This window comes from Coregonus lavaretus (genome assembly GCF_964263955.1).
Source record: "Coregonus lavaretus genome assembly, chromosome: 30".
Lineage (NCBI taxonomy): Eukaryota > Metazoa > Chordata > Actinopteri > Salmoniformes > Salmonidae > Coregonus > Coregonus lavaretus.
The window spans coordinates 29,450,173-29,594,351 of NC_140017.1; the positions used below are offsets into that span (position 1 = coordinate 29,450,173).

Below are 144,179 nucleotides of genomic sequence, written 5' to 3' on the forward strand. Positions count from 1 at the left end.
AGCAAATTGAAGTGGGTCTAGGGTGGCAGGTAAGGTAAAGGTGATATGATCCTTGACTAGTCTCTCAAAGCACTTCATGATGACAGAAGTGAGTGCTATGGGGCGACAGTCATTTAGTTCAGTTACCTTTGCTTTCTTGGGTACAGGAACAATGGTGGCCATCTTGAAGCATGTGGGGACAGCAGACTGGGATAGGGAGAGATTGAATATGTCCGTAAACACACCAGCCAGCTGGTCTGCGCATGCTCTGAGGACGCTGCTAGGGATGCCGTCTGGGCCAGCAGCCTTGCGAGGGTTAACACGTTTAAATGTTTTACTCACGTCGGCCACAGAGAAGGAGAGCCCACTGTCCTTGGTAGCGGGACGCGTCGGTGGCACTGTGTTATCCTCAAAGCGGGCGAAGGTGTTTAGCTTGTCCGGAAGCAAGACGTCAGACTCGGCGACATGGCTGGTTTTCCTATTGTAGTCCGTGATTGTCTGGAGTCCCTGCCACATACGTCTCGTGTCTGAGCCGTTGAATTGCGACTCCACTTTGTCTTTATACTGACGTTTTGGCTGTTTGATTGCCTTGCGGAGTGAATAACTACACTGTTTGTATTCTGCCATATTCCTAGTCACCTTGTCATGGCTAAATGCGGTGGTTCGCGCTTTCAGTTTCGTGCGAATGCTGCCATCTATCCGTGGTTTCTGGTTAGGGTAGGTTTTAATAGTCACAGTGGGTACGACATCTCCAATACACTCCTGATATACTCAGTTACCGTATCGGTGTATTCGTCAAAATTATTTTCGCAAGCTACCCGGAACATATCCCAGTCCACGTGATCAAAACAATCCTGAAGCGTGGATTCCGATTGGTCAGACTAGCGTTGAATAGTCCTTAGCACGGGTACTTCCTGTTTGAGTTTTTGCCTATAGGAAGGGAGAAGCAAAATGGAGTCATGGTCAGCATTGCCGAAAGGAGGGCGGGGGAGGGCCTTCTAAGCACTGCAGAAGTTTGAATAACAGTGGTCCAGTGTTTTAGCAGCGAGAGTACTACAGTCGATATGTTGATAGAACTTCGGCAGCCTAGTCCTCAAATTTGCTTTGTTAAAATCCCCAGCTACAATAAATGCAGCCTCGGGATATGTGGTTTCCAGTTTGCATAATGTCCAGTGAAGTTCTTTGAGGGCCGTCGTGGTATCGGCTTGAGGGGGGATATAAACGGCCGTGGCTATAACGGAGGAAAATTCTCTTGGGAGATAATACGGTCGGCATTTGATTGTGAGGTGTTCTAGGTCAGGTGAACAAAAGGACTTGAATTCCTGTATGTTACTATAATTAAACCATGAGTTGTTAATCATGAAAAACACACCTCCGCTCTTCTGCTTCCCAGAGAGATATTTATTCCTATCTGCGCGATGAACTGAGAATCCCTCTGGCTGGACCGATTCCGACAGAGTATCCAGAGAGAGCCATGTTTCCGTGAAACAAAGTATGTTACAGGCCCTGATGTCTCTCTGGAAAGAAATCCTTGCCCTGAGCTCATCAACTTTGTTATCCAAAGACTGAACATTAGCGAGTAATATACTCGGAAGCGGTGGGTGGTGTGCGCGCCTCCTAAGTCAAACCAGCAGGCCGCCTCGAGTGCCTCTCCTCCGCCGGCAATGTTTTGGGTCGGCCTCTGGAATCAGTTCAATTGCTCTGGGGAGTTCGAACAAAGGATCTGCTTCGGGGAAGTCGTATTCCTGGTCGTAATGCTGGTAGTTCTGGTGAGTTACTGTCGCTCTGATATCCAATAGTTCTTCCCGGCTGTATGTAATGACACAGAATATTTCCTGAGCTAATAATGTACAGAATAATACATAAAAAAACAAAATACCGCAAAGTTTCCTAAGAGCTAGTCGCAAGGCCGCCATCTCCGTCGGTGCCATCATGAAACATCAATGATGATCAATGGAAACAGGATGCACCTGAGCTCAATTTCGAGTTTCAAAGCAAAGGGTCTGAATACTTATGTAAATAAGGTATTTCATATTTTATTAAATTTTTATAAATTAGCAAACATTTAAAAAACCTGTTTTCGCTTTGTCATTATGGGGTATTGTGTGTAGATTGATGAGGATTATTTTTCTGAATAACGCTGTAATGTAACAAAATGTGGACAAAGTCAAGCAGTCTGAATACTTTCCGAATGCACTGTATATCACACCATACACAGTTTCACACCCTCTCAGGTCTTATTGATGTACTAAAATAACATATAACATAAAAAATTGCACAATAACTTTTTTATTTGAGGACGTTTTATGGTTCTTTAATAGCTATTGATTGTGAATGTCAGTGTAATAGTCTCCATGTTTTTCACTGTGTTGAGCAAATACCAGCCAGTAACAATGGTCCCATCTACATTATACACTGCTGCCATCTAGTGGAAATAAATGAAATGACCAGTTGTGAAATGAATGGTCATCATGTGGACTAGACTTTCTCGTGAATGTTAATCTTTTCATCTCTTCTTTCAGCAGAAGAGAAAAAGGAGGAGAAGAAGCAGGAGTCTGTTTGGTATCTTTGATAAGTTTTCTTTCTGAAACCGTGTCCTTTGTGCCATTGTTGAAGAAGCAATAAAATACTGTTTGTTAAATAAAGCTCCTGTGTCCTGTCTGCTGGCCAATTTCAGAAAGTGTATTAAAGGGGTAATCTATTATTGGTACATCCACATTTCTCCCGCCCCGTCCCTCAGCTGTTTACCAAAGAAAGTGGCAGGGTGTCCATTTTATTGTTTTTGAATCCCAGATTATCCTTTAATGTTTCAATTCTAATGTTTTGTTCTCAAATTATTTCCTCTGTGATGTTCCTGAACCGGTGGTTGTGTATGACTGTAGTTATGATACTCTGTTATATCACTGAACTGAACAAGCAACACATGCAGAGTTAATGCAGAGTTGATCCCTAAACCACACAATACACAGACTCCAGTCTTTGAGACCCTGTGGGGGTGGGCACCCTGATCAGTGGTGTATGTATTAATCAGACATAGTAGCAAAACATTTAGAAATGGAAACTGTTTGTTTACTCCTAACAAAAGAAAAATAGCAATGGAATGTTTCCATTGGACGGATTAAGGTAGATCCCGCCCAGTTTTGTTTTGTTTGCTTCTGTTTGCTTCTGTTTGGTTTCTAGTGAATACACCCCTGTTATGTATGTGTACGCAGCAGGGCACCCTGGTTCAAGTTGTGATGCAGGGAGGAAATCAGATCAGTCTCAGTGAGGTGCTGAAACAATGGCAGATTGATACTTTAGAACATCACATGGCGCCGTATTCACAAAGCATCTCAGAGTAGGAGTGCTGATCTAGGATCAGTTTTGCCTTTTACATTATAATGAATAAAAGAGGGGAGCTCATCCTAGATCAGCAGTAATTCTCAGAGGTTTGTGAATAGGGCCCTGGGATCTGATTACCATGGCTACGTAGACCAGCTTCCTGTTCGTACAGTACAGAGAGACAGCAGAGTAGACTATTAATTCACGACACAGCAGAGAGACACATACACACACGGGGAGAGAAGAGGCCTCCAACTGATTGTGTTTAATCTAATTTGATTGATTGTCTATGATGTGCAAAATTGAGGACGGCACACCTTCCACCTAGTGAGCCAGGGGCTGCTAATCCCTGTCATCAGACTGAACTAGTGCGGACTGATACACTTCCTATCTACTGGACTGAAACCCCATAGAGGTTGAGAAGAAGACTAGCCAGACATCCTCTCCACTCCTCTCCTCTCCTCTCTTTGGACACCAAAGACAGTGAAAGTCGAGTCCGGTTGTTTGCCATTTCTGCAGCCTTTCGGTAGGCCTTGTAAAGTGGTGTGGCTTTAGGAGGGACTGAAAGAAAGGGAGTTTCAGAGCCTAGGAGCAACCATGGAGAAGATCATGTTGCAGAAGCTCAGGAGCCTCGACCTGGGTGTGACAAGGTGGCCTGCTGTGGTGGAACGAAGTGCGCGTGTGGGTTGGTATGGGAGAAGAAGGTCTGAGAGGTAAGGTGATGAAGGGCTTTGTAGGTCATTAGGAGGATCATTAGGAGGATCTTGTGTTGGGAGACAGGGAGCTAGTGGAGTTCACGGAGGACAGGGGTGATGTGCTGCCAGGACTTAGTGTGGGTGAGGAGTCGGGCTGCAGAGTTTTGAACCATTTGGAGCTTATGGAGAGAGATTGAGTTGCCGTAGAGTAGTGAGTTGCAGTAGTGAAGATGGGAGGAGATGAAAGCTTGTATGAGGGTTTCAGTGGCAGGACGGGAGAGGGAGGACCTGACTTTGGCGGAGGTGGAAGAATGAGGATTTGACAGTCTGTCTTATGTGGTGGTCAAATAAGAGGGTGGAGTCTAGGATTTGATTTGATTTATTAGGATCCCCATTAGCCGACGCCAATGGTGACAGTTAGTCTTACTGGGGTCCGGCACAACAAAAAATACATTACAGACAAAATACTTTAAAAACATTAACATGTATATTGTGTGCGTGTGTGTATGTGTGTGTGTGTGTGTGTGTGTGTGTGTGTGTGTGTGTGTGTGTGTGCATCTATTAGTTACACACAGTGGCGACCTGTCATTCAGGGCAGGTGGGGCAGAGCTATTTTATTTGTAAAAAAAGAAAACAATAATTTTTGGGGGGGTTGCCTGTTTTGCATGTTATTTTGGCATTAATACGTATCACATATCAGTTTGCAAACAATGTAAAAAAAACAACTACAAATCATTGAGTTAATAAAGCCGCATACAAACATGGTCTAATTTTTGCTTTCTTGAGTAAGGCAACTCCAAAATGCAGATGTTTCAGCCTAGCTCAGTGCTTTCTGTGGTGGTGGAGCAGCCAGTGGAAAACACAGAGCGTGGGGTTTGGTAATGTTCTCTAGTTGCACCGTGATTGGCTCAGTGTTCTGTCACTCATGGGGACACTACGTCACTGCCAAATCTAAGGGTAGAGCTCGAAAATTCAAGCCCCTTGGATGCTGCCATAGAGTTACATTAGAAGTGCCCATCCAAGAAGGCTCAAGGTCATTGGCCACAGATAAAATGACTGATCTGATTGGACTGATGATGTCAACATCATACTTTCAAAATCTTAGCTAGCAGTCATCATCATGAATCAAGTCAACAATCTACTGGCAAATCCTATTTAATCCTTGTCATATGAAGATAAATAATGAAGAGAAATTATAGATAAAATGTACCGGTGCTCATTGGCCATTGGACATAAACATTACACAACAAGTTGGAAAACGCAAATTCAACAATAAGTGGTTTGGAAGGAATCAGTGGCTATCTGCAAGCATTACAAAGCAATCACTAGCCTGCTATTCAGTGGAGTGGCTGTGTGGTCCCAATTCTGGGTTTAAGGATCTCTTTTCCAAGCTTAAAATGATTAACATTCAACATTGGCCATGCTGTCAATCCAGCATGATTTCTGTCGTGCTCAAAACAACAGTTAATTCAGAACTGGGAAATCTGATTTAAGTGAGTTCAAGAAAAAAATAAAAACTAGCTCCGACGTTTTGAACGGTTATTCAACTTGGAATTGTAAATCTGGAACTCTGGCCTCTTTCTAGAGCTACGACCTGAAGATCACTGACGTCATCATGATTCAACCTTGTTTTCTTTCGAGTTCCCAGTTGTCTTGAAAGCACCATAAATCCAGAGAATACCAGACTTTGATGACAAAGTTTGATGACAAAACTCTACCTACATGTACATATTACCTCAATTACCTCGACTAAACGATGCCCGCGCACATTGACTCGGTACCGGTACCCCCTGTATATAGCCTCACTATTGTTATTTCTACTGCTGCTCTTTAATTATTTATTACTTTTATTTCGTATTATTTTATATTGTATTTTTTTGTAATTATGTTTTGGTATTCTTTCTTAAAACTGCATTGGTTAAGGGCTTGTAAGTAAGCATTTCACTGAAAGGTCTACACCTGTTGTGTTCGGTGCATTTGATTTGATGTAGGCCCTAACAGTTTGTGGGCACAGTTTGTCACTGTAATTGTGCAATTAAGGTATTGTTTAGGGATGTGTTGTGTTGTGTAGTGGCTTTGCTGGCATGCATCCCCCAATTTCCTTGAAAGTTTTCCCCACCAAGATTTACATGCTAAAATCGCCACTGGTTACACATACATGTCAGTACATACACACAACAAGTAGGTCACATGGGGGAGAGGCGTTGTGCCGTGAGGTGTTGCTTTATTTGTTTTTTTGTAACCAGGTTTGCTGCTCACTTGGCTCTGTATAATATTGTATGTTTCCTTGAATTTGTCCTGGACCTGGGGACTGTGAAAATACCCTGGTGGCATGTCTGGTGGTGTAAGTGTGTGTGTCAGTGCTGTGTGTAAGTTGACTATGCAAACAAAATAAGAAGTGATGCAGTCAGTCTTTCCTAAACTCTTAGCCAAGAGAGACTGGCATTCATAGTATTAATATTAGCCCTCTGATTACAATGAAGAGCAAGACGTGCCATTCTGTTCTGGGCCAGCTGCATCTTAACTAAATCTTTCTTTGCAGCACTTGACCATATGGCTGGACAATATTCAAGATAAGATAAAACTAGAGCCTGCAGGACTTGCTTTGTGGAGTGTGTTGTCACTTTATCATGGACAGACCTCTTCTCATCTTTACAACCATTGAATCTATATGTTTTGACCATGACAGTTTACAATCCAAGGTAACACCAAGTAATGTAGGATCCTTAACAGCCACACAATTCATTACCTGATTCAGCTGAGGTCTAGAACTTAGGGAATGATTTGTACCAAATACAATGCTCTTATTTTTAGAGATGTTCAGGAACAGTTAATTACTGGCCACCCATTCCAAAACTGACTGCAACTCTTTGTTAAGGATTTCAGTAACTTCATTAGCTGTGGTTGCTGATGCGCATGTGGTTGAATCATCAGCATACACGGACACACATGCTTTGTTTCAAATCCAATCAAATTGTATTGGTCACATACACATATTTAGCAGATGTTATTGTGGGTGTAGCGAAATGCTTTTGTTCCTAGCTCCAACAGTGCAGAAGTATCTAACAATTCAAAACAATACACACAAAAAAAAAAAAAAAATGGAATTAAGAAATATATAAATACCAGGACGAGCAATGTCGGAGTGGCATTGACTAGAATACAGTAGAATACAGTATATACATATGAAATGAGTTAAACAGTATGTAAACATTATTAAAGTGACTAGTGATTCCATGTCTATGTACATATGTCAGCAGCCTCTAAGGTGCAGGGTTGAGTAACCGGGTGGTAGCCGGCTAGTGATGACTATTTAACAGTCTGATGGCCTTGAAAAATAAGCTGTTTTTCAGTCTCTCGGGCCCAGCTTTGATGCAGCTGTACTGACCTCGCCTTCTGGATGATAGTGGGATGAACAGGCCGTGGCTCAGGTGGTTGATGTCCTTGATGATCTTTTTTCCCTTCCTGTGACATCGGGTGCTGTAGGTGTCCTGGAGGACAGGCATTGTGCCCCCGGTGATGCGTTGGGAGGACCGCACCACCCTCTGGAGAGCCCTGCGGTTGCGGGCGGTGCAGTCGCCATCCAAGGCGGTGATACAGCCCGACAGGATGCTCTCAATTGTGCATCTGTAAAAGTTTGTGAGGGTGTTAGGGGACAAGCTGAATTTCTCCAGCCTCCTGAGTTGGAAGGGGCGCTGTTGCGCCTTCTTCACCACACTGTCTGTGAGGGTGGAACATTTGAGATTGTCAGTGATGTGTACACCGAGGAACTTGAAGCTTTTCACCTTCTCCACTGAGGTCCCGTCTATGTGGATGGGGGCGTGATCCCTCTGCTGTCTTCTGAAGTCCGCGATCAGCTCCTTTGTTTTGTTGACGTTGAGGGAGAGGTTATTTTCCTGGCACCACTCCACCAGGGCCCTCACCTCTAAGCTGTCTCGTCATTGTTGGTAATCAGTCCTACTACTGTTGTGTCATCTGCAAACTTGATGATTGAGTTGGAGGCGTGCGTGGCCACGTAGTCATGGATGAATAGGGAGTACTGGAGGGGGCTGAGCACGCACCCTTGTGTGGCCCCTGTGTTGAGGATCAGCGTAGTGGAGGTGTTGTTTCCTACCTTCACCACCTGGGGGTGGCCCGTCAGAAAGTCCAGGACCCAGTTGCACAGGGCGGGGCTTAGACCCAGGGCCCCAAGCTTAATGGAGCTTGGAGGGTAATATGGTTTGAATGCTGAGCTTTAGTCAATGAACAGCATTCGTACACAGTTATTCCTCTTGTCCATATTTACATTTTAGTCATTTAGCAGACGCTCTTATCCAGAGCGACTTACAGGAGCAATTAGGGTTAAGTGCCTTGCTCAAGGGCACATCGACAGATTTTTCACCTAGTCGGCTCGGGGATTAGAACCAGCGACCTTTCGGTTACTGGCACAACGCTCTTAACCACTAAGCTACCTGCCGCCCTATGGGCAAGTATGTGCAGTGCGATTGCATTGTCTGTGGATCTATTGGGGCAGTATCCAAATTGAAGTGGGTCTAGGGTGTCAAGTAAGATGGAGGTGATATGATCCTTAACCAGTCTCTCAAATCACTTCATGATGACAGAAGTGAGTGCTACGGGCGACAGTCATTTAGTTCAGTTACCTTTGCTTTCTTGGGTACAGGAACAATGGTGGACATCTTGAAGCAAGTGGGGACAGCAGACTGGGATAGGGAGAGATTGAATATGTCGGTAAACACTCCAGCCAGCTGGTCTGCTCATGCTCTGAGGACGCGGTTAGGGATGCTGTCTGGGCCAGCAGCCTTGCGAGGGTTAACACGCTTAAATGTCTTACTCACGTCGGCCACGGAGAATGAGAGCCCATAGTCCTTGGGAGCGGGCCGTGTCGGTGGCACTGTGTTATCCTCAAAGCGGGCGAAGAAGGTGTTTAGATTGTCCAGGAGCAAGACGTCGGTGTACCCGACTTGGCTAGTTTTCCCTTTGTATTCCGTGATAGTCTGGAGTCCCTGCCACATACATCTCGTGTCTGAGCCATTGAATTGCGACTCCACTTTTTCACTGTACTGACGTTTTGCCTGTTTGATTGCCTTACGGAGGGCATAACTGCACTGTTTGTATTCAACCATATTTCCAGTCACCTTGCCGTGGTTAAATGTGGTGGTTTGTGCTTTTAGTTTTGCGTGACTGTTGCCATCAACAGTTTTTGATTTGGGTAGGTTTTAATAGTCACAGTGGGAACAACATCCTCTATACACTTCCTGATGAACTCAGTCATCGTGTCCGTGTATATGTCAATGTTGTTCTCAGAGGCAACCAGAACATCCCCAGCCGGAAGCCAGCTCCTCTCCTCAGGACCATACCCCTCCCAGTCCACCAGGTAACGGAGTCGTCCCCCACCTGGAGTCCAGCAGGTTCCTCACCACATACGCCGGACTCCCATCAATGTCCAGGGACAGAGGGGCGTACCCCGGGGGACGGCATCCACCAGAGGACCAGGAACCACGGCCTGAGGAGAGACACATGAAATGTAGGTGAGACACGGTAGTGAGGGGGAAGGAGCAGCCGGTTCGATACCTTATTTATCCGACGGAGGACCTTAAACAGCCCCACAAACCAGGGGCTCAGTTTCTTGCAGGGCAGGCAAAGAGGGAGGTTTTTTGTGGACAGCCAGACACGATCACCAGGCTGGAATATGGGGGCCTCACTGCGGTGGCGGTCGGCTTGGTCCTCCTGCCGACGAATTGTCATCTGGAGATGGACATGGGCGGTTTCCCAGACCTGTCCGGCCCTGCGGAACCACTCTTTGACAGCGGGCGCATCGGTCTGGCTGGGTGTCCGAGGGGCCAGGTCCGGCTGGTACCCCAGGACGCACTGGAAGGGAGTGAGCCCCGTGGAGGAGTGAACAAGGGAGTTCTGGGCATATTCTGCCCAGGGTAGAAACCTCGCCCACTCACCCTGCCGGTCCTGACAGCGGCAACAAAGAAACCTCCCCAGCTCCTGGTTCATGTGCTCCACCTGCCTATTCGACTGAGGCCTATACCCGGAAGTGAGGCTGGCCGTCGCCCCGATCTTCTCCAGGAAAGCCTTCCACACTCGGGAGGTGAATTGGGGGCCACGGTCCGAGACGATGTCCTCCGGAAGTCCATAATGCCGGAAGACCTGTTGGAACAGGACCTCAGCGACCTGGAGAGCAGAAGGAAGAGTGCGTCAGCTTTCACATTCTGGAATCCTGGGCGATAGGACAGAATAAACTGAAAGCGAGTAAGAAATTGGGCCCACCTGGCTTGACAATAGTTCATCTGTTTCGCTGCCCGTATGTGCTCCAAATTCCGGTGGTCGGTGAGAATCCGGAATGGATGGACTGCACCCTCCAGCTAGTGTCTCCATTCCTCCAGAGTGAAGACCACCGCCAACAGCTCCCTGTCTCCAACTCCATAGTTCCCCTCTGCGGGGGTAAGCTTTTTTGAGAAAAAGGCACAGGGATACATTTTCTCTGGCTTACCTTACCGCTGGGAGAGGACCCCACCCACGCCCTCCTCAGATGTGTCTACCTCCTGGATGAAAGGACGAGCTGGATCTGGTGTTTTAGGAAGGGCGCTGTGGTGAACCTTTCCGTCAGCCTCTTGAAGGCACTGGTCTCTCAACATGTCGTCAAGACAAATGGACGTGGCGATGAGGGTATCAAGGTCCATCTCGTCGTCCCAACATGCGAGTTCCGTTGTGATGTCCTCTTGTGAGCCTCTCCAGAAGGCCGTGCGCAGAGCACGCTCATTCCAGCCGGAAGACGCCGCCACCGTGCGAATGCTCAGGGCGTACTCGCACACGGCCCCCTCTCCCTGTTGTAGCCGGAGGAGACGCTCACCCCGTCCTTTCCCATTTGTAAAATGTACAATATGTGACGAATTTGCTAAATGAATGATGTGTTACAAATTCTAGCTAGGTAGCTTATGTTAGCTAGATCGCTAATGTTAGCTAGATTAGAAGTTAGGGTTAAGGTTAGGGTTAAGTTTAGGAGTTAGGTTAAAGGGTTAGCTAAAAGGGTTAAGGTTAGGGTTAGGGGAATGGTTAGCTAACATGCTAAGTAGTCGCAAAGTAGCTAAAAAGTATGAAGTAGTTGAAAAATTGCTAAAATGCTAAAGTTTATTTGAACTGGCAATCTTTGGGTTCGTTCGTTTTTTCCTTAAGTAACCATCTGTCTTATGTAACCATACCAAATGTAACCATACTCCAGACCACTGAGTGGCGCAGTGGTCTAAGGCACTGCATCGCAGTGCTAACTGTGCCACTAGAGATCCTGGTTCGAATCCAGGCTCTGTCGCCGCCGGCCGCGACCGGGAGACTCATGGGCGGCGCACAATTGGCCCAGCGTCGTCCAGGGTAGGGGAGGGAATGGCCGGCAGGGATGTAGCTCAGTTGATAGAGCATGGCGTTTGCAACGCCAGGGTTGTGGGTTCGATTCCCACGGGGGGCCAGTATAAAAAAAAAATATGTATTCACTAACTGTAAGTCGCTCTGGATAAGAGCGTCTGCTAAATGACTAAAATGTAAATGTAAATGTAACCAAATGTGTCTCGGATTTACGTACAGAATAATACGAAATGCTCTGAGACCAGGCTGGTGATGATCGTGATGCGCTTTACAAATTTGACAGTCACAAGATGGGACTTCAAATAGGCCTATGCGGTCGCGACCGGTCATTCAGAGCAGGTGGGGCAGAGCTGTTTAGATTTTTTGGGGGGGTTGCTTGTTTTGCATGTTATTTTGGCATTAATGTGTGTAACATATCAGTTTGCAAACAATGTAAAAAATAAATAAAAAAATTGAGATAATAAAGCCACATACAAACATGGTCTCTTTTTTGCTTTCTTGAGTAAGGCAGCTCCAAAATGAAGGTGTTTCAGCCTAGCTCAGTGCTTTCTGTGGTGGTGGGGCAGCCAGCTTAAAATACAGAGTGTAGGGGTTGGTCAATTTCTCTAGTTGCGCCGTAATTCGCTCAGTGTTCTGTCACTCATGGGGACACTACGTCACCGCAAAATCTACGGGGAGAGCTTGAAAATTCAAGCCCCTTGGGTGCTGCCATAGAGTTACATTAGAAGTGTCCATCCAAGAAGGCTCAAGGTCATTGGCAACAGATAAAATGACGTCAAATCACTTTATATCTACAGCAGCTTTGATTAGACTGATGATGTCAGCATCATACCTTCAAAATGTTAGCTAGCAAGCATCATCATGAATCAAGTCGGCAATCTACTGGCAAATCCTTTTCAATCCTTGTCATATGAAGAGAAATTATGAAGAGAAATTATAGATAAATGTGTCGGTGCTCATCGGCCATTGGACGTAAACATTACACAACAAGTTGGAAATCATTCTGCTGTCTTTGACTGTAGCCTATAGCACATTTTCTATATTTGCGGGTTAGGGTCGGGTGGTGGCCTCAGATTTTTCTTTTATCACATATAGTCAGGCGGTTGAGGATGGGTTATTAGCAATTGCGGGCGGGTGCCGGTGAACAAACAGCTGACCCGTGCAAGTGTAGCTTACATCTGTGCCATACAGACTGTGTGTCATGCTGACTGTCTGTGCCTGTCTCTCTGTGCCTGTGTCTGTGTGTGTGCCATGTTGACTGTGTGTCATGCAAACATGGTGCGTGAAGAGATGCTGAGGTTTGCGCTGCAGAAGAGGGGGCCACTGCACCCGGCGGGGAACGTGTTTGTGTGGGTAGAACGTCTGTTGAGCCGCTCCCTACTGGACGACGCACACATCCGGGCCAGCGGACGCCTCGCCGTTGTCATTACGCGCATCCCAGATGGACAGAACACTGTGGTGTCAGAGTTCACGTCCCGAGAGGATGTTGTGCAGGTGTTTGGGCGAGAGTTCCGTGCGTGTGTGCTTTGCTATAGACTATTACTTTGAGAAAGATAATATTTTTTATGTAAATCTCAGTTGAACTAGATAGAAGTATCAACATGTGAAGAACTTGTTCATACTGACTGTATATTAGGCAGTGATGTTTAACTGCATTTCTCTTTTCCCCACATGGAGGCGTTGTTGTGCAGCTGCTTTATCCCTGGGTACCATGGTATACAGCCACCATCTTACAAAGGAGTGGTGAGTGCTCACACTGCTCACTGTCTGTAGGCTAATAATAATCCTAATATACTTTCACTTAATGCACACCCTCAAACACCTTTACACCTGTATGCAAGACATACACACTCCAGTCAGGCTATCAGCAAATGTTTTAAAATGTTGTGGTAGCCCTGAACTAACACACCTGATTCAAGTAGTCAAGGGCTTGATGATTAGTTGACAAGTTGAATCAGGTGTGCTAGCTCTGGACTAGAAAAATAATGCTATAAAAGCTGTTGTCCCACAGCATTATGTGGACGGTGGTTTGTCCAGTATCCAGCCAACCCACTCCTCTCCCTATGGACAAACCCTCACTGTGTCGCCATTTGCTGGCAAGGCGGACTTCTGCCCACCAGACCCTGCCTCCCTGTATGTCATCGTCATGAGTGGCATGCCCCTCCACTGCAGTGTGGCCAATGGTTACCGGATGCTAGAAGCCCTCTACCCCTACAACTGGGAGGTAAGACCCTAAAACAACACCTACCCTCTCCACCCAGCCCTCTACCCCTCCACCCAGCCCTCTACCCCTCCACCCAGCCCTCTACTCCTACCCTCATCCCCTAGACCTTAAAACAACCCCCTCCCCATAGATCTGAAAACATTGACATGAAGTCATATTTTCCTCAATCAAAGTTTGTACCGACAGATGTAGCCTATTGAATAGCCTATCATTACAGGGCTCGCCAACCCTATTCCTGGAGAGCTACCATCCTGTAGGGTTTCACTCCAACCCCATTTGTAACTAACCTGATTCATCTTATAAACCAGCTAATTATTAGAATCAGGTTAGCTATTAGGGTTGGAATGAAAACCTACAGGATGGTAGCGCTCTATGAACAGGGTTGGAGAGCCCTATTATAGAATATGCATAAAATGCATTCTCCAATTGCAACGTCTGCTTATGCCCACCAATAGCAGTGCGTGGGTAAAATCACTGGGGAAGCTAAGCCCCCCAGAAAAACATATTACAACCTATGTCTTGTGATAATTAAGTTGTTTGCTGTTAGTTCATATGCCTTGCAACCTTGATATATAGGCCAAAGGCCGAGACAATAAAAAGACAGTGGCAGAAGAAATTCAACCACACCTTTGTTTAATCACAAAACCGGATAGCAACCTCTGTCCAGTAAAGTCCACAAAGCATATTGCATTTACAGTAACAGACAGTTACATGACCTACAGCATGGTCAAGCAAGTTAATGTTTCCGACATTTTCAGACCACTAAACAACTGTTGATTTAGAACGATGGAGAGTTACCGCAAGTCGCAAAGAAAACAGGAGCTGCCTCCACTATTACAGCACCATTTCAACTTCAACATTTCAACATCATCAAATCACCTATGCTCTGTCTAATACAGTGACAACTAAAAGATACCAAAAACAATTTAGTCCAATCAACGTAAGCTAAATATGATGTGGCTGTGTATGGTTCTGATTTCTCTGTGTGTGTAAGCGAGCATTCGTGCAAGTAGAAAAAAAAATGTTGACTCACCCTACTTGTAGAGAAACGCCAATGTCCTCCTCTCTTTCATGTTGATGAAACTGTCTATGACAGTAGATGATACAGTAGATGATTTCTTTTTTTTGTCCTAGGCTACCTAGCGAAAATGCTTGATCGCTAGCCTAACTTCCTTTCATGGGCAACGATGAGCCAGCTAGCTAACATTAGCCTTTTAAGTCTAGCTACATATTGAACTTCCATCCTCTCAGGCCAGGGGCACAATGTATGAATTTATGATTGGATAAGAATTGCCGTTATAATCATTGGCCAGCATGGAGAACTAAGTAAAACCACAAGTCCAAATCCCTATCTCCATCCATGGCTAATTTAGGAAAAGGGAGAGAATTTGAGCTAGCTAGACACCGGGGGACAACAAGATGCAACAATTCAAGTTATTTCTGTCAATTACGTTTTGCTCTTGATTAGATTTGATTGGAGTGAAGCCAAATCCAAACTGGCTTCCCTTGATACTTTTTTGGGTGAGCCAGGACCATTCACAGTTGAGCTCACTCAGTTTAGCTCAACGCTGATTGGCTATTATTTTCTTTAAAAAATTATCAAGGGAAGTCAAATGCTGGCTGGCTTCCCTTGCATTCAATGCTACGGGCGGCAACAGTGTCATACTCTTTTTGACCAGACAGCATCAGATAGATAGCCTACACATACAGAGACAGAGGGGTGCTGTTTCGCTCGTTCGGATGCTTTCTCCAGTGAGATACATTCAGCCTCTTGCGAATTGAAGGAAAATTATGAACCACAAAGATACTTTTTTAAATTTTCTTAATAGTCAATTTTTTGGGGAAGCCTGGCTTCCCTTGGCATCCATGAATACACGTCACTGATGCCCAAACATATTGTCTCAAGAAAATGTTTTACTTTTAATACCCCCAAACATCAAGTTAGGCATACCTAATTTCAAAATTGGCCATCATCACTGTCAATTTAATTATAATATTATTCACATTTTACCGGTGAAACTGCATCTGCTAGCCAATCATTTGATTGTTCTCAATCAGTTTCATGTAAATAGCCTATGCATTTCGAACTTCTTGAAATACTATTTAGTGAGCCAAGTAGAGCAGATGGTGTTAACAACTATTAGCCTTTCATAGGCTATATCCTGCCTAGTGGCTCTGGTGACTTTTGGTGCATAACAAAACAAATCTGACTCTTCAGCTAACCATCCTAAAATGTCATTAGACATTAGGTGTTTTTGGTTTAACAGTAACATTATAGACCTATTATGCTATGCTATTATATTCAGTTCAGTTCTGTTATGTAAAATACTTATAAATCATTATGTGATCTTGATTCAGCTTTGATCTAACTTTACTACCCTATTACAGAATAAAATAAAACAGAGAGGTGAACTATCAATTCGTAAAATGTATTTGCATAGATTTAATCTTCAAATCAATTGACCAAGTAGTGGACATTAATCATTGATTTGCAGGAAATTCATTTAAAAACAGCCATAAAATCAAGCTTTTGGTGTGGTGTATTCATGCATCTCAATAAACTATAACCTAAATGCATTATTACCTACAACTTTGCCCAATTCACATTTACAATTTCCCACCCTGACATACCAAGCTAGAACGGGCCCCGCATCTCAACCAAGAGCCAATATAAACTAAATATCCCAAGCAGGGCTACAGCAACTTCCAGAGAGGGTCAAGCTCCTTGGGCTTTGCGGTGCTACAGTTCTTCATCATTCTCCGGAGAATAGACTGGGAAGCCCTACCTGTTTAGCATATTATTTTGGCATTAATTCATGTTACATATCAGTTTGCAAACGATGTAAAAAAAAAAAAAAAGATCCTTGAGTTAATAAAGCCACATACAAAGTTGGTCTCTTGAGTAAGGCAGCTCCATAATGCAGGTGTTTCAGCCTAGCTCAGTGCTTTCTGTGGTGGAGGGGCTGCCAGCGAAAGCACAGAGTGTAGGCATTGGACATTTTCTGCTGTTCTGTCATGATTGGCTCAGTGTTCTGTCACTCATGGGCAGTGGCGATTTTGGCATGTACATATTGGGCTGTAGCTACCCATACTTGCTCTGCGCTCCTGCAGCACTGCCCACTACACCCCTGAAAATACGATTTCTGATCCATGTCTGAGTTTTCAGCACATGCTCAATAATTTGAAAATGAAATCCATATTTTTCTTTCATGCACAAATACTTTTTCGATTCCCTCCAGGTATCATACTTGGTATGGGCTGATATTGACTCACTAGATATCCTGAGATAGGCTTATGTGGACATCTTACTGTCTCAATATGAGACAAATACTGACGGTAGGCCTACATAATATATTTTCAGTAACAAAGCATTATGCTCTTGACTGAGGTCCATATCAGGATCTTGATATGCTAAATAATGACCATTTCTAATGCTTATTTTACACCCCCCAAAAAAAATCTATTCTAAAGTGTGTTGGTCCCATCTCTCATGAGCTGAAATAAAATATCCCTGAAAATGTTCCATACTGTCACAATCGTTGAGAGACGGGTCGGACCAAGGTGCAGCGTGAAAAGCGTACATGTTTATTAACTCAATAAACAAACAACAAAACAAGAAACAACGTAACGTGAAGACCTCAGGCTATACACATACAAGCCTAAACGGAACAAGATCCCACAACTAAGGTAGGCAACCAGACTACCTAAGTATGATCCCCAATCAGAGACAACGAGCGACAGCTGCCTCTGATTGGGAATCACACCCGGCCAAACATAGAAACACAACCTAGATCTACCACATAGAAATACACTAACAAGATCTCCAACAGAAAACTCACACCCTGACCCAACCAACGAGAGTTCTCATGATCAGGGCGTGACAGTACCCCCCCCCCCCCAAAGGTGCATACTCCGGCCGCACCAACCTGACTCATTAGGGGAGGGTCCGGGTGGGCCTTCGTCCTCGGAGGCGGATCCGGCTCCGGGCGTGACGACCTCTCCCTCTCTGCCTCCCCGTTGCGCCCCTGGTCTGGTCTGGACCTCGGCGCGATGCTTCCCCTCTCCTTCCTCCCACAATGCACCAAGCCCTGTCTGGACCCTGGTGTGGGAGACCCTGAACCTGGAGAGGGGCTGACGTCTGGGCCTGGATCGGCAATCCTCCCACGATGCACCAAGCCCTGTCTGGACCCTGTTGTGGAAGGACCCGACCCTGGAGAGCGGCTGACGTCTGGGCCTGGAGTAGAGCTGCTGACCGGAGCTGAACTGGACCCCGGTGGAGCGAATTGCTCTGGCTCCGGAGTGGAGCCGCTGACCAGAGCTGAACTGGACCCCGGTGGAGCGGACTGCTCTGGCTCCGGAGTGGAGCCCGCTGACCTGAGCTGGACTGGGCACCGGTGGAGCGGACAGATCCGGCTCCGGAGTGGAGCCGCTGACCGGAGCTGGACTTGGCACCGGTGGAGCGGACTGCTCTGACTCCGGAGTGGAGCTGCTGACCGGAGCTGGACCAGGCACCGGTGGAACGGGCCGGGCCGGACTGGGGACACGCACCACTGGTCTGGTGCGAGGAGCAGGAACGGGCCGGGCCAGACTGGAGACACGCACCACAGGTTTGGTGCGAGGAGCAGGTACGGGGTGTACCGGGCTGGCGACACGCACCACTGGTTTGGTGCGAGGAGCAGGTACGGGCCGTACTGGACTGGATACACGCACCACTGGTTTGGTGCGGGGAGCAGGTACCGGGCTGGCGACACGCACCACTGGTTTGGTGCAGGGAGCAGATACGGGGCGTACCGGGCTGGCGACATGCACCACAGGTTTGGTGCGGGGAGCAGATACGGGCCGTACTGGACTGGATACGCGCACCACTGGTTTGGTGCGGGGAGCAGGTACGGGGCTTACCGGGCTGGCGACATGCACCACTGGTTTGGTGCGGGGAGCAGGTACGGGTCGTACTGGACTGGATACACGCACTGGAGGTCTGGAGCTTAGAGCTGGCACAACCCGTCCTGGCTGGATGCCCACTTCTGCACGGCACGTGCAGGGCGCTGGCACAGGACGCACTGGGCTGTGAACGCGCACTGGCGACACAGTGCGTAGGACTGGCGCAGGATATACTGGACTGTGGAGGCGCAATGGAGACCAGGAGCATAGACCCGGCACAACCCATCCTGGCTGGATGCCCACTTTCGCACGACACGTGCGGGGCGCTGGCACAGGACGCACTGGGCTGAGAATGCTCACTGGCGACACAGTGCGTATCTCCGCATACCTAGGTTCCTCAATGAACACACGCTCCTTTTGTTGCCTAACCAGCTCCTCTCTCCGTGCCTCCACCTACTTCCTTCTCCCTTTGAGCCTCCTGTAGCGCCTCCCTCTGAACGGATAACCCCTGCTCCCTCTGAGCTAACAGCCCCCGTAACATGGTGGCCTCCTCTCTCAGACTGCCCCAGTCCTTCTCTCTCTCTCACCAATTCTCCTCCAGTGAGGACTCCTCCGGGAGCCCCCACGAGTTAGGGAACAGAACCTCATCGTCGTCATCATCCTCCAACTCCTCCGTGGAAAACTGTTCCCATTCCTGTTCCCATGGTCGTAGGGACTCCAACTGGAACCCCACCGGGTGCAGTGGTCGGGGCTCTTCTCTCTCGATTCCCGACCACCCCTTTAGCCCCCCCCAATGTTACTGGGGCTGCCTCTCGGGCGTCCTCCTCGGCCGGCGCCGTCGGTGTCGCCGTTGCTCCTCTCCTACCCGGGCTTCCTCTGTCCGTTCCCAAGGACGGCGATCCATCCCAGCCTGGATCTCCTCCCATGTCCAAGATCCCTTACTATCCAGGATCTCCTCCCATGTCCAGGATGTCTGCTCCTGGCCACGCTGCTTGGTCCACGTTTGGTGGGATCTTCTGTCACGATCGTTGAGAGATGGGTTGGACCAAGGTGCAGCGTGAAAAGCGTACATGTTTATTAACTCAATAAACAAACAAGAAACAACGTAACGTGAAGTCCTCAGGCTATACACATACAAGCCTAAATGGAACAAGATCCCACAACTAAGGTAGGCAACCAGGCTACCTAAGTATGATCCCCAATCAGAGACAACGAGCGACAGCTGTCTCTGATTGGGAATCACACCCGGCCAAACATAGAAACACAAGCTAGATCTACCACAAAGAAATACACTAACATAGATCTCCAACAGAAAACTCACACCCTGACCCAACCAATGAGAGTTCTCTCGATCAGGGCGTGACACATGCGCACAAAAAGCTTATTTCTCTCAGATTTTGTGCACAAATTTGTTTACATCCCTGTTAGTGAGCATTTCTCCTTTGCCAAGATAATCCATCCACCTGACAGGTGTGGCATATCAAAAAGCTGATTAAACTGATCATTACACAGATGCACCTTGTGCTGGGGAAAATAATGGCCACTCTGAAATGTACAGTTTTGTCACACAACACAATGCCACAGATGTGTCAAGTTTTGAGGGAGAGTGCAATTGGCATGCGGACTGCAGGTATGTCCACCAGGGTTGTTCCTTTCATGTTCATTTCTCTACCATAAACTGCCTCCAGTGTTGTTTTAGAGAATTTGGCAGTACGTCCAACCGGCCTCACAGCCGCAGACCACGTGTCTGGCGTCGTGTGGGCGAGCGGTTTGTTGATGTCAACGTTGTGAACAGAGTGCCCAATGGTGGTGGTGGGATTATGGTATAGGCAGGCATTAACTACGGACAACGAACACAATTGCATTTTATCGATGGCAATTTGAATGCACAGAGGTACCATGACGAGATCCTGTGGTCCATCCGCTGCCATCAACTCATGTTTCAGCATGATATAGCATGGCCCCATGTCGCAAGGATCGGTACACAATTCCTGGAAGCTGAAAATGTCCCAGTTCTTCCATGGCCTGCATACTCACCAAACATGACACCCATTGAGCATGTTTTGGATGCTCTGGATCGACGTGTATGACAGCGTGTTCCAATTCCCGCCAATATCCAGAAACTGCGCACAGCAATTGAAGAGGAGTGGGTCAACATTCCACAGGCCACAATCAACAGCCTGAGCAACTCTCTGCAAAGGAGATGTGTCAAGCTACATGAGGCAAATGGTGGACTCACCAGATACTGACTGGTTTTCTGATCCACACCCCTACTTTTTTTTTAAAGGTATCTGTGAACAACATATATATATCTGTATTCCCAGTCATGTGAAATCCATAGATTATGAACTGTAACTCAGTAAAATCTTTGAAATTGTTGCATTTATATTATTGTTCAGTATAGTTTTGAGGTCATGCTCAATAATTTGACAAATATTAAATCCATATCATCCTTTTAGACACTAGCTATACGTTTTGTATTCCCTCTGCATAAAGGCGGGTGCAAACCGCAAGTTAAAAGCGCTAACTGGTAGCCTTGGGGATGGAATACAACAGAAAATAAAATTTGCACACCCTCATGCAATGGGTGCAGATTGGGTTGTCAGCAGCGGTGCCTCGCAGTCCAGACCCAACGTGGTGAAAGTGTTGGTCTGTGATCCACGCCAAACTGCCAATGCATGAATCAAAATTGTGTCGATATTGCAAGAAAATATTGTCATTCGACAAAACCATACCAGAAGGTAGCTACTCTACCGGCTTCATTCATGACGAGAAAGCTTGTTCCAGTTAGTTAAGTTGCTAGTTAGCTACTGTAGCTAGCTAAGCTAGTTAGCTTATTAACCAGAAATACAAAATACACATTAAAAAAGCCTCAAGGTGATAACTAATATATTAAAATGTAAAGGCGTATTTTGTATTTCTGGTTAATAAGCTAACTAACTTAGCTAGCTACAGTAGCTAACTAGCAACGTAGCTACTTAGCTTGTTCCAGTTCGTTTTCTCATCTGTTTTCTACTCCTTATATCTAATAAAATGTCATATATCCGGAAATATATAAAGATATCCCTTGACATTGACCCTTTTTGCCCAATATATGACAATATTTTAGGTTGACTATAATTAAATTACACCATTTCTGTTGCATCACATGCCTTTTATTTTCCTGCATAAGTAGAAGCAGGAAATGCATCACCTATACCTCTACTGCCATTAATTCAAAATAGACTGGTTTTGGATTTCTCCCTGACCAAGATGGCTGCCATTCTCGTCCCATTATGGAACTTTGAGGGTTTATGACATGGCCCCTCTAGAAATGTAATAGGATCTCTATGGGTGCAAACTTTTGGGAAAAACTGTAATTCAGGGGAACCCAATTGAGACCAGTGACTGTTTACATGCACACCAATATTCCGTTATTATTCAGGATACTCAAGTATTCTGTTTTTGAGTTTATGCATATAAACATCATATCCTGTTTACAATAGTCAGAAAAAGCTATGTGATGTTTTCATGTGATTGTCAAACAAATCACTTCAAAAAGTAGGTTACCTGCACAGTTCGATGCACCATAATAATTCCATAATAATTTACTTTGCTGATACTCCGCATTGGATGGTATAGCCTACTGGCTTGGGCTACTTTCACCCCTAATTTAGATACGTTTCTGCTTTTAATTTCCGACATTTGGTAGGCCATATTATAATTTCCGACTTTTGGTAGGCCATTTGTCATGTATAGTTAGATACATGCAGCTTCTCTTCTGTCATAACTTGTTGCCCTAGAAGACTAAATAAAGTAGTGCTCACCAGAATAATGTCTTACATCGATAGAATGAATGCATTAGTAATCTAGTTAACACTGATACAATTGTCTGGTTCGTTTAGGGACCGGGGAGAAAACGCAATAACTCAAACAGTGGAAAGATTGTTCCTTTGCAAAAATGCCTAAATGTCATCAGTTTGACCAGTTTTAAGGAAATAAAAAGCTGATAAAACGATGAAACATGTTTCTGATAAGACTTCATTTCTTCTTAGGTGCATATTTTATGTGGTTGAAATACTGTCTGCTCGCATAAGTGTCAAAGATAACACTTAAACGCACATTCACATTTTCTCAAGAGATGCTGAAAGAAACAAATCATATTTCTCCACTCCTGTTCCGGAGACAAAATAAAATGTGTGGTATCATTTTACTGCAAGGAACACATAATTCTGCAGGAGTTAATATTATATTACGCTACATGTGAGAGGCCTACAGTCAGTGTCCAGATTTCAGTTACTATTCAATTTAACCCATATTCTGTTTATTCGTGGATACTCCTGAGTGGGATATCAAAGGTGCATGTAACCAGCTTATCCCTAATAAGACTTTAATCTATTATCCGGAATACTGTGCGCATGTAAACCTGGTCAGTGTCTCATTTATAATGGTGCCCTGAGGACAAAAAATATATAAATACAACAACAACAAAAATATCAACTACAAGACAGCTATAAATACATTATTTCAGGTTATTACAACAAGTTTTAATAATCAATTGAAACAATGGCACACTTCAGTTAACTCATTTAACAACAGTTTTAAACTGCCCTATCAGCAGCAGGGAATGCAGGTGTAATTTGTTTAGTAAGGTATTCCATATCTGTGGTGCGTTAAAACTTAAGGATGGATTTACCAATATTTGTGGAGATGAGTGGGACCTCAAGAGTTAACCAACCCTGCGAATGGGTTTGGTAGCTCATATTTTTATATTTCAACAGTAAAGTGAGGTATGTTGGATGTGGAGCAATGATAGTCCAGGGTGTTTGTGTCTATGACATCTGACCTCTCCTCAGGCTCTGGACAAGGCCTACCACAGTGGATACAGCGACGGCCTTCACTTTCTACAAACCAATGGTGGGTCATGTCATGTGCTCTCTGTATAGATGAGTCTCTTTATGACATATAGCTAGTGATTCAAAATCCAATTGTGTCGGTCTCTTTCTATCCTCTCTCTCTGTGTCTCTGTCTCTCTCTTTCTCTGCCCACCTCTGTCTCTCTCTGTCTCTCTGCCCACCTCTGTCTCTCTCTTTCTCTGCCCACCTCTGTCTCTCTCTGTCTCTCTGCCCACCTCTGTCTCTCTCTGTCTCTCTGCCCACCTCTGTCTCTCTGTCTCTCTGCCCACCTCTGTCTCTCTCTGTCTCTCTCTGTCTCTCTCTGTCTCTCTTTGTTTGTCTCTCTCTCTCTCTCTCAATTTCAATTGCTTTATTGGCATGACATAACAATGTACATATTGCCAAAGCGTACTTTGGAAATGTAATTATTCATGAACAATATAAATATCATCACAAAAAAAAGATCAAGATTGTCACAGACAGGACAATCAGTAAGAACAACAATCAAGGGTAGGGGATGGGGTTGTATTAGAAATGGAAATCAGTAAGAACAATAATCAAGGGTAGGGGACGGGGTTGTATTAGGAATGGAAATCAGTAAGAACAATAATCAAGGGTAGGGGATGGGGTTGTATTAGGAATGGAAATCAGTAAGAACAAAAATCAAGGGTAGGGGATGGGGTTGTATTAGGAATGGAAATCAGTAAGAAAATAAGTAAATAACACGAAGACGTGCAGGTTGGTTGGTCTGTCAGACACTGTCCCTCATTTTATGTCAGGCAGCAATGTAGTGTGCTGCCAACTCACAGCTCCCTGCATCCTCCCCCAACAGGACAAGTAGCCTTCTCATCAGAGAGGTCTTGGAAACCTTCAATGATTTCAAAGTTGGGGAAATTCAACTCTCTGATTGCTTTATATCTTTGACATTTTGTCATAAAATTCAGCTCTGTCTCAAGTTCTGCAGCATGCAGTGACTGCATAGCCTTTACGCTACATGGAGCCAGGTTTTCCTGTGTCTACCCTTCTCAATGGCAAGGCTGTGCTCACTAAGTCTGCACTTTGTCAAGTTTTTGATCAGTAACCATGGTCAAATATTTTGCCATGGTGTTCTGTCAATTTAGGGCCAGATAGCAATGCATTTTGCTTTTTGTTTCCCAATAGGTGATGTAGTTTTGTGTGTGTCACTCTCTCTCAATTCAATTCAAAGGGCTTTACTGGCATGGGAAACATATGTTTACATTGCCAAAGCAAGTTAAATAGATAATAATAATAATAATAATAATATCTCTCTCCTTGCTCTCTCTCCTGTCTCTACCAGACCTGGTCCTGCCTCTTCTGAACACCCCATCAGAGCCTCACTCCTCTCCTCCTGACGGACGAACAGATCTGGAGACAGACTGGGAGGAGGAGAGGGAGGAGGAAAATGAGTGGCAAGAAAAGCAGGAAGAAGAGGAGGAAAGAATAGAGAGGAGGCAGGAAAAGATGATGAGAGAGGAGCAAACGAAGGAGGAAGAGGAGGAGGAAGAGGAGGTAGAGGAGTGGTCCTCCCTGACAGAGTCCAGAGGCAATCAGAGAAACTACTCTCTTGAAGGAGGAGATCTACCCTGGAATCTGGCAACCCCAGAGCTGGTCATGTACCTAGCCCTGCCCACCTGGATACACACAGGTACGGTACACACGCACACTGAGTGACATCATGCAAATCAAGTGATGATTTGATTTTTATTTTCAGAATACTTGACAGACTGTGGACTGTTATTTTCATCTTAATAAAGAGGTGTCATGTTACAAGGCTGTGATTGGTGTTTCAGCGTTGCTATGCAACATCATGGGGTTGCTGTGGACCCACACCCCACTGCGTGTGATGTCATACCTGCTCCTCCCCTTCACCCTGTCACTCAGCTTCCTCCTTGGAAACGCGCATAGGTAACACGCACACATGAACACACGAAGATCGGAAGCTCCCATAATCTGACATGATTCCTCTGTCTGTCTCTGTCTGTTTGTCTCTCTTTCTGTGTCTGTCTGTCTGTCTCTGTGTGTGTCAGGCTGGGTGTATTAGGGTTCTGGATCTGGCAGGACATACGACAGATCACATTCTTTATCATCAACATCCTGGTCTCCAGCCTCCACAGAAACCTAGAACACAGGTACACAAACACACAGACACTATCACGTTTTAGGGATGACCCAGGAGCAGACAGTGTCGAAGTAACAAAAGTTTATTACAAAAACAGGGGGCAGGCAAACGACAGGTCAAGGGCAGGCAGAGGTCAGCAATCCAGATCAGAGTCCAAAAGGTACAGAATGGCAGGCAGTCTCAGGGTCAGGGCAGGCAGAGGTCAATAATCCAGGGTGGTGTGACAAGGTACAGAACGGCAGGCAGGCTCAGGGTCAGGGCAGGCAGAATGGTCAAAACCGGGAAAACTAGAAAACAGGAACTTCAGAAAGACAGGAGCAAGGGGAAAACCGCTGGTAGGCTTGATGAAACAAAACAAACAGAGAACACAGGTATAAATACACTGGGGATAATTGGGAAGATGGGCAACACCTGAAGGGGGGTGGAGACAATCACAAAGACAGGTGAAACAAATCAGAGTGTGACACACACCAGATATTAATGTTTGTGTGTATCAGAGCCCTGTGTACTTTTGAGTGTACAAAACATTAAGAACACCTTCCTAATATTGGATGCTGGCCTATGTTGACGCCAATGCTTACATTTTTACATTTTAGTCATTTAGCAGACGCTCTTATCCAGAGCGACTTAGAAGGATTACTTTATCCTATCCCAGGTGTTCCTTAAAGAGGTGGGGTTTCAAATGTCTCCGGAAGGTGGTGAGTGACTCCGCTGTCCTGGCGTCGTGAGGGAGCTTGTTCCACCATTGGGGTGCCAGAGCAGCGAACAGCTTTGACTGGGCTGAGCGGGAACTATGCTTCCGCAGAGGAAGGGGAGCCAGCAGGCCAGAGGTGGATGAACGCAATGCCCTCGCCTGGGTGTAGGGACTGATCAGAGCCTGAAGGTACGGAGGTGCCGTTCCCCTCACTGCTCCATAGGCAAGCACCATGGTCTTGTAACGGATGCGAGCTTCAACTGGAAGCCAGTGGAGTGTGCGGAGGAGGGGGGTGACGTGAGAGAACTTGGGAAGGTTGAACACCAGACGGGCTGCGGCATTCTGGATGAGTTGTAGGGGTTTAATGGCACAGGCAGGGAGCCCAGCCAACAGCGAGTTGCAGTAATCCAGACGGGAGATGACAAGTGCCTGGATTAGGACCTGTGCCGCTTCCTGTGTAAGGCAGGGTCGTACTCTCCGAATGTTGTAGAGCATGAACCTGCAGGATCGGGTCACCGCCTTGATGTTGGCGGAGAACGACAGGGTGTTGTCCAGGGTCACGCCAAGGCTCTTCGCACTCTGGGAGGAGGACACAACGGAGTTGTCAACCGTGATGGCGAGATCATGGAACGGGCAGTCCTTCCCCGGGAGGAAGAGCAGCTCCGTCTTGCCAGGGTTCAGCTTGAGGTGGTGATCCGTCATCCATACTGATATGTCGGCCAGACATGCAGAGATGCGATTCGCCACCTGGTTATCAGAAGGGGGAAAGGAGAAGATTAGTTGTGTATCGTCAGCGTAGCAATGATAGGAGAGGCCATGTGAGGATATGACAGAGCCAAGTGACTTGGTGTATAGGGAGAAAAGGAGAGGGCCTAGAACTGAGCCCTGGGGGACACCAGTGGTGAGAGCACGTGGTGCGGAGACAGCTTCTCGCCACGCCACTTGGTAGGAGCGACCGGTCAGGTAGGACGCAATCCAGGAGTGAGCCGCGCCGGAGATGCCCAGCTCGGAGAGGGTGGAGAGGAGGATCTGATGGTTCACTGTATCAAAGGCAGCAGACAGGTCTAGAAGGACAAGAGCAGAGGAGAGAGAGTTAGCTTTAGCAGTGCGGAGAGCCTCCGTGACACAGAGAAGAGCAGTCTCAGTTGAATGACCAGTCCTGAAACCTGACTGGTTTGGATCAAGAAGGTCATTCTGAGAGAGATAGCAAGAGAGTTGGCTAAAGACGGCACGCTCAATAGTTTTGGAAAGAAAAGAAAGAAGGGATACTGGTCTGTAGTTGTTGACATCAGTGGGATCGAGTGTTGGTTTTTTGAGAAGGGGTGCAACTCTCGCTCTCTTGAAGACGGAAGGGACATGGCCAGCGGTCAAGGATGAGTTGATCAGCGAGGTGAGGTAGGGGAGAAGGTCACCGTTGATGGTCTGGAGAAGAGAGGAGGGGATGGGGTCAAGCGGGCAGGTTGTTGGGCGGCCTGCAGTCACTAGTCGCAAGATTTTATCTGGAGAGAGAGGGGAGAAAGAAGTCAAAGCATAGGGTAGGGCAGTGTGAGCAGGACCAGCAGTGTCATTAGACTTAACAAACGAGGATCGGATGTCGTCAACCTTCTTTTCAAAGTGGTTGACAAAGTCATCCACAGAGAGGGGGGGGGGGGGGGAGGATTCAGCAGTGAGGAGAATGTGGCAAAGAGCTTCCTAGGGTTAGAGGCAGATGCTTGGAATTTAGAGTGGTAGAAAGTGGCCTTAGCAGCAGAAACAGATGAAGAAAATGTAGAGAGGAGGGAGTGAAAAGATGCCAGGTCGGCAGGGAGTTTAGTTTTCTTCCATTTCCGCTCAGCTGCCCGGAGCTCTGTTCTGTGAGCTCGCAATGAGTCATCAAGCCACAGAGCTGGAGGGGAGGACCGAGCCGGCCGGGAGGATAGGGGACACAGGGAGTCAAAGGATGCAGAAAGGGAGGAGAGGAGGGTTGAGGAGGCAGAATCAGGAGATTGGAGGGAGAAGGATTGAGCAGAGGGAAGAGATGATAGGATGGAAGAGGAGAGAGTAGTGGGAGAGAGAGAGCGAAGGTTGCGGCGGCGCGTTACCATCTGTGTAGGGGCAGAGTGAGTAGTGTTGGAGGAGAGCGAAAGAGAAAAGGATACAAAGTAGTGGTCGGAGACATGGAGGGGAGTTGCAGTGAGATTAGTAGAAGAGCAACATCTAGTAAAGATGAAGTCAAGCGTATTGCCTGCCTTGTGAGTGGGGGGGGATGGTGAGAGGGTGAGGTCAAAAGAGGAGAGGAGTGAAAAGAAGGAGGCAGAGAGAAATGAGTCAAATGTAGACGTGGGGAGGTTGAAATCCCCCAAGACTGTGAAGGGTGAGCCATCCTCAGGAAAGGAACTTATCAAGGCGTCAATGCTTCCCACAGCATTGATACACACAGGAAACTGTTGAGTGTGAAAAACCCAGCAGCATTGCAGTTCTTGACACAAACCGTTGCGCCCGGCACCTACTACAATACCCCGTTCAAAGGCACTTAAATATTTTGTCTTGCCCATTCACCATTAACAAGTGACAACTATAACGGATCATAGCTTTCAATTGGTCAGTCAATGTCATGGAAAAAGCATTATGTTTTGTTCATAATGTTTTGTACACTCAGTGTACATGCATATGTACTGTCTATATCTGGGGTGTGTCATCACCTTGTATGTCCTCACCTTCTTCAACATGCCTCCACAGAAACCTACAAGACAGACAGACAGACAGACAGACCTGGACTACAGGAAAGGTGAGAGCTGGGCTGCGATCTACACAAAACAGTCTGTTCTACACAGTACATTTCTATCTGAATTGTATTTGTGTTTCTGTGTGTGTGTCAGAAACACATGTATATGTTTAGCTTTAGTGGGTTTCCCTGTGTGTGGTGTGTGAATGTTCTCAGGGTACTACCTCCTCTCCTCCTGCAGCTGCTGCTGCTGCAGCTGATGATGATGATGCGGGTGGAGTACGAGGGTCTGGGAGAGACCCCCAGGGACAGGTGTTCCGCCTCCACCTATCCTCCATCTCCTCATCCTCCCCCTCTCCCTCCTCTCCTACCTCCTCACCAGACTCCAACCAGTACACAGTCTTACTCCGCTTGGATCTGGAGTGAGGGGATTTAGAGAAGATGGAGGGGGATGGAGGCAGAGAAGGAGTGGAAACTGTCTCCACCGTACCTCTGTCCTGGGCTAAAAGAGGAGAGGATGAAGAAGGAGATCTTGGTTGACCCCCCCTTAAAATAACAACCTACTGTTGTACTTGTCCTTCTTGCACTAACACTCACACTTGTCTAGCAATGATTTTCCTGATAGCTGATTTTTGAGGAAGTTTATTTTTTATTTTTTATATATACAGTACCAGTCAAACGTTTGGACACACCTACTCATTCCAGGGTTTTTCTTTATTTTTTAAACTATTTTCTACATTGTAGAATAATAGTGAAGACATCAAAACTATGAAAAAAAACACATGGAACCATGTAGTAACCAAAAAAGTGTTAAACAAATCAAAATATATTTTATATTTGAGATTCTTCAAAGTAGCCACCCTTTGCCTCGATGACAGCTTTGCACACTCTTGGCATTCTCTCAACAAGCTTCATGAGGTAGTCACCTGGAATGCATTTCAATTAACAGGTGTGCCTTGTTAAAAGTTAATTTGTGGAATTTATTTCCTTCTTGGTAAAAGACCAAGTCCAAATGGCAAGAACAGCTCAAATAAGCAAAGAGAAACAACAGTCCATCATTACTTTTTAAGACATGAAGTCAGTCAATCTGGAAAATTTCAAGAACTTTGAAAGTTTCTTCAAGTGCAGTCACAAAAACCATCAAGCACTATGATGAAACTGGCTCTCACGAGGACCGCCACAGGAAAGGAAGACCCAGAGTTACCTCTGCTGCAGAGGATAAGTTCATTAGAGTTAACTTCACCTCAGAAATTGCAGCCCAAATAAATGCTTCACAGAGTTCAAGTAACAGACACAGAGGTGAATGCGTGAATCAGGCCTTCATTGTCGAATTGCTGCAAAGAAACCACTACTAAAGGACACCAATAAGTAGAAGAGACATGCTTTGGATAAGAAACATGAGCAATGGACATTAGACCGGTGGAAATCTGTCCTTTGGTCTGTTGAGTCCAAATTTGAGATTTTTGGTTCCAACCGCCATGTCTTTGTGAGACGCAGAGTAGGTGAACGGATGATCTCCGCATGTGTGGTTCCCACCGTGAAGCATGGAGGAGGAGGTGTGATGGTGCTTTGCTGGTGACACTGTCTGTGATTTATTTAGAATTCAAGGCACACTTAACCAGTATGGGTACCACAGCATTCTGCAGCGACGCACAAACCAGATGGGATGGTGTTTAGTGGGACTATCATTTGTTCTTCAACAGGACAATGACCCAAAACACACCTCCAGGCTGTGTAAGGGCTATTTGACCAAGGAGAGTGATGAAGTGCTGCATCAGATGACCTGGCCTCCACAATCACCCAACCTCAACCCAACTGAGATGGTTTGGGATGAGTTGGACTGCAAAGTTAAGGAAAAGCAGGCAACAAGTGCTCAGCATATGTGGGAACTCCTTCAAAACTGTTAGAAAAGCATTCCTCATGAAGCTGGTTGAGAGAATGCCAAGAGTGTGCAAAGCTGTCATCAAGGCAAAGGGTGGCTACTTTGAATAATCTAAAATCTCAAATATATTTTGATTTGTGGAGTGGTTGAAAAACAAGTTTTAATGACTCCAACCTAAGTGTATGTAAACCTCCAACTTCAACTGTATGTGCTTGTTATTTGTGTTTGTGAATGTGGGTGACCATCTTAGTTAGTTGCAAAAATCCCCCAGCCAACTTCCCCTCAATATGACTCAGCTCAGTGGCTGTGTTGCCAACAGTCTAAAACAGTTTAGCTATTGCTCTCTCTCAACATAGCCATATGTATCTGCGATAAAACAGTGAAATAGGTATAATAGCGTCAGCCAATGTTCATAAATACCAATATTAGACTTTAACAGCATCTCCAAGAGGTGCACTTTGTATGTTTGGCAAGCTTTTAACCCCAATGAACTCTGTCCCAAACGTAGAGTTAATTGCAGGTAAGGTTGTTCTTTGCATGCTAGTTGTAAGGCTACTTAATTGTCATGTTATTTGTGAATTGCCATAAAATACTCCTTTTGACTCAGTCTGGATTCAGGAATTCTATTGTTATAGCAGACTGATGACCACCAGTGGTGACACACACAGACACACACACACTCACACAGAGGCAGCAGACAAGTGACAAGGCATGCCTTAACCTGCCCTGCCGCCAGTACTTAAACTCTGCTCCTACAAAACAAAGGCTGGCCTTATCCAATATAATGTAATATATAAACTACTATTAATGACCAAATGTGAAATACATATCCTGTTCTAGGTACGTACATCCTGTTCTGCCAAGGTACCAGCACGTGGAAAATTAGGTTGGGTTGTATTTTGAGTGGATTATCCCTTTAACTGATTTCTCTATGGCCACCAACTGTCATTCTCTGTCTTGCTCAAAATAACTTGGAAGTGTATCACAGTCATGGGTGTCTGAAAGTTTTATGTGTACTCATCGAGATGTATGTACGTTACCATCTAAAGATCAAATCTTTAATTCACTTTCTTCTGTAGAGCCAAAGATAATTTTTGAAATTATAGATATACATTTAGATCTATTTCTCTTTTGAAGAACATAAAATAGTATCACAAAAGTTACAAGAACTGGTCACTTGCCATATGTTATCATTGACTCTAAAAAACATTGGTCATGAACACTTGGCTAAAAAATGTGACATCACTGCATATTCAGCTATGTTCAAAGCAGTTTACTGAACCACAAGCACTCCATTTTCTGACCTACCAGCAGTCTTTGAGGAGGAAGTGGCTAGGTACTTTTACATTAATCACACACCCTTGAAAAAAACACTCAAACGTACAGTATAAATACAGTCTTGGCTCCTGGACCCCAGTCAGTCACTGTGCAGGACGCCACCAAGACAAGACAAGATGGAAATCATAGGTTTACTGCTCCTTGTGGTGGTTGCTCAGTCATTTGCTATGCCTCTGTCATCGCCGGAGGAGACTGATAATTGGCTATTAGCCGAGGTAAGCAAATTAAAGCTGTAGGTCTGATGTCCTTCTGTTTATCAATGTCTGTTTGGTTCACTGAATATTGAATATTGGTATTATTGATTTTACAGTTATCCTCATACTCTAAATAAGTATGAATGCAATCATTTATAGTATAAACAAATATATCATTGTTTTATTTAAAGAAAATTGTTAGTTGCAGACAAAATGCCAGAAGATGTTGAAATACTATAACCCCTCAAGTTGAACACTTTCATTTGTGAATTTGCTCCTTAAATTACCACTTTTTTTATTACATAAATTCCATGTACTATGATAAACAGCTACATATCATGAAGGTGTTAACTTATGTTATTACTTTCCTCTTCAGAAATACCTCCGCAGATTCTACAACCTTCGAGCTGGACTTCAGGGAACAAAGACCCACAGGTCTTCAGACGCCATGCAGGCTAAGATCAGGGAGATGCAGTCCTTCTTCAACCTCCAGGTGACGGGGAGCCTGGACGCTAACACCCTGGAGCTGATGAGCATGGCCAGGTGTGGTGTCCCTGACGTGGGGGAATACAATCACTTCCCCCGACACCTAAAATGGCAGAACACCAAATTGACCTTCAGGTGAGGCTTCTCAAACAGTCATATAGTGTCTCATAACCCTAATTTGTTAATTATTTATGGTATTGGTGTAATAATGTTAATTTAATCCACATACACCACATGACCTTGGATTCAATGGACATGATCAGCTTTCATTTATTTGGATAAAACTTGTCAAGTCTCTCTTGAATTAAGATATGTTTCCTCTTCCTTGAATGGTCCTTCAGAATAGTGAATTATACTCCTGATCTGAATAAGGCTGATGTGGATAGAGCTATCCGAAATGCCTTCAACATCTGGGCTGGCGTCACTCCTCTGACCTTCAAGAAACTGCATGAGGGGAAGGCTGACATCATGATAGCATTTGGTACAAAAGGTAGACCCATTTCTCTATTCTGGAGAATATCTTGATTAATTTGATCATCTTACTGTAGTTTTGTTTAAGATTCAGTTATCATTGTTTAGATTTGTGCAAGACTCCATCATAGAAGAAATTGACTGAATGGTGGCTTGCTGGCAACACTTACTGAAACCATCCTCAAACCTAATTTTTTTCCCTGCCCCTTCCTTGTCTTTAGAACATGGAGACTTCAACCCCTTTGACGGCCCTGACGGTCTCTTAGCCCATGCCTATCCCCCTGGCAGAGACATTGGAGGAGACACACACTTTGATGAAGATGAACATTGGTCAAAAGACTCAGAAGGTAAATATTTGGTACATTTCCAATAAATTCAAATCAAATTTTATTGGTCACATACACATATTTAGGAGATGTTATTGCGGGTGTAGCGAAATGCTTGTGTTCCTAGCTCCAACAGTGCAGTAGTATCTAACAATTCTCAACAATACACAAATCTAAAAGTAAAATAATGGAATAAAGAAATATATAAATATTAGGACGAGCAATGTCGGGGTGGCATTGACTAAAATACTATAGAATAGAATACAGTATATACATATGAGATGAGTAAAGCAGTATTTATTTATGTGGGTATTTATGCATTTATTTATGTATTTATGTGGTGGATCAGGGAATATGTATGACATTTAATCACTGATTATTTACTAACATATTGCTTCCTCTGTAGCCTACAACCTATTCCTGGTGGCCACCCATGAGTTTGGCCATGCACTTGGCTTGTCCCATTCTACTGATCCTGGGGCTCTGATGTACCCAGTCTACTCCTATGGCCAGGGTTACCCACTGTCTGAAGATGATATCGCTGGCATTCAAGCTCTATATGGTCAGTGTTCCACTTATTAACCCAAACAGAAGTAGAGACCGAAAATGAAATAATTCATTTAATTCCACCCACTGGTGTCATACTGTAAAATGTTCATTATGTGGTTCAATCTTATAGGCCCGAACCCCAGTCACAGGAAAGTGAAGCCCAAGCCAGATGCCCCAAACAAATGTGACCCCATGTTGAGTTTTGATGCTGTTACTGAGCTCAGAGGAGAAACAATCATCTTCAAAGACAGGTAGGGAGTATGTCCATTCGTGAAAAAAAACATTTCTGCACAAAATATAAGCTTACAATAGACAAAATGAATGTGTGTTGATGTATTCAATTTGATGGCAGGTTCTACTGGCGTCTCCATCCCCAGTTTGCAGAGCCTGAGCAAACCCTGATCAAATCCACCTGGCCCTCCCTCCCCAACAAAGTGGATGCTGCCTATGAGTACCCTGAGAAAGACATGGTCTTCATATTCAGTGGTGAGTTTAATGCTGGCAACACTGTTCTGACATAGTCCTCTGTCGTTCTGATTATGCAATTACAGTTCTGCTTTGCTCATTTACATAATGTAGATATCTAATAAAGTTGATGTCGGTGCAAGTGGCATAGGTTAATTTAGTTGACTAATTTTCATATTTTTCCAGGTATCAGAATGTGGGCCCTGAATGGCTATAACCTGGTGGAGGGCTACCCCAAATACATCCATAAACTGGGACTCCCCAAGACCGTGAGGACGGTGGATGCTGCTGTGTACATCCCAGACACCGGCAAGACCCTTCTGTTCTCTGAGGAGCATTACTGGAGGTAGGACGGTATGGTCTAGTCTGGACTGGTCTGGTCTGGACTGGTCTGGCTTGGTCTAGTCTGGCTTGGTCTAGTCTGGTCTGGACTGGTCTGGCTTGGTCTGGACTGGTCTGGTCTGGCTTGGTCTGGACTGGTCTGGTCTTGTCTGGTCTGGTCTGGTCTGGCCTGGTCTGGTTGAGAGATCTCATCTGCAAACATAACTGTGTTCATTATAGGTTATAGTCTTGGTTGTGTCTTATTGACAGTTATGATGAGAAGACTAACACAATGGACAGCGGCTTCCCAAGATCCATTGAGATGGATTTCCCTGGAATGGCAGAGGAGGTGGATGCTGCCGTATATCAATATGGTATATCAAAATCACTAATTTTAATATTATTTGTATTATGTAGTTTCCGTTGCGTTTGCTTTGAAAATATAATAAATAGCTCTCTCTAACAAATTCACCCGTTCTTTCTCCTTGCAGGATATTTGCATTTCTTCCATGAACATACACAATTTGAATACAGCTACAGTGCAAGGAAGGTCATTCAGATTGTTCGGACAAACTCTTTTCTCAACTGCTGATCCACTGGTGGAGAACTACTGTTATTTTATGGGAAACGTAGCCCATAGGTCATTTGTGCTGGACACCTGCTTGTCATTGTTATTTGTAAATCATCTTAAAGGATGCTGGAAAATGTTATGTAAAATGCATGTCTGAAGGCTGAAGTAGGTAGAATATTTATAGGGAATGGGAAAATGGTTGGCTTATGCATCGAACTAATGCAGATATACAGGGTCTTGCTTCATGGTAGCATAATATTCACATTACTTGTTGTAATATTGAAGGGTGGGATAGGAACCACCCTGATAAACTGTAGAATACTGTAATTGCATCTCTCTCTGGATATAAATGTTACTTGGGGAAGTTACAGTAATATTGATTCTAGCAAATTAAACTGGATTGTTGTGTTGCAGATCCACCAATAGGTGGCAGTCAAGGAAACAAAATCTAGAGTAGGAGCTAATGCATTTTATGGACTGTGAATGTTTTTACTACTAATTTTAATGACACATTTTCATGAATAAAATAATGAGTGCAAATCGTATTGTCTGAGTGTTTGTGATTCAAATACTCTATACAAACATTGTGAGATTTATAAGTAGGCCTACATCATTACATTTTACATTTTAGTCATTTAGCAGATGCTCTTATCCAGAGCGACTTACAGTTAGTGAGTGCATACATTTTTCATACTGGTCTCCAGTGGAAATCGAACCCACAACCCTGGCGTTGCAAGCGCCATGCTCTACCAACTGAGCTACACGGGACTCATCCTCAAAATACGATTTTTCTGTAACAAGATACAAATAATTGTTAATGTTTCCCAGTTTGGAAATAAATGGTGATAGAGGTGGGAAGAGATGGGGATTTTTGGGAGCACATTCTACACTGCTACCACAGAGTCTGTTGATCTTGGATCATCTAAGGTCATTGTGGTCAGGAAGTCAACAAGATATATAGAGCAGACTGCATTAAAGACTGCTTATGAATCAACAAGTACACACAAACCACCTACACAGCACCAGCCACAACTGTCAAAATGCTACAAAATACTCCCACTTTGTCATCAATACTGTAACAGGGATGACTTGGTAGCTGAATTGGCACAGCTCAACCATTCGGGTGTATGTTATGACTTTCCATACCCTTCCTGCTTGTGTTTACATGGATACATCCTTGTATGGTCATTGGCCGGACAGCAGTTCTATGTTTACACCACAAGAGGACGCTACGTCAACACGGTTTACATGAGCTCAGTCTGAATGGTTGTTAACTGTGAGTGCAGTCTGAATCAGAGGAGGCTGGTGGAAGGAGTTATAGGAGGACAGGCTCATTGTAATGGCTGGAATGGAACAGAGTTCAACATATTCAAACACATGGAAACCACGTTCCATTGATTCCATTCCAGACATTACAATGAGCCTGTCCTCCTATAACTCCTCCCACCAGCCTCCTCTGGTCTGAATGGTGGTTTACTGTGAGCTCAGTCTGAATGGTGGTTTACTTTGAGCTCAGCCCCCCCCCCCCCCCCCCCCTCCCAGACAATAATGGGATACTCTGAGTAACATGTGTCACTCATTAAATGTTGTGATTCTTACAAGAAAAGCTGTGTGTTGAGACACAGCCACAGACCTACATACTATTCCTCTTAGCTCAACTATGGGAATATTGACAACCCTATCAGTGCCATACTGTAGCAGCATATGTTGCTCAACTGTTCTAGTTCCTTCTGTCAAGCCATCCATAGCCTACACCTATAGTAAAAAGTATATTAAGTCTATTGATACAAATACGTATGTTAGAGTGAGCCAATAGAGATTCAATATATTAGTTATATTCTTAGTACATGTTCTTGAGCTGAACTGATCAGAAGATAATGGGTATCTGTGATGCATCAGTGAGTCAGCATGAGACTTCTGAGACCCAGACAGGCTCCAAGACTTGAAACTAAAATAGTAATGAAGCTCATGAGCTTAAAAAGCAGGCCCCTTGTCTTCTCATTTCCTCGTTTGCTTCGTCATTGATTTCTCTGAGGTGGTACGTACCTCTGCGGAGTCATCCCAGGTCTCATAACTAGCCCAGAAGATATAGGAAAACATCCATTAGGCCTCAAAATGATACAAAACCGGTCCGGTTTCATATTGCTGCCCTCCTGATTCTGACTGATATTGGCCATTTACTGTCTGTCAGTGAACCCAATGTACTGTGGAATTGGAAATGTAACATGTAGCGCGATAACACAATGAAACACCTAAAGAAAATAACTTTTAAATGCTAATGAGAGAATGAGTTGTGTTAAGAAAACCCCTCAGGCAGAGTAAAGACCCACAAACCATTAATTGCATGGAGGTATTCTATTGTGTCCTGCTGGGAGTAGCTCCGGTCTTGGCACCTCTGATGGAAACCAGATGGGAGGAAAGAGAGAGAGAGAGGCCATACAGTTTCAGGATGTCCCTTTTCCTTAGGAAAACTCCCATCTCAGACCACCACTACTGAGAGTGACGCAAGCCCTTTAAACTTCAACACACTCCCTCCCAAACAGCACCGTTGGTGGATCTGATTATTTTGAGAGTGAGTAAGCATCAGGCCTGCTGGATTAGATAGGGTTAGGAAAGAGTGTGTGAGGAATTCCTAGGTGACAAACCTTCTTAACAAACACATCATAACATAACTCTCTTGTGTAATGAGTTTGTCTGAACTATTAAATCAACTCCTCTTCACATACAGTACAAGTTTTGTTCATGTTTCTGTCTTCTATGTAGTTATGTGTTTTGTATGTACCAATCTGTCACCACACATCAAGTTCCCTATCAGGAAATAAAATATACTGAACAAAAAATATAAACGCTAAATGTAAAGTGTTGGTCCCATGTTTCATGAGCTGAAATAAAAGATCCCAGAATTTTTCCATACGCACAAAAAGCTTATTTCTCTCAAATGTTGTGAACAAATTTGTTTACATCCTTTTAGTGAGCATTTCTCCTTTGCCAAGATAATCCATCCACCTGACAGGTGTGGCATATTAAGAAACTGATTAAACAGCATGATCATTACACAGGTGCACATTGTGCTGAGGACAATAAAAGGCCACTTTAAAATGTGCAGTTTTGTCACACAACACAATGCCACAGATGTGTCAAGTTTTGAGGGAGCGTGCAGTTGGCATGGTGACTGCAGGAATGTCCCCCAGAGCTGTTGCCAGATAATTTAATGTTCATTTCTCTACCATAAGTCGCCTCCAATGTCTTTTTCGAGAATTTGGCAGTACGTCCAACTGGCCTCACAACCGCAGACCACGTGTAACCATGCCAGCCCAGGACCTCCACATCCGGCTTCTTCTTCACCTGCAGGATCGTCTGAGACCAGTCACCCAGACAGCTGATGAAACTGAGGAGTATTTCTGGCTGTACTAAAGCCCTTTTGTGGTGAAAAACTCATTTTGATTGGCTGGGCCTGGCTCCCCAGTGGGTGGGCCTGGCTCCCAAGTGGGTGGGCCTATGCGTCCCTATGCGTCCCTGCCCAGTCATATGAAATCCATAGATTAGGGCCAAATACATTTATTTCTATCAGATTTCTCTATGTGAACTGTAACTCAGTAAAATCGTTGAAATTATTGCATGTTGCGTTTATATTTTTGTTCAGTATAGATTTGAATAAAGACAGCCGGATTAGAAGTACAAACATTTATGCACTCACTACTTTAATTTGCTCTGGATAAGAGCATCTGCTAGATGACTAAAATGTAAATGTGCATGTAAATTGAATGAGATTATCATCTGCTGTATTCTCCAATACACATATCTGATGGTGTAATGTATAAAATGCCATTCTAAAAAATGATTACTTCACACATAGTTCATTCTAATATGATGCTGACAGAGCCAATAGCTCTCTTTCCCATCAGGCCCAGCCCAGCCAGCTGGACAGGTCATGCTCTCTGGGGCCAGTTGGAGGGAAATTCTAACCGCAATTTTAAACGCTGTCCCTGAATAAGACCCATAGAGAAGTGCCAGAAAAGAGACATTGTGAGTTGTACATTACATTTTTTCCCCAAAAAAGTCTTTGACTTTTGACTTGAACTGAAGAGGGTGTTACAGATGGCTCAGTCACAGAGGCAAAGTGGATTACCTTATTAGCATTAGCATGATCAGTTCTGCTTTATCATGCACAAATACATTATTCTCTGATCACAGGCAGCAACGAGTCACCTGTGTAACAAACTCAGAGGGTCATGAGGAACATTGCCTATGTTCAAAGTCATAACACTACTGACATTGTCATGCAAATGATAACATCCTGCAGAACACGTTTGTCACCATACCCAAACAGTCTACATACAATACTTTTTGTTCGTCTCCGTTTGAAAGCTAGAGCTTGGTTCAGTCTACTGATGTGACTGCTGTTGATAAAGAAAACCTTCAGCGAAGGGAGAATCACTGGCCTAAAACTCTCAAAGACACATTATTCGACGTTCTTTGCATGTTCGCCGCAGACACATCAATCAGAGAATATCCTGAACAGAAGGTTAACAAAGTGGTGAGTCTCATTGGCTCAGTTACTCAAATCAGAGGGATCTTCATAGGCTATTGTACAATAGTTATTGTAGCACTTTTACTATAACGGCAAGTCGAGTTTAAACTATACAAAGGAAGTGTCTTGCATGGGGATTTGTGGTTGAAATCTATGTGAACTGCTCTTCGGCACTTCAGCTAAGAATTTGGAAGGCAAATTCTCATCCGCATACTCTTATGCAAAACTATGTATAAAGGCCATATAAAAAAAATTAAAGATTAGATTGGAGGCATCTAACAATGTGAGCTGCATTCCAACATGGAGCATTGGTCTCCAGACAATTCATTTTCGAATAAAATATTATCAGCATAATGTACATGTCATGACTGGATACCATAGTCTACAGGTATCTAATGCCACAGAATTCAACACCAGAAAGCAAAACACACACGTCGATGTGACCCGTGAGAAGTCCAGGAGGTCTGTCGTCGTTGTCTGACACGACAATGGCCTCTCCTCACGACCCGTAGCATTGTGTGTCAGCTCCCATTGTTACCCTGCTTAGAAGCCCTAAACATAGTGTTCATTCACCCACTGTTTCCGGCCAGGCAGCAAACAATATCAGGTTGGCCTGTGCTGTCTAAACAAACTTGTAAACAAAACCCAGCTTTATGAGGAAATAAATATAATTTTCCCTTGAACTGTGGCAATCGCCTGAGGCCATACAAATCCTGTCGTTTTCAAAAAACCATGGAGCAATAGGATATGTGAGCTAAATGAATTAGCTGCTTCAATAACTCTCTGCTCTAGAGGATCTGTCCATTTTAAGGTCAGATTGCATCTGTCTGATAGCGGTTCAAGCGAGCGTGGAGAAGTTAATAAAGAAACCCTGGTCTTGCATACCTGAACTAATTACACACTCCAAAAGCTCCCTCCGTTTGTAGTAATTACATCTCAGAGCCAAACTACTGCGGCACAGGAGCCTGTGGAGGACAAAATGATTACCTCTCTGGCATATTTCAATCAACCCAAATTACCAATATGGATAATAACAACCCTTACCCTATAATAAGGTATTATGGGCAGGTCAGAGGTGGATGGAATTGTGCACACACCTGCTCAGGTGCTGTATCATTTCCACAGTCCGTGTGAGTGGAAAGAATGGTTTTGCAGCTTGTCTGCCAATCCTCCTCCCCTCTATTTGACCTTCCCTCCTGTTTTCATCCTTCCCTCCCTTGTTGTAGCTGTATTATTGTGCAAAAGGTGATAAACAATCCTACATGAAATAGGGCAGTGTAACCATATCTGAAGTCTTGAGATGGCTGATTGTGTTTCTGATCGTATCGCTCAAGCTCTCTCACTGGAAACAGAAAACAACCCTTCAGGTCTTTCATGCAGAGGTAACCGTAAAAAGGGCAAATGTATTCTTGTGGTTTCTTCGCTTCAGCCAGTGGTGGGAAAAGTACCCAATTATCATACTTGAGTAAAAGTAAAGATATTTTAATAGAAAATGACTGAAGTAAAAGTGAAAGTCACCCAATAAAATACTACTTGAGTAAAAGTCTAAAAGTTTTGGTTTTCAATATACTTAAGTATAAAAAATAAATGTAATTGCTCAAATATACTTAAGTATCAAAAGTAAAAGTAAAAGTATAAATAATTTCAAATTCCTTATATTAAGCAAACAGACAGCACCATTTTCTTGTTTTTGCCATTTATGGATAGCCAGGGGCACACTCCATCACTCAGACATCATTTACAAACAAAGCATGTGTGTTTAGTGAGTCCGCCAGATCAGAGGCAGTAGGGATGACCAGGGATGTTCTCTTGATAAGTGTGTGAATGGACAATTTTTCTGTCCTGCTAAGCATTCAAAATGTAACGAGTACTTTTTGGGCCTCAGGGAAAATGTATGGAGTAACAAGTACATTATTTTCTTTAGGAATGTAGTGAAGTAAGATACCCCAAAAAACGTAAGTACAGATACACCAAAGAAATGCTCTCCTGTAAGACAGAGTAAGGATGTCATGCTGTGTTTTTGATTAGGTAAACCTCTTTGTATTATCTCTGTTGACACAGATGTGAGAATATGAACAAAGTCCCACCACCATACTGTGTCATTACAGTAGGGCTAAGAGGAGATGAAAAACTGGGTCATCCATCAACACATGGGCTAAAGGGGAACAAAGAAGGCACTTCATGTGTGATTATTAATAGGCCAGCTCCTTGGATCTGATCTACCCCTGGGTTTAACAATATCACATTTCCTACTCACATGATATTAGAGACAGAAGAGGAAGCGAGATCTCAATCGCTCCTTTTTTATCTGATTCATATACAGTCAATGAACTAAGCAGACCAGACCCAGCTGCTAATGCATTGGAGCCACCGCTTAAGCAGACTGGAACTCGGACAATATTTTTTTCAATGGTAAACAGCCTGCGTGGGACATCTTCATTCATCCACAATCTTTGGGAATGCTTCTCGGTCTCTCTTGCTGAGGTACCCTAAAAACATGCCACTTGGATACAGCTACCACTGGAAGTGACTTTTTTGTAGCAGGTTAGGAGAATTAAGTTAAGGTTAGGAAAAGTCACTTCCAGTCGTAGCTGTTTCGAAGTGGCGTGTTTTTAGGGAGTCCCCTCTACTGCTGGCAATATCGTATCGGTATTACTTCCTCCTCTCAGGGGACCGGCCAATCAAAATCCTCATCAAGCCAGATCCAAAGGCAAAGGGATTCTGTAGATAACTGGGCTATTGATAAGGGTGCTGCTGTGGTCTTTAAAATATGTTTGACAAAACATGACACTAGTTCAATGCAATACAAATGCCGATACGATATATTGTATGTATGCAGATAGCTACTGTACATTAGCAACCACTCTTAGCCATCCGGGTTACAGTATGACCATTTTCTGTAAATTCCACATTATGTGTTACTCTTTTTGTCAGAGAAAGTGTAATGAAAATCTTTATATTTACTGGGAAGCATTGATTTTTCTCAGCCAGTGAATCCATAATGCATGGAGCCCATGGCCAGCTGTGTGTGTGTGTGTAATGAACACTGTATCTTATAATCCATTATGAAGTGGCCTGAGGATGTTGAACATGTCTCCAGAGGGTTCAGTAAGCAAACCACTGCTGCATTAAAACACTTCAGGAGAGTTGAGCCTTAGGCTCACTGCTCTTTGTTCTCATGGGCTACCCTGATACAGTATCTCTGAGAGTGTCATGACCCCTCATATACCTGAACCTTTTATATTGCCCTGGAGAGAAGTGTGGACATCAGTCTATTCCAAAACCACAGATAAAGTAACCATAGAGATTGAGTCACTGGATTACAAAAAGGTAAATACATTTATGTTATTAAGCTCATTAGTTGTATTTGGATTGTGAATGATTTTTTTGTAATTTAACACCGTTCAGGTTGATCCTGGCAGGCTGACCTGAGGGAGGTAGTTGTGATTGACAGCCCTCCAACCTCCCCACCTCCAAATTCCTGCTCTCCAGAAGATGGACGAATGGCCCAAACATCTGGAACTGGTTTACTAATGGGGCCATCCGCAGAGGGCCAAACTCTAAGAAAATCACTTTTGCTCTTCTTCTCTCTCTTTATCACTCTCTCTCTCTCTCACACACACAACTTATTTTGCTCCTTGGTTGGCCAAAATATATCTAAGAGTATAAACTGAAGCAAAATCACTAAGGAAATATCCTGTCTAGTTGATCCTAGCAAGCCATACTTTTCCTGAGCAGGATGTTGTATTATAGGAGGTGTAATCTGGAGGAAACCTTCTTTTGTGGAGTCAGACTTTTTTTTGCTCGGTCTTTGGCACACGGGTCTCTTAGAATTTCAAAGTACTGTGCTTTGGCAACCACTGCAAGGGGCTGAGGAGATATCTGAATGCTCTCTGTGTCTCTGAGGAGGAGCACACAATGGAACATTCTCAGAGCACAGAGATCTGTGGAGTAACAGCCAGCCTCCATTACACAAAGTCAGGCCACTCTCCTCCTACTCCCCTTCTCTTTCCCTCTCATCGGCTTCAGACATCAGTCCACAGTCGCATGGTTCCCTGCCTGGAACTAGTGTCTCTGACCGCTTCTGTTTAACGACCTCTTGAGACCACTAGTGTGTGTGTGTGTGTTTACAGGCAGAGTTCAAAGTAAATAAAGGAAGGATGTTAGGCAGCATGTGAAAGTAAATAGATGCTGCGCTAGGCACTGAGGAAGACATAAGTGCTATTGTTACAGGACACCCTGTGAGTCAGTACAGCAAACAAAATGAAATCACATGAATCCAGCTCTATGAAATACAGGGAATTCTGTGAAATTGAGAAACCCTGTTGGTGTGACGACAGTGGGCTTTAAGTGTGGTGTGTGTTGTAACCCAGAAAATGTTTATATTTTCATATACAATTGTGAAATGCCACAGGGTGTTGGGGACAGGGTAAGATGCCGTACTTAGTAAACAAAGTTAAAAGGAATGTCTGAAAAAGGTCATACATTTATGTAAAGTACAAAGACATTACAAAACCATTTGGACAGCTGTCAGTGTGAGAATAATCCATTTATTTTATTAAGTTATACACTGAGTGTAAAAAAACATTAAGAACACCTGCTCTTTCCATGACAGACTGACCAGGTAAATCCAGGTGAAAGCTATGATCCCTAATTGATGTCACTTGTTAATCCACTTCAATCAGTGTAGATGAAGGGGAGGAGACAGGTTAAAGAAGGATTTTTATGCCTTGAGACATGGATTGTGTACATGTGTCATTTAGAAGGTGAATGGGCAAGACAAAATATGTAAGTGCCTTTGAATGGGGTATGGTAGTAGGTGCCAGGCGCACCGGCTTGTGTCAAGAACTGCAACGCTACTGGGTTTTTCACGCTCAACAGTTTCCCATGTGTATCAAGAATGGTCCACCACCCAAAGGACATCCAGCCAACTTGACACAACTGTGGGAAGCACTGAAGTCATCATGGGCCAGCATCCCTGTGGAACGCTTGACACCTTGTAGAGTCCATGCCCCGACAAACTGAGGGGGGGTGTTCAGGGGTGCAACTCAATATTAGGAAGGTGTTCTTAATGTTTTGTACACTCAGTGTATACACTATTGATAAAGAAATATAAAATCTTTACGCAGATGTTTAACATTCAAAACAGCTCATGTGTAGTTATGAGGCTGATTGTCTCTTTCGGTCCATATTATACCACAGGGACAGCAACCAAGGCAGGTGTTCAAACATGCAGTTGTTGTTGCACAGAATATCTGAAAGATTTTGGCCAATGTAGATCCAAAGTTGATGCTGTAGAATAGCTGCGACATTTTTTACCTTTCAAAGTAGGGTGAATAATACAATGTATCAAATTACATGGCGTATAGCGTTTCAGTTAAAACACACACTTACTTCTCTGTCAGAAGAGATTTAAATACAGTACAAAACATGTCTGTGTCTAATACAAGTACAGGGAGACCATTTTATGTTTTGAAATAAATGGTCACGGTCATGGGAAACTGATTCAATAACGGAGCAGCAAAAAACCCCTGGGTGACATTCATGAATTTGTTTATGCATTGATTTGTTCAGATTACATTTCAACCTCAGTTGTGTAACTGCTCTTTGAAACAGAACAGGCAATGTTGGCTTCCAGGTCTTAGGCCATGTAAACATGACTGAGCAAGATAGCAGGAGAATGCGTCCACTTAATATCTGATTGAAATGATAACGAGACACCAGAGGAGGCTGGTGGAAGGAGTTATAGTAGGACATGCTCAATGTAACGGCTGGAATGGAATAAATGGAACATATGGAAACCACGTTTTACTACATTCCATTAATTCCATTCCAGCCGTTACAATGAGCCCGTCCTCCTATAGCTCCTCCCACCAGCCTCCTATGCTAGACATACGTAACTATATACTCTACATAGGATGTTTACCTTTCGGTCTGACATAAGAGTGGTCCTTGCATAGTGTATACTTCAAAGATCTGATGATTGTTATGGAATATAACAATATTTTTCCTAGTGGCTGAGGTATCTTTTTTTATTTCCAGATCCTAAAACCACCTTCAAAATTGGAAGAGGAAAAGCTAAATGGTTAAGACAATATCCATCAATGCTATTGCTGGCTTGTTACTGTAGTTGAAAGACATGCTTTATGCATAGCAAGCATGACGTGATAGTATCAACAGTGGATTAATATAAATACCTCAGGTCTTTGGAATAAAAGTAATACAAATCTTTGAATTTAAATTTAAACAAAACTGTTCAAATAGTAATTATCATGTTTGGTGGCAATAACAAAAAGTGTTCTTTGCATATAGTGATATAAGGCACAGTTTTAGCACTAATGTGCTAGCTAGATGTCCATACTGAAGGCAACGATCCCAACACAATCACAAGACAATCCCTTCAACATCACAGGTCAGCACCTCGTCATGGTTCTGTTCCTGTCCAAGCTGCCTGTGAAACTGGCCCTTCTTTTGAGTCCTCCAACAATTGATATTCTGGCCCAGGGTAATACTCTTGATGCTTGGCAAGTGACTTAGCATGTTATTTGGCAATGACGTTACTCCAGAGTTGGACAGATTGAGCTCCTGTAGAGACACAAGTCCAGTGAACACAGCTGGGTTCAGTGTCTTTAGCTTGGCGTTGTTGGACAGGTCCAAGACCTGAAGGCTCTGTAGACCTCTGAAACGGTTAGGCTGGATGTCAGAGAGCTCAGGAAGTCCACTGAGGGACAGGTGAACCAGGTCCTTGAGGTCCTCAAAGGCCCCCTCCTCAATGCGGGAGATGCTGTTCCCATCCAGGCTTAGGTCCCTCAGCGGGATGCCTTTTAGCTTGGGCACGGCCGTCAGCTGGTTGGCTGCTAGAGTCAGGCTCTGGACATGTAGCAAGGGGCTCCTAGAGGAACTCCTGGAGATCACCGTCAGCCGGTTGTGAGACAGATCCACGCTGATTGGCTCTCCGTGACCTTTAGTGATGAACATGTCCAGGTCAAACTCCTGGAAGCGGTTGTGGCTGAGGTCCACCTCGGCCAGGGGGAGGCCAGAGAAGCAGCCCTTGTCCAGGCCCTCCAGGGAGTTGTGGCTGAGGTCCAGAGACTCCAGGTAGCGCAGCCTGGACAGGGCCTTGGGGCTGACCATGGAGATGCGGTTGTTGCTGAGGTCCAGGCTGATCAAGGTGGTATAGCCAGGCCCAGAGAGCATGGTGTCGGTCAGCAGGGACATGGAGTTGGAGGACAGGTCCAGGTGGGCAGTGTCCAGGGGGATGGAGATGGGGCTGGTGCTGGGGCCCACTCCCCTGCAGTCTACCCTGGTCAGGCTGAAGCTGTCGAACAGGCCGAAGCTCTCCACCTCACAGTGGCAACCCGGGTGGCAGTTCTTCACAGCTCCAGCCTGGCCATGGACAGCCAGGAGCATCCACAGGCTAACACACAGGAGGAACGCCATCATGCTCTGAGGGGACACAAATACAAAACAAAGATGTTACGTCTAATGTATTCAGATACACTAAAAGTATGTGGACACCCCTTCAAATTAGTGGATATGGCTATTTCAGCCACACCCGTTGCTGACAGGTAAATAAAATTGAGCACACCGCCATGCAATCTCCATAGACAAACATTGGCCTTAATGAAGAGCTCAGTGACTTTCAACGTGGCACCGTCATAGGATGCCACCTTTCCAACAAGTCAGTTCGTCAAATTTCTGCCCTGCTAGAGCTGCCCCGGTCAACTGTAAGTGCTGTTATTGTGAAGTGGAAACGTCTAGGAGCAACAATGGCTCAGCCGCCAAGTGGTAGGCCACAGAAGCTCACAGAATGGGACTGCTGAGTGCTGAAGCGCGTAGCGCGTAAAAATCGTCTGTCCTCGGTTGCAACACTCAATACCGAGTTCCAAACTTCCTCTGGAAGTAACGTCAGCACAATAACTTTACGTCGGGAGCTTCATGAAATGGGTTTCCATGGCAGAGCAGCCACACACAAGCCTAAGATCACCATGCGCACCATTGGCTGGAGTGGTGTAAAGATCTCCGCCATTGGACTCTGGAGCAGTGGAAACGCGTTCTCTGGAGTGATTAATCCCTCTTCACCATCTGGCAGTCCGACAGACGAATCTAGGTTTGGCGGATGCCAGGAGAACGCTTCCTGCCCGAATGCATAGTGCCAACTGTAAAGTTTGGTGGAGGATAAATATTGGTCTGGGGCTGTTTTTCATGGTTCGGGCTAAGCCCCTTAGTTCCAGTGAAGGGTAATCTTAACGCTACAGCATACAATGACATTCTAGACAATTCTGTGCTTCCAACTTTGTGGCAACAGTTTGGGGAAGGCCCTTTCCTGTTTCAGCATGACAATGCCCCCAAGAAAAAAGCGAGGTCCATACAGAAATGGTTTGTCGAGATCAGTGTGGAAGAACTTGACTGGCCTGCACAGAGCCCTGACCTCAACGCCATCGAACACCTTTGGGATGAATTGGAACGCCAACTATGAGCCAGACCTAATTGCCCAACATCAGTGCACGACCTCACTAATGCTCGTGGCTGAATAGAAGCAAGTTCCCGCAGCAATGTTCCAACATCTACTGGAAAGCCTTCCCAGAAGAGTGGAGGCAGTTATAGCAGCAAAGGGAGGACCAACTACATATTAATGCCCATGATTTTGGAATTAGATGTTCTACGATACTTTTGGCCATGTAGTGTATATCTGAAAAGGTAAATGGAGAGATACATGGAATACGTGACTAATAATCGAATTTCTTCCCTTTTTTCAAATGAAAAGGTACAGCTAATTGGACATCATTCTCAGTGACCCAAAATAAACACACAGTATATGGGCCATTAACAGCACTCTGCATCATCCAGTGAACAGAGCAACATCCTGATAAGCTACAGGAGATCGGGGCTCCATAGACACTACAGGCAGTAAATAAGCTCTGTGAGTCACATTGATATGCACTACATTACAGGGATACATTATGGAGCTATAAATGCATACAGCTAGCGTTAAACACATCAAGCATAAACATAATCTCTACACACACATTAAATACAAAATAAATATGACAAACGTGTTAGTGGCCATAATTGCCTTTTTTAGTAGACGCATGTTAGCAGTTCATGTTTTTGAACTGTATTCCTTCACTCAAGCCACTTATCTGAACAACTTAACATTAAAGATTACCCTTGGAACAGACATAAATGTAGTTTTAGAATTCAAATAAATAGTTTTCCTTTCAAAATGCCCCTTAGCTGTCTTTGTTACTCTTGTTTCTGGAAACACTTCAAGCTTTCCTTGCAACACACCAACAGCCCTAATTTCTCTTTTATTTGTGCTCCCAATGGATTTGACCTAATTTTCTTTATCAAAATGTAGCATACATTTTTTCTTACTTTACAACACAAACTATTCATGGTTGTGAGGATGCACGTGGAGACATCATCACTTAAGGTCCTTATAATATGTGTCTCATCTTTAAAAGTGCTTATACTGGGAAGAAAGAAATATAGTACCAGTAAAAGGTTTGGACACACCAACTCATTCAAGGGTTTTTCTTTATTTTTTACTATTTTCTACATTGTATAATAATAGTGAAGACATCAAAACTATGAAATAACACATATGGAATCCTGTAGTAACCAAAAAAGTGTTAAACAAATCCAAATATATTTTATATTTGAGATTCTTCAAATAGCCACCCTTTGCCTTGATGACAGCTTTTTACACTCTTGGCATTCTCTCAACCAGCTACACCTGTGATGCTTTTCCAACAGTCTTGAAGGAGTTCCCACATATGCTGAGCACTTGTTGGCTGCTTTTCCTTCACTCTGCGGTCCGACTCATCCCAAATCAACTCAATTGGGTTGAGGTCGGGGGATTGTGGAGGCCAGGTCATCTGATGCAGCACTCCCATTTTTTATTTTTTTTTACCTTTATTTAACTAGGCAAGTCAGTTAAGAACAAATTCTTATTTACAATGACGGCCTACACCGGCCAAACTCCATCACTCTCCTTCTTGGTCAAATAGCCCTTACACAGCCTGAAGGTGTGTTGGGTCATTGTCCTGTTGAAGAACAAATGTTAGTTCCACTAAGTCCAAACCAGATGGGATGGCGTATCGCTGCAGAATGCTGTGGTAGCCATGCTGGTTAAGTGTGCCTTGAATTCTAAATAAATCACAGACTGTGTCACCAGCAAAGCACCCCCACACCATAACACCACCTCCTCCATGCTTTATGGTGGGAACTACACATGCGGAGATCATCTGTTCACCCACACCGCTTCTCACAAAGACACAGTGGTCGGAACCAAAAATCTCCAATTTGGACTCCAGACCAAAGGACAAATTTCCACCAGTCTAATGTCCATTGCTTGTGTTTCTTGGCCCAAGCAGGTCTCTTCTTATTATTGGTGTCCTTTAGTAGTGGTTTCTTTGCAGCAATTCGACCATGAAAAGCCTGATTCACACAGTCCGCTCTGAACAGTTGATGTTGAGATGTGTGTGTGACTTGAACTCTGTGAAGCATTTATTTGGACTGCAATTTCTGAGGCTGGTAACTCTAATGAACTTATCCTCTGCAATAGAGGTAACTCTGGGTCTTCCATTCCTGTGGCGGTCCTCATGAGAGCCAGTTTCATCATAGCGCTTGATGGTTTTTGCGACTGCACTTGAAGAAACTTTCAAAGTTCTTGACATTTTCTGGATTGACTGACCTTCATGTCTTAAAATAATGATGGACTGTAATTTTTCTTTGCTTATTTGTGCTGTTCTTGCCATAATATGGACTTGGTCTTTTACCAAATAGGGCTACCCTCCTACCTTGTCACAACACAACTGATTGGCTCAAACGCATTAAGAAGGAAAGAATTTCCACAAATTAACTTTTAAGAAGGCACAACTGTTAATTGAAATGCATTCCAGGTGACTACCTCATGAAGCTGGTTGAGAGAATGCCAAGAGTGTGCAAAGCTGTCATCAAGGCAAAGAATCTCAAATATCAAATATATTTTGATTTGTTTAACACTTTTTTGGTTACTACATGATTCCATATGTGTTATTTCATAGTTTTGATGTCTTCACTATTATTCTACAATGTAAAAATAAAGAAAACCCTTTGAATGAGTAGGTGTGTCCAAACTTTTGACTGGTAGTGTATGTCTTTAGGAGAGTCCTCATCGGTCTCATCCAAGCAGACAGTTCTGGATTAAGATGTCTGAGACACCAGTAGCTACCCATTAGAAAGTTCACATTCACATATTAAGTACTGTGTGGCAAATGGCACGCATTGATGACTACTGTATCACAAATAATAATGGAATGCCATCGGCAAAATAGTTAAATTATTCCTTCAGAAACCTTGAAAACATTGAAATAAGTTTAATAACCAAGCAATAACTAAAACAGAAAATGCACTTCATACCTCTATTTTCTGTTGTTGTCACTAGTTTCTTGTTCACTGCACAGCGCTAGATATCTAACTGAGAAGAAGGCTGGTGGTTCACAGGACTTGTTCCTGAACCCACCTAACCCGCGTCCTTTGGGCAGGTAAATGATCTGCTCCTAAACCTCCTAGTGCACTTGGCAGCAACACTGTCATAATGAGCAGAGCAGAGTACCCACACACAACACATAGAAATTGGACAAAGGTTAAAGGGGAAATCAACAGTTGCTACATCCATTTTTTGTTTAAACTTGTGAATTAATGTACCCATTGAGTACTTAAAGAATATAACTTATAAATGCCTCATGAGTTTAGTTCAACTGTTGTACCCCATCAGAACACAAAATATAAACTTGTTTTACTCCAATGTTTGTAAACAAAGTAAATGTAAACAAACACTGTATTGCCTAAAAACATGGTTAAAACTATAATTTTGATATCATGGATGGTCTGTCCATGAATCTATAGCTGTGTCTTTTGAGAATGGTAACATTTCTCTAGTCCCATTTCAACTGCTTTTTACCAAAACAGTGGTGGCGCGAAAGCTTTGATATTGTTTCAACTGCTGATTTCTGCTTTAACAGTTGTAGTTGTATAACAACTGGTTAAGCATTCACCGGTCAGGTGGTGTATACCCAAGCATGACCCAACAGAAAAGCCATTGATCATTAATTTGTGCAGTGGGCCAAAGTTAGGTATAGTCTGTGGAAGGTTCTCACATCAAGCTTTCCTGCAGTCAAATGACCAACTTGCCCTCTAGTGGCCTCATTGGTGGAATGTTATTAATATTTTTCATAATTTCATAATTAATAAACATATATTTTTTAAACAGCTGAAATCTGTTGTTTCTATGTCAAGCGGTTTTATATTTCAGTCTTCTGTGATGTATATAAAGTGTGATATTGGGATGCAAACTCAAAATGTAATACATACCTGTTCCATGTCAGATAAAGTGTCTTCTTTTTTTAAGACCATAACCATGTGTGTGAGGTGTATACTTTTGTTTCAAAGTAGATTTGTTTAAGACTACCAAGAAACATTCTGTGTGACCCTGATTTAGCACACTGCAGTAAAAGGTTTGAAGAGTTATCAGGTATGTTAATCCTAGATGTCCTGCAAAGGCTCCAGAATGTTCTCATGTAACAGGGGATGTTGCATAATCAGAAAGGAAATCTGGAATACTTCAACATGAAGGCTGATTATGTGGTAAGCTGCCCAGAAACTCTGAATACTCAACTGGAGTTGTTCATTTTGTGTGGTGGTTGAGTCTGTTTATTCTATTAATCTAAAGAAGAAGAAAAAAGTCCAGTAGGACTGGTTCTGATGTTTAATCAGGCAAATGTGTACCGAATTTGAGTAATGTATCAAAAGGTTGGTTAAAAAATATAATTCTGCAAAGATCTATCAGATTTGCATACAAATAGGTCAGTTTCCCTGTATTCAGTTGAGCCACTCGGTCCTCTGTGTGTGTTTGTGAGAGAGAATGTGTTTTCTTAGGATTTGTTGACTCAAAGCCTGAGTCCCCCCCTATCATACAAGATAGGGCAGATCTCTTCTAATTATTTCGGCTATCAAATGACGGTGAGTAAATATTTCCCTATTAAACAAGATCAAGAGATGTATTATGCTTCTGTTTTCCCTTCACTGGCTTCACAAAAATCCAAGATAAGGTATGTATCTTTCATGAGGTTTTTGTTTTCACAATACTGGATGAACTTTTACTACCCATTTGTTTCCCTTTTAATAAAAACAATTATTTCAACAGGAAATCATCCTCCTCCATCCTCCCATCCCACATTTACAAGGCTACATCCTCCCCAGACACCAACTACACCCTGAGTGACTGGCTTTTTTAGAACACAGATGAGGGGACAGTCTAAAGCCATGCATGCAGTGGGCATCTGTGGCTAAAACTAAGTACTAATTTAGTTTATAAGTCTAGTCTACTACATTGGTGCTACAGTGCATTCGGAAAGTATTCAGACCCCTTGACTTTTTCCACATTTTGTTACGTTAAAACCTTATTCTAAAATTGCTTAAAATAATTTGTATCCTCAATCTACACACAATACCCCATAATGACAAAGCAAAAACAGGTTTTTAGAAATGTTTGAAAATGTATTAAAAATAAAAAAAATAACAGAAATACCTAATTACATAAGTATTCAGACCCTTTGCTATGAGACTCGAAATTAAGATCAGGTGCATCCTGTTTCCATTCACCATCCTTGAGATGTTTCTACAACTTCATTGGAGTCCACCTGTGGTAAACTCAATCGATTGGACATAATTTGGAAAGGCACACACCTGTATATATAAGGTCCCACAGTTGACAGTGCATGTCAGAGCAAAAACCAAGCCATGAGGTCGAAGGAATTGTCCGTAGAGCTCTGAGACAGGATTGTGTCGAGGCACAGATCTGGAGAAGGTTACCAAAAAATGTCTGCAGCATTGAAAATCCCCAAGAACACAGTGGCCTCCATCATTCTTAAATGGAAGAAGTTTGGAACCACCAAGACTCTTCCTAGAGCTGAGCAATCGGGGGAGAAGGGTCTTGGTCAGGGAGGTGACCAAGAACCCGATGGTCACTCTGACAGAGCTCCAGAGTTCCTCTGTGGAGGGGAGAAACTTCCAGAAGGACAACCATCTCTGCAGCACTCCACCAATCAGGCCTTTATGGTAGAGTGGCCAGACGGAAGCCACTCCTCAGTAAAAGGCACATGACAGCCCTCTTGGAGTTTGCCAAAAGGCACCTAAAGACTCTAAGAAACAAGATTCTCTGGTCTGATGAAACCAAGATTGAACTCTTTGGCCAGAATGCCAAGCGTCACGTCTGGAGGAAACCTGGCACCATCCCTACAGTGAAGCATGGTGGTGGCAGCATCATGCTGTGGGGATGTTTTTCAGCGGCAGGGATTGGGACACTAGTCAGGGTCGAGGGAAAAATGAACGGAGCAAAGTACAGAGAGATCCTTGATGAAAACCTGCTCCAGAACACTCAGGACCTCAGACTGGAGCGAAGGTTCACCTTCCAACAGGACAACGACCATAAGCACACAGCCAAGACAATGCAAGAGTGGCTTCGGGACAAGTCTCTGAATGTCCTGGTGTGGCCCAGCCAGAGCCCGGACTTGAACCCTATCGAACATCTCTGGAGAGACCTGAAAATAGTTGTGCGGCGACGCTCCCCATCCAACCTGACCAAACTTGAGAGTATCTGCAGAGAAGAATGGGAGAAACTGCCCAAATACAGGTGTGCCAAGCTTGAAGCATCATACCCAAGAAGACTCGAGGCTTTATTCGCTGCCAAAGGTGCGTCAACAAAGTACTGAGTAAAAGGTCTGAATAATTATGTAAATGTGATATTTCCGTTTATTTTTATTAATTTGCAAACATTTCTAAAAACCTGTTTTTGCTTTGTCACTATCATTATGGGGTTACTTTGTGTAGATTGATTAGGAATTATTTTTTGAATCCATTTTAGAATAAGGCTGTAACGTAACAAAATGTGGAAAAAGTCAAGGGGTGTGAATACTTTCTGAACATACTGTAGTTAGTGTCTTTCCCGGTCTATTCATTGCCTATGTATGTTGTCCATGAATACATCTGCTGCTCTTTTACTTCTCCACACCAGGTGTTCCTCTCATCCTTTCACCAATAAATTACAGCAAACAGCAAATGGCTGTTAGCCCAGACTTCAAATCAGCCCAACATTAACCACTATAATTACTTGACAACTACAGCTGTCCGTGCCTCAACTCTCCTCAGGGGAAATTATAGGCCACAAACACATCTCACTTTTAGGATCTTATCTTTCAACACTCTTATATCCTCATAAGACACCATATACAGTGCATTCGGAAAGTATTCAGACCCCATAACTTTTCCACATTTTGTTACGTTACAGCCTTATTCTAAAATTGATTAAAATGTTAGTTTTTTTACTCCTCATCAATCTACACACAATACCCCATAATGACAAAGCAAAAACAGGTTTTTGGAAATATCACATTTACATATGTATTCAGACCCTTTTGGCAGCGATTACAGCCGCGAGTCTTCTTGGGTATGACGCTACAAGCTTGGCACACCTGTATTTGGGGAGTTTCTCCCATTCTTCTCTGCAGATAATCTCAAGCGCTGTCAGGTTGGACGGAGAGCGTCGCTGCACAGCTATTTTCAGGTCTCTCCAGAGATGTTCAATCGGGTTCAAGTCTGGGGTCTGGCTGGGCCACTCAAGGCCATTCAGAGACTTGTCCTGAAGCCACTCCTGCGTTGTCTTAGCTGTGTGCTTAGGGTCGTTGTTCTGTTGGAAGGTGAACCTTCGCCCCAGTCTGAGGTCCTGAGCGTTCTGGAGCAGGTTTTCATCAAGAATCTCTCTGTACTTTGCTCCGTTCATCTTTCCCTAGATCCTGACTAGTCTCCCAGTCCCTGCCACTGAAAAACATCCCCACAGCATGATGCTGCCACCACCATGCTTCAACGTAGGGATGGTATTGGCCAGGTGATGAGTGGTGCCTGGTTTCCTCCAGATGTGACGCTTGGCATTCAGGCCAAAGAGTTCAATCTTGGTTTCATCAGACCAGAGAATCTTGTTTCTCATGGTCTGAGAGTCCTTTAGGTGCCTTTTGGCAAACTCCAAGTGGGCTGTCATGTGCCTTTTACTGAGGAGTGACTTCTGTCTGGCCACTCTCCCATAAAGGCCTGATTGGTGGAGTGCTGCAGAGATGGTTGTCATTCTGGAAGGTTCTCCCATCTCCACAGAGGAGCTCTGTCAGAGTGACCATCAGGTTCTTGGTCACCTCTCTGACCAAGGCCCTTCTCCCCCGATTGCTCAGTTTGGCCGGGCGGCCAACTCTAGGAAGACTCTTGGTGGTTCCAAACTTCTTCCATTTAAGAATGATGGAGGCCACTGTGTTCTTGGGGACCTTTAATGCTGCAGACATTTTTTGGTACCCTTTCCCAGATATGTGCCTCGACACAATCCTGTCGGAGCTCTACAGACAATTCCTTTGACAAAATGTGGAAAAAGTTAAGGGGTCTGAATACTTTCCTAATGCACAGTGCATTTCATCTGAGTAATACAAAGTTAAGCTATGTGGGAACTGGGAAGGATGTTTTACTGCATTTTCAGCTATTGTTCAGTGTAATTTCATGTCCCGGCATTTGAGGATGGTTTGAGCCTCATTAGTATAGGCCTATGTAGGCCTTTGCAATGTAGCACGTACCTGATCTCTGCTGCTCATACAGCAGGTCTATCACAGTTCAGAAGCATCCTCCATATGATGGAGAGTACACTCTTAGAAAAAAGGGTTCCAAAAGGGTTATTCGGCTGTCCCCATAGGAGAACCCTTTTGGTTCCAGGTAGAACCCTCTGTGGAAAGAGTTCTACCTGGAACCAAAAGGGCTCTAAATGGACACCCTTCAAAGGGTTCTCTTATGGGGCCAGCCGAAGGACCCTTTTAGGTTCTAGATAGCACCTTTTCTTTCTAAGAGTGTATTTTACCAGCTTAATCCCAAAGTCAAAGCCTACAAACAATTTAATTAGGAGATAGGTGGTGCGGGCACGCTAATCCATTTAAGACAAATTAATGCATGACATTAAGAAGAGCCATGTTTAATGTGAGCTTGTAGTAGTGCAGAAAACTGTATAGGCTAGGCTCATCAGGACAACAACAAGTAAGTCCTCAGCTGCCATGATTAATAGGGTTGAACTATTGCACTGATAGCACAGGCTAACTGTCTGTGCTGTCAGTGTAGGGTTAAAGTTTACAAAGCATTTTAAGACTTCAAAAGTGGTCTTCTCAAGATGAGTTCCACACCATCTGTTTTGAAGATCCAGCTACATGACTCAATCCCAAATTAATGGAAACGATGGGCACTAATTTAATCATTTCAGACACTAATTCCATCATTTCAGATGGTGCCTATCTTTCCCATTCATTTGGTATTGAGCAATAGACAGTATGGGTGCGTCCCCCGTGGATGGTGGTATCAGAACCCTGTAGCTATGTCACAATGGTGTCTGTGATTTAGCTTTAACCATATTCTATAGTCATGGCATGACATTATCTCAACATTAGATTTTAGAGTGAAATCTTTAAAAAGAAAACGTTTCTCATGTTTACCATAATACCTTTTTTAGATAAAGTCTGACTCAAAGCCCTATGCATGCATTTCCACATAGGCTGCCTACATGCCCCTTTCAATAAAAAATAAATAAAAAAAGCGGTATTTAGTATTTAAGCATAATATGAACTGGAGGACCACTGGCCTCGGTGAGTAATACAACTACAAGGCTAGCAAAATGACTTCGTTTTCTGCTGGAGATCAAATTTCCTGTAGCCGTGGCAAACCTTGCATTACCTTGCAGCCTACCTACTTTTCTGAGACTGTCAAGCTCATCCGTGTGGTACCTGAGAAATGAATCAGATCTCATATCTACCAGACTACTCCCAAGTCCCGCCACCTTCCTCTGTCAATCATCACTCGACTTGTCACGTTCTCTGAAGCACATCACTCAACCAAGTTTACGAATTTGGCCTGTGAATAAGTAATGGTCTTCAGGGGTTTAAAATATAAAGTAGCTATATGATTATAACTGTAATTAACTAATAGGTACAATTAGAACCTAATAGCCTATCAGAAATATGATCTGACCTCCTTCGTTCCGAGGATTGAAAACATTAAAATCCAAAGAAAACTCTAAAATACCGTTGATAAGGGTTATTCTAATTTGCTCACACATTTTCAGACATACCTTGACATCAAATACGAATTTAGACAGTTGGCTCGCCTGGACAATACAGTTTACTTCACCGCGCCAAGGAATCCTGCATGAGACTCAACCTCCGCTCCCATTTTTGTAAGTACCATGTCATTGTGCGGTTCAGGCAAGTTAGAGAGATGTCTTGAGGTTTTATATTAACTGTCAATGCTGCGACTAGCTATTCTGATTTGAGATCGAGACGAGACTCCCCGCAACTTCTTCGCAGAGCACTGAAGTCCGGATAGGTTTCCGCCAGCAACCCTCTCCTTTTTCTAATCACTTTTGAAATTGGACACGAACGGTGCGCACTCTAGTGGCGAGACTGGTGCTTCGGGGACCTACATGAAATTATTCCATTGTTACAGATATGAAGAATGTTATGCAATAGAGCCCCACATTGGAGGTGTCATAATACCCATAAAACCTAGCGGTCAAACAGGAAACTGTTCCAATTGTTCCCCTGCCATACATTTTTCCCATAGGGCATTTTAGAAACACTTAAAATAAGGGCTGTGTTGTAGGCTTTGGTGTGACATTTTGATAACCATGTAAATCTCTCTTGGACAAGGTGACTTTTATCAATATATTTGGCTCAATTTACTCTCAGATTCGAAAATGCTAATTCACATCAAAGTAGACATCATGCAAAACTACAAATCCCTGCAAGCTCCTGCAGGTCATCTCTAGCTGGCACCTTCGCTAACAGTTATTTATGTCAATTTAAAACGTGCACAAGACAGTTCACATAATTGTCCATTTAAAGAAATGTAGCCAATTTCTTCATTACTACATTTAGCTAATATTAGATAGTTAATCCAGAGATAATTATCTTTATCTTGATTTGGCAGTCTCGTCCAGATGATCATGGCATTTGTAGTTCTTTGTGATAGCCACATTAGCAGCTAATTAGAATTTCATTTTTGGTGGGGGAATTACAGGCGAATATATTGATAAAAGTCACGTTGTCCTAGGGAGATTTACACTGTTATCAAAATGTCACACCAGGGTAAGCCTACATGAAACACAGCCCTTATTTGAAGTGCTTCTAAAATCCCCTATGGGAAAAATGAATGGCGGAAAAACGATTGAACCATTTCCCTGTTTGACCGCTAGGTTTTATGGGTATTATGACTCATACTGTGGTACTCTATAGGACATCTGTTTTTACTCAACATGATGGGGTTCAACTTTAGGAAATATAGCCCTCAACATGATGGGGTTCTACTTTAGGAAATATAGCCCTTTTGGCTAAAGGAAATTTAGAATATTTTTGTGCTTGTGCACCTTAGGGAAAATGTGGCTGTTGATAAAATATGAAACCCCAAATAGCCTACTGTCTCTGCCTACAGTATCTATTATCTATCTAGAAACACTATTATTAAGGGAATGCCTAACAGAATTGAACAATGTGTGTAGCCTTTAGCCTAAATCTCAAGATGGCATTTAGGAAACCAAAGTAATAAAAGGCAACATATTTAGTTTGGGCAATGGCAAATGGCCAATAATGCAGACTAATGAATTCCATGCTTTTAGTTCTTTATATCTACTGCAGCCTCAATGTGGTGATGAAGGCCATCCATAGCAACTGACAAATGGTTGATGTAGACATAAACAGCAACGGGGGCACTGGGTGTTTACAAAGCTTTAAGAGGAAGAGGGAGGGAAAGGAAGGCCAAGTGGGAGAAATGATGATCAACATCTGCTGCTGCACAATATTGGTCGCCACGCTGTTCATCTGTGGGTTCTGGGCTACATTCAGTGTTTTCACAGTATGATGACAGAGAGTGGGTCCCAACACACGCACACAGATGAAGAGGTATGAAAAACACTGAAGTGGAGAGAGAAAACAAAACAATGTCTATTCAACTGTGGGCTTACCTTCTCCTTTTTCTTCACAGAAGTGGTCCTGTTGTCAGAAGAATTTGGGAACCTGGCCGCACCTCTCCTCTAACTGGACTGGACTGGACTGGTCTGTAAAAATAAAACAGCTGAAGTTGAGATTAGAAGGTTGCCACAAACAGTTTGTGTACTAGATCCATTTGTATGCAGAATTTGTTTCAAAAATGTGTCCTCAGAAAACATAGGCAGTAACGCTGTCCTAAAATATCCCTCCCTCCCCATCTGTCACTTTCTCTTTGGCAGTAAATGGCTGGAAGAGTTAGAATAGTTCCATAGAGAACTGTGTAATTTTGGAATCCTGTTAATTTATTAGGTTCAGAGAATGAGCCCCTTGTGTAGCTAATTATGTTATCAGAATCTGTAGGGATGGGGATGCTTGCTTGTTATAGATGATAAAAAGTTACCCCAGCTGAGTGCTGGAGAAATTTAACCACCATCATAACTATGGACTGATGGTCCATGAGATTGACATGATGGTTTGAAACATATGTTGAAGCTGTATATTGATGTTTTGCAAAAAAATGATTTTGGCTCCATCTATTGAATGTTAGAACGTTTGAGTCAAAATGACTGCCCATTGGCTCAAATGGGGGTCCCTCGAGGACCCACAAATGTTATATTAGTATTTTCCATGAAGTAAGACAGACCATGCATGTAGTTCCAACTTTTCATTTTAATTAACAAAGGCTGCATTTGTAGAGTTCCATGAAGAAAGATGCCCTTTAACACACATCAAGTAAAACATCAACATTTCTCATTGAAAAATAAGTGTGTGGAAATTCAGTTGCATTTTCATGGTCGTTCCATCACAAGGGTTGGTATGCATTCAGCTTGAGGTGCAAATGACAGGGAGGGTAAATACATTCACTCTACAGGATATAACATGTGCTTACTACCAATGTGTTGTCTTTAAAACAGCCCATCGTTAGTACTCCATTCTTCCTAAACTAATGCTAGTGAGGGAGTGTGGCCTAAAACTACAGCGCTATAAATACATTTAGTAAGTTCAGACAGTTTCTGACTATTGTTTTAATGTATTTGTCCCTCAACTCACTGTGCAGAAAAGGCTTTTTGTGGTGCGGAGTACTCACCAGCAGGAGAGAGAGGGCACAAGAAGAACAAAAACAAAATAAATCACAGAATATGGATATGTTTATGAAAACAGAACTTTACATCATAAAAAGAGCTAGTGGCCACCAGTTGCAAGTCTATGCATTTACACACTATTCACACTTGTACAATAGGAAATCAAAGGAGTCTGCCCACTTTTCAAACAGGCTTATGAGGCAGCTCTTCTTCTGTAATGGACTTTCTGTGATCACTGGCCATTTGCATACCTGACGTGTGCAGACTCACTAACACTATTGGATTGCGAGCACAGCGGATGCTTGGGGAGAGAGAGGAGCAGACTTGAATGGATGCTAGGCAGTGCCTTCTTTACTTCCAATACACAGTAGATTTGATCTCTCCACACAGAATCCCCATCCGGATTAGTATATGAACAGTCCTAGTATAAAGAGGAAGTTGTGTGGAGATGTTTGGAGCAGCTGCCTTGTGGTTGGCACCTTCCTCTGTGCCAGGGACCTCTAGCGGAGGTAGGTTGACTGAACCCGTGGCAGGCGTGGGTAAAAGGACGTATCAAATCTCTATGTACATAAAAATGTTTGTGCTCTTTGATTGAGAGGCAGGACATCCAATGGCATCAACTCGCTCACTGATCCCCTCACTCTCTCACTGTGCTCTCTCACACACACATTCACTCAGGAAAACAATATAACAAAATCACATGCACAACATACAAATATTTACACTCTTGCAAACATCAATTTACTTGGAAATTAGCTACAGTTATTCATGTATGAACATAAAAAAAGCTTGTTTCTGTATTATTTAGCGAAAATTCAACTTAAGGTACCTACTCAAGTAATTTGACTGTTTTGTCTTGATTAACCCTGGAGAGGGGGGGTGCCCCCTTGGTTAACCGATCAGGAACCCCTCCTCCCCAAATGCCTAGGGGCCTGTGCTGGTCACCACTAAAAGTTACAGTGGCAAAGAAAACATCAATTTGAGTATGATTCTCTGTCACCCACAGGCTTCTTCTTACCATAGCATTCTAAAAGCCCACCAGTAGTGTGGAGATGTGTAGAGACTGGATGTTTCTTACGACCCCTCACCCCATTTCCACGGCAGCACTTAGTCAGAGAGCATGCGAGCAGGTTGCCCAGCAATGAGAGGGAGAGCTGTGGCAGGACAAGTGGTGTTGCGGGCTGAGGAGGGTGTGAGAGACCCCCCCCCCCCAACCCACCTGAGCTACAGCTCGCAGCCTTCACGCTTCTCTTTCCTAACCTGTCAGGGCAAAGTGTCCCGCCCACTTTTCACAATAAAGTGCTTCAGCTAACAAATGAACAAAACAAAAAGATCTAATTACAAATCTACAGGTTCCTTTGCTCTTCAGGCTTCTTTCCATGTGTGTAACAACGGTATGTGTGTATTCTTGTATGTACATGTACTGTAAAGTTTGTGTTTGGGCGTTTGAGTGTGTGTGTATTTGTTACAGTGTTGGCCAGACTGCCTGCTTTTAAGTTGACGAATCTCATATACTCCTTCCTTCCACTTAAATACTAAAGACTATGTCAGACGGGCATCACAACATCCTCCTTCACAACATCCTCCTTCTATCCCAAACCAATAAATAATCACAACAGCAATAATAATACAGAGTAAAAACCTTTACATTATAATAACAACTGTGATTTGCATTAAAAAGTTGTATTTTTCATGGGTGTATAAGTCTCTGGGCCCACAATAGATTGTCATTGTCCTCATGTCAATCTCTTTCTTCTGGTACAAAATTAAAAAATCCTGCAAGTCGGAAACAAAAAGCTGGGTAATTTGTTTGATGTGGTGGTATGTGTCCTCCTCCCACTCTCTTCAAGGAGTCGGTTGACAGACCGCACGCGAGAAGATGCCTGCGTCTTGTTCATGTCCTGTGAATGTCTCAGTTCCAGGATCATTGGATCATCTTTGGTAGTGAATGTGTGCATCATCTCTCGCACACTTCAGCGTTCAGTCTGTGATGCCAAAGAAGGTGTAATACTATCTGTCGTGTTGTTGTTTGCTTAAACTCAGAAAAATAAAAGAAAATTGAAAGGTGCTTGGACTGCTACGTGCTTGTTCTCAAGGTTCTATTGTTAGGGTAGAGAGTGGTCCCTCTGGGCAGAGAAGGAGGGCAGGGAGGTCACAACTGCCCCTGATATGTGTGTGTGTGGTCTGCTACTCGTACAGTGTGACGGTGCAGTAGCAGAGGGCAGAGATCCTCCGGTCCACACTGGCCTTGTCTGTTGAGGAGACACAAACACAGTCAGATCACAGTGACTGGAGCTGCTGTTCTATGTCACAATGCCCTGGCTGCCATGCCACACTCTTTCAGAGCACCATAGTGCACTCTAAACCTCATCTGATTGAAGCCTTATCTGAATGCAGCTCAGAGCTAGACTAAGTGGTTGAAGTAAGCCTGTGAGTGCCGGTCTTTACCATTAATGATAAGAGGTCAAAGAGATTGTTCTCAAGAGACTCTAGTTAACACACTTTACTTTCCATATTAATATCCATGTCCACTACACCAGAGTCTCTGATACACTACAATGTGATGAGCTGGTCTGGTCTCTGACAGAGCCTGTTAGGGGAGCCTGGTTGTCAGATGAATTTGTGCTTTGGCCATACATTACATAACAATGGCGTAGCAGAAACAGACAATCTACAGTTGAGGATGGCGGGTGGATACTTACACTTGGCCACATTTTCGATGTCTGCAGGGTCCTGCAGGATCTTGGACAGGCCATCTAGCAGCATGGCAGCCTTGTTGTAGCGGTAGGCTATGTCCTCCGTCTGCTGAAACATCTCATCCAGAGCTGCAGACTGCACCGTTTCCACAGCGTGGTTGTAGATTAGTTTCTCTGCAGTCACGCTGTTGATCTCGTCTACGAAGCGCTGCTTGTCTGAGAAGAAGTGGTTCAGCTTGTCTGTGAGCCGCCGACACAGGGAGATGCAGCTCTTGTAACGCTCGTTCAGACTCTTCACCACTGAGGAAGGGGAGGGAGAAAAAGTTAGTTATGCTCAAAATAAACTAAAATAATGATATCTAAGTATTATACATGTATATGGATACTATTGATATTTAAAGTGTATTAAGTTAGTATGCTGTTTTTTTTCCTGTTTTTTTTTCTCCATAAATACTATAGTGTTTTGCCACTGTACCGGTCTGGGGACTTTTGTCTTACCCTGCTTGACGGCGCTGGAAGGGTTGAGCTTGGCAGATTTGATCTGGGCCTTGGCCAGGTGGAGCGAGGAGGCCAAGAGCTGGGCAGCCTTCATGTACAGCACCAGCTGCTCTACCTGCCTGTAGAGGGCACCACAGCACACATTACTAACCTATACATCTTACTTCTCTCCATGGCTTTTCTTTCTAAAAAACATCATTTTCTTTCACAGCAATAATTTTTGAGACAAACTAAGTTTAAATTGTGATGAAACAACGTTTTTTGTGCATCACTATGATGAAATGCTACAGGTTTGGGTCCGAACTAAAACCAAAATACTTTCAGTTAAACTGTGAATGCCATCTCCCCCATTTTTGGTCTCTCCCTTACCCCCACTCCTTGCTGAGCTGGCTGATCTGGTCCACTACCACACTCTCCTGAGGGGGGTAGAGGGAGGCAGCCGATACACCCAGGTCTGCCCCTCCTGCTCGCACTGCTGCGATCTCCAGGACACAGTCAGTGAAGGACAGCATCATCCGCAGGTGCATCAGAGTGTCTGTATGCTCCCGCTGTAGTCACAAACAAATGATACAGGTCAGATATCACATAAAGACGTGTGCAAATAGAAATGCCCCACACACACACAAGGGTCCCCTCTCTCACCTCCATGAGTGTCTCCTCAGGCAGCTCTGGGGCCTCGAAGGTGATGAATCCGTCCAGGCTGGGGGGAGAGGTACCATAGGGGACATAGCGTAGGCTGCTGGGACCTGCCTCTGCCCCCCCTGGGGGAGGGGTCCCGATTGCCATGCCCGGAGGAGAGCCCACGTACACCCGCCCACTGGTGGAGCACAGGGAGCCTGCCGAACTGTTGGAGCCCACTGAGAGAGAGAGAGAGAGAGAGAGAGAGCGAGAGGGATATAACTTTATTGTTAATGTGTGTCACTATGTAGACCTATCACTTTCACATCATTTGATTGCTATTTTCATTGGTTGAATTTGAATTCTAGAGAATTTAAGATAACAGATTTTTTGAGAATTTTCCAGAACAAAGTTCAGTCTACTGAGACAGAGGCTATTATCGATAGTACCCACTAAGATGGACAGCCCAAGGAGAGGGAGAGAGATTGCCCACTAAATAGCAGTTATGCACCTCAGGGGATTGGCATTGGAACCACTTCCACTGAGTGAGCGCTTCACTCCAGGTAGGCAACATTGAGTGGAGTCGTAATAATTAGCATTAGCAGGTTAGCTAGGAGGGTGTAGCTTTGGGAAGTGGGGTTTAGCAAGTGGTTAGCCTAGCAGTTAGCCGCTGGCGCAGTGAGCGGTCTCACCTGAGGTGGTGCGCGGCCGGGTGCCCAGGTGGCTGCACGTAGGGGGGGTGCTGCTGTTGGGGGGCGAGCCCACGGTGAAGAGAACGGTCCGGGGACTCGCCGCCCCGCCATGAGGCTGAGCCAGCCCAAACGGTCCTGCCGGGGCTAGGGAGGGAGGGAGGGAGGGAGGGGGCGGTCATTCACACTAAGCCAATCAAGCTCTCTGTTACACAGGAAGTGCCTGTCAGAGCAGCCAATCCAAGCAGTTCATGCAGGGCGAGAAGCCATGAAGCAGATAGACTGGTGTGTGTTTGTATTTGTGTTGTTCTTTGGGACAACGATAAGTATAATCTACTAAACCATTGTTGTCCAGGTCAGTTTACTAGCTAGGTTATTTCTTACTACGCTCACTAATATCACAACACATTTTCTGTCTCCAGCTCTTTTCTAATTAATGGTAAAAACATCTGTTCCATTAATTATACATGGGAGGACAAACTAGGACAGTGTGTGTGTGTTTATTTACCTGTATCCATGGGCCGCTCTGTGTTGAGGCTGTCTGTGCTTCCCTGGTAGGGCTGTCCCCCTAGAGTGATTCTGATTGGCTGTTCAGACAGACGGCCAGTACTGACAGACCTGGGGAGAGAAACACATGGAGAACACATTGAGATGAGCAAGAGATACACTATATAACCAAAAGTATGTGGACACTGCTTCAAATTAGTGGATTCGGCTATTTCAGCCACACCCATTGCTGACAGGTGTATAAAATCGAGCACACTGCCATGCAATCTCCATAAACAGACATTAGCAGTAGAATGGCCTTACTGAAGAGCTCAGTGAATTTTCAAACTTGTCAGTTCATCAAATTTCTGCCCTGCTAGAGCTGCCCCGGTCAACTGTAAGTGCTGTTATTGTGAAGTGGAAACGTCTAGGAGCAACAAGGCTCAGCTGCGAAGTGGTAGGCCACACAAGCTCACAGAACGGAACTGCCGAGTGCTGAAGCGTGTAAAAATCGTCTGTCCTCGGTTGCCTCTAGAAGCAACGTCAGTACAATAACTGTTTGTCGGGAGATTCATGAAATGGGTTTACATGGCCGAGCAGCCACATACAAGTCTAAGATCACCATGCGCAATGCCAAGAGTCGGCTGGAGTGGTGTAAAGCTCGCCGCCATTGGACTCTGGAGCCGTGGAAACGCGTTCTCTGGAGTGATAAATCACGCTTCACCATCTGGCAGTCGGACGGACAAATCTGGGTTTGGCAAATGCCAGGAGAACGCTAGCTGCCCGAATGCATAGTGCCAACTGTAAAATTTGGTGGAGGAGGAAAATTGGTCTGGGGCTGTTTTTCATGGTTAGGGCTAGGCCCCTTAGTTCCAGTGAAGGGAAATCTTAACGCTACAGCATATAATGACATTCTAGACGATTCTGTGCTTCCAACTTTGTGGCAACAGTTTGGGGAAGGCCCTTTCCTGTTTCAGCATGACAATGCCCTCGTGCACAAAGCGAGGTCCATACAGAAATGGTTTGTCAAGATCGGTGTGGAAGAACTTGACTGGCCTGCACAGAGCCCTGACCTCAACCCCATCCAACACCTTTGGGATGAATTGGAACGACTGCTAGTCAGGTCTAATCGCCCAACATCAGTGTCAGACCTCACTAATACTCTTGTATTAGTGAGTCCCCGCAGCAATGTTCCAACATCTAGTGTAAAGAGTGGAGGCTGTTATAGCAGCAAAGGGGAGACCAACTCCATATTAATGCCCATAATTTTGGAATGAGATGTTCAACGAGCAGGTGTCCACATACTTTTGGTCATGTAGTGTTTATTACCCACACAGAGAGAGAAAAACAATAGTGCTCACTTTACCTGCCAAAGGTGGTCCTGCTGGCCTCAGGGGCAGGCTGGCGCCCACTGGGGTAGGGGTTGCCGTGGTGGGCACAGATGTCCCGTGCGTCCGCCAGGGTCTTAATGGGTGTGGGACTGTCTGCCAGGGCCATCAGGTTACAGGACGCCTGCGTCTTAGGGATCTTGAATGGGGCCGAGATGGGCTGAACAGGGACATAGAGGTCAACAGTTACTGGGAATACTCACTCCAAGGTTGTGGTAAGTAGGACCGTAGCAAAACAGAATTGGTCTTATGATTAAAATATGCCAAAATGGTTATCAACTCAACCAACCTTGGTGGGGGAGCCAATGATAGTGGGCAGCGGCGACTTTGTCAGCCAATCAGAGGAGCGGGGGGAGGAGCCCAGGTGTTTGGTGGGGGAGGTGCCCAGGTTGCCAGGGCGACCCATGTGGGGGGAGTGGCTGAGGGGGTAGTTGGAGGTGGAGGGCTGGATGGGGTCTGACAGCTGCTTGTGGAGCTTCTGTCTGGTCTGGTAGACCTCGGTCAGGGTGGGGGCACTCTGCAGGCGAGCCCCCAGTAACTGGGACGACGGCACTGGATAACCTAAAGGAGACGCACAGAGTTATTCATACAAGTAATTTATTTATCACTTAATGTAAAAGTTTAAGTTTCACATGAATAATTGTTTTAGTGGCGATCATTAGTTACATTAGTGTTAGTATAGTGTAAGTGGAGTTGGCTGCAACTAATCTAGAGAAGATGTACAATTCACCACTAGATGGCTCAACAGTCTTGAAATTTGTATTTTTCCACTTTAAACCAAGTCAAAAATAGCAGCAGTGAAGGGCCACTAGGTTCATGTTTTTATGAGCCTCTTGTTCATTCACAGTGTTGCTGCTGAGAAGTTCAAAAACGTCTGTTTTTTTCTTTAGTAGGTCATCAAGTGTGTGTTGTTAATCTCCAGGTTTTCCCGAAGGAGACAAAGTACTAACTGTATCTGCATTGTTTTGCTCAAGCCAAGTCCTTCCCATCACACGGTGGTTGCCATGGATACTGGCCCCTTGACACAAACAGTGACACACTTCTGAAAACTGCATGGACGGGTGAGTGAAAGGCTTCAACTCCCATACACACAACCTCCCTCCCAGAGTGTTATTGGAACAGCTGTTATTTAAAAAAAAACCTGACTCATTGCTTTTGTCAATCATATACATCCGCCTCAGGGGAGGAGGGGAGAGAGGGAAGAAAATGTAAACACTTCTGTAGATGCCTTTGTCTGTCTCTCTTTAAAAGTAATCCTGGGCTGGGTTTCCCAAGAGCATTGTAGCACTAAGATCATATTTTGTCCATTTAGTTTCTATGGAATTAAGATGATCTTAGTGCTACAATACTTTTGGGAAACCCAGCCTTTTTCTATCTGTCTGTATGTCTGTCTGTCTACTGAACTCACCTCCTGAGGAGCTGCGGCTGCGGGACTCGTGGCCCTGAGGGTGTCCACAGCAACAGTGACCCAGCTGCTCTGGGATGGTGCCCACTTAAAGAGAAACACACACAGACATATTAATGCAGTTTTGCATTAGATGTCAACAGAAGGTTTCAATGTAAAAGGATTATGATGCCAGGCGTGTTGAATGATATGAGATGGGGACATGTTGGGGCATGTTCTTACCCAGAGGTGAGGGGGAGTATGGGCGGGAGCTGCCTATAGAGAGACGTCTGCCTGTCATCTGAGGGCTGCAGTCTGCAGAGCTGGGGGACCCAGAGCCAACCTTAGGGAAACCCATGGGACTGGTGTTGGACCGCCTCACTGTACCAGACCTGCATAGACAAGCACACACAATGGAGGTTTAGATATCACAAATATACAGTACATACATAACAAAAATGTTACACACATTCATTGTTAGTCCACCAGAACCAACACTACCTACGGTTCATGAACCCCCTTTTTATTGCAGCTTACAGCGATGCTCTAGTTTCCAACCACTATTCTTCATGTTTATCATCACATAACACTTGAATAACCTTTCTAAAACATCTGAAAACATTAACTTATGTTTAATAAAACTTTTGGCAATGAGCTTAGCTAGATTCCAATCCCTCAGCTCAGTGTCTAACGGTTGCCTTTATTCGCTTGGCTCTAATTTCAACTTCCTGAGTTATTCAGCGACCGTCAGTTTGCTGCCAAAACAACCCTGTCACGCTGCAAGCACTTCAAACACGGCTGTTAGCCTACTCTCGCTAAAAACAAGCATGTTGGAACATTGGTTGAGCAACTGTTGTGCTGATAGCGAGTACTCTTCCACTCTCTCTCTTTCTGCCTCACTTCCTCTCTTGAGCTTTCTGGAGTTTCAAAAAAGATATGTCTGACAGAGAAAGAGTAGGCAGCAGGCGGGCACATATGGAAGCCAGTCCTCCCCTGAGATGTCTGCACACTGTCTGTCTGCTAGCCTGCTGTGCTAGCTCTCTGCATTCATCTCTTCTTGATCATAAAGAACCAGCGCTAAACGCTAACTCGTTAACTAGCCCAGACACATCAAGTGACAGGGTAGTCTGTCTATGACAGAGAGCTTAATCCTTCTTGAAGGACACAGAGTAAGACCCATGGCCAATGGAAATGGGGCAGCAGTTGGGGGAGGCTGGCTACTAGTACCCGCTGTCCAGGCTTTGGGGCCCTGTGGTGAGGGTAGGTAGAGGGTTCACTGTGGAGCTACTCCAGTACCGCATTCCCATTGTGGATTTAGCCCAGTGTTTTACCCAAAAAGCTCAGACTTTTCTGTTTCCATCAATGCGGGCCGGCACCCATGTCTCACTGGGCTCCGGTGGACCTGCTCTAACTTGTAGCCAAGGCAAGGCCACAATAACACTAGAGCTAACATTAACATAAAACCCTGGCGGCCCACTGGTGTGGGGGTAAATCTCATTGGAAAAGCACCACAGGAACATTTTACTAATCCCTGTGGCAATGTTCTTATCTCATCTCACAACAGTCAATAGAAGAACAACAATACAACTAATTTGCCTCTAAAGGATATTCGAAACCGCTTCCTATTTCCCTCCCTTTCTATATGTATTGAAAAACTTCCCCCTACCACACCACAATATAACACAAGCAATATCCACTGACTGAACTGATGAAACTTAGTGAAACTTTACCTGATGCTATAACTGACAGTTGTAGGTTAATTTTCCTGTTCCCACCCAAAGCTTAGTCAGAGATCCAACAACATGAAAGACTAGTCTCTGATCAGCCAGGTGTGAGGACTGTATGTACCCACAAACAGGGGCGGTGTGTTCATTAGGGCGATATGGGCGACGCACTGCCAAACGGGAAAAGGAAGGGATTTTTTTTCTAATCAATTATATCACGGCAACAGTAGTTTTCAATGTTCTAATCTAGACGTCTGATCTGCCACTAAATGTCCAATCAGGCTAAAGTCGTGCTTCAAATGGCCCCGCCCCTTTTGGGGCGATTTCAGTCAGGTTGAAAATCGCCCAGGAGTCTCTCATAGACTATCATGTAAAATATTTTATTTTTCAAATATCAGAGCTTTCAATACAATCTCTATGGGTTCCGGGAGGGCTTGCACTTACGCGCTTTCGTCATACGTAACATAAGTAACCATGAACATAACTAAGAAAAGAGCGGGTAGCAGCGTCAATCAATTCACGTACAACTGTCAAGATGGCTAGCTTTGCGAGGCAAAGATGAAACTGAGGGCTCCACCAACCCTGGTATTTTTCTTGGACTTGTCAACTTTGTGGCACAATTAGATGAGGTGTTTGATGACCATCTTAAAAATGCTAAAGTTTTCAAGGGCACATCAAAGACCATTCAAAACGAGCTACTGGAGTGTATGCTAGCGGTCATGAGGGAACATATTGTGGAGGAGGTGAAGTCGGCGAACTTCGTAGCTATCCAAGCTGACGAGACCACGGACGTTTCTACACAGACACAGCTGGTGCTTGTGCTGAGGTACATAGATAGCAACCACAAAGTGCAGGAGCGCTTTTTTGAGTTCCTTCCCATCTCGGAATCAACCTCAGTCTCAATCGCCAGTGTGCTTTTGGAGAGACTGAACGGTCTTTTTGCCGACGACGAGAAAGTCAAACTCATTGCGCAAGCTTACGATGGAGCCAGTGTGAGGGGAGAGAAGGCTGGTGTGCAGCAAAAGGTGCGTAAGCATTTCAAGAATGCCCATTACGTGCATTGCTATACGCATCAGCTGAATTTGATCATGCAGCAAGCTAGAACAGTTTCAGTACAAGTAATGTAGCCTCTCTCTCTCTTTGTCCCTCCCTGTCTGTCTCTTTAACACACACACGCCCAAATCAGTTCACAGTTGATGTTGTTTAAAATAGTTATTTTTCATTTTAAAAAAAGTAAAAAAATAATAAAAATCTGTTCATGTTCATTTTTACAAATCTATACAATTGGCCAGAATATGGTTGTTCATATTTACAAATCTATACAATTGGCCAGAATATGGTTGTTCATTTTTACAAAGCCATACAGATAGCTGTGTTTACCTTTTCTAGAAATTATTTTCAAATTCTGTTTTCAGGCAAAATGTCTATCACTGTTCATTTTCACAAATCTATACAAGAGGGCAGAATATGGAAGTCTATAAAAATTTCTTATTACCAATAACTTGCATCAATGTTTTCAGTAGCCTCTATCAAAAGCTCCTGCTTGCTTGTTGTGAATTATGCTCAGGTGCACATATTTCCAATTCAACCATGAGGCCTTTTTGAAGCAAGTAATGTGTATATCAGTATTGACTTATATGCTGCCCCTGTCTTCATGTTGTTGCTGGACATATCTTTTTTTAAATGTGTGTAGGTCACCTAAATCATCAGAAAAATTGCCCCCCCTGAGAATTTTTTCAGGAGCCGCCACTGCCCACAAAACAAAAAACTTCTTAACCATGACAGTTGTACTTCGAGAACCACCCAGGACAGGGGCACCTCAAAAAGTTATACAGCTGCACCATTGAGAGCATATTGACTGGCTGCATCACCGCTTGGTATGGCAACTACTATTTTTTTATATATATTTTTGGTCATTTAGCAGACGCTCTTATCCAGAGCGACTTACAGGAGCAATTAGGGTTAAGTGCCTTGCTCAAGGGCACATCGGCAGATTTTTCACCTAGTCGGCTCGGGGATTAGAACCAGCGACCTTTCGGTTACTGGCACAACGCTCTTATCCACTAAGAGCGTTGTACTAGGTATTCGACTGCAATGCGCTACAGAGGGTAGTGCGTATGGCCCAGTAAATCACTGGGGCCGAGCTCCCTGCCATCCAGGACTTATTATACCAGGCAGTGTCAGAGGAAGGCCCAAAAAATTGACAAAGACTCCAGCCACCCAAGCCATTGACTGCTCTCTCTGCTACCGCACGGCAAACGGTACCGATGCACTAAGTCTTTTCCCCAAACCCTTTTCCCCAGACAGTGTCTCTTACCTGGGGGAGCCGTAAAGTGTGGTGGTGGGGCTGTTGTAGAGGTTCTGCTTGATGCGCTGGTAGTTCCGCACCTGGGTGGGCACAGGGATAGGGGTGGTCTCTGCCCGGGGGGACACCATGGGGGTCTGTCCGGTGGTCTGCGGCTGCCTGGAGGGGTGAAGTGGGAAGAGCAGGCCCGTTAGCCAGTCTGTCTGCTAGTTCTGCCAAAACTGCACCAACTGTTCAGAAATATCAACACCCATAGAACTCAATGTTAAAAATTACTTCAGTCCTTCCGAGACGACATTTGTATAAATAGAACGCGGGGAGCGCAACAGTTGGACTAAATGAAATACTAGGCTGACTAGAAGTTTATAGCTAGGCTATGTCTCTGAGTTCTTTGTTTACTTTTACAAATACAGCATTTTCAACTGAGGCTGGGTGAGTCACTAAACTTCAGTCCTGCTGGAAGGGGCTGGCCCAACCCAGAGGGGGCAGGGCCGTTGTGTAAACACACATGTGTCTGCCCAATCAGTGGGGAGTAGTCTGTGCCAAGAGGAGGAGTTATGGGCGGACCTGAAGAAACTGTGGTTTGTGGGCTAGGCCAATAGCATGTGCTGAGCCCTCCTCCTTTCTATCAGACACAGAGGAACAGGAGGAAAAAAAGCCAGGCTAATTTGCATTCCTTTGTTATTCGGATGGTACAAAATGTTCCCAGAGCAAAAGTCATACACGGGTCAACCATAGGGGGTTCACTTGGGTTTAGAATGAAAAAGGGAAAGAGAACAGAAGGGGAGGAGGAATATAAATGTTATAGAACAGGGCAGATTCAGCAGTAGCAGCGTTATGTAATAAGATGATTAGCGAGGGAGGGTCTAGACCAGAGAAAAGGGAATAGACTGAGGGATACACGTGAGGCACGCGACCATCCGTCTGTTCTGTACAGCAGAAACACAGACAAAGAGGGCTTTCTTTGTTTGCTTTCCACTCTGAGAAGCAAAGAAACACATTTTAACACAAGACACACATTGACATAGCTTTCCATTAGACACAATTGCCCTTCTAGTTCCAACGATGAGACAGCCTTTGGGAGGAGGTCAGAGACATGGCAGTGTGGTGCCAGGACAACAACCTCTCCCTCAACGTGAGCAAGACAAAGGAGCTGATCGTGGACTGCAGGAAACGGAGGGCCGACCACTCCCCCATTCACATCGACGGGGCTGTAGTGGACCGGGTCGAGAGCTTCAAGTTTTTTGGTGTCCACATCACCAACAAACTATCATGGTTCAAACACACCAAGACAGTCGTGAAGAGGGCACGACAACGCCTATTCCCCCTCAGGAGAAGGAAAATATTTGGCATAGGTACCTAGATCCTCAAAAGGTTCCACTCCAGCCACCCAAGTCATAGACTGTTCTCTCTGCTACCGCACGGCAAGCGGTACCGGAGCGCCAAATCTAGGTCCAAAAGGCTCCTTAACAGCTTCTATCCCCAAGCCCTAAGACTGCTGAACAATTAATCAAATGGCTACCTGGACTATTTCCCCCCCCCCCTTAGTTTTTTAAGTTTTTACACTGCTGCTTCTCGCTGTTTATTATCAATGCATAGTCACTTTACCCATACCTACATATACATTTTACCTCAATTACCTTGACTAACCTGTACCGCCGCCCATTGACTCAGTACCGGTACCCCCTGTATATAGCCTCGTTATTGTTATTCTATTGTGTTACTTTTATTAACTTTAGTTTATTTAGTAAATATTTTATATTATTTTCTTAAAACTGCATTGTTTGTTAAGCGCTTGTAAGTAAGCATTTCACTGTAAGGTCTACACCTGTTGTATTCGGCGCATGTGACAAATCAAATTGGATTTCATTTGAACCAAAAGTAAAAGGGCCATAAAGGTTCATCAAAGTGGCATTTAAAAAGGGAAAACAAACCAACTATTCCCGTGGTTTATTCTCTAACCTCAGTGCACTGTATTACCTCATGCAGTCATTCAGTTTAACACATTCATTTCTCCCCAGAGCAGGTCGTTAAAAGCTGATGTGTTCTAACAACAGAAGCTAATGGGGACATTGGAGCTACACAGGGTGCTCCCCCTAACAAAAGGCAGTTTGTAGGTCAGTCGTGAGTGTCTTCTTTGAGAAGAGAGAGGGAATCTGCAACCCAGTGTTGCTTTACTGTTGACCCGTTTGTCTTTACTGCATCTACCCAGAGGGGAATGGAAACACAGCACTGTCTTTTCCCTCTCCTTCTCTGTGTGCACTCCCACTCTCTCTGTGTGCACTCTCCACAGGGGAAACAAACTATGGAATAGACAAAATGAGGGTGAATACAAGACAGTGAGAGAGAATGGAAACGGAGTGATAGAAAACAGCATTACTGGAGGCTGTTTACAAAGACAGAAACAGGGAGAGGAACAGGGGGAGTGAAAAGAAAAAGCGAGTTATAGATGAGGGTGGAGAGCATTGTCTTGCTGCAGGTTATTTACAAACAGAGAGAGAGAGAGAGTGTGGGGGTCACAAGAGATGAGGAAGTGGTGTTTGTGTCTCTGCTCTCTCTGTGTGTGTGTGTGTGTATGTATGTATGTGTGACAGTCATTTAAGATGCCGTGACAACAACAGTCACGTTTGCCTACAGCGATTTCCTGTGTGTGTGTGTGAAAGAGATCTATTCTCATACCACAGGCCTGTCTAGTCTGGGTGGCTCAGGATATAACGGACAGTAGCCGTTTATCTGCGACGTCTACACAATATAAAAACGAATCAAATTGATTTTGACATGAACAAAATGCCTTATTTAGCTTCATAGAAATGGAAGAGTGATATTGCTTTCAGACACAAACAGCATGTCATTTATGACTAAAGAGTATAAAATAAACACAGCTGCTGTGCACACTGACAGACACACATGGACAGACACACGGACAGACACACTGAGCTGACAGCAGTAGACAGAATGCACTTACTCATGCAGAGCTCATTCACAGCTGACGCACGCACGCACACTCACACACAGACACACACGATATCTGAGGCTGAAATAGCAGCATGCACATCAGACTGGCTCATATTTCCATCAGCTATTCAGTCTGTTTTTAACCTTAATCCTTTCACCACACATATTTATTGTGTTACGTTTTGTGACAATCATTATTAGATCTGTTCAATGTGCTATAAATCAAATTGATCAAATACATTAAAAATAGTCGGACCGTGGGAAATGTTCTGAAATATCCCGGTTTAGGGACACAGGTCAGACAGACTGTTTATTAATCCTCTCTGAGTTTAGGTTACATTTCCATGACGCAACAAGTCAACAGTGAAAGAATGATAGATTTCCATGGAGCATGGAGCAACACAGTCAAACACAGGGGAGCCAACAGAGAAACCAGGTCAGGTCATCTAGATATTCTGTTCCTGGGAGTTATTTTGTGTTCTGGTATTCTCTAGTAACTAGAGGAGGTGTAGGGACAGGGTTTATGTTCCTTTCTGAAATGGTGGCCGGCCAATCTCAGAAAATAAAGAGTTGGATAGCTTTAAATACTTATTTCTCATCCATAAATACATACGCACACACAAACACATGTTAAGAGCTCACCCTCCACACCACTCTCCGGACGCCCGACGCCCCACTGCTCCCATTGGCTGGTCATCTGAGGAAGAGGAAGAGGAGGGAGAGGGAAGTGAGCCAAACAGACAAGAGTAGAAACTATGGCACATTAGTGAATTAACTGACTACCCATACTGCCACTCAAAATGTGTCTATTTGGTCAACTGTCTGTGTAAAGTGTGAGTAGGTGCTCAGTGTGTGTGTTTTATAGCAAATCAAATCAAATGTTATTTGTCACATACACGTGTTTAGCAGATGTTATAGTGGGTGTAGCGAAATGCTTGTGCTTCTAGCTCCGACAGTGCAGTAATATCTAACAAGTAATATCTAACAATTTCGCAACATATCCCTAATACACACAAAACTAGTAAGGAGTGGAATTTAAGAAAATATACATATATGGACAAGCAATGACAAGGTGCTTAGTGTAAGTAGATGCTCATTGTATATGTAGTGCTACCAGTAGGCCTAATTAGTGTAATAAGGAGTAGCAAGTGTCCAGTGTTAGTGTGTGTGTGTGTGTGTGTGTGTGTGTGTGTGTGTGTGTGTGTGTGTGTGTGTGTGTGTGTGTGTGTGTGTGTGTGTGTTCCTGCAGACTCACAAGACTCTGTGGAGAGGTGTGGCACCAGGACAAAGTCGTCCGTGTCGCTGGAGGAGTTCTTGCTGCTGGTGCTTCCTCCAGACTCCTTAGACAGCTGCAGGTAGTTGGGAGGGCCCAGGGGGGGTGACGACAGACAGTCCTCAGGTAATGTCTGCATGTCTGGGAGAGACTGGAGAAGGGAAGGGTTAGGTGGTGTGTGTGTGTGTGTTAGGAGGGTGGGGCAAGAGAAGGAAAGCGAGAGGGCTTGGGCTGTACAATTCAATTACAGCCAGACTGGGCTATGTAGACTGTCTGAATAATGCAATCACAGTGGACAGAGAGATAAAGTACATCCCTGGGAAACTCAGTTTGTCCGTTTTCCCACTGAGCTACTGTACAAAGTCTGGATTCTTCAGTGCTGAGTGTTGTGGTGTGGTGCTATGCCTTGAGGTACAGATAAACACACTTGCTGTGGAATGCAACTATGAGGTGTATAGGCAGTCAGGATGAACTTACGGGAGGAGAGTTGTAGCGAACAGAGGGCAAGCTGCCACAGGTGATGTCGGTCAGAGCGCTAGGGCACTTGGGTACTGGAACAGGACATGCTGGAGAAAAACATACAAATACACGTTTTCACACAAGACCTAAGTGCTCTCAACATCAACGCCATCTCACAATACAGTTCTGATACTACAACATGTATTTCCCTGTTATTGATGAAGGAAGTTCTCATCTATCTACTCACATTTTTTGACGGCAGACGCTGGATCTAAGAAAGGATGGCTGAAAAATGCATCTGCAGGAGAAACAAGACAGAAGTGTGAATGTTAGAGAGGTAATATCCAATTTATGGATAACAAACATGTTTTAAATAATTTCCTTTCTAGAAGGGAAGTGACGTCAGAACTGACCGAAGTCCATCCTGTCCTTCTGGTTCCTCTGCAGCAGGCCTAGCAACAGGTTGCCAAGGGGAGGAGACGTCTCCCTCGGGATGCTGGGTAATAGAGGCACAGACATACGTTCTAGTTAAAAACACGACTTTTCAGCCCAAAAGGCCTCGATCAGATAGTTAATCATTCCTAAATCCTATCACCTACATGGGCAGCAGTGACTTGTTCTTCTCATAGAACATCCTCAGGTCCTGGGGACTGTTGGCCTAGAGAGTGAGAGAGAAGAGAGAGAATAGAGAGAGAGATAATGAGAGATCGAGAGCACAGAGTGACAGGGGGTTTGTATACCATATCTATAAACACACACCATGGGTGACATTTTTGTCTTGCAGAGAAAGAGTTTAATTCTGCTTTGTGTGAGGAAAAAAGTTGCCCCATATCAACTCTCCCCCTCCATCCTACCTGGAAAGGCGGCTTCCCTACGAGACACTGGTAGACGACCGTCCCAATGCTCCACAGGTCTGCCTTGGCGTCATAGTTCTGTGACATGATCACTTCCGGGGCCTGGTTAAAGGACAGTGGTTAGAGGTCAAGCGCTGAAAAGACCATTCCAGTTGCAGGTTGCTGAGTAAGCGGAGCCGTTGTCACAGGAGAACAAGAGACTGCAGACACGACACCCTTACACACACAACAAACACTAACACACACGCTTGCACACCCACCCGCACCCACTCACCATGTACATGGGGGAGCCACAGAGCGTGGCAGCCATCATGTTGCTCTGGAGGTATCGTGCAAAGCCAAAGTCAGCTGAAATAGAGAAGGCTGTCAAGTCAGTCTGTCTGTCTGTCTGTCTGTCTGTCTGTCTTATTAATAACGACTAGTGTCGGAGTGTCACAACTCCTATTCCCAAGCCTCTCAGGCACTAGACAATTGGGCACTCAACACACAACATGAGAGTCACCACACCTTATGGATATAGCGCTGTAGCAAACAAAATATAGCTGTGGGGTTCAAAACAACTAACCATGACCTGAGCTAGCGATCATTGTGGTGCATCGTGATACATAACATTTGATATATGACACTTGTGTGACACATTAAGACAAATCATATGATGGCTAACAGTTCATAGATAGGCCATCTCTAGATATACAGTATAAACACTATTTATATCATCTAAACATTATGAAGTTGTGTATATACAGAAAGAACACTATATACAGAATGAAAGGGAGAGTTCTCTTTTTGAAGGTTTGTGTGTGTGTTGTGTTTGAGGGGCTGGGTTGGTCAGTCACCTATTTTGATGCGAATGCCGTTGATGCTGGATCTCTTGCGGCTCGTGTATGACAGTAGGATGTTCTGTGGTTTCAGGTCTCGGTGGATGATGCCTTTACTGTTGAGGATCCTCATGGCTGCTGCTATCTGCTGGAGGAACACCCTCAGAGTGTCTTCTCTCAGTGTACCCTTGGCTAGGGAGAGCAATCCTTCATTACACAGTATCAATGTATTGGCACATAATGTATGATGACCAGGGATGTAGTGGTAAAAGACTACAACACCAACACTGGCTATTAGCATATTTTATCTATACAAAACTACATTACCCATACTGCACTGAAATCTCTATAAAGGACATTACCCACCCACTATGCACTAGTCTAGAGGCCACAGAGACAACTTTTTATAACACTAACGTTTAACCCACACTGATCATTAACATGTATTTACATTTTTAGATTTACATTTGAGTAATTTAGCAGATGCTCATATCCAGAGCGAGTGCATACATTTTCATACTTTTCCTTCGTGGAAAACGAAGCCCACAACTCTGATGTTGCAAGCGCCATGCTCAACCAACTGAGCCACATGGGACTCATACAAAACATTTGCCAGCAGTTACACACACTCAATACCCATCTCCCTGATGCTTTGCATTAATGACTGATTGCCTCAGTTTACATTTAAGTGATTGAGATGCACCGATATCAATGAGAGAAATGCATTAACACTTCTACATCAAGATGCATTGGGAGAGCTCTGTCACCACAACTACACCCTGAATCCAAGGGAAAACAGCCTGCACAAAATGCTTATTCTGCAAGTAGTCTACATCTTTTATGCAAGCACAACCGATTAGGGTAGTAATTGTTTGAATATTAGCAGCCTAAGTAATAAAAGTATTAACAGTGAATGTTAGCTAGCATAAGAGGTTGGCCAGTGGAGTGTGCCTGGTCCCTGCCTGTACTGATTGTAGTGAAACAACAACAACATTAGCTAATCCAGTGTGCTGCTAGCTAAGAGGATTCCTGGGTAAACCAAACCATTATGGTCACAATGGATCTTATTTCAATCTAACCGTGCTTACACACATTAATCAGGGATTTAACAACACTCTCTCTAAAGTACAACAGTGGCAATTTCTTCTAACGCAGCAAAGTTGTGCAATTAGTGAAATAACATAACATGGTTGTGTGGTGCCATTATACCAGGGTTTATAAGGGAGAGAGAAAGAGCTAAAAGAGAGAGAGAGAAAGAGGGCGAGAACGACAGAGAGAGAGAGCGACAGAAAGGGGGAGAGTGCGACTGTGCGTGTGTGCTAGAAGAGAGAGGTACAGACACTGTACCATGCTCTGAGGTAACGTGAAAGCGTGCGCCTGTACAACAACAGTTCCCCTGATAACAAGTGAATCAGAACACAACATGAGGACTTTCCTCTGTACACCAGTATCTACACTAAACCTGGTGCACCGGGACATTCTGTTCCTCAGTGCCTCTTAAGACTCCCCATTGACCTCTTGTTATGGTGTCCATTTCATGATGACCTCTCTCTTTCTCTGTTACTCAACTGTAGCTCTGCTGGGATTAACACATAACTACCTGCTGTTGACATTGATATACATATGGAAATATGATCCATATCAACAGGGAGACAGGTGTGTGTGTTATGCAATTCACTGCTGTAAACTGCTATATCCATAAAGTCAATTATATACCATGTAGACCTCCACAAGCAGCATCGTATTAAGACATTCAGTGGTTGGTGCTTTCTTGGGAAGCATTATGAGAGATGAGTGACCTTTGAGATGGCAGATTTCTAGACTGGCGTCAGAGCTGTGCTGACCTCGGTGCTAAATAAGGAACCCATTGTGTCATATCACTGTGACGGCTCCTACACACAGCACTCCCTTGCATTGGGAACACACACCACACACAAAAGGCAGACAGAGATGCACACAAAAGTACCCACAGTGCTCTCCACTGCTAGTTACTTTGTTTTGATGAATAATACCCAGTGTGTGTGTTGAGATTAGTGTGATGCTTACCTTGCAGATAGTCAGCCAGATCGCCACCATTGCAGTACTGTGGGGAGGAACAAAACAAACAAAACCATTCTATTAGCAGGCTGTGTAAGAACAACACGGATTAACAGTATCAAGCTGTGTGTGTGTGTGTGTGTGTGTGTATATATATGTGTGTGTGTGTGTGTGTGTGTGTGTGTGTGTGTGTGTGTGTGTGTGTGTGTGTGTGTACATGTGTGTGTTGTGTGTGACCACAAAGCCCAGATAATGATGGTATCATCAATTAATCTGATGAATGACTGTTGTTATCAGTACTGACAGTCTCTGTTAATCCTGGCATTAGTCAACACAGAGCGAGGGAAGGAGAGAGTGTGTGGGAGAGTAGTACATGAAAGACAGAGAGAGTTAGTGAGAGAGAGTTAGGGAGAGAGAGTTCGAGAGGGAGAGTTCGGGAGGGAGTTCAAGAAAAGGTGCGAGGGAGCAGGGGAGAGAAAGTGGAGGAGAAAGAGGGGCGCTAAGTAGTAGGCTAATTTATGCTAGCATCTACCCCCTGTCTGTCCATCATTTTCCAGTTCTGTCAGTTGAACCACCAATTAAGTCCTGTTGGTTACCAGAGCTTCCTCTGATCAAAGCAAAGACCCTCTGCTCTTTAAGGCCAGAGGCATTGAGCAAGGGTTTCAATAACACATTCTTAGGGGTCTGCCATAACCACACAGTGCTAGTGTAACGTTAACATATTTCACTGTTATGGGGGTGCCCACATTGATTGCTGTAAGGTTATGGGCTGCCATGATTTGTTTAGGGGCCATAATTCGATTCTAGTGAATCTATCTTATTCATTTCCGTGTGAGGACAACAATTTTAAAATAACATACTGCACATTAATAATGTTCGCTCAAATAAAGAGACTGCTTTGCTTCATACAGAAAGTCAATGTGGCAGCTGAAAGGGCATTGTTTCCCCTAAAACAGTGTCCTTTTCAATGTTTTCCAACCAGTGCCAAAATGCTGGAGCGTGAGCCCTGAGCGCTGACTGCTTAATAAGTAATAATTCATCTGATCCTTCCTCTAACCTTTGAGTAAGACAATACTTTCTTACTAAGCAAAACAAGCAGAGTCTGGCAAACACCAGCCGGATTAGCATCCATGCTAGCCTACTGTCGATGCTATCTATGCCCATCTCTCTGGTAGTGGTATAGCATTGATTAAGCAGCCTGCTAGCTAGAAGACCAAAGCCAGATTTATGTCTGTTTCTCCTCCTGTGACAGCAGACCCTGTCTCCTTAGTGTCAGTGTGGCTCTCAGAACAACAGCCCTGTCTACAACAACAAGCTAGAACACCCCCTAGGCAGGCCAAGGTAACAGGTACCAGGGTCCCATGACACTTTTCACAGCCAGTTAGCTTAACAACAGCTAGAATATGAGAAGGGGCAGAATAAGTATTGCAGGGCTAAATATAAGGCAAACAAACAAAGTTTTGCTCTTGGATAACAGGATTCCTCGAAATAGGGGTGTGGGTGTATAGGTATATTTTTAGAGGGCTACTTAAGGTGGCATATAGTTTTTATTTTCTTCAGCCAGTTTGTGGAATTTTGGGGTCTTGAGCAATGAGAGGGAAGAAGAAGAAGAAGAAGAAGAAGAAGAAGAAGAAGAAGAAGAAGAAGAAGAAGAAGAAGAAGAAGAAGAAGAAGAAGAAGAAGAAGAAGAAGAAGAAGAAGAAGAAGAAGAAGAAGAAGAAGAAGAAGAAGAAGAAGAAGAAGAAGAAGAAGAAGAAGAAGAAGAAGAAGAAGAAGAAGAAGAAGAAGAAGAAGAAGAAGAAGAAGAAGAAGAAGAAGAAGAAGAAGAAGAAGAAGAAGAAGAAGAAGAAGAAGAAGAAGAAGAAGAAGAAGAAGAAGAAGAAGAAGAAGAAGAAGAAGAAGAAGAAGAAGAAGAAGAAGAAGAAGAAGAAGAAGAAGAAGAAGAAGAAGAAGAAGAAGAGACACTGGGTTTGCAGCTTCTCATAGAACTGAGGAAATAACCATGGGAACGTGGAGAGAGAGCGAGCATGGGGGGGGGGGGAAGAGGTATCAACACAAAGACAGAGACCCTGGCAGCCTACAGGCAGCTCGGTCGAAGAGGTTGCATGCTGACAGTGTGACACTCCACCTACCTCCATGACCAGGAACACAGAGTTGGGAGTTTCCTGGAAGAGAGAAGAGAAATAACATGGGTTAGAGTGATCATCTCTCTCAACACCAGTCACATCCACTACATAGAGGAACAGCTTCGTCAAACAGACTGACATGTATGTATGGCGCAGACAGATATAGCCTACATATACTGTATAGATGGATCATTACATTTACATTTACGTCATTTAGCAGACGCTCTTATCCAGAGCGACTTATGTGTACAGTTCGGAGAATAAGATTCCCTTGCCACTCAGCGTGAACTGAAGCCCATGGCATAACTGATCCACTGATCTGGATTGGGTCCGTACAGTACAATAGCTGACTCCAATCTACAACCACATTGACACCCTCATCCTCCATCTCACACTGTGCGACTGACATGGGGTTAAGATCAAGAAAACGTGCCATCCTTAGTGAACCCCTCACCTCCAAGCTGTGTCGTGCTACCGTCTACATTTCTGAGGGGAGAGGAATAGAGTTCATTACACAACAGGGCCAAGCGGAGGTTGTTGGGGTGTGTGTGTGTTCGGGGTATTGTGTTCAAGGGAACTGGGAAATGTGACAGATATAGGAGCCACCTTGTCAACATGGTGATGCAGGAGCTAAGAAGATGCTGGACAGAAGCCAAGTAACACAAGCAGGCCTCCAGGTTAAGCAAGCAAGCTCACATGTATTAGGGGGAGTGTTTGGGTGTGTGTTTGCCCATGTGTGTGTGTGTGTGTGTGTGTGTGTGTGTGTGTGTGTGTGTGTGTGTGTGGTGTCAGGTTGAGGGTACTGCAGCATATGGCAGATCAAGCATCTTGGCGTGCGCATCAAGTTCTCATCAACAACAACAACCATAAAGAACACAACTGTCGTCACACATTTTCCAATCCCTTCAGCGCCATTCTAAGTAGGCTATCTATGATTAGATCCAGAAGTGTTTCTTGTGACCATGTGACATGGCCAGGCAAAACCCATTTCCATAATTGATTCTAGGTATGAAGGCTTCTTTCCTTTCTAAGGAGCGTATGAGTTCAAATACATTTTATTGCATTATTTTCTGTGTACCGTACTAACAAATCAATGTGTCTCAGAAAATCAATTCCTTGACCACCAACAGCCATACTAGTCAGTTACTGGACTGCATTACTCTCTGGTTCTAATGGTCTCTCAGCCAAGGTCTCCAGATGGAGAGCAACCACCACTGCCTCGCTCCGCAAACCAGCCACCCATTAATTCCACTTCAGCTCATTCCTATCAGCTGACCTGTCAGCCTGCACCAGGCTTATTGGCTGGGCCCCCTCCTCCCTGGCCAATCCCATTGGCTCGTGGCTGTGGATAATAGGATAATGGGATTCTAGGATGCTGCTGTTGGGTTGTGGCAATGGGGGAGGGGAGACGTAGGGAGGCCCCACCACCATCATTATCCGCTCTGGTGTGTGTGTGTGTGTGGTGGCTGGTCTAGGCCTGGGGAAGATTACATAACGAGCTGTTTTCAGCCCCTGCTCTATACTGGTTGATGGGGGAGATGGGGACTGGGAGAGGAAGAATAGGATGAGAGGAAAGAAGGGAGTTGGTCAGGCTGGGCACTGTCCTGGAGGGGGAAGGTAACTGATACGTGAGAGGTACAAATACAGGACAGCCTAACCCTGTTCATCCTCCAGCCCTCAGTAGGTTGACAATGAACTGTCTATGCCACCATAAAAGCAATCCTACAATAGAGTCCAAAACCTCTTCCATGGTCCAGTATTTTCTAAGGCAGTGGTTGGTTACAGCTGTTGTTATTATCAACACGTTTACCACAAGAGAGGAGACACCCAATGAGTCAGAATGTACTGTCACACAAAACACTATCTGTTAAAGAATTGATGGACCTTGGACACAGACACACAAGACCAACTGCCAACAGGGTTATTCTACATAACCCTCCTTCCTCAAAGGAATACACCAAAACAACTAAAAACAATTCTGCTTCCTGTTATCCAACATCAGCAGCCCCTCACAAACACAGGCAGTCATATTCACAATCCTTCTATTCCCATCCACTTGTTTGATGGAAAACCACTGAGTCATGAGGCGATCCAGTCAGAGTTATGCCAAAAAAGAGCTTTGATCGATGCTCTTCTAGAAAACACTAGAAGGAACAGTACTACATCAGCTCGAAGAAATGTTGTCTTGAGGAGGGAAACTCAAAACATCCCCCAACCATTTTCCACCGCTTCAGCCCTCCACCTCACAGAAATGTTCAGAATGCCAACACAACTCTAGAGCTGGGCCAAAACAACAACATATTGTCAGTGTGCCTGTCCTGCTTGTTGCGTCACACAGTTGACTCCATGAGTCCTGGGCTACATAAGAACGAAGGGGGGAAGGTAACAGTGGGAGAGGGGAGGGGAGGGGAGGGGGCCGGCTGGGCTCAGTTTAAAATGGCTGAGGACATTAGAGAATAGGGTTCCATATGTGGACTGGAAATCCACCCGGCACACATCTGTTACTCAAATTCAGAGTAGTCCTGAGAATTCTGAGACACAAGTATCTATGGGATACTTGTGTCCTGCAAAGGCATCACATCGGAGACAACCTTGCACTGTCCCTCTATGAGATCACTGTTTAGGTCACGAGTGTCCAGAAATTAGGCCAACTAACAAGAGGTATCCTGCTCCTCTTCCCTCGCCTTAGGCCAAGACAAGACAGAGGCAGTACTGTACAGTAAAGAATGTCAGGACAATATTGACTCAGACTGTTGTTGTTGTCAGAAAAGCATCTTGAAATTAGATGCCTCTAGCATAACACTTTCTCCTTGCTTGGTACATATGGGAAGTTAAAATCCTATAACCAAATATGCATGTGTGTGTGTGTCAAATAAGACACAAAGCTAATCATTTTCCCTCCCTCAGGACGAACAAAGCACACAAACTACCCCCAGCTTTTCTAAGAGCTACAGTATTATACTTTACCATACCGTCAACTATTTTCCGCCTTTTCTTTATATATGAAAGGTATTGCCGGTATCAAAACCTAACCTTTTATTTACACCAAACGACCTAGTTGCTGTAAATGAGAATGTGTTCTCAGTCAACTTACCCGGTAAAATAAAATAAATAACAATTATTTCGATAAAGTTCTGCCTATGGCTTAGTATGAAACATAGCCATAATGCTGAGGTGGCCTTGGCACACACTACGCTCTTAAACTCTATGCCCTTACATTTTTTTACATTTTTGTCATTTAGCAGACGCTCATACGTGCATACATTTTTTTTTTTTTCATACTGGCCCCCCGTGGGAATCGAACCCACAAACCTGCCGTTGCAAACGCCATGCTCTACCAACTGAGCTACATCCCTGCCGGCCATTCCCTCCCCTACCCTGGACGACGCTGGGCCAATTGTGCGCCTCCCCATGGGTCTCCCGGTCGCGGCCAGCTACGACAGAGCCTGGATTCAAACCACTGCGCCACTCTTGCAAGCGTGGGGGCTCATCTTGATAAATCAATCTGTCAGATTTTTGTTTTCACTGAATCTTCGTTTGGATATTGGTTAGGCTACAATTAGGCTGGGGAAATGTTACCTAAGTTGAGGTGAGTACTGCTCATGACTAGTTGGCTCATTTTTGTTTTCACTGAATCTTCGTTTGGATATTGGTTAGGCTACAATTAGGCTGGGGAAATGTTACCTAAGTTGAGGTGAGTACTGCTCATGACTAGTTGGCTCATTTATTAGAACATTTTGCCATGTTATGTAGTTTAACAAGTGGATTATTTTGCTCTTCACTCGCAGTCGCTTAGCAGCCTAGGCCTACTCCCAACCAAAAGCCTGTGACTTCACTGACTTGTCTGATAATCAATCAATCTGATTTTGTTTTACTGAAGCTCCATCTGTATAGGCTATTTGGTCAATTGGTTTCTGTCTGGGCAAATACTGTAAATGGAGGTGGTAAAACATTCCTGTTAGTGAGCATTTCTCCTTTGCCAAGATAATCCATCCACCTGACAGGTGTGGCATATCAAGAAGTTGATTAAACAGCATGATCATTACACAGGTATACCTTGTGCTGGGGACAATAAAAGGCCACTCTAACATGTGCAGTTTTGTCACACAACACAATGCCACAGATGTCTCAAGTTTTGAGGGAGTGTGCATTAGCATGCTGACTGCAGGAATGTCCACCAGAGCTGTTGCCAGAGAATTGAATGTTAATTTGTCTGCCATAAGCCGCCTCCAAAGTCGTTTTAGAGAATTTGGCGGTACGTCCAACCGGCCTCACAACCGCAGGCCATGTGTATGGCGCCATGTGGGAGAGCAGTTTGCTGATGTCAACGTTGTAAACAGAGTGCTTCATGACGACGGTGGGGTTATGGTATGGGCAAGCATAACCTACAGACAACAAACACAATTTCATCAATGGCAATTTGAATGCACAGAGATACCGTCACGAGATCCTGAGGCCCATTGTCGTGCCATTCATCCGCTGCCATCACCTCATGTTTCAGCATGATAATGCACGGCCCCATGTCGCAAGGATATGTACACAATTCCTAGAAGATGAAAATGTCCCAGTCCTTCCATGGCCTGCATACTCACCAGACATATCACCCATTGAGCATGTTTGGGTTGCTCTGGATCGATGGGCGGCAGGTAGCTTAGTGGGTAAGAGCGTTGTGCCAGTAACCGAAAGGTCGCTGGTTCTAATCCCCGAGCCGACTAGGTGAAAAATCTGTCGATGTGCCCTTGAGCAAGGCACTTAACCCTAATTGCTCCTGTAAGTCGCTCTGGATAAGAGCGTCTGCTAAATGACTAAAATGTAATGTAAAATGTATGACAGCGTGTTCCAATGCCCACCAATAACCACCAACTTCGGCACTTTTTTTTTTACAGGCAACTACCGTTATTCCTACGTGAAAGCAGTATGTGTGTGTGTGTGGAAGATTTGAGTGTGCTGGGTGGGAGTTTCTAACTCAGTCGAGGCTGCTGAAGGGAGGACGGCTCATAATAATGGCTGGAACAGAGCAAATGGAATGGCATCAAACACACCATGTGTTTGATGCACAGTGCATTTGGAAAGAATTCAGACCGCTTTACTTATTTCACATTTTGTTACGTTAAAGCCTTATTTTAAAATTGTTTAAATTATTTTTTCCCCTCAATCTATACACAATACCCCATAATGACAAAGCAAAACAATTTTTTTTAGAAACCCCCCCGGAAATATCATATTTACATAAATACTTTGTTGAAGCACCTTTGGCAGTGATTACAGCCTTGAGTCTTATTGGGTATGACGCTACAAGCTTGGCACACCTGTATTTGGGGAATTTCTCCCATTCTTATCTGCAGATAATCTTTCAGGTTGTACGGGAAGCGTCGCTGAACAGCTATTTTCAGGTCTCTCCAGAGATGTTTGATCGGGTTTAAGTCTGGGCTCTGGCTGGGCCACTCAGGGACATTCAAAGACTTGTCCCGAAGCCACTCCTGCGTTGTCTTGGCTGTGTGCTTAGGGTCGTTGTCCTGTTGGAAGTTGAACCTTCGCCCCAGTCTGAGGTCCTGAGCGCTCTGGAGCAGGTTTTCATCAAGGATCTCTCTGTACTTTGCTCCGTTAATCTTTCCCTCGATCCTGGCTAGTCTTCAGTGCTGCAGAGAGGGTTGTCCTTCTGAAAGGTTCTCCCATCTCCACAGAGGAACTCTGGAGCTCTGTCAGAGTGACCATTAGGTTCTTGGCCACCTCCCTGACCAAGGCCCTTCTCCCGCGATTGCTCAGTTTGGGCCAACTCTAGGAAGTGTCTTGGTGGTTCCAAACTTCTTCCATTTAAGAATGATGGAGGCCACTGTGTTCTTGGGGACCTTCAATGCTGCAGAAATTGTTTGGTACCCTTCCCCAGATCTGTGCCTCGACATAATCCTGTCTCGGAGCTCTACGGACAATTCCTTCGACCTCATGGCTTGGTTTTTGCTCTGACATGCACTGTCAACTGTGGGACAGTGCATGTCTTTCCAAATCATGTCCAATCAATTGAATTTACCACAGGTGGATCAATCAAGTTGTAGAAGCATCCCAAGGATGATCAATGGAAACAGGATGCACCTGAGCTCAATTTCGAAACTATTAGCAAAGGGTCTGAAAACTTATGTAAATAAGGTATTTCTGTTTTTTACTTTAAATAAATGTGCAAAATTTCTAAAAACCTGTTTTTGCTTTGTCATTGTGGGGTATTGTGTTTAGGTTGATGAGGAAAATGTTTTATTTAATCAATTTTAGGATAAGCCTGTAACGTAACAAAATGTGGAAAAAGTCAAGGGGTCTGAATACTTTCCGAATGCAGTGTATTTGATACAATTCCTGAAATCTCCCATGTGCGCCAAGAACAAGTTCTACTGCCAAGAGCCCACCCCTTCTTTTATCAAGTCAGTCCCCCTCCCCACCCCCTTTACCTCTCTTTACCTCCCCTTCTTTCAACACACACATGCGCACGCACACACACACCCTCTCTGATGCTAGGACACAGTGTTCTACCAGAGTTCAGACAAAGTTCAGGTTTTGTTTTGAAAGCTTCCACCAGGGACTGCCTCACAGACAAATGACTCTTCAACTTCATAAACAAACCCGCATCCTACCTCCTTTCCTCCCTCCCTCCATCTCACTCTCTTCTATCTATTTTACTTGTGGCTCTTATCTGTCAACCTCTCCCTCTCCTATTTCACATCTGGTGAATCAGTGTGGGCTGTGTACCAGGCTAGTGTCATAGATGCCAATTCAAGATGGACAAATACTATCTGTCTCGAATCCATTAAAATGCCTTATGGAATTCTGGTGTACCCCTTACACACTCTCACACTCCCTCTCTCAATCTCTGCAGTGAACCTTTAATGAAATAGCGGGGATGTACCGAGCTATGCTGTACAGTACAGCGTGGGCTGTGTCAGCCTGCAGAGAGAGAGAGAGAGAGAGAGAGAAACACTCTACCCTGTGATTACTGTTCTCTGCATCGCACTGCTGCCTCCCTCTCCCACTTAATGATAACAGCTCCATAAAGAAGTGCAGGGACAGACGTAGCCTAGCGCCTAGCTTGTGTTGCGCAGGCCTGTTATTATGCTATAAGCCTAATGAGCAGAATACCTTAGAATCTGACTACAGTGAGGGAAAAAAGTATTTGATCCACTGCTGATTTTGTAAGTTTGCCCACTGACAAAGACATGATCAGTCTATCATTTTAATGGTAGGTTTATTTCAACAGTGAGAGACAGAATAACAACAAAAAAATCCAGAAAAACGCATGTCAAAAATGTTATAAATTGATTTGCATTTTAATGAGGGAAATAAGTATTTGACCCCTCTGCAAAACATTACTTTGTACTTGGTGGCAAAACCCTTGTTGGCAATCACAGAGGACAGACGTTTCTTGTAGTTGTTCACCAGGTTTGCACACATCTCAGGAGGGATTTTGTTCCACTCCTCTTTGCAGATCTTCTCCAAGTCATTAAGGTTTCGAGGTTGACGTTTGGCAACTCGAACCTTCAGCTCCCTCCACATATTTTCTATGGGATTAAGGTCTGGAGACTGGCTAGGCCACTCCAGGACCTTAATGTGCTTCTTCTTGAGCCACTCCTTTGTTGCCTTGGCCGTGTGTTTTGGGTCATTGTCATGCTGGAATACCCATCCACGACCCATTTTCAATGCCCTGGCTGAGAGAAGGAGTTTCTCACCCAAGATTTGACGGTACATGGCCCCGTCCATCGTCCCTTTGATGCGGTGAAGTTGTCCTGTCCCCTTAGCAAAAAAACACCCCCAAAGCATAATGTTTCCACCTCCATGTTTGACGGTGGGGATGGTGTTCTTGGGGTCATAGGCAGCATTCCTCCTCCTCCAAACACGGCGAGTTGAGTTGATGCCAAAGACCTCGATTTTGGTCTCATCTGACCACAACACTTTCACCCAGTTCTCCTCTGAATCATTCAGATGTTCATTGGCAAACTTCAGACGGCCCTGTATATGTGATTTCTTGAGCAGGGGGACCTTGCGGGCGCTGCAGGATTTCAGTCCTTCACTGCGTAGTGTGTTACCAATTGATTTCTTGGTGACTATGGTCCCAGCTGCCTTGAGATCATTGACAAGATCCTCCCATGTAGTTCTGGGCTGATTTCTCACCGTTCTCATGATCATTGCAACTCCACGAGGTGAGATCTTGCATGGAGCCCCAGGCCGAGGGAGATTGACAGTTATTTTGTGTTTCTTCCATTTGCGAATAATCGCACCAACTGATGTCACCTTCTCACCAAGCTGCTTGGCGATGGTCTTGTAGCCCATTCCAGCCTTGTGTTGGTCTACAATCTTGTCCCTGACATCCTTGGAGAGCTCTTTGGTCTTGGCCATGGTGGAGAGTTTGGAATCTGATTGATTGATTGCTTCTGTGGACAGATGTCTTTTATACAGGTAACAAACTGAGATTAGGAGCACTCCCTTTAAGAGTGTGCTCCTAATCTCAGCTCGTTACCTGTATAAAAGACACCTGGGAGCCAGAAATCTTTCTGATTGAGAGGGGGTCAAATACTTATTTCCCTCATTAAAATTCGAATCATTTTATAACATTTTTTACATGCGTTTTTCTGGATTTTTTTGTTGTTATTCTGTCTCACTGTTCAAATAAACCTACCATTAAAATTATAGACGGATCATTTCTTTGTCAGTGGGCAAACGTACAAACTCAGCAGGGGATCAAATACTTTTTTCCCCTCACTGTAAGCCCTGTAACCTTCCCGTCATCCAGCCCTACTCCTACACCCATACTGGCTTAATAAACATGACTCCTTTATGAAAAAACACTCAAATTAATTACAGTTACAGTACGTTCGGCAAGTATTCTGAAAAATCTGGCCTTCATGAACATGTAGTGTTACAATCTCCACCCGGCACAGCCAGAAGGGGAGTGGCCACCTCTCAGAGCCTGGTTCCTCTCTAGGTTTCTTCCTAGGTTTCTGCCTTTCTAGGGGGTTTTTCCTAGCCACCGTGCTTCTACATCTGCATTGCTTGCTGTTTGGGGTTTTAGGCTGGGTTTCTGTATAGCACTTTGTGACATCTGCTGATGTAAAAAGGGCTTTATAAATACAATTTGATTGATTGATTGATTGATTGATATTCAGACCCCTTGACTTTTTCCACATTGTGACGTTACAGCCTTATTCTAAAATGGATTAAATTGTCCTGTTGGATGGTGAACCTTCGCCCCAGTCTCAGTTCCTGAGCGCTCTGGAGCACGTTTTCATCAAGGACCTCTCTGTACTTTGCTCCGTTGATCTTTCCCTTGATACTGACTAGTCTACCAATCCCTGCCGCTGAAAAACATCCCCACAGCATGATGCTGCCACCACCATGCTTCACCGTAGGGTTGGTGCCAGGTTTCCTCCAGACGTGACGCTTGGCATTCAAGCCAAAGAGTTCAATCTTGGTTTCATCAGACCAGAGAATCTTGTTTCTCATGGTCTGAGAGTCCTTTAGGTGCCTTTTCGCAAACTCCGAGCGGGCTCTCATGTGCCTTTTACTGAGCAGTGGCTTCCGTCTGGCCACTCTACCATAAAGGCCTAATTGGTGGAGCAATGCAGAGATGGTTGTCATTCTGTAAGGTTCTTCCATCTCCACAGAGGAACTCTGGAGCTCTGTCAGAGTGACCATCAGGTTCTTGGTCACCTCCCTGACCAAGGCCCTTCTGCCCCATTGCTCAGGTTGGCCAGCTCTAGGAAGAGTCTTAGTGGTTCCAAACTTCTTCCATTTAAGAATGATGGACACCACTATGTTCTTGGGGACCTTCAATGCTGCAGAAATGTTTTGGTTCCCTTCCCCAGATCTGTGCCTCGACACAATCCTGTCTCGGAGCTCTACAGACAATTATTTTGACCTCATGGCTTGGTTTTTGCTCTGACATGCACTGTCAACTGTGGGACCTTATATAGAAAGGTGTGTGCCTATCCAAATCATGTCCAATCAATTGAATTTACCACAGGTGGACTCGAATCAAGTTGTAGAAACATCAAGGATGATCAATGGAAACAGGATGCACCTGAGCTCAATTTCCAATCTCATAACAAAGGGTCTGAATACTTATGTAAATAAGGTATCTGTTTTTAATTTTTAATAAATTAGCTAAAATTTCAAAATAACTTTTCGCTTTGTCATTATGGAGTATTGCATGTAGATTGATGAGGAAAAAAAATTATTTCATCAATTTTAGAATAAGGCAGTAACATAACAAAATGTGGAAAAAGTCAAGGAGCCTGAATACTTTCCGAATGCACTGCATATTGAGTCGTTGGTTTCGTTTCCAGAGTGACTTGCAATACGTGCAGAAGGAGGTAGAAACAGTCAGAAATCTCACACGCACGTGTTCACAAAGAATGTGTGTGAAACTACTCAGTGCTTGGTTAGAGACCACATTCACACTAATATGTCACTGTGGTATTAGCAGATGGTGTAGGCCAGAAGACCAGGAAAAGCCACAGTGTGATTGTGTGCGAGCGCGTGTGTGTGCGTGATTGATTGAGGAGTTGTGAGTGTGTGTGCCTAAATGTGTGTGTGTGTACTAGTGATTGCTGTGTGTGTGTTGAGCCATGACAGATTAATTAATTTGAGTGTGCATGCTGTGTGTGTATGAGTGGAGGTCTCTGTGTATACTAAAACAGCGCCGGAAGAAGATGGCTGCCGTTTTACAGCCCTCTAACCAATTGTACTATTATGTGTGTTTTTCCGCGTTATTTGTAATTTATTTTGTACATAATGTTTCTGCCATCGTCTCTTATAACCAAAGAGAGCTTCTGGATATCAGGACAGCGATTACTCACCTCGCGTTGGACGAACACTTTTTCTTCAACGAGGCGTTCGCGAAGGATATTCTACAGACTCCCGACAAGGCCCAGATCCCCGTCATTCGCGTGAGGAAGAGACGGAGATATCGTGGACGCAGATCCGGGTGCCTTGTAAGGATCCGACGGCGAACGAGTAAACTGCCTCTCCCATCAATCCTATTAGCCAACGTTCAAGCTTTGGAGAATAAAATGGACGATTTAAGATTACGGTTATCCTACCAACGGGACATTAAAAACTGTAATATCTTATGTTTCACGGAGTCGTGGCTGAACGACAACAATGACAACATTCAGCTAGCAGGCTATACGCTACATCGGCAGGACAGAACGGCAGACTCGGGTAAGACGAGGGGTGGCGGTCTCTGTATATTTGTAAACAACAGCTGGTGCACAAAATCAAATACTAAGGAAGTCTCAAGGTTTTGCTCGCCTGAGGTAGAGTATCTTATGATAAGCTGTAGACCACACTATTTACCAAGAGAGTTTTCATCTATATTTTTCATAGCTGTCTATTTACCACCACAAACCAATGCTGGCATTAAGATTGCACTGAATGAGTTGTACAAGGCCATTAATCAACAGGAAAACGCTCATCCAGATGCAGCGCTCCTAGTAGCAGGGGACTTTAATGCAGGGAAACTTAAATCCGTTCTACCTCATTTCTACCAGCATGTTAAATGTGCAACCAGAGGGGAAAAAACTCTAGACCACCTTTACTCCACACACAGAGACGCATACAAAGCTCTCCCTCGCCCTCCATTTGGCAAATCTGACCATAACTCTATCCTCCTGATTCCTGCTTATAAGCAAAAACTGAAGCAGGAAGCACCAGTGATTCGGCTAATAAAAAAGTGGTCAGATGACGCAGATGCTAAGCTACAGGACTGTTTTGCTAGCACAGACTGGAACATGTTCCGGGATTCTTCAGACAGCATTGAGGAGTACACCACATCAGTCACTGGCTTCATCAATAAGTGCATCGATGATGTCGTCCCCACAGTGACCGTACGTACATACCCCAACCAGAAGCCATGGATTACAGGAAACATCCGCACTGAGCTAAAGGGTAGAGCTGCCGCTTTCAAGGAACGGGACTCTAACCCGGACGCTTATAAGAAATCCCGCTATGACCTCCGACGAACCATCAAACAGGCAAAGAGTCAATACAGGTCTAAGATTGAATCATACTACACTGGCTCTGACGCTCGTCGGATGTGGCAGGGCTTGAAAACTATTACAGACTACAAAGGGAAGCACAGCCGCGAGCTGCCCAGTGACACAAGCCTACCAGACGAGCTAAACCACTTCTATGCTCGCTTCGAGGCAAGCAACACTGAAGCATGCATGAGAGCACCAGCTGTTCCGGACGACTATGTGATCACGCTCTCCGTAGCCGATGTGAGTAAGACTTTTAAGCAGGTCAACATTCACAAGGCCGCAGGGCCAGACGGATTACCAGGACGTGTACTCCGAGCATGTGCTGACCAACTGGCAAGTGTCTTCACTGACATTTTCAACATGTCCCTGACTGAGTCTGTAATACCAACATGTTTCAAGCAGACCACCATAGTCCCCGTGCCCAAGAACTCTAAGATAACCTGCCTAAATGACTACCGACCCGTAGCACTGACGTCTGTAGCCATGAAGTGCTTTGAAAGACTGGTCATGGCTCACATCAACAGCATAATCCCAGAAACCCTAGACCCACTCCAATTTGCATACCGCCCCAACAGATCCACAGATGATGCAATCTCGATCGCACTCCACACTGCCCTTTCCCACCTGGACAAGAGGAACACCTACGTGAGAATGCTATTCATTGACTACAGCTCAGCATTCAACACCATAGTGCCCTCAAAGCTCATCACTAAGCTAAGGATCCTGGGACTAAACACCTCCCTCTGCAACTGGATCCTGGACTTCCTGACGGGCCGCCCCCAGGTGGTAAGGGTAGGTAACAACACATCTGCCACACTGATCCTCAACACGGGGGCCCCTCAGGGGTGCGTGCTCAGTCCCCTCCTGTACTCTCTGTTCACCCATGACTGCATGGCCAGGCACGACTCCAACACCATCATTAAGTTTGCCGACGACACAACAGTGGTAGGCCTGATCACCGACAACGATGAGACAGCCTATAGGGAGGAGGTCAGAGATCTGGCCGTGTGGTGCCAGGACAACAACCTCTCCCTCAACGTGACCAAGACAAAGGAGATGATTGTGGACTACAGGAAAAAAAAGAGGACTGAGCACGCCCCCATTCTCATCGACGGGGCTGTAGTGGAACAGGTTGAGAGCTTCAAGTTCCTTGGTGTCCACATCACCAACGAACTATCATGGTCCAAACACACCAAGACAGTCGTGAAGAGGGCACGACAAAGCCTATTCCCCCTCAGGAGACTAAAAAGATTTGGCATGGGTCCTCAGATCCTCAAAAAATTCTACAGCTGCACCATCGAGAGCATCCTGACTGGTTGCATCACCGCCTGGTATGGCAACTGCTTGGCCTCTGACCGCAAGGCACTACAGAGGGTAGTGCGTACGGCCCAGTACATCACTGGGGCAAAGCTCCCTTCCATCCAGGACCTCTATACCAGGCGGTGTCAGAGGAAGGCCCTCAAAATTGTCAAAGACTCCAGTCACCCTAGTCATAGACTGTTCTCTCTGCTACCGCACGGCAAGCGGTACCGGAGTGCCAAGTCTAGGTCCAAAAGACTTCTCAACAGCTTCTACCCCCAAGCCATAAGACTCCTGAACAGCTAATCATGGCTACCCGGACTATTTGCACTGCCCCCCCACCCCATCCTTTTTACGCTGCTGCTACTCTGTTAAGTATTTATGCATAGTCACTTTAACTCTACCCACATGTACATATTACCTCAACTACCTCAACTAGCCGGTGCCCCCGCACATTGACTATGCAACGGTACCCCCCTGTATATATAGCCTCCCTACTGTCACTTTATTCTATTGTATATATAGCCTCCCTACTGTCACTTTATTTTTACTTCTGCTCTTTTTTTCTCAACACTTTTTTGTTGTTGTTTTATTCTTACTTTTTTGTTTAAAATAAATGCACTGTTGGTTAAGGGCTGTAAGTAAGCATTTCACTGTAATGTCTGCACCTGTTGTATTCGGCGCATGTGACCAATAAAATTTGATTTGATTTGATTTGATTTGATCATTGGGTGCACTGTATACTACAAATGAATGATTGATATCACAACGTCTGTGATGTGTGTGTCTATAGGCTAGGCTGTATGTTTTGCCCGCATTGAGATCTAAAAGGAGCTCTCACCGTGCAGCGGGCCTTTCAAAGATCAATGTTCCCCAGCAGCGTTCTCTAACGAGGCACCACCTCACACTCCTACAAACACCCAGTGACAGTGCTCCTACCCTCAGCTAATGACCGTTGACTGCAAACAGACCACACTTGCTTAATTGGCCTTTCAGCGGTGTGGCATCGATAACCACCAGTAGCCCTCCACCTCAACTGAGATTGAAGAGTAGGAGTAAGGATAGGCTAATATCTAGGCCTATATCTGAATCCATATGCTGGGCCAGGGGTCTACAATATTTGTAGTTATTGAAAATATATTTCACAGCGGTTTAGATAGTACAATAATTAGCTACACTCAGTGCTTGTTTTGTCACATAAACTGAAATAAGCCGAACTATTAGAATTATAGCAATCAGGAAAAGCCATCTTCTATTGGAAAGATAGGGTGGCAGCTGTTTTAGGCATTTGTCTCACAACAGTGACCTAGCCAGCTCTAGCCGACAATAGCATCAGTCAGAGGGAGAGGGTGCCCCAATGCCCCCCCAGGACACTTCCGTAACTCTGTCTGGTGGTTGTTGCACTAGCCCTGTCATTTACAGCTCTCTGGGTAAACTAAGTGACACAGAGCACGTGGTGCAAGCCAGAACAGCTGAAGAGGCTGGGCAGAGGCCCACTAGCAGAGAGAGAGAGAGAGAGCGAGAGAATGGCTAGAGAGAGACATGGAGAGAAATAAAAAGGAGAGAGAGAGAGAGAGAGAGAGAGAGAGAGAGAGAGAGATTAGTTGCCACAAGAAAAGGGCAACCAGTGAAGAACAAACACCATTGTAAATACAACCAATATTTATATTTATTTATTTTCCCTTTTGTACTTTAACTATTTGCACATAATTTGACATTTGAAATGTCTTTATTCTTTTGAAACTTTTGTGGGTGTAATGTTTACTGTTCATTTTTATTGTTTATTTCACTTTTGTTTATTATCTACTTCACTTGCTTTGGCAATGTTACCATATGTTTCCCATGCCAATAAAGCCCTTGAATTGAATTGAAATTAAGAGAGAGAGAAAGATAGTGGGAGAGGGAGAGAGTCGACAGAATGGATAGAGAAAGAGAGAGGAGAAAGACAGGGAGGAAGGGAAAGAGAGAGGAGAAAGACAGGGAGGAAGGGAAAGAGAGAGGAGAAAGACAGGGAGGAAGGGAAAGAGAGAGGAGAAAGACAGGGAGGAAGGGAAAGAGAGAGGAGAAAGACAGGGAGGAAGGGAAAGAGAGAGGAGAAAGACAGGGAGGAAGGGAAAGAGAGAGGTGAAAGACAGGGAGGAAGGGAAAGAGAGAGGAGAAAGATAGGGAGAGAGAAACCTAGCAGCCACAAGGCCAGAAGCCAGCGGTCGCCCACTCTTCTCCATTACGGTCAGGCAGCACATTCAGATGGTCACAGACAGGGGAATAAACAACAACATAACACCAGACAGAAAGGCCAAGACTGTGACTGGAGAGGGAGGGGAGGAGAGAGGGAGGGGAGGAGAGAGGGATGGAGAGAGAGAGGGAGGGGAGGAGAGAGGGAGGGAGAGAGAGAGGGAGGGGAGGAGAGAGGGAGGGAGAGAGAGAGAGAGAGGGAGGGGAGGAGAGAGGGAGGGAGAGAGAGAGAGAGGACTAAAGAAACAAAGACTGTGGGAAGAAACAAAGAAGAGAAATGAGAGAGAGTGCAATAGAAAGAGAGACAGAGAGTGAAAAGAAAGCCTAGAAAGAGAGGATGCTTGGAGGCCTAACACCCATCAATAACACTGCAACACTATCTTCGTCTCCCTCTAAACGCCAAAGCCGCTGTCTCTCCTCTCTTTCCTTTCAGACGGCATCTCTAAGCCCCACTGCCTGTGTGCCAAAGGCGACAGCTGCAGAGGCAAGAGATGGCCCAGGGAGAGTACAGCCCTGACAATGGGGGGAGAGGAGAGGAGAGAGAGAGAGACTGACTAAGACACGTTACACAAAAAAACAAATCAGTGTCTTCAGTTATGGTGAGTGTTCTGTGGCATTCCTATTCACTTCCAGGTAGAAGTTGCCCCTCCCCCTAACCACATATCTAGAATCAGATTCCCTGACCCCCAATCCTAATCTTAATCATAAGGGGTATGAAAAGATATCGGCACCTAGTGCCTGTAATAGTGGGTTTAACCTACTTCCATTCATCCAGTCTGTTCAGCATTGATAAGGGACTTTAGCATAACGGAAACGTCTGACTCTATAAGTGGTGATTACATCAGGGGCGCGGACGGAGGGATGACGGGAGGAGGGCCGGATGGATAGAGCAGCAGGGTCGCGGTGGGAGGCTTACATAAACACAGGAAGTGCCTCACCGTGTGGGCAGCGCTGCTTGATCATCACTTCAATAGCTCTCTCTGTACCACTTTTCCCATCTCTCCCTATTGGGTGGAACACTACCGGAAAGGCTTTTTATAGCTAGAGAACGCAGAGAGACTCATAGTGCTACCTGCTAACCATGGAGTGAACAATGAAACCCACACACACAAAACGCTCATGGACTGAGGAGGGCTGAGCTGGTGTTTCAAAGGCCATTTCCTGTTCTTTTATATCAGGCGCTCAGTGATTTCCATGCTGAACCAAAGCTACAGGTCTAGTAGTCACCATGAAGTAAGGTCATGGTGAGCTAGACTAACGCCTGACCTTTGGTGGCGGCCATTTTGTCTCCCACCTTGGACGACCCTGCCCCCCGGGCCTGTTACATCACTGAGGACGGTCGGTGTTGAGTGCTGATTGGCGACCAGCGGAGATGATGGGCGGTACAATGCATGCTGCTGGTGTAACCATGGCCAGTCATGTGGTGTCATGTGACTGAGAAGCTCCACAGCTCCACCAGTCAGTCAGTGGTCACAACCTTGGCCCACCAGTCAGTGGTCTGTGTGAGTTAATGGTTACACATCATGTCCACTGACTTTACACACAGACTTCTGCTCTGGACATTTGCAGCCAACTCCACATGGACCGGACAAACAGAGAAAAGCTTGGCAACCCATTCTAATGTGTCTGTCTGTCTGGCTCACTGGTCAGCTAGTGATTGGGAGTGTTCTGCTGGTATGCTGCTCTATTGCCCTGCCCCTGCACTGTCCCATTTTGCTAGTTATAATGACTCAAATCATTTGCTTCTAGCCATTTAAGGACTTACCTGGACATCATAAAGCGCCACAATGTTCTCATGCTGAAGTTCCTGGGAAAAGTAATGAAGAAAACAAGTACATTAGTGATGCATTAGCTACTGTCCTGTTGACGTGACGACTGGCTTCTATTTACATTTATAACAAGGAAGTCAACGCCTTTCAGTCAAACATGCTGACTTATGGAGGATCGATCATTCTTTAAATATGTTTCCAAGATACAGTGGGGGAAAAAAGTATTTAGTCAGCCACCAATTGTGCAAGTTCTCCCACTTAAAAAGATGAGAGAGGCCTGTAATTTTCATCATAGGTACACGTCAACTATGACAGACAAAATGAGAAAAAAAAATCCAGAAAATCACATTGTAGGATTTTTAATGAATTTATTTGCAAATTATGGTGGAAAATAAGTATTTGGTCAATAACAAAAGTTTCTCAATACTTTGTTATATACCCTTTGTTGGCAATGACACAGGTCAAACGTTTTCTGTAAGTCTTCACAAGGTTTTCACACACTGTTGCTGGTATTTTGGCCCATTCCTCCATGCAGATCTCCTCTAGAGCAGTGATGTTTTGGGGCTGTCGCTGGGCAACACAGACTTTCAACTCCCTCCAAAGATTTTCTATGGGGTTGAGATCAGGAGACTGGCTAGGCCACTCCAGGACCTTGAAATGCTTCTTACGAAGCCACTCCTTCATTGCCCGGGCGGTGTGTTTGGGATCATTGTCATGCTGAAAGACCCAGCCACGTTTCATCTTCAATGCCCTTGCTGATGGAAGGAGGTTTTCACTCAAAATCTCACGATACATGGCCCCATTCATTCGTTCCTTTACACGGATCAGTCGTCCTGGTCCCTTTGCAGAAAAACAGCCCCAAAGCATGATGTTTCCACCCCCATACTTCACAGTAGGTATGGTGTTCTTTGGATGCAACTCAGCATTCTTTGTCATCCAAACACGACGAGTTGAGTTTTTACCAAAAAGTTCTATTTTGGTTTCATCTGACCATATGACATTCTCCCAATCCTCTTCTGGATCATCCAAATGCACTCTAGCAAACTTCAGACAGCCCTGGACATGTACTGGCTTAAGCAGGCGGACACGTCTTGCACTGCAGGATTTGAGTCCCTGGCGGCGTAGTGTGTTACTGATGGTAGGCTTTGTTACTTTGGTCCCAGCTCTCTGCAGGTCATTCACTAGGTCCCCCCGTGTGGTTCTGGGATTTTTGCTCACCGTTCTTGTGATCATTTTGACCCTACGGGGTGAGATCTTGCGTGGAGCCCCAGATCGAGGGAGATTATCAGTGGTCTTGTATGTCTTCCATTTCCTAATAATTGCTCCCACAGTTGATTTCTTCAAACCAAGCTGCTTACCTATTGCAGATTCAGTCTTCCCAGCCTGGTGCAGGTCTACAATTTTGTTTCTGGTGTCCTTTGTCAGCTCTTTGGTCTTGGCCATAGTGAAGTTTGGAGTGTGACTGTTTGAGGTTGTGGACAGGTGTCTTTTATACTGATAACAAGTTCAAACAGATGCCATTAATACAGGTAACGAGTGGAGGACAGAGGAGCCTCTTAAAGAAGAAGTTACAAGTCTGTGAGAGCCAGAAATCTTGCTTGTTTGTAGGTGACCAAATACTTATTTTCCACCATAATTTGCAAATAAATTCATAAAAAATCCTACAATGTGATTTTCTGGATTTCTTTTTCTCAATTTGTCTTTCATAGTTGACGTGTACCTATGATGAAAATTACAGGCCTCTCTCATCTTTTTAAGTGGGAGAACTTGCACAAATAGTGGCTGACTAAATACTTTTTTCCCCACTGTAAGTGAGAAGCAATTAGGTTAAGCATACTACTCACTTTGAGGATTTTGATTTCCTTGCCAAGCAGGATCTGGGACTTGGAGAGGTTCTTCTTGTTAATGCTCTTGACAGCCACCTCCCAATCCGTCTTCTGCAGTCGGAGGAAGGAGAGAAATAAAGAAGGAACAATTAGTTAAAATCCCTTTAGACGTGTTCAGTTCCCCCATCACTCACACTAATGCCAAGGGAAGCGTGTGTGTGTGTAAAGCCCAGGACAGCTGGCCTTTAATTGCTTTGTGTGCATCATTGTTTGTGAGAGAGAGATGCGGGGGAAGAGAGGACATCTTAGACAATAACCAACACAGGTTTCTTGGGTTTCAAATCAGATAGGCCTCTGTGACACTGAATGACACACTGACTGACAAAACAGTCAAACGAATACTAGAACACAGTTATCATGTGAGGTAGCCCACTCCCACTAAAACATGAGACCTATTTTCTACTCAAGTTCAGAGAGATAGTTTCCAGGCTTTCTTTATCCACATGAACCCTTAGTGTGAGTGAGTAGCCAAAAAAAATTACACTATTCAAGCTCACATGACTGAAAAGGCTTGATTTCTTTGCCCTTGAGCTACGGAGAGACACTGAGCTTGAATAATGACCACAACTCCAACTAACGTAAAAGGTTCTAGCCTAAATTGTTAGGCTATGTGGAATGGATGGTGCATTGTAAGACTTGAATAAAAAGAGCTGCTGCTTTCCAAATGAATCTAGGTTAATAGGAGATGTTTTCATTCCGCTAGGCAGGGTTGTACTGGCAGTGGCACAGGGAGGCAGCACGTGACAGCATGCCCCAGCCAACCGTGACATATACCGAGGAGGGGCAGCAAACAGAAACCCCATACAATAGAATGACCCCATTGGCCTATGGTGTAATGCTGAGCAGAGGGGGGTGGGTATTGTTTGCACCAAATCAAGTTAATGACAAGGCTCCTGCCATGATGACACAATCACAGTCAGAGAGACTGAAGGGCCAAGTAAGCACTTTCCATTCCAGGTTTTTTCGGCTGTTTGTGTAACAACAACAAAAAATCTCGAGGCAAGACGAATTTCGGTAGCCGAAGTCTATGCCCCTTCATCGGTCATTGGTCAACAGTAGGGATTCTTCAATGAAGTGTTTGTTGTCATTCAACGATAGACGACTCGTTTTAATGCTAAAATATTTGTCACTTGAGAAATACTGCACCCAACATATTAGTTAGATGTAAAATTGCGCGACTAAGATCTCCTTGGCAAAAACTTCTAAATTAATGACCAATTTCTTGAGTTATTTTAGATTAATTCTGACTATTTTGAGGAAGTGCATACTGGCTACGGCACCTCAAGATGGACTATTGCAGCTTTTTTCTCGTCTTTCAAGCGAAGGTCTTTTAAGGGAGTATGTGAGCACACTTGTTCGGTTCAACTAGCCGAGTGCGGCTAGGTGCCAGCCAAACCGAAGCATGTTGAAGCCTTAAGTGTCAGCAACATGTTAGGGATGTGCATCTTTCCCTTTCAAGACGATTCGATATGTATCTAGACACATGGGCTCCGATACGATACAGGAACGATACTTTTTAGTTTGAAATGATTTGGTGGGATTTGGTTTGACTAGAGAATGAATCGATGCGATGCACTAACATTTGTTGCATAAACATTAATTTTCCATTCTAAAATTAAAATATTCTGCTGATGGAGCTCATGAGCTGGGCCTCGCTTAGCTGGATCTGTCTGAGCTGACTAAATCACCATCACCCACTAATTAACTTGTCATTTTTGCAGATTAAGTGTTTGAGCTAGTAATGTATAAATATTTATCGTTTACACAAATTAGCTATGACATAGCCAATGAATATATAGCACAACTTTGGATTTCACCTCCATCTCAAAATCTAATGGTTTTGACTGTTTGGATGTTTTTAGGGCGTGATCTTCTCTTCTCGCTTCCGCCATGCAGTGCGCCTCGCAGAAGTGATTGGTATCCTAGTTATGAAATTATCAACTTTACCCTATATATCTAAAAATGACCATATACACTGATTGTTTAAAGCAAAACTATTACTGATGGTGAACCTGAACAATCCAAACAAAATCTATTGTATAAGCCCCGTTCAGCAGGTATAGCCAGATGAGAGTTGTGTCTCCAGTAGCCTACTTTTATTCCGGTAAAATAATAGCGCATTGATAACAATAACCTAGCAAATGACATAGGTTGTCACTCAACTAATAAAGCCTAATATCACGCAAGCCATTTTAGCATTTGAATGCTGAAGGTGCCGCGCAGAATGCCAAGAGTGTGCAAAGCTGTCATCAAGGCAAATGGTGGCTATTTGAAGAATCTCAAATATAAAATATATTTTGATTTGTTTAACACTTTTTTGGTTACTACATGATTCTATATGTGTTATTTCATAGTTGTGATGTCTTCACTATTATTCTACAATGTAGAAAACAGTAAAAATAAAGAACAACCCTTGAATTAGTAAGTGTGTCCAAACTTTTGACTGGTACTGTACATTCTAAGTGATTTCAATGAGTCTTTCTCCATTCTGATTGTTTTATACTGTTCAATTCAACCCAAAATAATTTTCAGCATTTTCATCAATTTCTGCATTTCCACACTGCCACATAGTGCTGCAGAATATGGGCAAACAATCTATGCCTTATTTTTAACTAAATGTTGCAATTTGCAATTTAGAGCAAAACACTTGGGTGAACTGTTGGAATCATGGGAATAGAATGATTATTCTAATTCTATAGTTAGAATATAATAGTGTGCACTTTGAATACAGTGTTGTTTGACATGTCAACTAATGAAAATGCCAGGGAGGAGTTATTGTGACAGGGTGGGAACCAAAGTAATCTTTGCCAACATTGACTGTTTTCTCTTAGCTACTTAATGTAGCTAACATATTCATCCTTTGCGCATTCCTCTTTGCTTTATAAGATACTGTTGAACAAACAACATGCTGATTTAGGTCTACACCATCACTGGTATTATCAGGCTGTATAGCTAATTACGTTTGTGCTGACTCAGTACATTTATTAGCTAGCTAGCTAGCCAGCTAACTAACGATTAGCATTAGCGGCTAACAAGATTTAGGCCCAACTAGCTGTTTGCAGATGTACCATAAGAAACACAAACTAATAGTGTAATTATGGAACGCTAGTGGAGTTATAGGGCGGCAGGTAGCTTAGTGGGTAAGAGCGTTGTGCCAGTAACCGAAAGGTCGCTGGTTCTAATCCCCGAGCCGACTAGGTGAAAAATCTGTCGATGTGCCCTTAAGCAAGGCACTTAACCCTAATTGCTCAAGTAAGTCGCTCTGGATAAGAGCGTCTGCTAAATGACTAAAATGTAAATGTAATGTTATGTTAAGAAGTAAAGTGAAAACAGCATTGTTGCATGTGTTGCATTGACCATGCAGACTGAACGCAAGTGTCTCGTGGTGGAGGAAAAACAAATGCGCTCCTTGAGTGACAGGGGGCGAGGCTAGGTCTGTGTGATCAGCAGCACCGAGATTTGGAACAAAGGACTGATCACCCCAATCCACAAAAGTGGAGACAAATTTGACCCCAATAACTACCGTGGGATATGCGTCAACAGCAACCTTGGGAAAATCCTCTGCATTATCATTAACAGCAGACTAGTTCATTTCCTCAGTGAAAACAATGTACTGAGCAAATGTCAAATTGGCTTTTTACCAAATTACCGTACGACAGACCACGTATTCACCCTGCACACCCTAATTGACAAACAAACAAACCAAAACAAAGGCAAAGTCTTCTCATGCTTTGTTGATTTCAAAAAAGCTTTTGACTCAATTTGGCATGAGGGTCTGCTATACAAATTGATGGAAAGTGGGGTTGGGGGAAAAACATACGACATTATAAAATCCATGTACAGAAACAACAAGTGTGCGGTTAAAATTGGCAAAAAACACACACATTTCTTTCCACAGGGCCGTGGGGTGAGACAGGGATGCAGTTTAAGCCCCACCCTCTTCAACATATATATCAACGAATTGGCGAGGGCACTAGAACAGTCTGCAGCACCCGGCCTCACCCTACTAGAATCTGAAGTCAAATGTCTTCTGTTTGCTGATGATCTGGTGCTTCTGTCACCAACCAAGGAGGGCCTACAGCAGCACCTAGATCTTCTGCACAGATTCTGTCAGACCTGGGCCCTGACAGTAAATCTCAGTAAGACAAAAATAATGGTGTTCCAAAAAAGGTCCAGTTGCCAGTACCACAAATACAAATTCCATCTAGACACCGTTGCCCTAGAGCACACAAAAAACTATACATACCTTGGCCTAAACATCAGCGCCACAGGTAACTTCCACAAAGCTGTGAACGATCTGAGAGACAAGGCAAGAAGGGCCTTCTATGCCATCAAAAGGAACATAAAATTTGACATACCAATTAGGATCTGGCTAAAAATACTTGAATCAGTTATAGAACCCATTGCCCTTTATGGTTCTGAGGTCTGGGGTCCGCTCACCAACCAAGAATTCACAAAATGGGACAAACACCAAATTGAGACTCTGCATGCAGAATTCTGCAAAAACATCCTCCGTGTACAACGTAAAACACCAAATAATGCATGCAGAGCAGAATTAGGCCAATACCCGCTAATTATCAAAATCCAGAAAAGAGCCGTTAAATTCTATAACCACTTAAAAGGAAGCGATTCCCAAACCTTCCATAACAAAGCCATCACCTACAGAGAGATGAACTTGGAGAAGAGTCCCCTAAGTAAGCTTGTCCTGGGGCTCTGTTCACAAACACAAACAGACCCCACACAGCCCCAGGACAACAACAACAACAACACAACTAGACCCAACCAAATCATGAGAAAACAAAAAGAGAATTACTTGACACATTGGAAAGAACAAACAAAAAAAGAGAAGCTCTCAAGAGAAGACAGGCTATGTGCACACTGCCCACAAAATGAGGTGGAAACTGAGCTGCACTTCCTAACCTCCTGCCAAATGTATGACCATATTAGAGACACATATTTCCCTCAGATTACAGCGATCTACAAAGAATTTGAAAACAAACCCAATTTTGATAAACTCCCTTACCTACTGGGTGAAAAACCACAGTGTGCCAACACAGCTGCAACCATTGTAAATACAACCCATATTTATGTTTATTTATTTTCCCATTTGTACTTTAAACTATTTGCACATTGTTACAACACTGTATATATACATAATATGACATTTGAAATGTCTTTATTCTTTTGGAACTTCTGAGTGTAATGTTTACTGTTAATATTTATTGTTTATTTCACTTTTGTTTACTATCTACTTCACTTGCTTTGGCAATGTTAACATACGTTTCCCATGCCAATAAAGCCCCTTAAATTGAAATTGAAATTGAGAGGTGCCTCAAGTAGGAGAGAGAGATGCCTCAAGTAGGAGAGAGAGATGCCTCAAGTAGCTTAGTAAACTATAAAAATGGACGTTACACACGGCGTATCCCATTTTAACAAACATTCAAATACCAATATAGCATTTCAAGTAAAATCCCAAACCGGTCCATGCATCAATAACGGTATATCGTAAAATACAGTATACCGCCCAGCCCTAGATCCCACCCTGGTCACCAACGTAGCTGCCCGATGTAGAGAGAGACATTTACATTTGAGTAAATTAGCAGACGCTCTTATCCAGAGTGACTTACAGGAGGAACTAGGGTTAAGTGCCTTGCTCAAGGGCACAGACAGATTTTTCACCTAGCAACTTTTCGGTTACTGGCCCAACGCTCTTAACCCACAAATAAAAGACAACAGGCAAATGCATATGTGCTCTCAATCTCTAAATAGTGACGGCAGGGCTAGTTCACACTGCAGGACTTGGTGAATAGATCATTGGGAGACAAAAGTGGGAGACAATAATGAATAAAAATGCTCATACAAGCACATGCATCTGTAGTGGGTGTTCTCCAACTCTAAAATGCACTAGACTGTGTAAGTCAAAATCCAGAATAGAACAGACAACAGGCAAATGCATAAGAGGTCCCATTGTGTAAATCAGGGATGGGCAACTGGCAGCCCATGGGCCGCATGAAGGCCCTCTGATCAATTTCCAGTTTCAATTTAGCAACTAATTCGGGGTCTCAACTTACTGTTGCGAGTTAGAATACACAAGGTGCAATTTCTAAATTTGGTTTTGCATTAGCAGTTTTTCTCTTGTTATGTAAGTCACTGACAGTCAGTCATTTAGCACATATCAGCTAAAATGTTTTAGATTATCTGGCTGCAAAACTATCTAAACTTGTTATTATCATAGAATTACCTGCTGGGGGGCCCCCATTGATTTTGTCAGTCTCACTCAGATATAATATTAAACATTTCTCTCCACCCTATGGCAAAATGTGTAGAATTGCACGAAATTAACTATAAAACGTAAAACAAATGTATCTCCACTGTCAAGAGGGGAGACACTACAATGTTTTGATGGCAATGTGGTGTGGTGGGGGGGTATGAATGTGGATACACAGACCCGCGAGCAACTGTGGCAATAGGGTAGCATGGTGACATCATCCCTGGATGCATCACACAGTGAGATAGATGTGGAGCAGGCTCAGACATATGTAACATTCTCTCCTCTCTGACCATCCTTCAGCTGCGCCTTGATCGACAGAACACTGTTTGGTCCACATCCCCATCATGGACAGTTACCACAGTCCTGTCAGTCAGTCAATATGTTTTGTTATCACTGTGAGTGTGTGGCCAATCAAGCTAATAGGATGAATGTATCTTCACTAGACTATCATCTCATTCCATTGTTGATATAAAAATGTAAAAAAGCAGTCAGGATTGCATTGATGTGTAGACTATTGCTCATATCATGACTGAAAATGGAGAAAGAAGACCTCTTGAGGAGGAAAAACAAGAAGACATGCTCCTTTCTCTTCACCTTGTCTAGGCTGGCTGGCTACATCAGCAAGCTATTCACTGCTGTTTGAGTCATCCGTTTCATGAATGAACGGCTCGCATCTCTCTGCACCCCAGGGCCAGACCATAACGCAAGATTGCACAACATCATCACATGATCGAGGCTTATGAAACACAATCACATGCATGAAAAACATGTAAATAACATTGTTATATTTGAATAAGGTGAAGCCTATAAATGTATAGACTTGTATTTAATTGCAATTTTTGCATCACTATCGTAACTAATATTTATAATGTCTAGTTAGTTGAAGGAAAACTAAACAAAACTATGCCAAATGACAGTTTATTTACTGCAGTGCAATGCCATTGACACAGATTTATATAAACATCACTACTCTCACATAACCTCAGAGAGAAAAAAGAGGAGAGGGGAGGTAGGGATGGAGGAGGGAGGGAGGGGGCAAGCAATGCAATGGGAAAGATGGAGATGCAGACCTTTAATGTTCCAGATATTTACCTTTCTGTGCCTTCCTTTGAACACCACAGCAAAAGCCCCATGTCCCACCAGGTCCTTTCTGCTGTATTCAAAGTCTCCCACAGTCTCCATTGTCAAAGTAACTGTCCAATTTAGGTCAGGTGTCGAAAGGTTCTTTCTTCAGTGATGCACGTTGAAGGATGCTCTCTTTTGATAGCAGAACCCTGGTGCAACAATGTATCCACCCAAACGTTGCTTTAGCTGTCAATCAAACTAGTGCTTGTGGCGTTTACAAAATACAAGTCAGTTTTACAAGGACACGCATATTCCAGTCCACCTTTGATATTGCCTGAGAAATAGCCAGGTGATGATACAACTGATCACGTTTAAAATGGGATGCAAAACTGGAGCTAGTGTCAAATTCTTCCATGTCAGTAGCCAAGTACAACAGATTATGTAAGGCTTGACGTTGAACTATTTCCACAATCAGACACTGCAGTCAGCTTTACGCATGGCTGGCCACAATCCCAAGGTAATTTACACAATGTCAGTCCCTACTGCCAGCTGTCATTTTCTGACCCAGATTGCTAGCGTTGCAAGCTGGCTAGCTAGCTAATTATATATGCATGTAGTTAGCAAACAAAATAGCTGAAAACAGCTTTTCTTGACATTCTACATGATGTCAAGTGTTCTGGATAAATAGATTGCAAGCGTCAAACACCCACAGACACTTCAACTATATAACCAGAGTGACATGCTGTGACGACAAGCGTCATGTTGCCCATTCATTGTTGCTGGCAAGCAACCATGCTAACAACATATTATATAGCTACCTAGCTTTAACATTAGCTTCATGCTAGCTAAACAGAATATCAATTGAATTGACGGACATCAATTTGTAAGGATCAGATTATCGCAGGGTATCATAAGAAAAGAAAAAATACAGGCTTATTTATTTGCCTGAAAAGCAACACTACTGAGTTTGAATATAATTCGTGTAAATCACAGCTAGCTGTCATAATAGTCCTCTTGTGGCGAGATGTTCAATACAGATGACGTCTCTCCTCTTCGAAAACATTGACTTCCGTGCGATTCTCTTCAATGTAATCCAAATTGCATCTATTCAAAATCCTTGATTTTCATCATTGGTCATCAAATCTCAGTCACAGGGAGAACATAGTTGGGTCCGCAAGAATATGGCAACCGATTCATGTTCACCTTTACAGTACGACAAGTAAAACCACTGAATGTATGTCCCTTATTAAGGTCCATCTGCTAAATTGTTTTGGTTTCGTCTTGCCCCTTCGCTTCACATTGGCCAAGTACAGCGTTGTCTCCTGACGCGTTACCAATGTCAATACAGAACAAATCGCGAAAAGAGGACCGTGACAAATAGTTTATACCATATCCCTCCGCGGACTACGTCAATGCGCAATATACCCTCCGCCACGAAGGATAGTTCTATAGGTAATCTCGGTTAACACAGAACTAAAAACTCGCTTTGTAGCTTTGATTTCATTTGAATAATAATATATTACATCATTCATTGTAAATCCAAAATAAGTTCACAGAGTCACACTCTTAAACAATGTGTATAAAAGTTTCCCCTTCCCCTACTGAATTAATAGTTAATTTCTTCATTCTCTATGGTACATTTTCCATAAAAACAAATATTTGAAATTGGTCCCCAAATGCAATATTTTTTTTACTTGAAATCGAATATTTAATACAATCTCTAGAATTAGTTAATGACAAAAAACAATATCTATTCTTACAACTCTACCATAGGTTTATACAATTGTAACCCCTGACCTTGTTCTTTGTATTTTACTGGAGGTACTTTCACTTTAATGCAACTGTAGTCACTGGCAAATTCATGTGTAGTGATTTTGATTTCTTATTTTTGTTTTATTTCATTTTGTTTCATACGAATAAAATATATTTGTAGTGATGTCCTATGTTTATTTGTTATTGTAATTTGAATAATACAAAGAAAAAAAATACTAAAGTCTCGTGTGATTGGTCAGATGCTCGATGTATGTAGTCTGTCCATGAGAGATTATCATTAGGCTACTCATCTTTTGTTGTTAATTTAACTGTTATGTATCTACCAGAATCAAGGTATGCTTGATTAAAAAAAAAACAGAAACCATGCAATTGTTTGACTGACACCCATAAGATAAATGCTGTGTTCATGTGCCAGTCGGAACTAGGAAACTCGAAAATGTCCGATTTTCTAATTCGTTGAACGCGGCACGTGTATAACTGCAACCAGTTAGCAAGTCGGACATTTCCGAGTTTCCTAATTCCGACTGGAACAAGAACGCTCGCCAAAAGAAAACGTTTTATTCTTGAAAAATTACACAATAATTTCCAAGTGTTTCGGCTACATCATATAAGTGAGATATACGAATACAAGTATTAGCCTACAGCATGGTGTATTCAAATCTTACCCTAAAAGGTCCGGAGTCTGCTGTTTTCCTGTTCTACCTGATAATTAATTGCACCCACCTGGTGTCACAGGTCTAAACCAGTCCCTGATTAGAGGGGAACCATAATAATATGCCATTTAACAACGCTTTTATCCAAAGAGATTTACAGTCATGCGTGCATACATTTTTGTGTATGGGTGGTCCCGGGGATCGAACCCACTACCCTGGCGTTCCAAGCGCCGTGCTCTACCAGCTGAGCTACAGAGGACCACATGTACATGAACAAAGCAGTGGAGATGGCTTCGAGGTCCATAGTTGAGTTTAAGGGACCTACAGTAGACCAGCGGTTAAGACCGTTGGGCCAGTAACCGAAAGCTCGCTGATTCTAATCCTGAGCCGACTAGGTGACAAATCTGCCGATGTGCCCTTGAGCAAGGCACTTGACCCAAAGTCACTCTGGATAAGAAAGTCTGCTAAATGACAAAAATTTACAGTATCAATAACAAATATAGCCTATCGACTGTCATCACAATGTGGACAGTTATATGATAGCCTTATCTCACAATGTCTTGAGATTATATTTCAAAACCCAGGTACCCCAATGATGTATAGGTACCCCATGCCATGGTCAGCCCCCTCTAGCATTGTAGAGACAGTGATAGGCTACCCGAGATTTACATTATCATTCGGGCCTCTTTTTGTAGCTCCAGACTGGTCCTTCATTCTTTTGCTTTGTATATGTTGCCCCCTATTGGATTTATTCAGGTATGACATATATCCATTGAATGCGTTTGAAAAATAAAAACAGTTGACTCCCTTGTCACTGAGTGTCCTGGATCCTTTATTTTTTAATTCGTGCATAAACTAAATAGGCCTATAGTTTATTAGTGTGACTTGCTCTAGACATTCCACTTACTTCTTATTAATGTGACTTGCTGTTCTTAATGGAGATTCATTTTCATTTGACAATTTTTTTATGTATCATGATAATTAGATTTCCATGCGGTTACAGACATGGATTTAACAGGAAAACGAAGACAGAAATGCCATCAATGCAATTATATTTAATCATTGGCCAATACATTAATTGTGTTACTTGCTCAATGAGGAGCGTATGAATAGCTTGGATAGGCCTTTGGAGATGATGGAAAACATCCTAATAAGAAGGGACGTTTGCGAGGCTTCTCCTGATGAAATGTGGAGGGGAGGTCCTCTGGGATTCCAGACGTGGCAGCATATGTCACTATGTTGGGTGCTTTTTGAGCATCTACAGATCCTCAAAAAGTTATTCAGCTGCACCATCAAGAGCATTCTGACTGGTTGCATCACCGCTTAGTATGGCAACTGCTCAGCACATCACTGGGGCCAAGCTTCCTGCCATCCAGGACCTCTATACCAGGCGGTGTCAGAGGAATGTCCTAAAAATTGTCAAAGACTTCAGCCACCCAAGTCATAGACTGTTCTCTCTGCTACCGCATGGTAGTCATCGGCAAGTCTGGGACCAAAAGTCTCCTTAACAGCTTCTACCCCCAAGCCATAAGACTGCTGAACAGTTAATCCAATGGCTACCCAGACTATTTGCATTGACCCCCTTATTTTATTATGATTTATTGTTATTTTCTTTACTGACTCTCTTGCACAGGCACGATGTACACTCACTGGACTCTTACCACACACATACACACACATGCATATTGACGACACACACACTCACATTCCTTCACACTCGTCACATACGCTGCTGCTACTCTCTGTTTATTATCTATGCATAGTCACTTTACCCCTACCTACAGTTGAAGTCGGAAGTTTACATACACCTTAGCCAAATACATTTAAACTCAGTTTTTCACAATTCCTGAAATTTAATCCTAGTAAAAATTCCCTGTTTTAGGTCAGTTAGGATCACCACTTTATTTTAAGAATGTGAAATGTCAGAATAACAGTAGAGAGAGTGATTTATTTCAGCTTTGATTTCTTTCATCACATTCCCAGTGGGTCAGAGTTTACATACACAAAATTATTATTTGGTAGCATTGCCTTTAAATTGCTTAACTTGGGTCAAACGTTTTGGGTAGCCTTCCACAATAAGTTGGGTGAATTTTGGCCCATTCCTCAGACAGAGCTGGTGTAACTGAGTCAGGTTTGTAGGCCTCCTTGCTCGCACAAACTTTTTCAGTTCTGCCCACAAATCTTCTATAGGCTTGAGGTCAGGGCTTTGTGATGGCCACTCCAATACCTTGACTTTGTTGTCCTTAAGCCATTTTGCCACAATTTTGGAAGTATGCTTGGGGTCATTGTCCATTTGGAAGACCCATTTGCGACCAAGCTTTAACTTCCAGACTGATGTCTTGAGATGTTGCTTCAATATATCCACATAATATTCCTTCCTCATGATGCCATCTATTTTGTGAAGTGCACCAGTCCCTCCTGCAGCAAAGCACCCCACAGCATGATGCTGCCAGCCCCGTGCTTCACGGTTGGGATGGTGTTCTTCGGCTTGCAAGCAACCCCCTTTTTCCTCCAAACATAACGATGGTCATTATGGCCAAACAGTTCTATTTTTGTTTCATCAGACCAGAGGACATTTCTCCAAAAAGTATGATCTTTGTCCCCATGTGCAGTTGCAAACCGTAGTCAGGCTTTTTTATGGCGGTTTTGGAGCAGTGGCTTCTTCCTTGCTGAGCGACCTTTCAGGTTATGTCGATATAGGACTAGTTTCACTGTGGATATAGATACTTTTGTACCTGTTTCCTCCAGCATCTTCACAAGGTCCTTTGCTGTTGTTCTGGGATTGATTTGCACTTTTCGCACCAAAGTATGTTCATCTCTAGGAGACAGAACTCCTTCCTGAGCGGTATGACGGCTGCGTGGTACCATGGTGTTTATAATTGCATACTATTGTTTGTATGGATGAACGTGGTACCTTCAGGTGTTTGGAAATTGCTCCCAAGGATGAACCAGACTTGTGGAGGTCTACATTTTTTTCCCGGAGGTCTTGGCTGATTTATTTTGATTTTCCCATTATGTCATTCAAAGAGGCACTGAGTTTGAAGGTAGGCCTTGAAATACATCCACAGGTACACCTCCAATTGACTCAAATGATGTCAGAAGCTTCTAAAGCCATGACTTCATTTTCTGGAATTTCCCAAGCTGTTTAAAGGCACCGTCAACTTAGTGCATGTGAACTTCTGACCCACTGGAATTGTGATACAGTGAATTTTAAGTGAAATAATCTGTCTGTAAAGAATTGTTGGAAAAATGACTTGTGTCATGCACAAAGTAGATGTCCTAACCGCCTTCCAAAACTATAGTTTTGGGCCTCGCCCAAACCATGAAAAACAGCCCCAGACCATTATTCCTCCTTCACCAAACTTTACAGTTGGCACTATGCATTCGGGCAGGTAGCGTTCTCCCGGCATCCGCCAAACCCAGATTTGTCTGTAGGACTGCCAGATGGTGAAGCGTGGCCTACCACTTTGCGGCTGAGCCGTTGTTTCTCCTAGACGTTTCCACTTCACAATTACAGCACATACAGTTGACCGGGGAAGCAGGGCAGAAATTTGATGAACTGACTTGTTGGAAAGGTGGCATCCTATGACGGTGCCACGTTGAAAGTCACTGAGCTCTTCAGTAAGGCCATTCTACTGCTAATGTTTGTCTATGGAGATTGCATGGCTGTGTGCTCGATTGTATACACCTGTCAGCAATGGGTGTGGCTGAAATAGCTGAATCCACTAATTTGAAGGGGTGTACCTTGACTAACCCGTACCCCTGCACATTGACTCAGTACCGGTACCCCTTATATATAGCCTCGTTATTGTTATTTTATTGTGTTACTATTTTTCCTTTAGTTATTTAACAAATTTTTCGTACTTTTTAAAAACTCTGCATTGTTGGTTAAGGGCACGTAAGTAAGCATTTCACGGTAAGGTCTTCACATTTGACTTGATTCGATTTTTTGCTACAGAAAAGAGAGTTGACATGGACTTTAGAAATGATGTTGGATGTAGGCTAATATATAACTACTATTCTCAGTTACAACTCAACATAACTTTTATTAATAGATGAGAACCAGCATCTTGAGGTTTGGAAAATATAAATACTTTTAAACTGAACAAAAATATAAACGCAACATGCAACAATTTCAAGATTTTACTAAGTTACAGTTCATATAAGGAAATCAGTCAATTAAAATAAATTCATTAGGCCCTCAACTATGGATTTCACATGACTGGGCAGGGGCGCAGCCATGGATGGGCCTGGGAGGGCGTAGGCCCACCCACTTGGGGGCCAGGCCTACCCACTGGGGAGTCAGGCCCAGCCAGTCAGAATTAGTTTTTCCCCATAAAGGGCTGTATTACAGACAGAAATACTCCTCAGTTTCATCAGCTGTCCGGGTGGCTGGTCTGAGACGATCCCGCAGGTGTAGAAGCTGGATGTGGAGGTCCTAAACTTATTTTTTTATATTGTATTAAATGTTTAGGGGGAAGATCAGCTTTAATATTGCAGATAGATTGTGGCTTCCATCATTGTGATTGTCTGCTGATCATTTCTAATCCCCCATTTTGTTTTGTAAATATATAAATTATATGTATTTAAAAATATATATATTTTCCTGTATTATTTTCCCCTAACCCTACCATCATTCCCCTAATTGGAGTAAACTAATGGACAACAACACTTAGGTTTCTACTTCCAGCTTATAAATACTATATACATTTTATGGACACAGTATATTTTACAATAGTTATCTAATAGTGAACTAAGCTACACCGGAAAAACTGGTGGTATCCATTTCTTCAGAACCTATGTTGGCCTCAAAGCCTCATGCAGCATTGGAGGTCTCACTTGTTGCCATGCTGATGGCAGAGAAAGATGGCAGAGAGGAGGACTTACCACTCAGTAGACTGCCTATATCCCTTCTTGTCATTCCTCTTCAGCTTAGTAAGGACTGTATCGGATGCACACTTTCCAGCCGCCACTGTCAGAACCAAAGGGGTCAAGTTGCTCTCAGAAATGATGCAGTTGACTTGATCAGGGTGGAATGCAGCCCTCCCTTCTTCCTGTGTATATACCTCCTTTATGATGGTATCCACTATTGCAGACATGCTTTTCCTTGCATCACACACCAATGTTTTTGGTAGATTTGTTTTTAGTAGATTTGCCCATGTTGATGACTGAGCATCTCACAATGACCTGAGTAGTACTCTCAGGTAATTCAGAAGGCATGGGGGTGCCAGGTAGTGCAAATTCCCATTCTGACTTCTGTGATCTGGCAGTTTAACTTTCACAGCCACTTTCGAAGCAGTTTAGCCGATTCCGGCTTTATTTTTCCAATTCATCCACCATGTCTGCAATAACAGTCATCACCTCTTTCGTTGCAGGTGGAATGCTGGACTCAACATCTAATTCAGAGGTGGAGCTCTGGTCCTCTGGAGCAGTGTGATCATCAAAAAACGTCTGGACCATGTTGACCATCTGTTCAGTTGCCTGAGTACCAGAAGCAATAGAGGAGGACTGCCCTGAAATGGTTCTGCTGATGGTCAACGAGAGGGCCGAGTTAAGCTGTTCGTTCACCTCCTTGATAAGACCAACGGTCAGCTTAGGTGGGCAGGAGGACAAATCTCATTTTTAGAAAGTTACTTGTGGACACTTCTGATAATACTGTCCTCTGGCATTCCCTGGTGGACTTTCACTGAGGTCTGGGAACTTTAAAACAAACAAGCAAAGCATGATTATTCCTGTCTGAAGTTGGCAAATCGATCTATTTACTGCAAACAAATCTAACAAGCATTGTAATTCTACTATTATAATACAATTGACATGTGTTCTTTTGATCCCTTCATGCTCATTCATTCAAATCTGCTCAAAGGTTGATACATTACATTATGTACTGTGTTAAAAGGCATAAATGCATTGGCTTGCAAATTGGGATAGATATTCATTTTAATGGAGAAATTACTGCTCATCCATTTATGAGGTTAGTGATATCCATATGTGTACATGTTAAAACCATAGGAGGCTGGTGGGAGGAGCTATAGGAGAATGGGCTCATTGTAATGGCTAGAATTGAATAAATGGAAGGGTATCAAACACATCAAACATATAGAAACCACATGTTTGACTCTGTTCCATTTATAACCTAAACAGCTTTAACATATTTTCTCACCAGGAGCTCAATTACAGATCCTCTGTCCAGGTGTTTCTTCCCGGAGACTAAAGATGTGAGTGCCTTAGAGGAAGTAGAAAGAAAATTAAAGAAAAATCTGACATTTTATATTTTAACAATATATGCTCTGATAGAATTGTTTGTATGCTTTTTCGATATGTAACCTTTCTTACTGACTACATTTCGACTACAGTTTGACTACAGATCCATTGAAAATGTATAACACAACCTGCACATCACAGACACATATGGAGAACCATTGTAATACTACAGAGGTAAATCTCTGACCTGCATCGTTGTTATCCATAATTAAACAATTTTCCCGTCAAATATTTTCCATACCCGCCAGCTCTAGGCCTACATTCAAATATGTATCAATCGAATTACAGTAGGAATTACTACACTGCAAATAATCGGCACTCTCTGCACTGCAGGTCTATGGTCAAAACACAGACATGTAACCCAATAGTCCTTCCTCTGTCATGTGTATGCCGCCCTCTTGTGGATATAATTTTATACAACATGTATTGTGTATGGTCCAGTTGATTGAACCAGTAAATCTGGACTCGCCTAGTCATCATAAACCGAGTATAGTGCGAACCCTAAAACTCGGACGTTAGACTACATCTGCTGGCTTTTTGTGTGTGAATATCGTTCTCTTATTTGATTAATTCAAAACCAGCTTTTCAATCAGCAGCAGCACCCACCGGATCGCACGCTATATTGTAGGCTATTGGCCTAAATTTACTGTGGATTCGCGCACCAAAATTCAAGGGGAGACAAGCGTAAATGGCTTGACTGCGTTTTGTGAGTGTCGGCTCACTTGACCGCAACTAGTGGTAACAAACAACTAGGCCACTCAATTTGAAAGATATCGATATAATTGGCTAATTTTCATGATAAAGATAATCTTGTTATGGCATCAGTGTCTCTTGGCAAATTAAATGTTACATCATAACCATAGCCGGCGCATGAGTTTTAAGTTTGTGCAAGCAAAATGCACCTTTATAATAAAGCATTCCATGCATCAACGCATTTGAAGAGTTATGTAAAATGGCCTACTATTCATAATGTGATGAGTAGATTGGATAGTCGTAATTTAGGCTAATAATTTATCTCAATCACTGCTAGCAAAAAAGACCATTGAATGCATGGCTGAGTGCTTAGAGTAGGCCTACCAGATACATTTCTTCTTTCTTTGTAAGGAAAAGGTGTGCAGGGCAGATTAATGCAGGGGGTTAACAGGCTAAAGCCCCTGGGCCCAGGCCCATGGGGGGGCCATAAGGCAGCAAAATAAAAAATAAATACATGTTCAACAAAAGTACAAAAATAATCATAATACATATATACAGTATGTATTTGATATGTAGAATATATTTTACTTTTTTTTTACTGCAACCACCAACCACAGGAGGATTCAGGAGCCTGTTCTCAATGAGTGTAGACAGCCTGCTGCTGCCTGCTGCCGCTCTGCTAATCGTCAGATGGGAGGAGGAGAGGAGGTATGGGACCCACACGATTGGGTAACTGATTAATAAAAAAAGTAATAATAAACTGCATAATAAATCAATGTGACTGGTCAATTGTGTGAGTCAGGGGCTGGACCCAAGCTGGGCCCAAGAGGCAAAAAAACAAAAACAAAAAAACAATTACGTTAGTATTATTATTATTTTTATCCAACAACAGGAGCCTGCTCTCAATGTACAAAATACACCAGAGAGCATAATTTAGCCACAGAGGATCAATAGTCTCTAAAAAAATAACTGTGGATTCAATTTGATCACAAGCACATTCAGGTAATGCCAGAAAAAAGGAAACACCAACATAAAGTGTCTTACAAGGGTGTTGGGCCACCACGAGCTGCCAGAACAGCTTCAATGCACCTTGGCATAGATTCTACAAGTGGACCATTCCAGGAAAATGCACCCCACACATCATAACATAAACTTTGGATCCCTCATTTACTCAAGTGTTTCCTTTATTTTGCCAGTTACCAGTTGCCTACAGTCGGGAAGGCCGCCATTTGGGAAGCATGGGTGCCAAATATACAGCTTGTTGTGTTGTGGCCATAGACATACAGTGCTGCTTGAAAGTATGTGAACCCCTTCTGAATTACAGTTATTTTTTTCAGTTTTTACCATGCAATATTCATTTAATCAGAACCAGTCCTTTTGATCTGACATAACAGGTTTATATTTATCAAAACCATATGTTGGTGTAGAGGAAATCATGCGTGTAGTTGAAAAACAAAATTAAAAAGGAATTAGTGAAGGTGCAAAAATAAGTGAACCCCAAGTTTTATTGGTTAAATCAAGTAGGTAAGTAGAATCAGGTGGGTAAATAATTAGCTACTAAATTAATCAATCAAAGGATAGATCGTTAGGAAAGAGTTTGGGCGGGACTCTGATAACTAGAGATAAGAAACCTGGTCAGTTTGGTGTTACCCTTCCAGGTGAATGCAAAGCACGCCATGCTGAGAGGAAAGGAGATCTCAGAGGACATCCGGACGAGGGTAGTGAGAGCACATCAGTCTGGGGAAGGCTATAGAATCATCTCAAAAAGATTTGAGCTCCATCAGTCCACTGTGAAGCAAATAATTTACAAATGGAGAGCATTTAACATGACAGCAACTCGGCCTAGAAGTGGACGCCCTTCCAAAATATCCCCAAGAGCCACAAGAACAATAATAAATCAGGTAAAAGCCAACCCAAACATAACATCTAGAGATTTGCAGACCTCCCTTGCTGCATCTCAGGTAACTGTGCATGCATCAACAATAAGAACACTGAATCGAAATGCCATTCATGAGAGGGTTGCTAGGAAGAAGCCTCTGCTGTCAAAAAAGAACCAAACTGCCCGTCTTAACTTTGCCAGAGACCACCTGGACAAACCTGAAGGTTTCTGGAAGTCCATTCTCTGGACCGATGAGTCCAAAATTGACCTTTTTGGTCACAATCAACACAGCAATGTTTGGCGAAAACCCAACACTGCCTACCACCAAAATAACCTTATCCCAACAGTCAAGCATGGTGGTGGGAATGTCAAGATCTGGGCTGCTTTTCCTCCTCTGGACCTGGACGACTCCATATCATTAAGGGAACCATGAATTCTAAGGTATACCAGGAGATTCTTGAACAGAACGTCAGGCCATCATTTTGGACTTCCATCAGTCAAGGACCTAAAGCTGGGCCGAAAATGGGTCTTCCAACAAGACAACGACCCAAAGCATTCAAGCAAATCTACCAAAGAATGGCTCAGGAGAAAGAAGATTTGCGTTTTGGATGGGCCAAGTCAAAGTCCTGACCTAAATCCAATCGAGATGCTGTGGCAGGACCTGAAGCGAGCAGTTCATGCCAGACACCCCTCAAACCTCACTCAATTGACTGAGTTCTGTAAGGAGGAGTGGGAAAAAATCCCTCAAAACAGATGTCAGAGACGTTTAGTCCAAGTCATCGCTGCTAATTGAGGTGCCACATCGCTGCTAATGGAGGTGCCACAAGCTATTGACTGAAGGGGTTCACATATTTTTGCTCACATCAAATCTGAGTTTCTATTAAATAAACCACTTTTGTTAAATAAACAATGAAAATATCACATGTTTTTGTTTCTGTCATTTACTTGGAATGTCTTCATTACAAATTGGGGTTTAAGGATTATATGTTTCTTTTAATATTTTATAGCAAAATAATGACCAGCCCTGTAGTGTTCACATACTTTCAAGCAGCACTGTATAATCCATAGAAGGGTTTTGGAACCTCTTACCCTGGCAATTTGATTGTTAAACTCCTGGCACACTAGCAATGGCTGCTAGTCCTGACTTGAATGGGAACTACCATATGGACTATATTTATATGGTTGGTTGTGGCTGTCTGTTTGAAATTTGCAAATTTCAAAATAGGCTACAATCACAGGAAAAACGTACAGTTTGGAAGAAATGCCTACCTCTGAAAAGAGAATCTTAATCTGTCTGTAGAACCAATAGAAACCATTTTTTTCTCAACAACTCCCATTTTTTAGCGAACAGCGGCACTGTTTTCAAAATAGCTCATCTTGAGAGAGGCTATTGCCAAGAGGAGCGCATTGGCCATCACCGTCAGTAGTAGCCTATGGCTTCATCTTCATCATAAGGTGAGTCAGTCTGCCACTGGAAATTGAATTTTGGAGCCTACTGTAGCCTATAATATATATATACACTACCATTCAAAAGTTTGGGGTCACTTAGAAATGTCCTTGTTTTCAAAAGAAAAGCAATTTTTTTGTCAATTAAAATAACATCAAATTGATCAGAAATACAGTGTAGACATTGTTAATGTTGTAAATGACTATTGTAGCTGGAAACGGCTGATGTGTAATGGAATATCTACATAGGCGTACAGAGGCCCATTATCAGCAACCATCAGTCCTGTGTTCCAATGGCACATTGTGTTTGCTAATCCAAGTTTATCATTTTAAAAGGCTAATTGATCATTAGAAAACCCTTTTGCAATTATGTTAACATAGCTGAAAACTGTTGTGCTGATTAAAGAAGCAATACAACTGGCCTTCTTGAGACTAGTTGAGTATCTGGAGAATCAGCAATTGTGGGTTCGATTACAGGCTCAAAATGGCCAGAAACAAATAACTTTCTTCTGAAACTCGTCAGTCTATAATTGTTCTGAGAAATGAAGGCTATTCCATGCGAGAAATTGCCAAGAAACGGAAAATCTCGTACAACGCTGTGTACTACTCCCTTCACAGAACAGCGCAAACCAGAATAGAAAGAGGAGTGGGAGGCCCCGATGCACAACTGAACAAGAGGACAAATACATTAGAGTGTCTAGTTTGATAAACAGATGCCTCACAGGTCCTCAACTGGCAGCTTCCTTAAATAGTACCCGCAAAACACCAGTCTCAATAGTATTGAGAAACTTTTGTTATTGACCAAATACTTATTTTCCACCATAATTTGAAAATAAATTCATAAAAAATCCTACTATGTGATTTTCTGGATTTTTTCCCCTCATTTTGTCTGTCATAGTTGACGTGTACCTATGATGAAAATTACAGGCCTCTCTCATCTTTTTAAGTGGGAGAACTTGCACTATTGGTGGCTGACTAAATACTTTTTTTCCCCACTGTATGTAAACTTCTGACCCACTGGAATTGTGATACAGTGAATTATAAGTGAAATAATCTGTCTGTAAACCATTGTTGGAAAAATTACTTGTGTCATGCACAAAGTAGATGTCCTAACCGACTTGCCAAAACTATAGTTTGTTAACAAGAAATTTGTGGAGTGGTTGAAAGTTGAAAGTTTTAATGACTCCAACCTAAGTGTATGTAAACTTCCGACTTCAACTGTATAAAAGATAAAGAAAGTTATCAATATAAAGGATATTCCATGTTGAAATCTTCATAATAAGCAGCAATGATATTCACAAAATGGATAACTTATATTTAGGTTAATATTTTACAGTTTTGGGATTCTATTTTTCATATAAAGGTGGCAGGTAGCCTAGCAGTTAAGAGCAATTGGCCAGTAACCGAAATCCCAGAGCCGACTAGGTGAAAAATGTGTCCTTGAGCAAGGCTCTTAACCCTAGTTGCTCTTGTAAGTCACTCTGGATAAGAGCGTCTGCTAAAATTAAAAATTATTAAAAATATTGTATCTTTATCATTTTTCATCATCTTACATTTTATTGAAAAAATCCCAAAATTCTTGATTACTGGTACATTTCTAAGGTTACTGGGAATGTTCCCTCTCTTTGCACAACCCCAGTAAGGAATGACAATCAGCTGACCTGAAAAAGTTCAATTCGATCGATAGTAGAGGTGATCAGAGGGGCAGAGTTTCCACTACGTTTACCAGGGCAGAAGTATGGATAGAGTTTCTCAGTGAAGGTGTAGTCAATGAAAGAGTGGATAGGAGACTTGGCCTCCACATCATAGAAGGAGACCTGACCCTCTTCATAATCCACAAACACTCCCACCTTCTGGGGCTTCTCTCTCAGGGAGAGGGAGAGAAACGGGGAAGCACCAGCGGTGTACTCATCTTCATTCCTCAGTGACAGAATCCAGGATCCATTCCCAGGGCTCAGTGTAATCCTTCCCTTCCTGTTGATGGACTCTCTGGCCACTCCTATAGACCAGTCAGTCTTCCCCTTAACCTCCAACTCATAGTAGAATCTCCCTGAAGAGAAACCCTCCTTTCCCAGGACACAAAGAGTAGTATCAAACCTTGCTGGTTTGTCAGAAAGATGTTGTTTTATATCTCCAAGTCTTACTTGTTTCCCATCCTCAGACAGGACAAGTTTGCAGTTTGCCATATCAGGGTCCAGAGTCACATCCACTGCATACTGCTGCATCCTCTGGTGCTCAGAATCACACAATAACTTATGTAAAGTCTTCACTGTATCCAACAGCTGGGGCATGATTCTCAGAGCCTCCGCAAGCTGACACAGCGCTCTCCTCTGGTTTCCTACACACAGCTTAGTGTGAATACTGATCTGAGACCAGTCCATTGTGGGAGGAAAACTGCAGAGGGATGCAGAGCTCTGGAGAAGGTGGACGTGGTCTTCAGTGTTTGAGAGCTTCTCCAGCTCAGTGCGTCTCCTCTGTAACCCTGCGATTTCCTGCTCCAGCTCTCAAATGAGCCTTTCAGCCCACTCTCTTCTGCTTTCTTCTCCTCCTCAACCACCTCCATGTAGTCAGTCTGGCTTTTCTGAAAGCTTCGCTCCAGATCAGTGAAGAGTTGAATGGTTGTTGTATTCTCTCTCTCTGTGTATTTGTTTCTGAGATCTACTGAGTGTTTCATCTCCTGAATCTTCTGCAGTCGCTCATGGATCAGATGCTGCACTTGTGCCTCTGTCTTCCCCAGCTGAGCCTTCCTCTCTACACACTCTTCCTCTAGAGGGACAGTGTGGTGATCTTGTTGTGCTTCTTACACATCCTGTCTTCTTCCAGGTTGTCCACAGGGTTAATCAGCGTGTGTCTCTTTAGGGCTGGGGCTATCTGATGAGGCTGCAGGTGAGTCTCACAGTAAGAGGTCAGACATACCAGGTAGGACTTCAAGGCCTTGAGCTTTGTCCCAGTGCAGATGTCACAGGCCACTTCGTGATATCCAATTGGTAGTTACAGTCTTGTCCCATCGCTGCAACTCCCGTACGGACTCGGGAGAGGCGAAGGTTGAGAGCTGTGCGTCCTCCGAAACACGACCCCGCCAATCCGCACTGCTTCTTGACACAATGCTCGCTTAACCCGGAAGCCAGCCGCACCAATGTGTCGGAGGAAACACGACCGTGTCAGCGTGCATGAGCCCAGCCCGCCACAGGCGTCGCTAGAGCGCGATGGGACAAGGTCATCCCGTTCGGCCAAACCCTCCCCTAACCAAGACGACGCTGGGCCAATTTTCGGCCAGCTGCGACACAGCCTGGGATCAAACCAGGATCGGTAGTGACGCAGTGACAGCTGCACCACTCGGGAGAATTAGCCAGTTTTTGAGTAAAATATACATTTCAGTTATATTTTCATCTAGGCCTTTAAGAGTTTACGGTAGGCTCACTATAGGCAGAGAAAGCAGGAAAATATAGTCTCTCCATCATTTACTCACTTGTGTGTGTTGTTGTTGTTAACTTGATCCTGTCCTTAGATATCTTTTTTAAAGAACAAAAAGAGACTCAGCGTAGCGTCGAGAGATCTCTGAAGAGCTGGGCTTGTTTCTGCATCCGATCCTTTGGTCTGATCTAGTTTCAATTCAAAAGGTGACATTACTCAGCCACTCCCCATTCTCGATGAATACTGCGTGTGTGTGAGTGCCTGCCCCTCCTACTGCTGGTTTTAAATCATCTTTATCTTTACACACAGCTGGTGAGTGCGCACTCTGCATTTTCACTCTTAATCATTGTTGTGTCAGAGCCACTTAAAAGTTGATTTTTTAGGCTACAATAATTTCCTCCTCCAGCTTAGATGGATGTCATATTATATTTGTGTCTCCCCTTCTCATAGGCCTATAATATGTACAACGTCGTTTCTATTGATCTGTTTGTCAGTGTCAGCACAGCAGGATACCCTGTAATTTGTCATATAAAAACAATTATGCTAATGTCTCTAGTCATATAAAGTGTAGTAGAAATGCATGAAATGTGTTTATAGAATGCCACATTTTCAGGGCCATAATAAGACATCAGTTTATTAAATACTTTTTTTTTTTTACAAGGCACACTGACTCACCTAATAATGAAGATGAAACCATAGGTTACTATGTGGTCCTCTGTAGCTCAGCTGGTAGAGCACGGCGCTTTTAACGCCAAGGTAGTGGGTTCAATCCCCGGGACCACCCATACACAAAAAATGTATGCACGCATGACTGTAAGTTGCTTTGGATAAAAGCGTCTGCTAAATGGCATATTATATTTTATTATATTATTCACGGTGATGGCCAATGAACTCCTCTTGGCAATAGCCTACCTAAAGATGAGTTACTTTGAAAAACAGTGCTGCTGTTCACAAACAACTGGGAGTTGTTAAAAAAAAAAAAAACAACTGGTCTGATCTAGTTCACCAAGGTGATGTTACTCAGCCACTCCCCATCCTCAATGAATACCGCACGCGTGCGTGTTGTGTGTGTATGTGTTTGCCTGCCCTTCCTACTGCTAGTCATAAAGGAGCAGGGTTTATCTTTACACAGAGCTGGGCCCTCAAACAACTTTAATCTTTACAATACTAGAATGATAGGAGTATTTCAAAACTGTTATTAAACCTATGTACAGTTGAAGTCGGAAGTTTACATACACTTAGGTTGGAGTCATTAAAACTTGTTTTTCAACCACTCCACAAATTTCTTGTTAACAAACTATAGTTTTGGCAAGTTGGTTAGGACATCTACTTTGTACATGACACAAGTAATTTTTCCAACAATTGTTTACAGACAAATTATTTCACTTATAATTCACTGTATCACAATTCCAGTGGGTCAGAAGTTTACTTACACTAAGTTGACGGTGCTTTTAAACAGCTTGGAAAATTTCAGAAAATAATGTAATGGCTTTAGAAGCTTCTGATAGGCTAACATTTTGAGTCAATTGGAGGTGTACCTGTGGATGTATTTCAAGGCCTACCTTCAAACTCAGTGACTCTTTGCTTGACATCATGGGAAAATCAGAAGAAATCAGTCAAGACCTCAGAAAAGAAATTGTAGACCTCCAAAAGTCTGGTTCATCCTTGGGAGCAATTTCCAAACGCCTGAAGGTACCACGTTCATCTGTACAAACAATAGTATGCAAGTATAGGACCTTGTAAAGATGCTGGAGGAAACAGGTACAAAAGTATCTATATCCACAGTAAAATGAGTCCTACAGTGGGGAAAAAAAGTATTTAGTCAGCCACCAATTGTGCAAGTTCTCCCACTTAAAAAGATGAGAGAGGCCTGTAATTTTCATCATAGGTACACGTCAACTATGACAGACAAATTGAGAATTCTTTTTCCAGAAAATCACATTGTAGGATTTTTAATGAATTTATTTGCAAATTATGGTGGAAAATAAGTATTTGGTCACCTACAAACAAGAAGATTTCTGGCTCTCACAGACCTGTAACTTCTTCTTTAAGAGGCTCCTCTGTCCTCCACTCATTACCTGTATTAATGGCACCTGTTTGAACTTGTTATCAGTATAAAAGACAACTGTCCACAACCTCAAACAGTCACACTCCAAACTCCACTATGGCCAAGACCAAAGAGCTGTCAAAGGACACCAGAAACAAAATTGTAGACCTGCACCAGGCTGGGAAGACTGAATCTGCAATAGGTAAGCAGCTTGGTTTGAAGAAATCAACTGTGGGAGCAATTATTAGGAAATGGAAGACATACAAGACCACTGATAATCTCCCTCGATCTGGGGCTCCACGCAAGATCTCACCCCGTGGGGTCAAAATGATCACAAGAACGGTGAGCAAAAATCCCAGAACCACACGGGGGGATCTAGTGAATGACCTGCAGAGAGCTGGGACCAAAGTAACAAAGCCTACCATCATTAACACACTACACCGCCAAGGACTCAAATCCTGCAGTGCCAGAGGTGTCCCCCTGCTTAAGCCAGTACATGTCCAGGCCCGTCTGAAGTTTGCTAGAGTGCATTTGGATGATCCAGAAGAGGATTGGGAGAATGTCATATGGTCAGATGAAACCAAAATAGAACTTTTTGGTAAAAACTCAACTCGTCGTGTTTGGAGGACAAAGAATGCTGAGTTGCATCCAAAGAACACCATACCTACTGTGAAGCATGGGGGTGGAAACATCATGCTTTGGGGCTGTTTTTCTGCAAAGGGACCAGGACGACTGATCCATGTAAAGGAAAGAATGAATGGGGCCATGTATCGTGAGATTTTGAGTGAAAACCTCCTTCCATCAGCAAGGGCATTGAAGATGAAACGTGGCTGGGTCTTTCAGCATGACAATGATCCCAAACACACCGCCCGGGCAACGAAGGAGTGGCTTCGTAAGAAGCATTTCAAGGTCCTGGAGTGGCCTAGCCAGTCTCCAGATCTCAACCCCATAGAAAATCTTTGGAGGGAGTTGAAAGTCTGTGTTGCCCAGCGACAGCCCCAAAACATCACTGCTCTAGAGGAGATCTGCATGGAGGAATGGGCCAAAATACCAGCAACAGTGTGTGAACACCTTGTAAAGACTTACAGAAAACGTTTGACCTGTGTCATTGCCAACAAAGGGTATATAACAAAGTATTGAGAAACTTTTGTTATTGACCAAATACTTATTTTCCACCATAATTTGCAAATAAATTCATAAAAAATCCTACAATGTGATTTTCTGGATTTTTTTCTTCTCATTTTGTCTGTCATAGTTGACGTGTACCTATGATGAAAATTACAGGCCTCTCTCATATTTTTAAGTGGGAGAACTTGCACAATTGGTGGCTGACTAAATACTTTTTTTTCCCACTGTATATCGACCTAACCTGAAAGGCCTCTCAGCAAGGAAGAAGCCACTGCTCCAAAACCGCCATAAAAAAGCCAGACTACGGTTTGCAACTGCACATGTGGACAAAGATCGTAAGTTTTGGAGAAATGTCCTCGTTATATTTGGAGGAAAAAGGGGGTTGCTTGCAAGCCGAAGAACACCATACCAACCGTGAAGCACGGGGGTGGCAGCATCATGCTGTGGGGGTGCTTTGCTGCAGGAGGGACTGGTGAACTTCACAAAATAGATGGCATCATGAGGAAGGAAAATTATGTATATATATTGAAGCAATATCTCAAGACATCAGTCAGGAAGTTAAAGCTTGGCCGCAAATGGGTCTTCCAAATGGACAATGACCCCAAGCATACTTCCAAAGTTGTGGCAAAATGGCTTAAGGACAACAAAGTCAAGGTATTGGAGTGGCCATCACAAAGCCCTGACCTCATACCTATAGAACATTTGTGGGCAGAACTGAAAAAGCGTGTGCGAGCAAGGATGCCTACAAACCTGACTCAGTTACACCAGCTCTGTCAGGAGGAATGGGCCAAAATTCACCCAACTTATTGTGGGAAGCTTGTGGAAGGCTACCTGAAACGTTTGACCCAAGTTAAACAATTTAAAGGCAATGCTACCAAATACTAATTGAGGGTATGTAAACTTCTGACACACTGGGAATGTGATGAAAGAAATAAAAGCTGAAATAAATAATTCTCTCTACTTTTATTCTGACATTTCACATTCTTAAAATAAAGTGGTGATCCTAATTGACCTAAAACAGGGAATTGTTACTAGGATTAAATGTCAGGAATTGTGAAAAACTGAGTTTAAATGTATTTGGCTAAGGTGTATGTAAACTTCCGACTTCAACTGCATATCTTTGTTGTAATTTGTGGGGGCCGAAGTGGTGTCAGTTGTCTGTGTCAACAGTTAAATTCTTGCAGAATTGCTTTCAAATGCCATCATTTTTGATAAGATGCTTGTTTAATGAATAAGACTATTTTCTCCTGAACCATATGGTCTATCCACTAGAAACACATGTACAATATGAGCACAGACATAAAGAATCTGAAAAAATATGTAGAATTTAAAATAATCAAGTGTACATTTTCAAAGTTTCCATTTCCAAAATTACCTGTTAATTAATTATAATTTATTTCTGAAAAATTCCGGAAACTTTGGTAATTACCGGAAGTTTTGCAACTCATTCGTTAGAGAGGAGATTGCAGTGTGTAATGAAATGCCACAAATGACTGATCTTTGTCTCTCATATCAAGGAATAATACAACTAAACATATCAACCTAAAATAGTATAAGAACATTTACTTCCTACTCTTTCTACTTTTCGTTTGAGTTCTTGTACGTATTCTGTACCAACAAATGGCAAGTTTGTTAAACTATTTCATAAAACGATTTACTTTTTACTCTGATTTCATGATGATCTTTTAGAATGTTTCAAGGGAACACCTTACAGATTCAGGTATTGCCCTTCAGAGTCTCTCTGTAGTCATTACGAAACCCTTGGTACAGTGCCTTGCAAAAGTATTCATCCCCCTTGGCGTTTTTCCTATTTTGTTGCATTACAACCTGTAATTTAAATGGATTTTTATTTGGATTTCATGTAATGGACATACACAAAATAGTCCAAATTGGTGAAGTGGAATGAAAAAAATAACTTGTTTCAAAACATTCAAAAAAATTAATAACGGAAAAGTGGTGTGTGCATATGTATTCACCCTCTTTGCTATGAAGCCCCTAAATAAGATCTGGTGCAACCAATTACCTTCAGAAGTCACATAATTAGTTAAATAAAGTCCACCTGTTTGCAATCTAAGTGTCACATGATCTGTCACATGATCTCAGTATATATACACCTGTTCTGAAAGGCCACAGAGTCTGCAACACCACTAAGCAATGGGCACCACCAAGCAAGCGGCACCATGAAGACCAAGGAGCTCTCCAAACGGGTCAGGGACAAAGCTGTGTAGAAGTACAGATCAGGGTTGGGTTATAAAAAAAATATGGCACCACAACAAACCTGCAAAGAGAGGGCATTAATCAGAGAGGCAACAAAGATACCAAAGATAACCCTGAAGGAGCTGCAAAGCGCCACAGCAGAGATTGGAGTATCTGTCCATAGGACCACTTTAAGCTGTACACTCCACAGAGCTGGGCTTTACGGAAGAGTGGCCAGAAAAAAAGCCATTGCTTAAAGAAAAAAATTAACAAACATGTTTGGTGTTCGCCAAAAGGCATGTGGGTGACTCCCCAAACATATGGAAGAAGGTACTCTGGTCAGATGAGACTAAAATTGAGCTTTTTGGCCATGAAGGAAAACGCTATGTCTGACTCAAACCCAACACCTCTCATCAACCCGAGAACACCATTCCCACAGTGAAGCATGGTGGTGGCAATATCATGCTGTTGGGATGTTTTTCATCGGCAGGGACTGGGAAACTGGTAAGAATTGAAGGAGTGATGGATGACGCTAAATACAGGGAAATTCTTTAGGGAAACCTGTTTCAGTCTTCCAGAGATTTGAGACTGGGACGGAGGTTCACCTTCCAGCAGGACAATGACCCTAAGCATACTGCTAAAGCAACATTCGAGTGGTTTAAGAGGAAACATTGAAATGTCTTGGAATGGCCTAGTCAAAGCCCAGACCACAATCCAATTGAGAATCTGTGGTATGACTTAAAGATTGCTGTATACCGGGGGGGGGGGGGGGGTGAATAGTTATGCACGCTAAGTTTGTTTGTCTTATTTCTTGTTTGTTTCACTTTTTTTTTTTATCTTGCATCTTCAAAGTGGTAGGCATGTTGTGTAAATCAAATGATACAACCCCCCCCCCCCCAAAAAATCCATTTAATTCCAGGTTGTAAGGCAACAAAATAGGAAAAATGCCAAGGGGGTGAATACTTTCGCAAGCCACTGTATCTGTTCACTGACTCTTTTATTCACATTTACCACCACTATTATACCATGCATCTGTTATACAGATGTAGGATCTTAATTTGAGCCAGTTTGCTATGCAGGAAAATAACCCTGCAGCAACAACAGATTTTAAATAATTATTTGGATTATAATGAATGGACATTATTATAGGGGTTGATGCATTTTCATAAGGTAAAATCAAGTCAGACATTTAAAAGTGAAAATTACAAACTTTAGAAGCCTTTTTAAACATCAAAAACACTACACGTTTAACATGTCCTGCATTGATCAAATTAAGATCCTACATCTGTAATTGGAATATTCTCACTGCAGTATTCTAGTAATAGTTATTCTACTATATATGATTTATGGTGATAATGTCTTCATAGTGCATGATTTAGCCAATGCAACAAAGTGAAAACACATTCATATTTGTTGCCAATGTTGGAACGACCACCTTTTTGGTTGGTGGAGACAGCATATTCCATGCATGCTAGACTGAGCGGACAGATTTTAAAATTGTATTTAATGATTGCCTAATGGATATCAAATGGATATCTGTCATTGAATGATATCCATCAAATGGATGTCAAATAGATGCCATCTGCTTTGAAGACATTCGCAGAAACTGGATTGAATTCTCTCTTCAAACAGTAAGTACAAACAGTTAATAAGTGACCTCACCAGCCCCCAGCCCTTTCTTAATTATACAGTGCATTCGTAAAGTATTCAGAGCCCTTGACTTTTTTCACATTTTGTTACGTTACAGCCTTATTCCAAAATGGATTAAATAGTTTTTTCCCCTAATCAATCTACACACAATACCCCATAATGACAAAGCAAAAACAGGTTTTTAGAAATGTTTGCAAATGTATGAAAAAATAGAAAACATAAATATTACATTTACATCAGTATTCAGACGCTTTACTCAGTACTTTGTTGAAGCACCTTTGGCAGTGATTACAGCCTTGTATCTTCTTGGGTATGACGCTTCTTGGGTATGAAGCTTGGCACATCTGTATTTGGGGAGTTTCTCCCATTCTTCTCTGCAGATCCTCTCAAGCTCTGTCAGGTTGGATGGGGAGCGTCGCGGCACAGCTATTTTCAGGTCTCTCCAGAGATGTTCGATCGGGTTCAAGTCCGGGCTCTGACTGGGCCACTCAAGGACATTCAGAGATTTGTCCCGAAGCCACTCTTGCGTTGTCTTGGCTGTGTGCTTAGGGTTGTTGTGCTGTTGGAAGGTGAACCTTCACCCCAGTCTGAGGTCCTGAGTGCTCTGGAGCATATTTTCATCAAGGATCTCTCTGTACTTTGCTCCGTTCATCTTTCCCTCGATCCTGACTAGTCTCCCAGTCCCTGCCACTGAAAAACATCCCCACAGCATGATACTGCCTCCACCATGCTTCACCGTAGGGATGGTGCCAGGTTTCATCCAGACGTAATGCTTGCCATTCAGGCCAAAGCGTTCAAACTTGGTTTCATCAGACCAGAGAATCTTGTTTCTTATGGTCTGAGAGTTCTTTAGGTGCCTTTTGGCAAACTCCAAGCAGGCTGTCATGTGCCTTTTACTGAGGAGTGGCTTCCGTCTGGCCACTTTACCATAAAGGACTGATTGGTGGAGTGCTGCAGAGATGGTTGTCCTTCTGGAAGGTTCTCCCATCTCCACAGAGGAACTCTGGAGCTCTGTCAGAGTGACCATCAGGTTCTTGGTCACCTCCCTGACCAAGGCCCTTCTCCGCCGATTGCTCAGTTTGGATGGGTAGAGTCTTGGAGGTTCTAAACTTCTTCCATTTAAGAATGATGGAAGCCACTGTGTTCTTGGGGACCTTCAATGATGCAGACATGTTTTGGTATCCTTCCCCCAGATCTGTGCCTCGAGACAATCATGTCTCTGAGCTCTACGGACACTTCCTTCGACCTCATTCCTTGGTTTTGCTCTGACATGCACTGTCAACTGTGGGACCTTATATAGACAGTTGTGTGCCTTTCCAAATCATGTCCAATCAATTGAATTTACCACAGGTGGCCCCCAATCAAATTGTAGAAACATCTCAACGATGATCAATGGAAAAAGGATGCATCTAATCTTAGTTTTGCGTCTCATAGCAGGGTCTGAATACTTATGTAAATACGTTATTTATGTTTTTATTTTTAATAAATTAGCAACATTTCTGAAAACCTGTTTTTGCATTGTCATTATGGTGTATTGTTTGTATATTGAGATTTTTTAAATATTTTTAATCAATTTTAGAATAAGGCTGTAACATAACAAGATGTGAAAAAAGTCAAGGGGTCTGAATACTTTCCGAATGCACTGTACACTATACATTTACATTTTAGTCATTTAGCAGACGCTCTTATCCAGAGCGACTTACAGGAGCACTATAATGAAGATCACATCCAAGGGTGTCATCACTGTCTGTGGTGCTGAATCTCAGATTGCCTCTTGGCGCTATTTGCTTTTTTGTTTACTTATACCGTTCCTAACGTCACACACACACACACACACCCACACACAAACCATCCCCTGATTCCTGGCCTACAGCGTAGAATTACATATTATAAATCTAATTGAATAACATCTCCGTGGCCTACAGTGGGTTATCCGTCCTGCACCATGGTTTATGCACCTTTATGTAGGTGACCCATCTTTCCATCTGTCCTCTTCAACTGTTGCCTAGAAACCAGCAGTGGGTTGGACCTGGAACATGGACGATACAGTACGTCATCACAATCAGATGCACCCAACCCCCGGGATACAGCCATGACAATTCTCCCCATGGTGGCATGACTTTGTGTTTATAGGTCACCATCTTGGACTGCTCTTATGTCTCAGTGTCTCAGAAAGCAAGATGCGTCCTGTTACACTTTTGATCCATCCCTTTGTGTTAAGGACAAAGAGCTTTAAGGCCCACATCATTCCCGATCAGCCGCCAGGGCCGCATCCCACCTGGTTTGATAATAAAATGCTGCAGGATTAGGTGGAAATGCCAGTGAGAAGCCATTATTATGGTGATCCTCACATTCAGTGATGTAATAGCACCTTGAAAATGGGCACGTAATCTGGGGATTAGCCATATTAACATGCTTGAAGTGAAGTAAACCTAATTTCCATAGTGCCACCCGAGAACCACTGTTTCAGAGGTGGCAGATAGCCAATGCCTGCTGCTGCTCACATTATGTCATATAGGCCTATAATGTGGAACAGTGGAGGCTGCTGAGGGGAGGACGGCTCATAATAATGGCTGGAATGGAGTCAATGGAGTGGCATCAAACATGTGTTTGACACCATTCCATTGACTCCATTCCAGACATTATTATGAGCCGTCCTCCCCTCAGCAGCCTCCACAGGTGTGGAGGTATACAGTGAGGGAAAAAAGTATTTGATCCCCTGCTGATTTTGTACGTTTGCCCACTGACAAAGAAATGATCCGTCTATAATTTTAATGGTAGGTTTAATTGAACAGTGAGAGACAGAATAACAACAAAATATCCAGAAAAACACATCAAAAATGTTATAAATTGATTTGCATTTTAATGAGGGAAGTATTTGACCCCCTCTCAATCAGAAAGATTTCTGGTTCCCAGGTGTCTTTTATACAGGTAACGAGCTGAGATTAGGAGCACACTCTTAAAGGGAGTGCTCCTAATCTCAGTTTGTTACCTGTATAAAAGACACCTGTCCACAGAAGCAATCAATCAATCAGATTCCAAACTCTCCACCATGGCCAAGACCAAAGAGCTCTCCAAAGATGTCAGGGACAAGATTGTAGACCTACACAAGGCTGGAATGGGCTACAAGACCATCGCCAAGCAGCTTGGTGAGAAGGTGACAACAGTTGGTGCGATTATTCGCAAATGGAAGAAACACAAAAGACCTGTCAATCTCCCTCGGCCTGGAGCTCCATGCAAGATCTCACCTAGTGGAGTTGCAATGATCATGAGAATGGTGAGGAATCAGCCCAGAACTACACAGGAGGATCTTGTCAATGATCTCAAGGCAGCTGGGACCATAGTCACCAAGAAATCAATTGGTAACACACTACGCCGTGAAGGACTGAAATCCTGCAGCGCCCGCAAGGTTCCCCTGCTCAAGAAAGCACATATACAGGCCCATCTGAAGTTTGCCAATGAACATCTGAATGATTCAGAGGAGAACTGGGTGAAAGTGTTGTGGTCAGATGAGACCAAAATCGAGCTCTTTGGCATCAACTCAACTCGCCGTGTTTGGAGGAGGAGGAATGCTGCCTATGACCCCAAGAACACCATCCCCACCGTCAAACACGGAGGTGGAAACATTATGCTTTGGGGGTGTTTTTCTGCTAAGGGGACAGGACAACTTCATCGCATCAAAGGGATGATGGATGGGGCCATGTACCGTCAAATCTTGGGTGAGAACCTCCTTCCCTCAGCCAGGGCATTGAAAATGGGTCGTGGATGGGTATTCCCGCATGACAATGACCCAAAACACACGGCCAAGGCAACAAAGGAGTGGCTCAAGAAGAAGCACATTACGGTCCTGGAGTGGCCTAGCCAGTCTCCAGACATTAATCCCATAGGAAATCTGTGGAGGGAGCTGAAGGTTTGAGTTGCCAAACGTCAGCTTCGAAACCTTAATGACTTGGAGAAGATCTGCAAAGAGGAGTGGGACAAAATCCCTCCTGAGATGTGTGCAAACCTGGTGGCCAACTACAAGAAACGTCTGACCTCTGTGATTGCCAACAAGGGTTTTGGCACCAAGTACTAAGTCATGTTTTGCAGAGGGGTCAAATACTTATTTCCCTCATGTCAGGGCGTGCTGTAGGTGCAGTGGCGGAATCAAATGCAGGACGCAGACGGATAATCCAATAGACTTGTATTGAGCCGAAACACGGCAAACGGACAACACTTGCCCGAAGGCGAAATACGCACGAAGGCGAAATGGAAACAAACAGCGCACAAACATGTGCGAATACTCCAGCGCAGTGGAGAGAAGCTCAACCGAGCGAAAACACGTCTGACACAAAACAATAATACACAACACCTGACACACACAACGGGAACTAAATAGGACACTAATTACACTAACTGAAAACAGGTGTGACAACACTCAGACAAAAGCAAACGAACATGAAACATACAACGGTGGCAGCTAGTACTCCGGAGACAACGAACGCCGAAGCCTGCCCGAACAAGGGAGAGAGGCAGCCTCGGCCGAAACCGTGACAGTACCCCCCCCTTGACGCGCGGCTCCAGACGTGCGCTGACTCCGGCCTCGGGGACGACCCGGAGGACGCGGAGCCGGGCGCGTCGGGTGCTCACGATGGAATTCCGTCAGGAGAGACGGGTCCAAAATGTCTCCCCTCGGCACCCAGCACCGCTCCTCCGGACCGTACCCCTCCCACTCCACTAGATACTGGAGACCCCCCATCCAACGTCTCGAATCCAAGATGGACCTCACGGAGTACGCCGGTGCACCCTCGATGTCCAATGGGGGCGGAGGAGTCTCCCTGATCTCACTGTCTTGGAGTGGGCCAGCTACCACCGGCCTGAGAAGGGACACATGGAACGAGGGGTTAATACTTTTATATTCAACAGGTAGCTGTAATTTATAACACACCTCGTTCAACCTTCCCAGGACTTTAAATGGCCCTACAAACCGCCGACCCAGTTTCCGACAGGGCAGGCGGAGGGGCAGGTTCCTGGTAGAGAGCCAGACTCGATCACCAGGTGCGTACACCGGTCCCTCACTGCGGTGGAGATCAGCGCTCGCCTTATGACGTCGGAGGGCCCGCTGCAGGTGGACGTGTGCAGCGTTCCATGTCTCCTCCGAGCGCCTCGCCCACTCATCCACCGCAGGAGCCTCGATCTGGCTCTGCTGCCAGGGTGCCAGAACCGGCTGGTAACCTAACACACATTGGAAAGGGGTTAGGTTAGTGGAGGAATGGCGTAGGGAATTCTGGGCCATTTCGGCCCAGGGAACGTACCTTGCCCACTCCTCCGGCCGGTCCTGGCAGTATGTTCTAAGAAACCTGCCCACATCCTGGTTTACACGTTCCACCTGCCCATTACTCTCCGGGTGGTAACCCGAGGTGAGACTCACCGAGACCCCCAACCGCTCCATAAAGGCCCTCCAGACTCTGGAGGTAAATTGGGGACCCCGATCAGACACAATATCCTCGGGTACCCCGTAGTGCCGGAACACATGGGTGAATAGGGCTTCGGCAGTTTGCAGGGCGGTAGGAAGGCCCGGCATGGGGAGCAAACGACAGGCCTTAGAAAACCGGTCCACAACGACCAGTATGGTGGTATTCCCCTGTGACGGAGGAAGGTCAGTAAGGAAATCCACCGAGAGGTGGGACCATGGTCGTTGTGGCACGGGCAGGGGTAGTAACTTACCCCTAGGCAGATGTCTAGGCGCCTTACACTGGGCGCACACCGAGCAGGAGGAAACATAAACCCTCACATCCCTTGCCAACGTGGGCCACCAGTACTTGGCACTAAGACAGTGCACTGTCCGGCCGATACCCGGATGTCCAGAGGAGGGTGACGTGTGAGCCCAATAGATCAATCGATCCCGAACCTCGAGCGGAACGTACTTCCGACCCTCCGGGCACTGTGGTGGACTAGGGTCGGTGCGTAACGCCCGCTCGAGTTCAGCATCGACCTCCCACACTACCGGTGCCACCAGACACGACTCCGGCAGTATGGGAGTGGGCTCCACGGACCTCTCCTCCGTGTCATACCGCCGAGACAGCGCATCTGCCTTACCATTCTGTGACCCAGGGATGTACGTGATCTTAAAAGTAAACCTGGTCAAGAACATATTCCATCTTGCCTGGCGAGGGTTCAGCCTCCTCGCCGCCCGGATGTACTCCAGGTTACGGTGGTCCGTCAAAATGAGGAAAGGGTGTTGAGCCCCCTCAAGCCAGTGCCTCCACACCTTTAGAGCCTGTACCACGGCTAACAGCTCCCTGTCCCCTACGTCATAGTTCCGCTCCGCCGGACTGAGCTTCTTAGAATAAAAAGCACAGGGGCGGAGTTTAGGTGGCGCGCCAGACCGTCGTGAAAGCACGGCTCCTAGACCGGCCTCTGACGCGTCCACCTCTACCTGGAACGGCAAAGAGGGATCCGGATGCGCCAGCACCGGGGCCGAGGTAAACAGGTCCTTCAGCCTCCCAAACGCCCTGTCCGCCTCGGCCGACCACTGCAGACGCACCGGACCCCCCTTCAAAAGAGACGTGATGGGAGCTGCCACCTGTCCAAAACCCCGAATAAACCTCCGGTAGTAATTCGCAAACCCCAAAAACTGCTGCACCTCCTTCACAGTGGTTGGTGTTTGCCAATTACGCACGGCCGACACCCGGTCTACCTCCATCTTCACCCCTGACGCAGACAACTGATACCCCAAAAAGGAGACCGACTCCTGGAAAAACAGACACTTCTCTGCCTTCACATACAGGTCGTGCTCCACCAGCCTCCGCAACACTCTACGCACCAGGGCCACATGCTCGACACGGGTAGGCGAGTACACGAGAATGTCATCTATGTACACCACCACCCCCTGCCCCTGCATGTCCCTGAAGATCTCATCCACGAATGATTGGAAAACTGACGGAGCGTTCATCAACCCGTATGGCATGACCAGATACTCGTAATGGCCCGAGGTGGTACTAAAGGCTGTCTTCCATTCATCGCCCTCCCTGATGCGCACCAAGTTGTACGCGCTCCTGAGATCTAATTTAGTGAAGAAACGCGCCCCATGCAACGACTCAGTCATGGTCGCAATCAGCGGGAGTGGATAACTATACTTCACCGTAATCTGATTGAGACCACGGTAATCGATGCACGGGCGCAAACCACCATCCTTTTTCTTCACAAAAAAGAAACTCGAGGACGCAGGGGAAGTGGAAGGCCGTATGTATCCTTGTCTCAGAGATTCGTCTATGTAAGTCTCCATAGCTTTCTTCTCCTCTTGAGACAGAGGATACACATGGCTCCGTGGGAGCGCAGCTCCTGCCTGGAGGTCTATCGCACAATCTCCCTGCCTATGGGGCGGCAACTGCGTCGCCCTCGCCTTACTAAACGCAATAGCCAAATCCCCATACTCAGGGGGGACGTGCAATGCGGGCCCCTGGTTTGGACTCTCCACCGAGGTAGCCCCTACGGAAACGCCCAAACATCTACCCACACACTGAGCAGACCACTCCATCAGAGCCCTCTCCTGCCACGAAATGGATGGGTTATGGGTACTCAACCAGGGCATGCCCAGCACCACCGGATACGCAGGAGAGTCAATCAGGAATAGCTGAATCATCTCCTGATGACCCCCCTGCGCACACATCCTAAGTGGCGCCGTGACCTCCCTGATCAAGCCCGTACCCAACGGACGGCTATCTAGGGCATGAACGGGGAAAGGAACATCAACAGGAAGAAGGGGAATCCCTAACGCTAAACAAAACTTTTTATCAATAAAATTCCCAGCCGCGCCTGAATCTACCAGCGCCTTATGCTGGGAATGAGGTGCTACCTGTGGAAAACGCACAGGCATACAAAAATGTGCAACAGAGAGCTCTGGGTGAGTGGGGCGCCTACTCACCTGGAGGGAATCCCCAGTGCGGGACCTGTCGTCCTCTCCCCTAGGAGGCCATCCCCAGCACCTAGCCGCGGTGTGTCCTCCCCGACCACAGTTGGTGCAAGGGATGGACCCCCTAGTAAGCCGACCCCTCCTCCCTCTAGCGCCAGCGCCCCCGAGCTCCATGGGGCACGGCTCGGAAGCGCTGGAGGGTGAAATGGACGGACCCCCCTCGGAACGCCCGCGGGTAGCTAGCAGGTTATCCAGCCTGATGGACATGTCGACCAACTGGTCGAACGTGAGGCTGGTGTCCCTACAGGCCAGCTCCCGACGGACGTCCTCTCGTAGACTACACCTGTAGTGATCGACGAGGGCCCGATCATTCCACCCTGCATCTGCCGCTAGAGTACGGAATTCGAGGGCGAACTCCTGAGCACTCCTCCTCCCCTGCCGGAGAAAGACCAGACAATCCCCCGCCGCTTTCCCCTCCGGGGAATGGTCAAACACCGCCTTGAAGCGGCGGGAGAACTCGTTGTACGTGATGGTGTCCGCGTCGATCCTCCTCCACTCCGCGTTGGCCCATTCCAACGCCTTCCCGGACAGGCAGGAGATCAGGGCGGACACGCTCTCATGTCCCGAGGGCGCCGGATGCACGGTGGCCAGGTACAGCTCCACCTGGAGAAGGAAACCCTGGCACCCGGCCGCGGTCCCCTCGTAAGCCCTCGGGAGCGAGAGTCGGACTCCTCGGGGTTCTGGTGCGGGACTAGGCTGACTGGCCGATGGTGCTGGCACGGAGGGTGGCGGTGGAGGCGTCCCCCAGCCTCGGATGGTGGTGATCACCTCCTGCAGTGCGGTCCCCATCTGCAGGATCTGGTCCCCTTGCTCCCGGACCCTGTCCTCCAGAGTCGCCTGGGCTGCTGCGGCTCCTGCTGATTCCATAGGTGGTGTATTATTCTGTCAGGGCGTGCTGTAGGTGCAGTGGCGGAATCAAATGCAGGACGCAGACGGATAATCCAATAGACTTGTATTGAGCCGAAACACGGCAAACGGACAACACTTGCCCGAAGGCGAAATACGCACGAAGGCGAAATGGAAACAAACAGCGCACAAACATGTGCGAATACTCCAGCGCAGTGGAGAGAAGCTCAACCGAGCGAAAACACGTCTGACACAAAACAATAATACACAACACCTGACACACACAACGGGAACTAAATAGGACACTAATTACACTAACTGAAAACAGGTGTGACAACACTCAGACAAAAGCAAACGAACATGAAACATACAACGGTGGCAGCTAGTACTCCGGAGACAACGAACGCCGAAGCCTGCCCGAACAAGGGAGAGAGGCAGCCTCGGCCGAAACCGTGACACCTCATTAAAATGCAAATCAATTTATAACATTTTTGACATGCGTTTTTCTGGATTTTTTTGTTGTTATTCTGTCTCTCACTGTTCAAATAAACCGACCATTAAAATGATAGACTGATCATGTCTTTGTCAGTTGGCAAACGTACAAAATTAGCAGGGGATCAAATACTTTTTTCTCTCACTGTAGGTGCTGTTTAGGGTGAGCATTGTGTTGATGTATCACACATATAGTTAGGCGGATTAGTTTTCATTGTAGGAAAAATAATTGATAGAAACCTTGTTGAGTAATGTAGAGATTCAATTCAGTGATTTCAGAGTAGTGTCGGTTCTTCCTAGTGAAAAGAAAAAGCGTGCTTTCTTATGACTAGGTGACTCCTTTCCAAGATGGCAACAGTGGAGAAACAACTGTAGATCTTGAGCTCAATCCCTAACCCGAACACTCAGTTACATCATAAAGTTTAGTCCTTATTCAGCACCATGGTCAGCTCCCTCCTCTCCACAGACTACAGACTACAGACCAGAGACCATACGACAGAGCCAAAGCTTATAGCTATAGCGGTGAAGAAAGTGACTCCCATTCCCATCTCCCACTGGGCACACACTGGTTGAATCAACATTGTTTCCTCGTCGTTTCAATGAAATTACTTTGAACAACGTGTAATAGTCGTTGAATTGACGTCTGTTCCCAGTAGGCTGTTTACAATTCAGTGAAACATACTTGGCCACTCCCTCATTCTACATGACATGGTGTTGTGTAATTACTCTATTCAAACTCAATGAGATGGAAAGAGTCCCACAGTCTATCAAAGGCAATCACGTTGTTTATTTCCCACTTGCATATCACTCTCTCCCTCTATCTCTCTCTCTCTCTGTGTGTTTGAGTCTCTGTGTGTGTGGCTGTCAGTCTGACTGTAGTTAAAATAGAGGGGTTCTTCAGATTGGAGTTGCTCCTACTATGTACTTGGCAACAGAGTGGATAGCCCCATTCAACTCAACAGGAGTATGTAGTGACGTGGAGGAGAAATCAATTTGTTGCACTCCAGTATTCATGTACATAGGCAATGTTTATTCAAATAAATAAAGAGGTGTCTTTTGTAACAGAGTGGATTATACTCAACAACACTCAACAGTAGGGAGATACTTTATTGAAGGCAAAAACAATGTATCTCTATGGAGAAAGTAGATGTATGTTTTCCAAGGTAATGAAGTGGTACCTCAGACTGAAGTTTTCTCCCTCAGGACATGCACATTTTTATTGTAGCCCAGTACTAACCCACTTGATTCTATTAACCAAGGGTTTGGTGACTGGTTGATTAGCTAGTGAGGTGTTTTATAGCAGGGCTAGCACAAACATTTGCGCTTCATGGTGTCTCCTAGGAATTACTTGAGAAATACTTGTTTGTACAGTAACTGTACCCTCGTTGGTTTGCAGTTGTGCAGTACTTCTATTTGACCACATGATGGCAGTGTGACTCAGCTGCTCACTGTAACGTCACTGCTTCATTCTTTGTTCTCCTGCCAATATTTGTCCTTATTCAGTTTTTTCCTATAATGCCTATTAAAGAAATAAAAAAGTATCCTGGGGTTAAAATAAATAGCCTTTCACAGTTAATTTACTTGACTTTTTTGGTACATAAACAGGGTAATTCAGTCTAAAGAAAACAAGAATAGCACTGCTTGTGGGATTGGTTGCTAAGTAAAGCAAACACTGACTGACTACTGCTTTAGTCTACGACACC

At 44.1% G+C, this 144,179-nt stretch overlaps 3 protein-coding genes across 5 annotated transcripts; 1 reads left to right on the top strand and 2 right to left on the bottom strand.

The window, feature by feature from the left end:
• Positions 1-32,213: 32,213 nt before the first annotated feature.
• Positions 32,214-36,016, top strand: mmp13b (matrix metallopeptidase 13b; the record flags this gene model as incomplete). The annotated part of the gene is made up of 10 exons (XM_084148119.1): positions 32,214-32,312; positions 32,668-32,912; positions 33,119-33,267; positions 33,470-33,595; positions 33,981-34,136; positions 34,254-34,374; positions 34,476-34,609; positions 34,775-34,934; positions 35,180-35,283; positions 35,401-36,016. The coding sequence occupies 10 exons, from the start codon at positions 32,214-32,216 to the stop codon at positions 35,499-35,501; spliced, it is 1,395 nt and encodes a 464-aa protein (XP_084004245.1). The 3' UTR covers positions 35,502-36,016.
• An 8,525-nt stretch (positions 36,017-44,541) lies between these two features.
• Positions 44,542-58,420, bottom strand: LOC311105589 (tsukushi-like). 2 transcript variants are annotated; one of them, XM_084147781.1, is made up of 2 exons: positions 58,199-58,420; positions 44,542-47,457 (listed from the first exon to the last, which is right to left on the bottom strand). In XM_084147781.1, the coding sequence occupies exon 2, from the start codon at positions 47,452-47,454 to the stop codon at positions 46,396-46,398; it is 1,059 nt and encodes a 352-aa protein (XP_084003907.1). In that variant the 5' UTR covers positions 47,455-47,457; positions 58,199-58,420; the 3' UTR covers positions 44,542-46,395. The 2 variants fall into 2 exon arrangements, with proteins under 2 accessions (XP_084003907.1, XP_084003906.1); XM_084147780.1 differs by lacking the exon at positions 58,199-58,420 and adding an exon at positions 51,418-51,592.
• A 2,339-nt stretch (positions 58,421-60,759) lies between these two features.
• LOC311106125 (serine/threonine-protein kinase ULK2-like) lies at positions 60,760-111,368 on the bottom strand. 2 transcript variants are annotated; one of them, XM_084148441.1, is made up of 26 exons: positions 110,072-111,368; positions 102,667-102,759; positions 100,819-100,860; positions 83,509-83,541; positions 81,386-81,422; positions 79,358-79,531; positions 78,796-78,869; positions 78,522-78,623; positions 78,267-78,325; positions 78,081-78,163; positions 77,915-77,965; positions 77,686-77,774; positions 77,191-77,359; positions 76,578-76,632; positions 72,993-73,139; positions 69,195-69,343; positions 68,976-69,059; positions 67,857-68,128; positions 67,546-67,727; positions 66,202-66,311; positions 65,697-65,840; positions 65,029-65,243; positions 64,756-64,934; positions 64,387-64,505; positions 63,895-64,188; positions 60,760-63,444 (listed from the first exon to the last, which is right to left on the bottom strand). In XM_084148441.1, exons 1-26 carry the CDS (start codon positions 110,159-110,161, stop codon positions 63,380-63,382), a joined length of 3,111 nt encoding a protein of 1,036 aa, XP_084004567.1. In that variant the 5' UTR covers positions 110,162-111,368; the 3' UTR covers positions 60,760-63,379. The 2 variants fall into 2 exon arrangements, with proteins under 2 accessions (XP_084004567.1, XP_084004568.1); XM_084148442.1 differs by lacking the exon at positions 65,697-65,840.
• Positions 111,369-144,179: the final 32,811 nt, after the last annotated feature.

Excerpts from the sequence above, each read along its gene's own strand:
- LOC311105589 (XM_084147781.1), bottom strand. The coding sequence starts at position 47,454 with ATGATGGCGTTCCTCCTGTGTGTTAGCCTGTGGATGCTCCTGGCTGTC.
- LOC311106125 (XM_084148441.1), bottom strand. The coding sequence starts at position 110,161 with ATGGAGACTGTGGGAGACTTTGAATACAGCAGAAAGGACCTGGTGGGA. Across the intron at positions 78,326-78,521 it reads TAGGGAAGCCGCCTTTCCAG|GCCAACAGTCCCCAGGACCT; the intron begins GTAGGATGGAGG and ends CTCACTCTCTAG. Across the intron at positions 64,506-64,755 it reads CAGCTCAGCAAGGAGTGGGG|GCAGGTAGAGCAGCTGGTGC; the intron begins GTAAGGGAGAGA and ends TGCCCTCTACAG.